Source organism: Dasypus novemcinctus, chromosome 25, assembly GCF_030445035.2.
Source record: "Dasypus novemcinctus isolate mDasNov1 chromosome 25, mDasNov1.1.hap2, whole genome shotgun sequence".
Taxonomy (NCBI): domain Eukaryota; kingdom Metazoa; phylum Chordata; class Mammalia; order Cingulata; family Dasypodidae; genus Dasypus; species Dasypus novemcinctus.
In genome coordinates, this window is record NC_080697.1 from 34,098,889 (window position 1) to 34,224,128 (window position 125,240).

At 45.0% G+C, this 125,240-nt stretch overlaps 1 pseudogene; it reads left to right on the forward strand.

Annotated features, from left to right (window-relative positions):
• Nucleotides 1-4,574: 4,574 nt before the first annotated feature.
• LOC101428133 (ras-related protein Rab-3A pseudogene) lies at nucleotides 4,575-85,782 on the forward strand (annotated as a pseudogene).
• Nucleotides 85,783-125,240: the final 39,458 nt, after the last annotated feature.

Sequence of the window (125,240 nt, forward strand, 5' to 3'; positions counted from 1 at the left end):
TTGATTCCCTCCCTTGTCTCTAAGGTATGTGTCTCCATAGGCTGTGAGCCCACTGTGTGGGGGTCTGGAGATGGGAGCAGACACTAAATTGCTGAATTCTCTCAGCAGCTTCAAGAGGTGGGTGCCACGACCCCGACTTACCAATGAGGAAACGGAGGCTGGTGGGCAGTGAGGGGACTTACCCAAGTCACGCTGCCAGGAAGCCACGTGCTAACCCCACACCCCACTCTGTCCACAGAAGCCGTGGGCGGGGGGTCATCAGCTGGGGGGGGAGGGATTCTCTCTCTCCCAGCTCATCTCAGTCCAGCCTCCATCCCCTTCATGCAGCAGTTGTGACACCCAGAAGGGAACGGACTTGAACCTACGGGAGAACGGAGCCAGTAGGGGAAGAGAGAAGATGAGAGCGGTTCGGCATTTCTCCAGCCAGAGGACTCAAGGGCTCTCAGCCTCTGCTTGGGAGCTGCTGTGAAAATGCTTCCAAAGGCCTGACTCCAGCCTCTGCTCCTTCTTGCCACTTAAAAAAAAAAAAAAATCCAGAAGGAAAAGGAAGGAGGTTTCTATTTTTGATGAGATACCCAGTGAAAGGGAGGCTTTTAAATGATTAAATTCCAGAAATAAATGATTTATTCAGGTCAGATATAAAACCACTTTTTCTTTTCTGACCATTAACCCTACGAGCTCACTGTCAGTAATTTACCACCGACTCTGGCAAGTCATTTACCCTCCACTGGGCCTTCTGGAACATGTTCTCATCTGTGAAATGGGTGGGGGGCCAGGCAGGGGTTGGCCTAGATGCTCTCTGCGGGCTTCCAGGGTGCTGGATGAGACTGCAGACACGGCCAGGCAGGCCTCCCGGGCCCCTAAACACAGACCTCGACCCCACTTTTCTCTTCCCTCCCTCTTCACCTTATACCCTTTTACTGTACAGGTAAATAATGTTGCAAAAAAAAACATTCGTGTGGGGATGCGTTGGTGCAGGCATGATATATTTATTAAATACTACACAGTACAGTGAGGACTTAGTAAGGGGTCCTTGGTTTTCGCCTGACTGGCAAAGGGGCCCTTGGAACAAAAAAGGGTAAGAAGCCCTGCCTTCCAGGGTCAGCCGCCTTCTCTCGCTCCTGGTCACACTTTGCCTGAGCGTGTGGGTGAGTGGGGAGGGGACAAGCGATTATTATTAATAATACTAATAAACGCCTATTCCTATCCTCACAGTGGATTCTATGTTCTAACTTATTTACTCCTCCAGCAACCTCTGAGGTAGATGATATGACGATCTCCACGTTACAAAGGAGGAAATTGGGGCACAGAGGAATCGAGAGCCTTGCCAAGGCCACCAGCTTGTAAGCAGCAGAGCTGGAGTTCAAGGGCAGGCCGGCGGGCCCCAGGTCTAACCACCTCACCATCGCGCCTCTCCTCGGGGTGAAGGAGGCCCCTGGGGACACGATGGGGACCCTGCTTTCCCACCCCCGGTCCTGCTCCTTCCTCCGTGTTAGGCACCCCCCAGTCTACCCCCGACAGGACCCCTTCCTTGGATGGGTCGCGCTTGTTCTTGCCCCTCTTCCTTTGCACTTGATATTCCCTCTGCCTGGAATGCAAGGCCTACTTATCCCCGAGGCCTGGCGTAAATGTCACTTCCTCTAGGAGGCCTTCCCACTCTCCTGGGAGAGCTAACTGCCCTTCCCTCCTTGCGTCCACAGCACTCACCCCTTGGAATTGTCCTTGTTTGCCGATCTGACTCCTGCCAGACTGTGAGGGCCTTGAGGAAGGGCCATGCCGGAGCACTTTCCACAGCCCCGGGCCCAGCACAGTGCCTGGAAGAGAGTCCCGGGAAGCGTGTAGTGAATGAATGAGGGAGCGAATGAGTGAGTGCATGTGGCTCCCTCACCCCGGGGTGGGAAGGTTGCTGGGTGCCCCAGGCTGGGCCCCAGGAAGCCCCACTGTAAGGTCAGGCAGCCACATACCCCTGGCATCTCTGAGACTGTTTTCCCAATGAGGGGCTCAGCTTGGTAGGGAAGACATTGGGTTGCCATAGCAACAATTAGATTTTTTTTTTTAAATTTCCCCTGCCAGAACAAACATTTCCACAGAAATCTCAAGAGATGCCTGCCAGTGCAGTGGGCGTGCCCCCTCCTCCCGCACCCCTCCGTGGCACCCGTGGCTCGCTTTCCCCACCCCTGGCAGCGGGGGTGCCAAGTCTAGCCCTTTGACTCCCATGAGCCCCCTTGTGAAGGGCCCTTCCCACTCCACACCAGCCCTCGGAGGCTCTCGCTGCGTTCCTCGAGGCCGCCCCACTTACAGCCGAGCCAGCCTTGGCCTTGCGGCCTCCTGGGGTGCTGCACAGGGGCGCCCCTGCCTCGGCGGCCTCACCACGTCTCTCTGTTCACTGCTCAGGCTGCCAGCACGGGGGGAGTCAAGCACCCTCTTCCTCGGATGGGAAAACTCAGGCCCAGACAGGGGAAGCCACGGAGGCCCACTTCCTGCTGAGGCGGCTCTGAGCCGCCCCCTGCCAAGCCCACCTGCCTGTCCCTTCCCCTCTCCTTTCCCCTTCCATAGGGCACAGGGGGTGGCCTCACATGGGCCCACTTGGCAGCAGCTTGGCTGGAGCAGGGGCGTCGGATGTAGAAGTGCAGGTTGCAGGCACACTGGGCCCGTTGGCAGCTATCCAGGGCCCAGGGGTGAGAGGCACGGTGGAACAGTGAGGAAACAGGCATTAGCCAGGTAGGTAGACGCTCAGAAAGGTCCAGGGGCTTTCCCAAGGCCGCACGGCTAATCTGGCACAAAGCCAGTAATTGCACACAGTTCTCTCTGGGGACAAGGTCCAGCCTCTAACCACCACCCTGCCAAGCTTCCACCTTGCATTTCTGTTCCCACTGTGATTCTCACAGAAATCGGGGGGACTTCCAGAAGCCCATGTTGCATGCCTGGTTGTATAGAGCACCCTCTTGGGCACCAAAGGGCTGCGGGGTTCCAGCTCTCAGCGGCATTCTGGGAGCTGGTGCTGGGTCCGCATTTCCATGGCTGTGAAACAGGATTGAAGAGTTCAACCAATGCCCACACTGATTCATCACACAGACGGGGAAGTGGTCAGAGAGGGCACGGGACTTTGTCCAAGCGCACAAGTGGCGGCACAGGAGGCTGATGGGTCTGTCCAACACTGGGGCTGCTGGGCCGACCACCCACATCCCCTATCTAAGGCACGACTGCCTTGTTGAAGGCCAGCAAGGTACAAAACCAGTAATACTGCGTCGGGGCCCTGAGAAGGGGAGGCCCTTTGGGTGGAGGTGGGGCTGGCCTTCATTTCCCCTTGCAGTGGGTGGGGGTGAGGTGAAGGGGTAGGGGGTGAGAACTCAGCCCAGGTGAGGGCAAGGGGCAGGGGGCAGGGAGAGCCCCCAAGAAATGCCACGTACGGCCAGGAGCTGGCAGCCAGGCAAGCTCTTTCCTGGAGGCAAAGGGACTCTCTGCAATGGGTGAGGAGCAGAGAAGCAGCTCGGCTCAGGGGTCAAGAGCAGGCCTGCCAGACGTGAGCCTGAATCCCGGCCCTTCCGGGTTCCTGCCTGTGACAGGGGAGCAGCGGGACCTACCTCCTGGCTCGTGCCGAGGCTGAGTAAGGATGCGAGGTGCCTGCTGGCCGTCCAGAGATGCTCCCTGAAGAGCTGTTTCCATGAGTGCCCCCACCTCCTCCAGCACCCGAGCCTCAGCTGCTGCACCTGTCTCCCCGGGGCCTGGCACTCGGGAGATGCTCCGCACGAGTATGTCCCCACAGGCTGAGTATCACCGAAGCTGAGTCCATTGAAGCTGGCCGGCCAAGCTCACCTTGGCCATCAGCTCAAGGAGAACAGAGGCTCCACCTGCGTCCTCTCTGCTCGTTCCCTGGAGCTCATCCCGGCCCTGGCACAGGGCGGACCCACAGTAAATGTCTGTCGGGTTGGATTCATTGAGGACCGACCAGGGGCTCTGCTCAGAGCCCCGTGACCTTCACAGCAGCGCGGGAGCTAAGCAGTTCAAGGTTCTCATCCTATTTTACAGATGCAAAGACCAAGGTTCACAAGCAGAGCGTGAGTTGCTCGTAGCCCGGGAGTTTGTTGGCAGGGGCTGGAAGCCCCATCTATGATTTGACGCCTACTGCTGCCTGAGTCCCAGGGTGCTGGACCGCAGAGGAGGGAGGGGAGGAAAGAGGGAGGGGAGGGGAGAGAGCGCGAGCTGGGGAGGGGCACCCAGAGCCGCGTGGCAGTTATTCTCCTTGGCAGCCCGGCTCTGTCTCTGCCCTCCCAGCTTTGCGTTGGCTGGGATTGCCCAGGATGGCTGGAGAGGGAAGGGAGCCAGAATTTGGGGCGCCGCCCGCTGGGGGAGAGAGCGGCCCCGACGGTCTGGGGAGCGCAGCGCTGAAGCCTGCAGGCCCGCAGCCGGGGAGGTCAGCTACCAGGCCCGGCCCCCCAGGTCCCCCAATCGCCAAGGGCTCCCCGCCCCACCACGGGAGCCAGGCGGGGCCCAGGCCCTGCCCCCTCCACCCGCTGCAGGGTTCCAGGGCGCCCACCCCCGCGGGCCTGCGATGCCGAAGCTCCCTCGTCTCCATGGCGACGCCCCAGCCCCCGCAGCCCACGACCGCCGCGCTCAGCGCCGCCGCCCGTGTCCTGCGCTCTGGTGGCGCGTGTTTTCTTACACACACCGCACACCTGCTCAGGCCAAGACTCCGCGCTCACTTGTGTACCTCCCCTCCCCCACAGGCCGCAGTGCCCGTGTGTGTGCGTGTGCGTGTGCGTGTGCGCGTGTGTGTGCGTGCGTGTGTGTGTGTGTAGGTGCCGGTGCTGAGAGCGCCCAGCACTTCATCCAGTTCCCGCAGCATCTGTGCCGGGGCCTGGGGCCTGGGGGCCTGCCAGCGGTGACAAATTTTGCGTGGGGTCTGAGGTTCTTCTGTGTGGGTTTGTATTTGTCATGGGGTATGGGCCCCTCCGTGTTTCAGTGTTCGCACGTCTGCCTGTTTGTTTGTCTGTCTGCGTTTGTGTGTCCAGCCGAGGTGGGGGAGGGGCCGGTATAGCTTCCGTGTTTGTCAAAGGTTTGGGGATGACGAAGTCTTTTATTTCACTTCTCCAACCACGTGAGGATGACTTCCTGGCTCCTCAGCCCTTCTCCTGGAAAGATCCAGACCTGGCTGAAGGCGGTTCCCCCCCAGCCGTGCTGCTGCACAAGTTAATCCAAGAACAAGAGGAGCTGCATCTTTGGACTTTGGAATCCAAATCCTCCTCTCCGGAGCCTCCAGTCCAGATTCAGTTTTCCTTTTGCAAGAGTGGGTGCCATAGAAAGAGCAATGGATAAGACTGAAAGGGATGTTTAGTCTTGGTTCTTTAGCAGCATGTGACCTTACATGCCACAGCCTCTCTGGGCCTCAGTTTCCCCATCTGTTAATGATTTCCTGTGAACGCTCTAGTCCTCCCTGTCCAGAATTCCACCAAAGGACAATTGTCTAAACCCTTCTCTTTACGCACAACATTTTCTTGCATCCTCATGGCAGCCCTATGAGTTGCGTGTTATTATGGGTAAGGAGGCAACCCAAGCTGCAAGGAGTGAAGACATGTGGGACGCCAGAGAGCCAGGGTGTGGCCCCATCAGCCTGAGCCCAAAGCCTTTGCTCTTTCTGCCACCGGCACTGCCCCCCTACCGAGCTCTGTCCTCAGCTCTCAGGCCAACAGGGCCACCCCACAGCCTCAGACGCTGGAGCGGGTGGGGGCAGGGGGGTGGCCAATGATAACAGGGCCCAGTGGGCTCTACGGGGAGGCCCCTCCTCACGCTGCTGCTGACAGGACCATATATCAAAGAAGGAAATAGGGGACGGGAGAGCAAAATGGCAGGTGCATCAAGTTTTGCCATCAAGGGCTCCTTTAGGGAACAGGCAAGGAGCAGGCTTGGAGTGGACTGAGGAGACACTCAGCACTGGATTTCAGGAGGAGGGAAGGCATGGGATGGGGCCAGAGACCCACTGTCCTGCACGGCAAGAATTGTGCACTCATGAGTGTGCAAGCACCAGCATGCACGTGCAAGGGGAACTAGCCAAATTTGACTCTAATAAATAATGCTTTTAGCAAGGTCCGAACAAAGCAATTGAGGCATGCACCTGGACTGTGGGAGCTCAGGGGTGGAGGAGCCACACACCAGGGAGGCTGCAGAGAAGGAGGAACGCTAGCACTTCTTGTGGAGGGGGCATGGAGGTGCCTCAGTGGCTGGGTTGATAGGCTTGAGGAAGAGAATTCCAGACTCAGGGAGAGCAGAAGCAAAGGTAGAAGTATGCAAGGAGAGGGATGGGACTGACGGTGGCAAAGGCCTCTGGGGTCTGCGAAAGGCAGGGAGCGCATCCCTTAGAGCAGGGCTTTTCAGACCACTAGGGCAGACTGGTCGTAGGGGATCTTGTTTAAATATACGTTCTGATTCAGCAGGTCTGGGGTGGGGTCTGCGCTTCAGCATCTTTTCTTTTTCTCTTTTCACTTTTTACTGTTATAGAAATTGTGGATTTTAGTATTTTAGAAATTGTGGGTTTACAGAAAAAGTGTCCATAAAATACAGGGTTCCCATATGCCACCCTATTATTAGCACCTTGCACTGGTGTGGTATATATGTTATAACTGATGAAGGCACTTTATATAAGTGTACTATTACTTCATGGTGAAATAACTTAGGACTCTCTGTGTTGTGTGGGTACATGGATTTAAAATATATATATTCTAGTATCCTATATACAACCTAAAAATTTCTCTGTTAACCACATGGAAATATATAATTCAGTGCTGTTAATTACATTCCTTATGTTGTGCTACCATCAACACCATCCATTACCAAAACATTTCCATCATTCCAAAGAGAAACTGTACATTTTAAGCCTCAACTCCCTATTCCCTACTCTCACCCTAGCCCCTGGTAACCTGTATCCTAGATTCTGACTCTGAGTTTCCTTATCCTAATTACTTCATATCAATAAGATCACACAATATTTGTGCTTTTGTGCCTGGCTTTTTTCACTCAACATGACATTTTCAAGGTTCATCCATGTTGTCACATGTTTCAGAACTTCATTACTTTTTAGAGCTGAATAATATTCCATTGTACGTATATATCACATTTTGTTTCTGCATTCAATGGTTGATGGACACTTGAGTTGTTTCCGTCTTTTGGCATTTATGAATAATGATGCCATGCACATTGGTGTACAAATATCTGTTCAAGTCTCTGTTTTCAACTATTCTGGGTATATACAAAGAAGAGGGATTGCTAGGTCATATGATAATTCTATACTTAACTTTCTGAGGAACTGCTGAACTGTCTTCTGTAACAGCTGTACCATTTTACATTGCCACCAGCAACAAATGAGTGTTCCTATTTCTCTGCATCCTCTTTAATACTTGTAATTTTCTATTTTCATAATAGTAGCTGTTCTAGAACATGTGAAGTAGTATCTCATTGTGGTTTTGATTTGCATTTCTCTAATGGCTAATGATGTTGCACATCATTTCATGTGCTTTTTGACCATTTGTATATATTCTTTGGAGAAATGTCTATTCAAATCTCTTGTCCATTTTTAAATTGGATTTTGTCTTTTTGTTGTTGAGTTGTAGGATTTCTTTATATATTCTGCCTATTAAACTCTTATTGGATATGTGGTTTCCAAATAATTTCTCCCATTGAGTAAGTTGTCTTTTCACTTTCATGATAAAGTCCTTTGATGCACAAAAGTTTTTAATTTTGATAAGTCCCATTTATCTATTTTTTCTTTTATTTCTTGCATGTGGGGTATAAAGTCTTAGAAACCATTGCCCAAATCAAGATCCTGAAGATGTATCCCTATGTTTTCTTCTAGGAGTCTTATAGTTCTGGCTCTTACATTTAGGTCTTTGTTCCATTTTGAGTTGATTTTTTTTATATGGTATGAGGTAGGGGTCTACTTCATTCTTCTGCAAATGGAAATCCAGTTTTCCAGCACCATTTGCTGAACACTATTCTTTCTCAATTACGTGATCTTCACCTGGATATAAGAAATCAGTTAACTATAAATGTTAGGGTTGATTTCTAAACTCTCAATTCAATTCCATTCATCTATATATTTGTCCTTGTGCCAGTACCATGCTATATTGATTACTGCAGCTTTGTAATAAGTTTTAAGATTGGGAAGCATGAGTCCTCCAACTTTGTTCTTTTTCAAGATGACATTGGCTATTCAGGGTCCTTTACCCTTCAATACAAATTTTCCATTTCTGCAAAGAAAGCTGTTGGAACCATGATAGGGATGGTGTTGCATATGTAAATCACTTTGGGTAGAACTGAAATCTTAATAATATTTTGGCTCCCAAGTCATGAACACAGAATGCCTTTAGGTCTTCTTTACGGTCTTTCAGCAATGTTTTATAGTTTTCTGTGTTAAAATACTTTACATCTTTGGTTAGATTTATTCCTAGACATTTGATTCTTTAAAATGCTATTGTAAATGGAATTTTTCTCAATTTCTCCTTCTGATTGTTCATTGCTGTTGCATGGAAATACTACTGATTTTTGGGTGTTGATCCTGTAGCCCACCACTTTTCTGAATCATTTATTAGCTCTAGTTGTTTCGTTACGGATTTTTCTGTATAGAGGATCATGTCATTGGGAACCAAGGAAAGTTGTACTTCTTGCTTTCCAATTTGGATGCGTTTTATTTCTTTTGTCTTGCCTAATTGCTCTGGCAAGAACTTCTAGTACAATGTTGACTAACAGTGGTGACCATGGGCATCCTTGTCTTGTTCCTGATCTTAGAGGAAAAGCTTTCAGCCTTTCACCATTAAGTAAGATGTTAGTTGTGGGCTTATCACATATGCCCTTTATCATATTGAGAAGATTTTGTCCTATTCCTAATTTTCTAAGTGTTTGTCAATCAAGTAAAGGTGCTGGATTTTGTCAAATGCCTTTTCTGCATCAATTGATATGATCATGTGGGGATTTTTTGCCCTTCATTCTGTTAAAGCAGTGTATTACATTAACTGATTTTCTTATGCTGAACCATCCTTACATACCTGGTGTAAATCCCACTTGATCATGGTGTATAGTTCTTTTAATGTGCTGTTAGATTCAATTTGCTAGAATGTATTGAAAATATTTGCGTCTTTATTCAAAAGAGATATTGGTGTGTAATTTTCTTTTCTTGTGGTATCTTTATCTACCTTTGGTATGAGGTAATGTTGGCTTCATAGAATGAATTAGGTAGTGTTCCCCCTCTTCTGTTTTGGAGGAGAGTTTGAGCAGGTTTGGTGGCAATTTTTCCTAGAATGCTTGATAAAATTCCCAGTGAAGCGATCTGGTTTTCTTCATTAGAAAGTTTTGATGACTGATTCAATCTCTTTACTAGTTATTGGTTTGTTGAGATCTTCTATTTCTTCTTCTCCTTCTCCTTCTCCTCCTTCTCCTCTTTCTCCTCTTTGTCTTTCTCCTTCTTCTCCTTTTTCTCCTCCTCCCCCTCCTCCTCTTCCAATCTTTTTCTGTATCTTCTTGAGTCAGCATTGTTACTTTGCACGTTCCTAGGAATTTGTTCATTTCATTTAGGTTATCTAATTTGTTGGTGTACCGTTGTTCATAGTATCCTCTCATTTTATTTTATTTCAGCAGAGTTGGCAGTTATGTCTCTTCTTTCATTTCTGATTTTAGTTATTTCTGCCCTATTTTTTTTCATCAGTCTAGCTAAAGGTTTGTCAATGTTATTGATCTCTTCAAAGAACCAAATTTTGTTTTGTTGATTCTCTCTTTTGTTTTTTAGCTTCTATTTCATTGATCTCCACTCTAATCATTTGTTATTTCCTTTCTTCAACTCACTTTGGGTTTAGTTTGCTCTTCTTTTTCTCGTTCTTCCAGTTTTGAGATTAGGTCTCTGATTTGAAATTGTTTTTATTTTTTAAGGTAAGCATTTAGAACTATAAATTTCCCTCTCAGCACTACCTTTGCTATATCCCATAAGTTTTGCTGTGTTGTATTTTCATTTTCATTTGCCTCAAGATGTTTCCTAATTTCTCTTATGATTTCCTTTTTAACCCATTGGTTGTTTAAGAGTGAGTTGCTTAATTTTCACACATTTGTGAGTTTTCCATTTCTCCCTCTCTCACTGATTTCTAGCTTCATTCCTTGTGGTCAAAGAAAACATATGATTTCAGTATTTTTGAATTTATTGAGATTTGTTTTGTGACAAAACAAATGGTTTATCCCAGAGAATGATTATATGAACTCAAGAAGAATGTGTATTCTGTTGCTATTGGGAGAAGTGTTCTGTATGTGTCTGTTTGGTGTATGGTTTAGAGTGTAATTCAAATCTTGAATTTCCTTATTGATGTTCTGTCTAGATGTTCTATCCAGCATTGAAAGTGGTAAGTTAAAATCTCCTATACTTAATATAGCACTACTTCTCTCTTCAAATCTTTCAATATTTGCTTCATATATTTTGGGGCTCTGTTGTTGGTGTGTGTGTGTGTGTGTGTGTGTGTGTGTGTGTGTATTTTAGGAGGTATAGGAAATTGAACCCGGGACTTCATACATACAAAGCATGCAATCAATCACAGAGCTGCACCCTCTCCACTTTATATATATATTTTAGTTGTTAAGGCTTCTTGTTGAATTGACCCCTTAATCACTATGTAATGTCTGTATTTTTCCCTCATAACAGTTTTTTCTTAAAATCTCTTTTATACGATAAAACTACTCCTGCACTCTTTTGGTTACTACTTGTATGGTATATACTTCTTCTCATCCTTTCATTTTCAACCTACTTATGTCTTTGAATTTAAGGTAAGGCTTTTGTAGACAGCATATTGTTGGGCCATACTTTTTTGTCCATTGTGCTAATTTCTGCCTTTTGACTGTAGATTTTATTCCATTTAAATTTCATATCACTACTGATAATATAGGACTTTCCTCTACCATTTTGTGTTTTCTGTTTGTATATCTTATGTCATTTTTGTCCCTCAATTCTCCCATTAATGCCTACTTTCATATTTATTTGATTTTTTTGTATTGTACCATATTGAGTCCCTTCTCATTTCTATCTGCCTATAATTTTCATATATTTTCCTATGGTTACCATGGGGTTAAAATTTAAGATTGTAATTATATAACAATCATTTGGTTTGATACCAACTTGAGTTCAAAAGTATGCACATACACTATTCCTGTACTTCTCTGTCACCCCACTTTTTTTTGTACTTGTTATGCCTAAAACTACTGATTTATCATCACTTTTTAAATCTTTGCATTTTAGCTCCTATAGGAAGGACAAAGTGGAGTTACATACCAAAAAATACAATACAATAATACTGACATTTATAATTATCCAAATGGTTATCTTTACTGGTGGTCTTTATTTCTTTATGCAGCTTTGGACCACTGTCTAGTGTCCTTTCCTTTCTTTCTGAAAACCTCCCTTTAGTGTAGGGCAGATCTAATTGTGATGAATTCCTTCTGTTTTTGTATATCTGGGAATGTCTTAACATCCCCCTCATTAAAAAAAAAAAGTCTTGCCAGATATAAAATCCTTGGTTGGTAATTGTTTTCTTTTAGTCCTTTAAGTATTTCAACTCATTATCTTCTTGCTTCCATGGTTTCTGATGAGAAGTTGGCACTTAATCTAATTGGGACTCTCTTGTACATGACACTTTTTTTCCCCTTTGCAGCATTCAGAACTCTTTTCTTTTCTTTGCCTTTGAAAGTATGATCAGTATGTAATGGGATATATTTTTCTTCAGTATTGTTCTGTCTTGTATTTGCAAGCTTCTTGGATGTGCATATTCACATCTTTTACTAAGTTTGGGAAGTTTTCTGTCATTATTTCTTTGCATATCCCTTCTGCCCTTTCTCTCTTCTCCTTCTGGGCCTCCCATAATGCATATATTGGTATGCTTGATGGTATCCCAGAGGTCTCTTAGACTATTTTTGCTTTTTTTTTTTTCATTAAAAAAAAATGTATTGAAGTATATCACTCATACATAAACATACATAAACAATAATTGTATAATAATAGTTGTGAACTTACAAAACAAACATATATAGCATCATACAAGACTCTCATAACTCAGCCTACCACCAATACCTTGCATTGTTGTTAAACATTTTTAACTAACGATTAAAGAGCATTGTCAAAATATTACTACTAACCAAAGTATTTTCCCTCAACCCACCCTAATATTATTATCTTTATATTATTTATATATGAACATACATAAACAATAAGTATATAGTAAAAGTTGTGGAGTTACAAAGCAAACATGCATAACATCATACAGGTGTCCCATACATCAACCCTTCACCAACCCCTTGCATTGTCATGAGACATTTGTTACAGATTATGTAAGAGTATTGTCAAAATCTTACTACTAGTTATAATCTTTATCTGTATTTTTCCCCCAATCCACCCTATTACTAATTTTTAAATATATTTTTTATGACGTAAGTTGTAAACTTATAAAACAATCATGCACATGTGTAGAATTCCCAAACTACATCCATCTATCAACACACCACACTGTGGTGGAACATTTGTTACAGATAAAATATCATCTGATTGTTACCACGTCCATAATGTACATTTGGCACACATTCTCCACACTGCCCCATTATCAACACAGTACATCTTTGGCATAGATGCAAGCATATTACATTATTACTGCTAACCACAGCCCATAGGTCACTCCAGTTACATTTTTCCCAAGTTTCTCCACATTCCCACCACCCTGCAGGAGTGATGTACATTTGCTCTAGTCCATAAATGACACCCTTGCGTCTGTACCATCAACCACAAATCTCATCGACCTCATGGTTTACTGTGCTGTTCAATTCCTAGATTCTCTAGCATTCTGTCAATTGGCATTTACATCCCTGGACTGCCATTTTCAGCCACATCCCTATTTATAAACTAGCTGTTACTCACTATTTGTTACCGTCCACTCTATACATTTCCACACTTTTACAATAAAGCTAATTAAAACTTCTATGTACATTAAACATCAGTAGTCCATCTCAGTCCTCCTCTCATCTCCCTTAAGAATCTACCACCTACTACCAGGGCTTGAAGATAATTTACCTACAATTTCTTCTAGAAGCTTTATGGTTCTTGCTTTTATTTTTAGATTTTTTAATTCATTTTTTAGTTAATTTTTGGATAATGTGTGAGATAGGGGTCCTTCTTTCCTTCTTTTGGCTATAGATACCCAGTTCTTTCAGCATCATTTGTTGAAGGGACTGTTCTGCCCAAGCTGTGTGGATTTGACAGGCTAGTCAAAAATCACTTGACCATACATGTGAAGGTCTCTTTATGAGCCATAAATTTGATTCCATTGGTGTATGTGTCTGTCTTTATGCCAGTGCTGTGCTGTTTTTACCTCTATAGCTAAGTAATATAATTTAAAATCTGGAGATGAGAATTCACTTTTCCTTTTTAAGATGTTTCTGGCTCTTTAGGACCCCTTACCCTTTCAAATAAATTTGATAATTGTGTTTTCAATTTTTTAAAAATGCTGGTGGAATTTTATTGGGATAGCATTGAATCTGTATATCAATTTGAGTAGAATTGACATCTTAATGATTTTGTTATTGCTTGTAATTTTTAAATTCAAGTTAATAGATCACAAGGAATGTTACATTAAAAAACATAAGAAAAAAACAAAAAACATAAGAGGTTCCCATATAATCCACTCCCCACCCCCACCACATCATTTTTGTAAATTATATATTTTTGAAGATATATATAATCACAAAAAAAATTACATTAAAAAATATGAAGTTCCTATATACCCCCCCACTCCTCCCACACCAACAACTTCCCCCATTTAGTGATATTTAGTCTTCCAATTCATGAGCATGGAATGTTCTTCCAGGTATTTAGAACTTTTTTTATTTCTTTTAACACTGAGTTGCAGTTTTCTGAACACAAGTGCTTTATGCTGTTGGTTAATTTTATTCCTATTTGAGTTTTACCTGTCATATTTTATTTTCCCCACTCTTGACACTTTTGGTTACTTTTACTGATATAATCTTTATTTCTAGACTCTCTTCCAGGCCTTTCTCTCCTGACTTTTCTTTTCAGGCTCTGTCACACCCTTAGCATTACCTGATCTGGTCTCTTGCGGTCACCCCTCAGGCTGAAGTGGGGTTTGCTGGCCCGGCGGGGGAGCGGCCGCGGTAGGCCTAATTCCAAGCCGCTGCCCCCATAATAGGGTGGCTGGTCGGACTCACCGCCACCCCTGAAGGGAGCTCGGCATGGGCGCAGAGTGCCCTCGGGTTTTCCCTTCTCGGCAGCCATGCTTCCACAGCCGCCCCTCCTCCCGGATAGCACCACACGATGCCTTATGAGCCTCTACCCCAGCAACAGCAGCCACCAATCCCTAAACCCTGCCACTTCCCCCAGCAACAGCGACAGCCAATCCCTAACCACCACCCCTCCCCCTTCCAGTACCTCCCACCGACCTTTCTCCCCAGTAACTGCTTGCGGCAACCAATCAGAACATGGCATAAGCTTCGACCAATCAGCCTTCCCCAGCCCCTATAAAACTGTAGCCACTTCCTCAATAAAATTGGACCTGCGTGTTTACCTCCTCTCCGTGGTAGTTCTTCTGCTGTGCGCCCTCCAGTCCTGAGAGCCCCCGGCAAGGGCCTGGCCTCCCTTGTCCCCAGTTCGTCGCCTGCCTCTCCGGGCGACCCCTTCGTCGCCGGCTTCGCCAGGCAGCCCCGTCAGCCGAACCGTGCAACCCCTGTGAGACCGACCCCTCATCTGCTGCCAGACCAACCCCTCATCCCAAGCCGGACCGACCCCTTGTCCAAAGCTGGACCGACCCCTCGTCCGCAGCCAGACCCCACCGCCATCGACCGAGCAAGTTGGGCGCCAGCTGCGGCGGCTTGCTCGGTCGGTGGCAGTGGGGTCTGGCTGCGGACCGACCCCTCGTCCAAAGCTGGACTGACCCCTCGTCCGCAGCCAGGCCCCACCGCCACCGACCGAGCAAGCTGCCGCAGTCTCTTGGTTAGAAATTCTCTCAGTTTCTGTTTATCTGTGCATATTCTAATCTCACCCTCATTTTTTAAAGACAATCTTGCCAGATATAAGATTCTTGGCTGGAAGTTTTTCTCTTGTAGTATCTTAAATATATCACACCACTCTGTTCTTGCCTTCATGGTTTCTGGTAAGAAATCAGCACTTAATCTTATTGGGTATCCCTTATATGTTATGCATTGCTTTTCTCTTGCTGTTCTCAGAATTCTCTCTTTGTCTTTGGCATTTGACATTCTGATTAGTATGTGTCTCAGAGTTGGTCTATTCAGATTTTTTTTGGATGGAAGTACGTTGTGTTTCTTGGACATGGATATCTATGTCCTTTAGTAGGGTTGAGAAATTTTCTACCATTATTTCTTCAAATATTCCTTCTGCCCCCTTTCCCTTCTTTTCTCCTTCTGGACACTCATGACATGTATGTTTGCAAGTCTTTTGCTGTCATTTAGTTACCTGAGATGTTGTTCAATTTTTTCCATTCTTCTCTTCATCTGTTCTTTTGTATGTTCGCTTTCAGAGGTTGTTTCTTCAAGCTCACCAATCCTTTCTTCTGTCTCCTCAAATCTGCTATTATATGAGTCCAATGTTATTTTAATTTCATTTATTGTGTCTTTCATTCCCATAAGACCTGCTATTTTTCTATGTATGCTTTCAAATTCTTCTTTGTGCTCATCCAATGTCTACTTAATATCCTTAATCTCTTTAGTCATCTCAATGAATTTATTAAGGAGTTTGTTTAGACATCTATGATTAGTTGTCTCAACTCCTTTATGTCATCTGGAGACTTATCTTGTTCCTTTAACTGGGCCATAGCTTCCTATTTCCTGGTGTGGATTGTAATTTTTTGTTGGTGTCTTGGCATCTGGCTTAGTAGAGTAAATAAAAAATGGGTGCAGTTTTTCTCTTTAGTTTAGGGCTTCCTGCCCTTTCTCCCTTGCTAGTTGTGAGCCAAGGATGTAGTTGGTGCTATAAGCTGTGGAAGCTCAAGCTGCCCTCATTGCCCCAGAGACCAATGAAGCTTCTCCCAACTTTCTCCTTTGCCAGGGGTAGGACAGACTCACAGCTGTGTGGAATAATCCAAGTTGTGCAGGCTTAGACTGTAGTTGCCCAGAGAGACTGATGAGACTTTATGCCCCTTTCTCTTCTGCCTTGAACAGGAATGGAGCTGCAGGTGTGGGCAGCAATCTATGCAGTGCAGGCCCAAGATGACAGCAGTTGCCCTGGTAAACTTCCAATTATTCAGTCTGTGCCAGCCAAAGGTACCTGCAGTTACCTGGATAGGCTGGTGCAGTGCCCACCAGCCTCCTCCTAGGCTGAAACCTAGGCTAGGGCTGCAAGCCAATCTGGGTGAAAGAAACTGGTTCCTACTGTCACTGTGATTTTTGGTCCTGGCTTCCCCTCAGGTTGGGGGCAGAGTCAAAATGGTGGCTACCAGCCTCTTTCCAACTTGGACAAATTCACACCCCAGCTGTTCCTAGGGTTATTCCTCAGCCATCCGAGTCTACCAATCAGTAGCTGAAATTGGCAGCCAACTGTCTCCTCCTCCCCTGTTTTTGGGAAATGGAGCTTCCAATTCTAGGCACAGAATATTTCCTGGCGCAGCTCATGCCACCAGAGTGGGACAATCACCAGCATCTGTGGCTTAGCAGACAACTTCCTGGAGAGGCTGGCACAGGTTCTTGCAGCTTCCTCCCTGTCAGAGGTGGCAGTGGGTCTTAGGCTAGAGCTGCGATCTGACCTGGATGGAAAGAAGCCAGTCCCCACCAGCACTGGGATTTTCAGTCCACCACACTTCCCCTTGTGCCAGGTGTGGAGTTAAGATGGCAGCTACTAGCCTCTTTCTGACTTGGACAGGCTCAAACTTTAGCTGTTCTCAGGATTATACTTTAGCCTGCTGAATTTACTCATCTGTAGCTATAGCTGGTGCCCAACTGTCTCTTCCTCCCCTGTTTTTGGAAAGTGGAGCTTTCAATTCCAGCCATGGAACAGCTCCCCAGGTGGTTTGTGGCTCCAGTGGAGGATAAACACCAGCCTCTGCAGCATGGAGTGCTCTACTTATGAATTTCTTTGCAGATGGGCATCCTTCAAGGATGTTGCAGGATGCTCTTCTGGTCTCCTGGAGCCCCAAACAGGTGCTTCAGCTAGCCCCCGATAGCTCTGGGTGATTACTAACTGCCTTGTAGCAGGAGCTGACTCTAGGAGTTACTTACTGTACCACCATCTTGCTGGTTCTCTATTTTTGTTTTTTAGAATTCTTTTTCCATTCTACTCCTCAGCCTGACATTTCAATTATCCCATCTTTGAGTTTGCTGGTTCTGCCTTCTGCCAGCTCCAATCTGCTACTGAAGCCCTCATGGGATTTTTTTTATATCAGTTATGTGTAGTCTTCAACTCCAATAGCTCTGTTTGGTTCCTTTAAAACTTTCTATCTCTTTAATGAGATTCTCATATTGTTCCATTCATTGTTTTCCTGGTATCCATTAGTTCTTTCTCTGTATTTTCCTTCATTTCCATGAGTGTATTGAAGATAATTTTTGAAAAGTTTTTGTAAGTATGTCCACAGGGTGATTTTCTTCACTGATGTTTTCTGGATTTTTATCCTCTTCCTTTGGATGGGCCATCATTTCCTGTTTATTTGCCTTGTAATTTTTTTTGCACACTGTACCTTTTAGTGTTTTAAAATGTTAACTCTGGAATTTATCCACTGAGATGTTTGTTTCTTGAGTTTGTAAAAGCTAGTGATATGAGAGATTTTCTTGAATGCCTACGTACTAACAAAGCCAAGCAAATCTAAGCAAAAATAACAAACAAAAAACACCTTTCATAGTCTTTGCAAATTGGCTTTGCATTGTCTGGTGTTCTCTTCAGTCACTAGTGACTGCAAAGTACAGTGTCCTCCCAGTCTTATCTGGGCCTGTGTCTTTTCCTGGACTTGTGCTTGCTGATGACCTTAGGAGTTCCCTGGTTATAGGAGTTTGAATGCCCTCTCTACTTTACAAGAGAAGGAACTTTTCCCTCTCCCAGATATTCCACTGCAGGACATTAAGCAGGTAAACCCTTGCCCCAAGACCATCTGCCTCGATTGTTGCACTGCTTTCTTCTCTCAAGCTGTTTTTTCCTGGAGGGCAAATTGTGGGAGTGGTGGAAGAGGCACACAGGAGAAGAGTTTCCCAAGGCAGTCTTTCCCAAGCCAGAACATAGGTAAAGCTGGCTGGCTCTAAACAACTGTGAGCATCAAGAATTTCTTCCATGGCTCCCCAAAACTGTGCTTTCTTCTCTTGGCCCTGGCTCAGGAATGCAGGCGTTTAACTGTCCTCCACAGCTCTGAGGAAGTATACTTCTTTAAGTCTCCTCTGCTGCCTTTGTCTGGGTGGGCTGGAACAATAGCAGCCCTCAGAGCCAGGCCCCCAGAGATCCAAATGGATTTCTGGTGGCAATACATCTTTGTGATACAACTGAGAGTCACTGAGAGACTAGACTGAGCAAGGCAGGGGATTGTTCAACACAGTGAACCCTATGGTGTATGAAGGACTGTGGTTAATAGTATAAATATGAGAATGTTTCACATGAGCTATGACAAATATACAGTACTAATACATGGTATTAATAATAGGATGGTTTGTGGGACTAACACACTAAATATAAGTTCTGGTTTATAGATAGCAGTAATATGATGATCATGCTCTTTCATCAGTTGAAACAAATGTGTCACAACCATGTGAGGTGTTGGTGGTGGGGCAACGTATGGGAATTCTGTATGGTATGCATGATTATTTTGTAAACTCACAACTTCTCAAATTGAAAAAAAAAATGTAATGATTAGCAATTGGCCTGTGCTCCCTACCCACCCACATATGCCCTGGCCCGGCCTGGATCTTGGGGAAGATTTTTACTTCCCTCCTGGTACCAGCAAGCTACACTAGGGGTAAAACCCCACTGCTGCCTGCCACAAATAGTGGTGGATGAGGGCCAGTAACCGCCACATCGAGAGAGCAATTTTATTGGTACTTACTGTAATTTACCAGCCTCTTCCTCCCTTTCTGTCCTGGACCCTGTACAGTGTTCTCCTGGCCTCTAGAGCTTCCGAATAGTTGATTCAGACCGTTCCTTCCTGTTTAATACTTGTTCTAGTGGAGGAACTAATTCTCGGAGCTTCCTACTTGGCCATCTTCTCACAATCTCCTGAGGCTTTGCATTTCTGTCTTGCTCCCAGGAATTGGGGATGCTGCTGCATCTGAGGACCACACTTATGGATGTCAGACAGTCTGGATCTGAACTTTGGTCTGCCCCTTGTCAGCTGTAGAATGGGCAAGTTAACTGCTCCTTGTCCCAAGTTTCCACACCGATAAAATGGGGATAATAATAGCATTTACTCCAAGGGGTTGCTGTGAGGATTAAGAAGCTAATATATGTATTAGTTCAGTGTTCAATAAGTATGTTATTCTAAAATGCTAGGCAGAAGAATTTGTGCTTTTTTTGCTGAGGACGAGTTGTTGAATTTTAACCAAGAGAGTGAAATGACCAAAGTCTCAATTGAAGGAATTTCTCTGCAGAGTGATGGAAAGTGAATGGGATGAGGAGGGCAAGCCTGAAGGGAGGGAGATGACGTAGGGTCCTTTAGGGTTGTGGGGGTGAGAGTGGAAGCAGTGGAACTGGAAAGTGGTGACAGGGATGGGAGGGGGAAGAAATGGAAGAACAGACATTTCTGAGGCAGCTTTAGCCGGAACTAGCCAGTGAGGGCCTGGAGTCGCCCACAGGCCACCCTGCAGCCATATACTATGCTGGGAACCTTCCAGGATGGCATGGGGGCTCAGATCTGCTGGGAGGCTGTCCTGACATGTTCCAGCCCCGGGGGCAGATCCTTGGAAGCCTGCTAAGCCCTGCTCACCACAACCCAGTCCTCAACCTCCTCTTGGTCCCCTGCAGGTCTCCAGGTCCACCTGCCAGGGGTTCACGGCCTTCCTCAGATCAGTCTCTGCGTGTTCTGAAGGTATCCTACTGCTTTTCAAGGTCACATCAAAACTGTGACCCCCAAAATGCAATCTTCCTCCCTTATGCTGGCTTGACCCTTCTGCAGAATGGAATTCTAATAACTCTTCGACGATATCCCCAACACTGTTTATCTTATTGAACTTACATTCACCTAAAGAATAAGACTCCAGATATTCTGCCCATTGATTTCACTGAGGTTTTTTTCATTTGTAATTCTCAGAGATGCCAGCTTACACCAAAAGAAGGTTTTTGTTGTCATGATATGAGAACTCTATGAACAAGAGGACAGAGATGCAACTGGGCTTCAGGAACAAAGATACCAGGATACTTGCTGCCTCCCTTTTCTCTTGCTTCTCTCTCCACCTTCCTTCTCTCTGTTTGTCTTTCTTCCAACCATCTTCCTCTTGCATCTTCTAAGGTTATAAAACAAAACATAATTGCAATCTCTCTCAAGTTGATGTGTTATAATAGAGCCACCGGGAGTTACTTAGACTCTAAATGCCAATTCCAAAATAATTGGGAAGGCTCTCTGGCACATCTTGCCCACCTTGTTCCAATTAACTACCTAGGACCTAATTCAGGAGGCAGAGCTAGAGGAGCTGGGGCAAGGCAGGGTCAATTTTTATGGTCATGGCTGCTAAGGGAAAGCCAGCAAATATGCAGCTAGTATTGGGGTTAAAATGCAGGTCCCAGGAAAGGGTTTTCTGGGAAAACTTCTGGAATCATGATCCCTTTATCCAGACAACTTATTACCTTTCCAACACTGCATCCTTTGCAAATTTGATCAGTAGCTTGCATACTACTTCTTTTTTTTTTTGTCTTTATTTTTTTAATATTACATTAAAAAAAATGAGGTCCCCATATACCCCCCAACCCCCTCACCCCACTCCTCCCCCCATAGCAACAATCTCCCCCATCATCATGAGACATTCATTGCATTTGGTGAGTACATCTCTGAGCAACACTGCACATCATGGTCAATGGTCCACATCATAGCCCACACTCTCCCATGTTCCATCCAGTGGGCCATGGGAGGACATACAATGTCCGGTAACTGTCCCTACAGCATCACCCAGGACAACTCCTAGTCCCAAAAATGCCTCCACATCTCATCTCTTCCTCCCATTCCCCACCCCCAGCAGCCACCATGGCCACTTTTTCCACACCAATGCCACATTTTCTTTGATTACTAATCACAATAGTTCATGAATAGAATATCAGTCACCACACCATGGAGGCAAGAGTGCCTACAACTGAAAGCAGGAGGATTGCATCCACATCCATGTGGAATCTAAGCCCCCTCTTGATATAGATGTGGAGTGGACACAACCACTCCAAGGTCCACAGGATGGAGGAATAGAATATGGATTAGAGTGGACATACTACTTCTTGATCATCAGAGAAAAGGCTGACCAGAATACTTCTGAGGAGAGAACTCTCTGGTACAACACACAACATTTCCCTCCAGTTGCCATTTCTCTGCTAAATAAAGTGTTTGATAATTATTAATCAAATACAGAGCTCTGCCCAGTGGAATTTATATAGCCATTACTTATAAATGACAGGTGTAGAGATTATGTGACAATTGGAAATAAGCAAAAAAAAGCACTATGCAAAATTATGTAACTGTGTTAGCATACATAGAGAGAAAGAAAAGAAAGAAAATAAATTTTAAGGATAACTGACTATATTTGGCTACCACAGCAGACAGAATTCTAGAAAGAAGGCTGTACGTTTGGTTTGAGCCAGTCTAGATAGCATAACCTTGACTCCAGCTGTCAGGTAGAGTCCAGCCTGTAATCCATCTGTAACAACACCTAGAAGGAACTAGTCAGGAATGAGCGAACCCAGACTCTGGAAGTAGAAGTAGATAGAGTTTACACACCAGTTGGCCATGAATATAAACAACACACCAGAAATATAATAAAGGAGTTTTGTTATCAATTCTTTCTTTTTCCTCTCTAGAGAACTGAAAGGAATCTTAGCCACTGTGGTAAAGGGTATTTTCTGTTCTTGCTTGCAGTCCTCTTCTCCCAGATTTTGCTGATTTTTCCTTGGGGAATGTTTCATTCTCCCTAAATTATGGGCCCAAGCAAGCCCATAGAGCCCTCTGCATGAATGACAGAAGGGTGCCCCTTCTGGAAAGACACAGCCCCATGGGCACACAGTGTGTTAATGGAAGACAGGCTGGATCCTAGCTCTGATACCTTCCCACAGCTGGGTGCTTTTGTGCAGTGAACAACCTGCATGATCGTACATGGTGTCCCTGCCCATGGACCACACTATCTGTCCAGGAAATGTGGAAATTGTAATAGATGCTTTATTGGGGCACAAACTCCAGCCCTCTACTCCAGGGTTTTTCCCAGATGATTTCTTCAGAGCCTTGACCTTCCCCTGAGAGGGTCTGCATACCATATCTGCTGGCTTTAGGCTTGAACTGGAGGAAAAGCCTGCCGGTTGCTTTAGTCCTTTAGGCTGCTCTTGGGCGTGCGGGCCCAAGGTCCACACTGCCTCTGCAGACTGCATTCCTCCATGAGAGGAGTATTTTAAATTTCTTTGGACTCAACAATGATTCCTATTGGAAGTCCACAGTGAGATGGCATCGTTCTGTTGAGCAAGGCTGCAGCTGCCTGTTGTACCCCATGAAACATCCCCACATTTCCAAAGGCTTATTCCATGACCACATCATGCCAGCTATGGTGGAGGGCTCACAAGGTAAAGGTATTTCATTCTTTTCTCTTTTCTCCACATTTACTCTAGTGCTATATCACTTTTTTTTCTTTTTTTTCTTATTTATTTATTTATTTATTTATTTATTTATTTATTTATTTATTTATTTAATTTCCCCCCCTCCCCTGGTTGTCTGCTCCTGGCGTCTGTCTGCTGCGTCTTGTTTCTCTGTCCGCTTCTGTCGTCGCCAGCGGCACGGGAAGTGTGGGCGGCGCCATTCCTGGGCAGGCTGCACCCTCCCCTCACGCTGGGTGGCTCTCCCCACGGGCGCACTCCCTGCGCGTGGGGCTCCCCACGCGGGGGACACCCCTGCGTGGCACGGCACTCCTTGCGCGCATCAGCACTGCACATGGCCAGCTCCACATGGGCCAAGGAGGCCCGGGGTCCGAACCGCGGACCTCCCATATGGTAGACGGACGCCCCAACCACCGGGCCAAAGTCCGCTTCCCTATATCACTTTTATAGTATGAAGTATTTTTACTAAACTGAGCCAAACAAAAACAAACACCCTGTTTGGGAGAGAGTGTTATTCAACCACAAAGAAATCTGCTTAACCATAGTCTGGAGCGAGACTGCCTAGGGCCAATTCTTAGCTCAGTCATTTATGAGGACTGATCTTGGGGAAATCAACTAACTTTTTCATGCCTCCATTTCCTCATCTATAAAATGATAACATCTACTTCAAAGGGTTGTCATGAGGACTATATGAATTCATCTAGGTAAAGCTTCTCACACAGTTCCAGGAACGTCTCAGGAAGACGTGGAAGAGTTAGCTCTTATCAGTGAAGACCAGTATGAGATGAGAAACTTGAGCAAATGTCTCGCTGAAATCCTGATTCTTTCTCAGTTGCCACACTGAGCATCAATTGCTATGTCTTGGGTTGCTTACGTCTTTTCTGGCATCTCGATCGTAGCTTCTCTGACACCATCCCTCTCTTTGTAGCCTTCTTTTGCAGCCCGTGTCTATCTTCGTGAATAGGGCACTCCCTGCGGGCAGGGACCATGCCACTCATCTCTGCCTCCCTCGTAGCAGCACAACGTCTGGTGCTCAGTCAGAAGTGCTCCACGAGTGAGTCATGAATGCACAGCCAACTTCCCCCATCCCACCTGGCACTAGTAGGTCCTCAACAATTTTATTTGAACTTAACTGAATTGATTTGAAGGCTTGAGCCTAGACATCTTCCCTGAGCAGGCATCTTGGAGACCCCCAAAGGACTCGATAAAACCCTGAAGTTTTAATTGTCCTTCTGCCCTCCTAGATCAGACTGAAATGCTTGGCAGACATGGGTCCAGAAGCTGTCCCCAACCCCAACTTGTACACTATTAGTTAGCAGAGGGGTTTTTCCTTTCAGGTCATACAGACGGGGACACTTGCAGCCTAGCTTTCTGGAAACAGTCTCAGGTTTCCAAGTGTTAATTCTAGAAACCCATTCCTTTGTCTTTGGCAATAAGAACCCAATTTCCATGACTCCAAATGGAAAAGAACAGCCTTAGTTTTCAGACTTGCTGGGGGCGGGGGTTGAGGGGAAGCCAGACAGAGTCAGCCCAGCTGTGGATGTTCTGTCTGTACCAGCCAAAAGCATCAAGCCCAAATGACTACCTGAAGCATTATTAGAATTCAGATTGCCCCATCATCACAATTCTCTCTGAGCTGTGGAGCTGGAAAAAAAATAATAATAAGGCAGTTTGTGCTCTGTGTGCAGACACTGGACCAGGGAGATTCTTGAGATTAATTACAGCTGGCGTTTCCAATGTCTGGGAGCCCCCAGGAAGCACTATCTGGGAGAAGCATAAACCAGGCTCCCAACAAGCGTCTAAAGATATGCTCCATTCCACTGTGCAAACAAAATGAATGCTGCTAGCTAAAGACCGTCCTTGCTAATATGAAGCTGGATTTCTATTAGTCACTCGGGGCCATTTGCATCACAGCTGAGCAGGATGACTCTGGAGCAACGTCTGGCTGGAGATTTTGGGGGTAGACGGCTGGTGTCGGTAGATTTAACGAGCATTGGGGCTTTCTCTTCTGACTCTGATGAGAGGCTCGTTAGCCCGGGAACAAATGGAATATGAAAGTTGCATCAGGGCTGCCAAAGCCCATTAGGAAATTTACCATGAATCAAATCGATGCACTGTTAGGTCAGGCAGGGAAAAGCAACTTGGAGCCGAGACCGTGAAAGGAGGGCTGGTTTTCCATTCCCAGGGTCCACTGGGTGCTTGGATCTGGGATTTCTGGAAAGCCCGCTCCCCTCACCTGTTCCCATCTCCTGGTGCTCAGCCTGAAAACCAAATTGCCTTGCAGACAGAAGCTCCAAAAGGACCATCTGCTACCTGCCCCCCACCCCCCAACATCGTTCTTATTCAGAAGCAAGAGATTCAGTGCCTCTTATCTAAACCCTGACCAAAAGAAATGTTTGTTTTCTGTTTTTCTTACTTTTACTCTTTCAACAATAAACAAGAACACCCTGGTATTTTTCTACCTCAATTCCTGCACCTCAAGCTCAATCAAACTTAACTTACTACTTCTGCCTACCTCCCCCTCACCCCCCCACCCCCCACCCCGACTTCTCTCCCTCCTGCAGACACTGTGGGGTCCTTATAAACACCACCTTCGGCTTCAGTGGTTCTCAGTCTTGGCTGCACATTAGAATGCCTGGGTCCTTTTAGAAATTACCCGTATCTTGTGTACTCCCTCAGACAGATTAGAAAGAATCTCAGAGAGTTGGGCCTGGGCATCAAAACCCTCCCAGGAGCATGATTGTACCCAAACTCTTCTCAAATGTTCAGAATATAGAGAGTTAAACAGATTGAATGATTCAGCAAATGTGGTAAAACGTTAGAAGTTGGCGGATCTGGGTATCTTGGGGGGTATATTGCCATCGTCTTTATGGAGTTTATATTATTTTTGCCTGTAAGTTTGAAATTATTTCAAAATAAAAAGTTAAAAAAAAAAACTTGCAGATGATTCTCTACTTCTCACTCACTCATCCACCCAGCCCCAGATGCTTACCTCCTCAGTCTCACTCAGCTCCATGCTCCCTCCTCTCCACACTGCCACTTATGTCAGGCTGTTTGCACATCTCACCTGGATTCTGCCAAGAGCTTCCTAACTTGTTCCCTCACCACACGGCACAGCCCTCTGCCATCTTCTCTCTATTGGATGGCTGCTTGGTTTTTCTCAAATGCACGACAGAGCTTGTTGTCATTCATTCATTCATTCGTTCGTTCATTCACCTATTTTTTCAGCATCTGTTATAAGCCAGGATAGTTCTAGGTGCTAGAAACATGTAGGGTTGACTAGCCTCTCTGCTCTCTTGGAGATGGTATTAATGTTTGTACAGAGAAAATGCTAAGTAAGAAATTGCGCCACTAATCACTTAAAGACCCCTGTGACTTGTGCTGGGAAGAAGTAAAAGGTAATATGAGGACATTTCTCCAGTTCTAGACCTACCAGCAGTGTGACATATGGGAGCCCCAGCTGAGGCTTACGCTCACTTCCACTGTGCCCTTTAACTTCCTCTCACCACACAATGCATCCTCTGAACACACACTGCTCTCGTGCCTCCATGCCGTTAAAAGCCTCTCTGCGCTGCCTGGGACTTCCTTCCTTCACTTGCCTCACTCTTCTTCAAGAACCCAGGTGTCACCTCCTCCAGGAAGGAGGTGCCTTCCTGATATGCCCAGCCTCCAGTAGGGGTCCCTCGGCTGTGTTCCCAGAACCACCCTCTGCCTGTCAGTGTCCTTGCACTGATCACATCACATCTTAACTGTCTGGTTGGTATCTTTCCCTTCCCCACCCCCACATATGCACACACTGGCCTGGAAGTATTCCCAAAATAGAGACAGTCCTTTTTTAAATTTTTAAAATGTTTAGAAAATTTTTAACCAATCCATTTTATTGATACATAATAATTAAGCATAAATCCATCCATAGTGTACAATCAATGGTTGTGCACTCATCACTCCAATCATTTTTAGAGCTTTTTAATTATTCCAGTAATAATTATAATAATAATAAAACAAAAACCAACCAACGAAACAAACAAAGCTCATCACCTCTCAATCTCTCTATACTTCCCCAGGTATACATAGCTGCTACTCCTTTTCCTTCACTCTAGTTTATTTGTATTTATATTTTGTAAAAATAGTCTTATATTTGCAATAGGACCCGTATTTGTATTTAACATGAGGTTTCATTATGTTATACAGTCCTATGTTATATTTTTTAGCTTTCCTTATAGTAATATACATGTCCTTAGACTTTTTCTTTCAACCAGGGACAGTCTTTTCTTTTGTTAACAAATCAATTTTATTGTTTTTTTGTTTAACAAATACAATTCATCCAAAATATACAATCAATGGTATTTGGTATAACCCACGTAGTTGTGCGTTCATCACTTTAATCACTATTAGAGCATTTTCATTATTTCAATAATAAACCAAAAACAGACAAACAAGAAAATTCCTCACCTCTCAATCTCTCTATGCTTCCGCCACTGTACATAGCTGCTGTTGCTGGCTGTTCTATCCAAGTGTATAATCAATGGCTTTCAGTATATTCACAATGTACATTCATCATCTCGAAATTTTTAAACAATTTCATAATTCCAAAAAGAAAGTCTCCACACCCCTTACATTCCTTCTTCAGACCTGCATAACCACTAATCTCATGTCCTCTTTATAAATTGATGTATATTTATATTTTCTATAAGTGGAATCATACAATATGTAGTATTCTCTGTCTGGTCTCCTTCACTTAGTATTGTGGGGTTTTTTTGGTCTGATATTAACATTGTGTAGTATTAACTCACATTTGTTCAGCTTCAAAGAAAAATGGTCTTACATATACAATTCTACTCATATTCATATTTCACAAAATATATTTAGTTCATAATAGAGCAATCATCATACAGTATTTGTCCTTTTGTGTCTGGCTTGCTTTACTCAATATACTGTCCTCCAGGTTCATCCATGTTGTCATGCCTCACGACTTCATTTCTTCTTACCACTGCGTAATATTCCATCGTGTGTATACTTCACAATTTGTTTATCCATTCTGCAGCTAATGGGCACCTGGGTTGTTTCCTACTTTCGGCTATTGTGAATAATGCTGCTATGAACATCGGTGTGCAGGTGTTTATTCACGTCACTGCTCCCATTTCTTCTGTGTATATACCTAGCAATGGTATTGCCAGGTTCCATGGGAAGTCTATATTCAACTCCCTTAGGAAATGCCTAATCATCTTCCACAGTGGCTGTACCGTTCTATTTTCCCCCAATAGTGAATAAGCATTCTTATCTCTTCATATCCTTTCAAACATTTACAGTTTTCCAATTTTTTAATAGCAGCCTGTCCAATAGGTATGAAATGATATCTCATTGTAGTTTTGATTTGCATTCCCCTATTCACTAGTGATGTTGAACATTTTTTCATGTGTTTCTTTGCCATTTGTATTCCTTCTTTGGACAGTCTTTTCAAGTCTTTTGCCCATTTTTAAACCAGATTCTTTGTCTTTTTATTGTTGAGTTGTATGTTCTCCTTATAGATCATGGATATTAAACCTTTATCAGATATGTGACTGCCAATTATTTTCTCCCATTGAGTGAACTGCCTTTACACCCTTTTAGACAAAGTCCTTTGAGGTGCAAAAGTGTTGAATTTTGAGGAGGTCCCATTTATCTATTTTTTCTTTTGTTGCTTGTGCTTTGAGCATAAGGTGTAAGAAACTACTGCCTACCACAAGATCTTGAAGATGTTTTCCTACACTTTCTTCTAGGAGTTTCATGATCGTTCTTTTTATATTTATGTCCTTGATCCATTTTAAGTTAATTTTTGTATAAGGTGTGAGATAGGGGTCTTCTTTCTTTCTTTTGGATTTGGCTGTCCAGTTCTCCCAGCACCATTTGTTCAATAGACTGTTCAGGCCCAGCTGGGTGGGCTTAACAGCCTTGTCAAAAATCACTTGACTGTAGATGCGAGGGTCAATTTCTGAGTTCTCAATTTGGTTCCATTGGTCAATCTGTCAGACAGACTTTTAACTGTGCTCTGAGTACAGGGCCTGAGGCATATTTGGCCTTCAGTAAACAAATGAATTCAAAGTAGAGCTAACAGTATTTGGTTAGTGGGAACACAGAAAATTCTAGGGAGAGGAAAAACCATATTTAATGCTATCTTTGAGACTTTACAAAAGTTCTAGAGCTTTGGAGAATGACTGTCCTGGTTCCCTTCACCCCTCTCAGGAATGCAGTTGTTGAACCCTGACAATCTCTTAACCATTATGTGAGGAAGTTAATCATACAGAAGAGAGTAAAATTTATGATCTAACAATATTTGCAATTTGGATTTCATATTATGAAATGTTGCACTTGTGATAACCAAGTAAGTATTATTCAAAACTAAATCCAATTTAAATACTCTGGAAGGTTTATTTCCTGGTTGATTTTCAGAGCCTCCACTAACATATAGAAGCCTCTAGAGTAAGAGTTGGAGGGGCCTTCTATACTCACAGGGGAATCCCACAATCATTCTCAGTCTGTCTCTAACATGAAGGTAACACTCATTATTCTCCCTCATAAGACAATCAGAGACCATATCCGTGAAGGCACTCTATAAACCATAGGTGCTAAGCAAATGTTAAACATCATTTGTGAAGCTCTATCCTAAAGCAAGTAAACATGCACATTTCTTTTATATAAATACTGATGCTTAGCCATAGAATTTTCTTACAGCTAGGAACACCAGTTGCCTTAAGCAGCAGGCTAATAAGTCATGCAAATCGTGGTTTTGCCACTCATTGCAACACCCAAGATGCCAGGCAACCTTGTCTTTCATAGGAAGGATCTGTCCCTAATGAGCTAAAGGCAGTGATGGAGGACACTCCATCTCAGAGACCTGTAAGGCCAGGAGACTATGTTCCTTTCTTCTTTTCAGTACCTCCAATGATCAGGACCTGAGCACGCAACTTCCCCATCCTCGGCTTCCAGTCCCAGAATCTCCAACCCTGACAAGGGACCCTGGACTTGAAGACAAAGCTGAAAAGCAACATAGGTTTACATTTGGAAGATGTGACAGCTTGAAGTTCTTTTATGAATCCCAAAAAGAAAAAGCTTATGTTCTTGTTGGCGTGAGAACATTTTGATCGGGCTACATCAGTGAGACGTGATTCAGTTTGAGTCTCCGCCCTCTTGCTGGGTCTGATATAAATGGAGACACTGAGGGACGTGCAGGAAGAGGGAGTGCTGCCATTTTTGACCCTGCCATGTGAGAGAGGACTTGAGGATCGCTAGCAGCCAAGGCTTGAGCACAAAGCCGGCAAAAGGCTGGGCCCACAGGGCAGTTAGAGGCTGAAAAGATGAGCCATATGCCCACAGCTGAACTTGGAAAGAAAGGAGAGCAGCAAAGACTGAGAGAGGAGGCCCAGAAAGAGACAAGCCCTCTGCCTGCTCACCCACAGCTGAGCTCCAGGAGGCGGCAGATTCTGGAAAAGAAAGCTGGGACCTCGACAGAGATTGGGGCCTTCTTTGCTATGTAGCAGGACACCAGTAGCTGACTTTGGTGAGAAAGCATCTCTGCCGATGCCCTGATTTGGACATTTCACGGCCTTGGAACTGAAGTTTTCACCCTTAATAAAATCCCCATTATAAAAGCCAACCCGCGAAGCGGGTGTGGCTCAAACGATTAAGCGCCTCTCTCCCACATGGGAGAATTCAGTTCCTGGTGCCTCCCAAAGAGAAGATGAGCAGTCACAGAGAGCACATAATGAATGGACAGAGGGCAGAAAACGAGCAACAATGAGGTGGGGGGGATAAATAAATCTTAAAAACAAAAAGCCAACCCATTTCTGGTACTTTGTGTCGGCAGCCCTGTGGCAAACAAAGACAGAAGACAATAGATGAAGTGCTGTATTTTAAACTTAGGTAGATTTTATGTTACAGTTAACTGTGAGCCTGCTTTATCCTGCTGAAGGGCAGAGGAAAGAGAGCCAACCAGAAGGCCTGTGCTCTAAGACGCATTCTGGCTCCTCCCCTACCTTTCCCACAGCACCTTTCCCATCAGGCAAACCTGCCCTGCTGACCTCACAGCATTTTAATGAGATGCCAAAGACACAATGTCAGTGGAAAGGAATTGTAGAATTATTTAACTACATTGATATCTAGAAGCCAAAAGGGAGACGGCTCACCTGCATCGCAGAGGCTGCTGGAGGGACCATGTTGGGCCACCAAGTGGAGAAGCCTTTTTTCTTGGTGTGTATCTGCCTGGAGGATATTCAAGTGGAAAACACCATGGAAAAGGCACAGTTGGAACCAGACCAATTTGACCTTGAGCCTTGGCTCCATCATTCTGCCATGGAACAGCTCCGTGGCCATGGGCGGGTCCCTTCACCTGTTTCCTCATCTGTAATGTGGAGAGACTACTACTACCTACTTCATGGGGTTATTTCCAGCTGAAATGAGAGACTGGGTGTGGAAAGCGCTGCCAGTGGTGGAGTACCGCCTATAACGTCTGCATCTTCCCAGTTCAGGCTGGCCCTGGCGAGATGAGCGAGGGAGAAGGGCATCCAGAAGGGCAGGCCTTGGGTGAGGTCGGCTTTCAGCACTTTAATCACAACCCCAGCCCCTCACAGCCTGTTGAAGCAAAATCTGTGGTTATTGCTTCCATGGTGATGATAGCTGCCTTCCCAGGCAGTTTCTTTCAAATCTATTTCTCGTTTGAATGATTTAGAAGCAGCTGAGAATCAGTCATTCCGGTTTCTTTATTTTCTCTTGACATAAGACAAATGAATTCAATTTAGGAATCATGCTTTCCATTATGTCTCACAGGAGAGAGAAAGAAGAGGAGGAAGCCTATGTTTGGGACTAGGAGAAGCTGATGGATCTATTAAGTTGGTGCAAAAGTAACTGCAGTTTTGCAATGTTGAAATTCACTGTTTGATACGGACACACTTTCTTAAATAAATGTGGTTTGTTATACATCGTTTTAATGTGCATTTCTCGCTTTATGTTTTTTGCTAATGACATCCTACTTGCTGTTTATTTTATATCTATTTTAGACTATGGAAATGACGTTAGATAAAAAACAAATTTGAGCGATTTTTCTTATTTGAGATCAAAATGGGTCATAAAGCAGCAGAAACAACACGCAACATCAACAACACATTTGGCCAGGAACTGCTAATGAACGTACAGTGCAGTGGTAGCTCAAGAAGTTTTGCAAAGGAGACAAGAGACTTGAAGATGAGGAGCGAAGTGGCCAGCCATTGGAAGTTGACAGGGACCAACTGAGAGCAATCATCGAAGCTGATTCTCGTAAACTAAATGAGACGTTTGCCGAAGAACTCAACACCAACCGTTCTACAGTCGTTCAGCATTTGAAGAAAATTGGAAAGGTGAAAAAGCTTGAAAAGTGGGTGCCTCATGAGCTGACTGAAAATTTTAGAAATCATCATTTTGAAGTGTTTTCTTCTCTTATTCTACACAACAACAATCGGATTGTGATGTGTGACTAAAAGTGGATTTTATACAACCAGAGATGACCAGCTCAGTGGTTAGACTGAGAAGAAGTTCCAAAGCACTTCCCAAAGCCAAACTCGCACACACAAAAAAATGTCATGGTCACTGTTTGGTGGTCTGCTGCCAGTCTGATTTACTACAGCTTTCTGAATCCTGGTGAAACTGCTGCGGCTTGCTCTGTCAGTGGCGGTGGGGTCTGGCTGTGGACAAGGGGTCGGTCCAGCTTGGGACGAGGGGTCGGTCCGGCAGCAGACGAGGGGTCGGTCTCACAGGGGTTGCGCGGTTCGGCTGACGGGGTCGCCCGGCAAAGCCGGCGACGAAGGGGTCGCCCGGAGAAGCAGGCGACGAACTGGGGACAAGGAGGCCAGGCCCTTGTCGGGGGCTCTCAGGACTGGAGGGCACACGGCAGAAGAACTACCGCGGAGACGAGGTAAACACGCAGGTCCAATTTTATTGAGGAAGTGGCTACAGTCTTATATGGGCTGGGGAAGGCTGATTGGTCGAAGCTTATGCCATGTTCTGATTGGTTGCCGCAAGCAGTTACTGGGGAGAAAGGTCAGTGGGAGGTACTGGAAGGGGGAGGGGTGGTGATTAGGGATTGGCTGTTGCTGTTGCTGGGGGAAGTGGCAGGGTTTAGGGATTGGGGGCTGCTGTTGCTGGGGTAGAGGGCAAACTTGAGTTTCCCGCCTTGCGCCTGGCTGTTGCTGCTGTCGGGGTGGGGGGGGGGCGAAAGGCAGACTGGAGTTTTCCGCCCTGCGCCTGCGCAGGGAGAAAGAAGAAGAAGGGTGTTGCCTCATAAGGCATCGTGTGGCGCTATCCGGGAGGAGGGGCGGCCGCGGAAGCATGGCTGCCGAGAAGGGGAGACCCGAGGGCACCCTGCGCCCATGCCGAGCTCCCTTCAGGGGTGGCGGTGAGTCCGACCAGCCACCCTATTATGGGGGCAGCGGCTTGGCCTGCCGCGGCTGCTCCCCCACCAGCCAGGCCAGCAAACCACACTTCAGCCCGAGGGGTGACCGCAGTGAAACCATTACATCTGAGAAATATGCTCAGCAAATCAATGAGATGCTCTGAAAACTGCAATACCTGCAGCCAGCATTGGTCAACACAAAGGGCCCAGTTCTTCTCCACAACAACGCCCGACTGCACGTCACACAACCAATGCTTCAAAAGTTGAACGAATTGGGCTATTGAAATTTTACCTCATCCGCCGTATTCACCTGACTTCTTGCCAAAGGACTACCACTTCTTCAAGCATCTCGACAATTTTTTGCAGGGACCTCTTTCCAAGAAGTCGTTGAATTCCAAAGAACAGATTTTTATGCTGCAGGAATATACAAATTTATTTCTCATTGGCAAAATGTGTTGATTATAATGGTTCCTTTTTTGATTAATAAAGATGTGTTTGAACCTAGTTATAATGATTTAAAATTCACCATCTGAAACCGCAATTCCTTTTGTACCAACTAAATGCAATTTAGCGTCTTCCGGGGTAGGGCTGGGATGAGCTATTAGAATCCACCTAACCCCAAGACCCCACCCCCAACTCCCTCCTGTCCTAGCCCAGTGTGGCTGGAGCCCCCCTTCCTTGAACATACCTCATTTAATTCTTTAACCACTTTTTTTTTCCTTCAGTCAGTCAACAAATATAAATTAGACAAACCCCCTCGCCTCTCAGTGCCTTTCAAGAGGAGAAGACAGATAATAACCAAAATAAAGAAAATACTGTTTGAGGGTAGTAAATGACATGAGAAAATGTAACGCAGGGAAGGCAGACAGGGAATATGGGAGGGGTGACATTGTTAATAGTGTTGTCAGGGAAAGGTCTCCTGGGAAGTGACAGCTCCTAAGAGACACTGTTGTCCCATTGCATTGATGAAAAAGTCAAGTTCCTGGGAAGGGAAATGACTTGCCCAAGGCCACTGGCTGCCGAGCTCTTCCATGCTCCCTGAGCACATACTCTCCTCTTAAGCCACAAGGCACACATGATGAGAGAACAGGAGCTCAGCTAGATTAAGAAACTTACTCAAGGTCACATAATCGGTAGTTAGTAATTAGAAGAGCTGGGATTCAAATCTGGGTCTGCCTTGACTTAAAACTTACACCCTTCACCCGTTCACAGCACTGCCTCCCAGACTGAACTAAAACATGCCTCCTGGCTCCCCAGACAGGGGTTTCACATGTGGCCAAGAGAGTGATGAAAGAGTTCTTCTAGTTGAGGTTATCAAGAAAAGCTTCCTGGAGGAAGAGGCATTGTGATAGGCCTTGAAGGTTGTGTAGGAGTTCAGTGGCTAGAGAAATGAGGTTGGGGGGAAGAGTGGATAAATGCAGGTAGCAGAGAAAGGCGTGTTTGGAAGATAGTGAATAAACCGGTTTTACAAGACTCGTGTGAGGGAACAGTGGGACCTGCAGCTGGAAGAGGGGGTGGGGTGAGATTGCAAAGGGCTTGAGTGACTTGGGGAGAGCAGATATGTTGTTGGCTCCTCATCTGAGTGCTTTGCTGTAACTTCTGCCTGAGATATTTCATATGTGTGAACAGTGATGGCTCCAAAATAGCTATGTACATCCATCTCCAAGCCATCCTTCAGCACTGCCACTGTCCACAGGAAATGTTCTGTGTCCAGACTCACTGATGTGGCACGGGCTAGATGCCAGAGGAGGACCCAGGAGTCCACAGAACACTCAGGCGGGCCAGGCGGCTCGGCTCAGAGGGCGGCCTGAGCAGGGGTCCTCGGGTTCCAAGTCGCCGTGGGAAACCCTCAAGGAGGAGGTCAGTACAGGGCTATCCATGTGTTTGCAGCTAAGGGGGCTGCAAGTGCTCCCCCACCACAGGCTCCACCAGCCCGTGAATGAATTAATTCCTAACTCTGTCAGGGACCTTGGTCAGCCTCCACCTTCCCCTGCCCCCAATCCTTCTTGTCTCTCTTCTCTTCCCTTTTCTTTCCTTCTTCCCCTCTTTGCTGGATTCTGGCAAGTGCTTTGAGTTAACTCCTTTCACAGTCGCGGATCCTGAAGCATCCTGCTAAGTTTTGGGACTCTGTGGAAGCAGCAACTTCAGAGAGGAGAAGGGCTCTCCCTTGGGCTGGGATCTTTTCAGCCGAAACCTGAGCTTAGTGCTGACCCTGCTTTCCCCAGGAGAGCTGGGGCACCTGTCAGTGCAGGTAGAGGTGATGCAAACAGGATCCCCATCCAGCTCGGAAAGGATGAACATCCAGGGGAGATGCTGAGATGGTTTGAAGCTTTATGGACCCCAGAAAAGGATGTTCTTAAAGTTAATCCATTCCTGTGGATGTGGACCCACTGTGAGTAGGATCTTTTGGTGAGTAGGAGCTTAAGTTAAGATGTGACCCACCTCGTTCAGGGTGGGTCTTTTTTTTAAAGATTTATTTATTTATTTATTTATTTCTCTCCCCTTCCCCCCCCACCCCAGTTTTCTGTTCTCTGTGTCTATTTGCTGCGTGCTCTTTGTCCGCTTCTGTTGTTGTCAGCAGCACAGGAATCTGTGTTTCTTTTTGTTGCGTCATCTTGTTGTGTCAGCTCTCCATGTGTGCGACGCCATTCCTGGGCAGGCTGAACCTTCCTTCGCGCTGGGCAGCTCTGCTTACGGGTGCACCCCCTGCATGTGGGGCTCTCCCATGTGGGGACACACCTGTGTGGCGCCCCACTCCTTGCACGCATCAGCACTGCGTGCGCATGGGCCAGCTGCACACGGGTCAAGGAGGCCTGGGGTTTGAACCTTGGCCCTCCCATGTGGTAGGCAGACGCCCTAACCACTGGGCCAAGTCCGCTTCCTAGGATGGGTCTTAATCCTCTTACTGGGAGTCCTTTATAAGAGAATGAAATTCAGACAAAAGGAAGGGAGAGAAAGCCACAGAAGCTGAAATCAAGGAAGCCCAGAGGAGAAAGAGGAGCCCAGCAGATGCTACCATGTCCCTTGTCATGTGACAGAGAAATCCAGGATCACCAGTGGTCAGGTCTTCAGGGAAGAAACATTGCCTGATGGTGCCTTAATATGGACATTTTTCTCAGCCTTGGAACTGTACACTTGTAAGCTAATAAACCCCCATTGTAAAAGTAACCCATTTCTGTTATATTGCTCTTGGCGACCTAGCATACTAAAACAGATGTCCAGTAGGAGAGTTGGACCTTCAGAGCCATCCTGCCAAGTGCAGCATGGGAGAAGAGAGGCAGAGCAGGCATTTGTGGGAAATCAGGGAAAAGCAACAGATACAAGAGTAGAGGAACCATATTTAGCAGCTCTGCTTGCCTTATGAGACAGTTCTAACCCCCTTCCCCAATTCCTCCCATCGAGGGGACCCCTAAAGAGAGGGACCCACACATTGGGGAGCCCAGGGGCTGGTTGTTACATAGGCAAGCACCACTGAGTTCTTGAAAAAGGGAGGAGAGGTGAATCCTGGCAAAGGGGAAGATATCCTCCTTGTTTAGCAGATGGGGGGCAGGGAGAGTATCAGGCCCTGTGATGTTACTGTCAGCATGGCCATATTTGAACTCGCCCACTGGTGGTGTCTGAGCCCCACCACTTAGATGCCCCCTATCTGGAAAAACTCATGCCAGCTAGCACAGAAAAGAGAAGGGCAGGAATAGAGGAAAGACCTCCTATGTCACTTGGGGCTCTTCAGAGGAACAGCTAATCCCAGCACCTGCAGACACAAGATGACAGTTTTTAGATCAGCGTTCAGAGGGACTGGAGGTAGTCAAACACCTGCTGGCCATCTGCTCAGCAGGGATTCTGGGGAAGGAATGCAAGCACTGGGTGGGGAGCTGATGTAGAGTAATTCCCTGCTACTTCTAGTGGGGTCCCTGGATGAACAGCAGCATCAGCAGGAGCTGGCAGCTTGTTGGAAGTACAGCATCTCAGGCCTGACCCAGGTCTGCATTTTAACAAGATCCTCAGGAGATCTGGGTACACTGTGAAGGTGAGAAGCACCATACTTGATGGTCTCTAAGGCCTCCTTGATGGTCTCTAAGACCTCTTCTTACCCACAGGGTCTGATTCTACTCATTGTCCTTCTAGTTGGGAGAGGGACTGGTTGGGCACGGTGCTTCCCAGCTCCCAGGCCAAAGAGCAGGGAGCCACAGCTCTATCCCCTCTATTAGTTCCCAGGGCTGCCTAAGCAAATGACCACGAACTAGGTGGCTTCAAACAACCAACTTTATTCTTAGAGGATGAAAGTCCAAAACCAAAGTGCTGGCAGGACTGGTTCCTTCCAGAGGCTCTAAGGGAGAAACTCTTCCATTCCTTTCCCCCAGCCAGCAACCCTTGGCGTTCCTTGGCTTGTAAGGGCCTCACGCCAATCTCTGCCTCTGTCTTCCCTTGACATTCTTCCCTGTGTCTCTGTATTCTCCTCTTCTTCTAAAGACATCAATCATGGAATTGAGACTCACTCTAAATCCAGGGTGAGCTCATCTTGAGATCCTTAACTAAATTATATCTGCCAAGACCCTTTTTCAAAACCAGGTTACCTTCACTGGCTTTGGGTGTCAGGACTTGTACATATATTTTAGGGGCAATTATTCAACCTAATATACCCCCAATCCCATTCCTTCTCCCACAGTTTCCTGGAGGATCATGCCATGTCATGGTTCAGTTCCTCTCCTCCCCTTCCTCCTCACTCCTTACCAGAGGCTGGAGTGTGGTTGGACAGATGACAGTAAAAGTAAAGAATGAAAACTGGCTATAGACAGGCATGTTGAGATATACCAGAAAGGTTCCAAAGTGTTGTACCCAGGATCCTCAGTTGGCCAGTTAAAATTTTGTCTAAATGTGCCTCCCTAAGCCTGTCTGGAAGGGATGGGTGCAGCCTTGGTCCTGGTTTCCAGGAGAGAGAATTTCAGGGAGTGTAGTAATATTCTTGATAGATAACTTAGCAGCAGGCAATAACACATACTGAGCCCATCTATGGGCAGAGCAAGATTTTGGAGCATGAACTGGCTCAGGGCCAGTACTGAGAAATGTAGAACTTAGGCATTATTTTAGTTTGCCAAAGAGCTCCTGGTGCAAAGTATCAGAAATGGGTTGGCTTTTATAATGATTTACTTGGGGTAAAAGCTTACAGTTCCAAAGCCATGAAAAGCCCAAACCAAGGCACCATCAAAGATGCTTTCTCACCAAAGTTAGCTGCCACGTGTTGAAGCAAGATGACCACGGATCTCTGCCGAGGTCTCAGCCTTCCCCTCTGGGCTCACTCTCTCCTCTTGAGCTGCTCAACAGGCCCGGCCTCTTGGGGCTTCATGATTAAGCAATCCTCTAGCCCTCTCTTTTCCATGGCAGGATCAAACACGGCAACTTCCTTTTCCTGTTTCTGTCTGCCTCTCTCTGTGTGTCTCTGGGTTTATATCAGACCCAGCAAGGGGGCAGAGACTCAACCTGAGTCATGCCTGACTGCATAGTCCAATCAAAAACCCTAAAGAGGGAAGCAGATGTGGCTCAAGTGTTTGAGCCTCTGCCTACCATATGGGAGGACCTAGGTTTGATCTCTGGGGACTCCTGGTGAAAAAGAAGAGAAAGCGTGCCTGTGTGGCAAGCTGAGTGTCCACACGAGTGCCTGTGTGGTGAGCCAAGTGCCCATGAGGCAAGCCAAATGCCCGCACAGCAAGCTGAGTGCCTGCGCAATGAGCCAGTGCACCCATAATAGAGTCATGCAGCAAGATGATGATGCAACAAAAGAGAGACGAAGGGGAGAGTCAAGGTGAAGCACAGCAGAGACCAGGAACTGAGGTGGAGCAAATGACAGGGAACCTCTCTCCACGTCAGAGGTGCCCAGATTCGAATCCTGGTGAATTGTAGAGGAAAAAGATGAGAAGACAAAAAGAGAAATAGATACAGAAGAGTGCACACTGAATGGACAAAGACAGCAAAAAGCAGGGTGGGGGCAGGGGATGAGGAGGGGAAGAAAAAAAATCCCTAACGAGATCTTTTCAAGTAATTTAATCAAACGACCCTCAGCTAAATTTAATGCAATCAAAGGGTATCACACCCACAGGAGTAGATTAGTTAAAAAACAAAATCTTTCCCCTTTTGGGATTCATAAAATAATCTCAAACTGCCACAAGCATATATGTGAACAGAGGAGAGGATAGTTGATTGGGGTAAAGAATGGCAGAGTGGAAGTTCTGAGAACCCATTTCTATTCATTTGGCATTCAAGCTCTGTGCTGCTATAGGAAGACATCCCCTTATTCTGATGAATCTGTAATAGAATACTACTCATTTTTATTTCCCATACCAGTTTCTCCTTTCATTCTTGCCATAAATGTTTTCTCAGCTTCCATTCTATGCCAGGCACTGTGCTGGATGCTGGGAAACTAAAATAAACCAAGGAGCACAGTGGTTCCCTCCAGGAGCCCTCAGTATGTGGTGGGAGGTAGAGGCATCATGACTGTAGCTGCCAAAATAGAGGCCAGACAAAGGGGCTGGGAAAACCTAGAAGGGAGCAAGCCAGTTCTGCTTGGGGAGGTGAGGAAAGATTTAACTGAGGATGAAGGCTGGCTGAGAGTTAGCCAGGCTGGCAGGGGGGCAAGGTACATTTCAGGCAGGGGGCCACACATACACAGATGCTCAGATCCACCAGAGGGCCTGGTACATTCCAGAAACGGCAGGTGGTTCTGTTACTAGAGCACAGGGTACATATGAGTGTGTGGGGAGAGTGGGGGGAGATGAATCCCAAGCATTTAACTGGAAGGGGAGTCAGGGTATGACTGTAGATGAAAGTGACCTGGTCAGAATTGATAGGTTATCAATGAGTGTTTGACTGAATGAATGAATAGATAGATAGATGGATGGATGGATAGATGGATGGATGAAGAAATGAACCAATTAGTAGGGCTCATACCATGCTAGATGTTATAGACAATTCAAAACAAATAAAATAATAGTAACAACCAGTTGTCCTGGGAGTTTACAGTCCTCCTCTGTTGGCAGCTAAGTGTGGTCAGAGTAGATGACATCACAGAAGGGCCCGACACTGTTTTTCCTCTCTCAGCACTTTCTTTTTCCACAGATTCTGCCAGCATATAGCACTCTGTTCATCAGGCTAGAAGAGGCCCTGACTAATGCTTACTTGGCAGTAATTTTCCCTGCTCCCACAGCTTCCTGCCCTTCCCTACTGGACTCTAAGAGACCCGCTGGCACTGGGTGGCCAATGGAGGCAAGGAGTTCCCAGACGTGGGGAGTTAACCATCCTCTACACCCCCAGGCCTTCCTGTCTCATTTGGCTTCTGGAGAGCTGGGACAGCCATAAATGAGAAGGAAGACAGGGAGCTTCCTTGTATACCTACTGCCCACCCCTGGCAGATGAGGCCTTGTTCTGCTTCCAGATCAAGCAACCTGGAGTTCTCAGAAGGTTTCCCAGGACCTCAGCATTTCCTCAGATGGCTGAAGGACAGTCAACATTACAAGCTTTCCTGAGCTCAGAGGTCCTTCCTCCTGGTGGGAAAGGCTGGGGGGGGTGGGGGTGAGGAAGGACAGGGTGAGGTAGGGCTAAGTCAATACCCCTTGATGTAGAGGAAGAGCAGACCCTGGGCCCTTCCCTACCTGAAGCTGGGACTGCCTGAGGCATGGAAAAGCAGGGCAATTCCCAGGAAAGAACAATGGCTTCAGGTCATGCAGACACAGATCCAGGTAGCCTCTCCACTGTCTGGTTAAGAGTCTCTGAGCAGGTTACCTAACCTCCTTGAACCTTAGTTCTTTCATTGGTCAAATGGAGAAGGAAGCATTTGTCTAGAAAGGCTATTGTGGAGGCTGAGGAAATAACACTGTGTCTGAATGTTCAATTTTTTTCTTATAGGGCTTGCACTATAACAGGAAGCCACAGACAAGTGGAGGAATGTACTCTCACCCTTCATCCCACACTCTCCTTTCCAGATAGGGGGCTGCATACTCTTCATCAGTATCACTGTCAGATATTTGCTGGTGCCTCTAATTCTTCTGAGTCACACACTGGATGTGCCTTCTCATCCTCAGGAAGGCTTACAGCCCACAGCTGCCCCTCTGGACAGCAGGGCTGTACTTGGGGGTGCTGTAAGAGAAACTACTGTGGGGGGTAAGGGAAAGAGAACTCGTGTTCACTGACTACCTGGGAAGCTCCAGAAGCTTTATATTCAACACATTATTTAATCCTCACAGTGCTCACATTTTACAAATGGGAAATAATAAAAGCTGATACTTCTAGTGATATCTGTCCTAGGTTGAGTTCCCCAAAAGCAGACCCTGGAATGAAGATTCAAATACAAATAATTTATTAAGGTCAAGAGTTCAGGAGAAACTGGGAAGGAAACAGGGTGAACAGGACAAGGAAGGGGAAGAAGTCAAGAAAGGATATGATCTCAGAAAGTCCTAGCCAGGAAGCAGATTTTGCCCAATGAATAGGGCGTCTGCCTACCACATGGGAGGTTCAAGGTTCAAACCCAGGCCCTCCTGACCTGTGTGATGAACTGGCCCATGCTCAGTGCTGATGCGCACAAGGAATGCCGTGCCGTGCCATGCCGTGCAGGGGTGTCCCCCGTGTAGGGGAGCCCTATGCACAAGGAGTGCACCCCATAAGGAGAACCGTCCAGCGTGAAAAAAGTGCAGCCTGCCCAGGAATGACTCAGCACACACAGCAAGATGACGCAACAAAACGAAACACAGATTCCAGGTGCCGTTGACAAGAATACAAGTGGAAATAGAAGAACACATAGCGAATGGACACAGAGAGCAAACAACTTGGGCGGGGGGGAGGGGGGAGAAAGGAAGGGAGAGAGAGGAAAAAAAAGGAAGTCCCTGCCTCTGTCAGATCCCAAGTGAGTGCCTGGGAGTATAAATTATACCTCCAAGTTTACCCCAATTCAAGAAAAGAGCGCTGGCTGTTTCCTCAAGCCAGTCTCTGGATAAGGGTCCCTCCTGGGAGGGGTGTGGTAAACATCAAGTCACTCCCACCTTTCAGAGCAAAGTGGGCAAAGTGGCTCCTGGAACCTAGAGCCCGAGGGCAGTGCTAAGGATGGTAGAAGAAAAACTGGTAGAAGTAAGAACTTCTGGTTGACCAAAGCAGTGGCATAATATGTTCCAGGGTACCACAAAACTTTGAATAACTGTAAAAACTGGCAGAGCCATCTTCCTCAAAACTCTGGAAAACAGGAAATGTGTTGCAATAAATAGGCGAGTGCTGAATCAAGAAAAGCAGCTTGAAAAATGGTAGGTGAAGCTCCTCCCCTCCCCCTCCCCAGTGTGGTGTAGAGTCAGGCCCATACTGTGGTCTCTGATGAGCGTGCCAGTCTAACAGGTAGAAACCTGAAAGATTGAACAACGGAACTGGTCTCAGGCTCGCCCTCCCAGAATTTGTACTGATGGCAGAGAAACAGCTTGCAGAGAGCTAAAGCAATGAAAAAAATAATTTAGCTGAAACAGCTGAGGGCCAAGGACTACCTGCATTAAGTCATAAAATAGAGCATTCAGGAGCAGGTGAAAGTCTATTTCAAAGGGAGTAGAGGGGGCATTTGAATTCCTGTAAACTGGAATTCCTAAGACAACAAGCAAGTACAAATTCAGGACAAGAAGCAGGCACCACACAAGCTCAGAAAAGACAGAGGAGGCGGGGCAAGATGGTGTCCGAGTAAGTACACCATTGTCATCTCTCCTGCAAAGGACCAGCTGAATGGTGACAGAATCCTGCCGGAGCTGGCTGTTTTGGGAACCTACAAAGTAGGAGGTGTCTGGATGTCGATCTGGAGAGACTGCAACAAAATTAGTGCTTCCTCAAGGTTTAGAATCTATGACTTGATTCCAGTGGGGAGTGATTGGTCTCATCCAGATCTGGTTCCTGAGAAAAAGTTTATGAAAGGGAGAGTACTACTTTTATTAATACATATAAATTATAGTTGGAACACAGTTCTTTATTCTTGCAAAGTATGCAGAATAATTGAAACATTTAAAAATTCTTTTAATATTTGTAGCTAATTGTTGCAGAATTTAAAAAATAAATTTTAACCTGGAAATAAAAAAAAAAAAAAGAAATAGGACCCTAAATTTTGCATTCACGTGAGGCTAAACCTTCTTCACAGAAAGGCTAAGCTCTGAGGGAAATCAGCAGTCAAAGCAGACCTAATTTGCAAAGACTGTGAAAGGTGATTTTTGCTTTGGTTTGTTTCTGTTACCTCCTGGAAATCAAATAAATCTCTGTCCTATCACTATCTGGATACAAACTTAAGGAACAGGCAGCTCAGGGACTTAATTCCAGAATTAACCCTTTAGAATACTAAAATATACAGTGTGCAACAAATAATTACAAGAAAAAGAAGCAGGACATGATTGCCCACCCAAAGGAACAAGATGAAAATCTGGGAAACATCAATGAAGAAGACCAGACTTTGGACATAATGGAAAAAAAGACTTAAAATATGATCCTCACACTCAAGGAGATCAAGGAAAACACAGAGAAAGAACTAAAGGATATGAGGGAAACAATGCATGCACAATATGATAATCTTAATAAAATTTCTAGAGATAAAAAAATTTTAAAGGAACCAAACAGAACTTCTGGAGTTGAAGACCATAATAACTGACATGAAAAAAGTCTCTAGAGGGTTTCAGCAACTAATTGTAGCTGGCAAAAAAGTCAGTGGCCTCAAAGACAAGTCAATTGAAATGATACTGGCTGAGGAATATAAAGAAAAAAGAGTTTTAAAAAGTGAATAGAGCCTAAGAGACCAATGGGATACCATCAAGCATACCAATATATGCATTATGGGAGTCCTAGAAGGAGAAGAAAGAAAGAAAGGGGCAGAAAGAATAACCAAAGAAATAATGGCAGAAAACTTCTTAAATTTAATGAAAGAAATGAATATGCATATTCAAGAAGCCCAGTGAGCCCCAAATTTATGCCCCAGACACATAGCAGTCTAACTGTCCAATGCCATGGACAAGGAAAGCTGAAAAAAGAAGGAGTGAGTCATGTATGAGGGAGTTCTGATAAGATTAGGTACTGATTTCTCATCTGAAACCATGGAGGCAAGAAGCAGGGAGACAAAATATTTCAAGTGCCAAAGAAAAAACAATTGCCAACAAAGAATTTTAGGTCCAGTGAGACTTTCTATAAAAAATGAGGGAGTGATTAAAACATTTACAGATACACAAAAGCAGAGACCGTTTGTCACCACCTGCCCTACAAGCAATGCTAAAGGGAATTCTTGAGAATAAAAGGAAAGAACACTAGATATGTGTATTAGTCAGCCAAAGGGGTGCTGATGCAAAATACCAGAAATCTGCTGGGTGTTACAAAGAGCATTTATTTGGGGTAGGAGCTTTACAATTACCAGGCCATAAAACATAAGTTACTTCCCTCACCAAAGTCTATTTCTGCATGTTGGAGCAAGATGGCTGCTGATATCTGTGAGGGTTCAGGCTTCCTGGGTTCCTCTGGGCTCAGTTTCTCTGTTTCCTCTACAAGGTCAGCTGTAGACTATGAGGCTGTCTCCACATAGCTATAGACTATCAGGTGAATGGCTCTGTCTCTTTCCCAGAGCTCCAGGTTAAGACTTCAGCATCAAACTCCAACATCAAAACTCCAACATCAGAAACCCCCAACTCGGTTCTTTGCCATGCCTTTTATTTGTGAGTCCCCATCCACTAAGGGGTGAGGACTCAACTCCCTCATCGTAACTCAGTTATGCCCAGGTACAGATCAGATTGCAAGCATAATTCAATATTTCTTCTTGGAATTCATCAATAATATTAAACTGCTACAATATGGATCAACGTGTCATAAAAAAATAAAGAGCTCTGGTAAAGGTGACCATATGGGTCATTACTAATGCCACTACTAATGTATGGGTTTTTTATATGTAACTCCACTTTGTACTTTTCACAGGTTCTAAAACTCAAAGGTATAAAAAGTAATGATAAAATATATAAATTATAATAAGCACAAAAAAGGTGGGGGGACAGAGAGGTCTAGGAAGCGTGTGTGTATATGCTATTGAAGTTAAGTTGATATCAAATAAAACACGATTGTTATAGATTTAGAATGCTAAATGATAGCCCTATGTACCCACAAAATATATGGAGAGAAAGAAATGAGAAAGAACTTAAAATGGTACAGTATGAAATTCAAATAAATGTAAAAAAATAGGCATTATGGAAGAATTGGGGTTCAAAAAAAGTATAAGACTTGGAAAGAAAAAATAGCAAAATAGAAGAAGATAATCCTGCATTCTCAGTAGTTACTTTAAATGTAATGGAATAAATTCTCCAAATCCAGAGATTTGCATAATGAATAAAAAAGCATGACCTAGCTAAATGTTGTTTACATACATGTGAAGGACTTTTACACAGAAAACTATATAACATTCCTGAAAGATGTTAAAGAGGACCTAAACTAATGAAAGGACATTCCATGTTCAAGGATTGGGAAGCAAAATATTATTAAGACATCAGCTCTACCCAAAGTGATTTACAGATTCCCTGCCATCCCAATTAAAGTTCCAACAGCTTTCTTTGCAGAAATGGAGATGGCAATCATCAAATGTATACAGAAGGATAAGGGCTCCCAAATAGCCAGAGCCATCTTGAAAAAGAAGAACAAAGTTGGAGGGCACACACTTCCCCATTTAAAACATATTACAAAGCCACATTCATCAAAACAGAATGGTACTTGCACAAGGACAGACATATAGACCAATGAAATCAAATTGAGAGTTCAAAAATCAGCCCTCAAAACTATGGCCAAGTGGGAGCCAATGTTGCTCAATGGTTGAGTGCTGGCTTCCCACTTATGAGGTCCCAGGTTCAATCCCTGACCCTGGTACCTAAAAAAACAAACAAATAAAAAATTATGACCACGTGATTTTTGACAAGGGTTCAAAATCCACTTAATTGACAAAGAATAGACTCTTCAACAAATGGTATTGGGAAAACTGGGGGTTCATATGCAAAAGAATGAATGAGGACCCCTACCTCATGTCATCTACAAAACTCAAGTCAATATATCAAAGGCTTAAATATAAGAAACAGAACTATAGAACTTCTTGGAGAAAATGTAGGGAAGCATCTTCAGGACCCTGTAGTTAGGTAATGGTTTTAGACCTTCCACCCAAAGCATGAACAACAGCAACAACAAAAACAGATAAATGGGACAGCTCCAAAATTAAAAACTTTTAGGCATCAAAAGACTTAATCATGAAAGCAAATTGACAAATGAAAGCATTTGGAAACCACATATCCAAAAGGGTTTAATATCCAGAATACATGAAGAAACCCTACAACTCAGCAACAAAATACAATCTAATTTTAAAATGAACAAAATAATTGAATAGACATTTCTCCAAAGAAGATATACAAATGCTAGAAAGTACAGGAAAAGGACACTCAACATCATTAGCCATTAGGGAAAGGCAAATCAAAATCACAATGAGATACCATTTCGCATGTACTAAAATGGCTATTATTATGAATTAGAAAACAGTAAATGTTGGGGAGGATGTGGAGAAAGAGGAACACTTGTTCATTGTTGCTGGGAATATAAAATGGCACAGCTGCTGTGGAAAATAGTTTGGCAGTTCTTCAAAAAGTTAAATAGAAAGAAAAGACAGGAGAGAGAGGCTTGGAAGAGAGTCTAGAAATGAAGATTATATCAGTAAAAATAACTAAAGTGTAAAGAGAGTAGTGAAAATAATATATGACAGGCAAGATCCAAAGGGCAAAATAGGTGAAATAAGAACTGCTTTTACAGTAATAACATTGAACGTTAATGAATTAAATTCCCCAATCAAAAGACACAGACTGATGGAATGGATAAGAAAATATGAGCCATCTATATGCTGTCTACAAGTGACTCACCTTAGACCCAAGGATACCAATAGATTGAAAGTGAAAGGTTGGAAAAAGAGATTCCACACATGCAGTAAACAAAACAAAACAGAACAAACAAAAAAAGCTGGAGTAATTATACTTATATTGGATGAAATAGATTTTAAAAACAAAACTGTTATTAGAAACAAGGAAGGACATAATATATTAATAAAAGGCAATTCACCAGGAAGAAATAACAATTATAAATGTGTATGTACCTAACCAGGATGCTCCAAAGTACAAGAGGCAAACACTAGCAAACCTGAAGGGAGAAATAGATGCCTCTACAATGATAGTTGGAGACTTCAGTACACCACTCTCAGTGTTGGAGAGAACATCTGGACAGAGGATCAGTAAAGAAACAGAGAGTTTGGATAATATGATAAATGGACTAAACCTAATGGAGAACATTGCACTCCAAAACAGCAGGATATACATTCTTCTCAAGTGTTCCTGGATCTTTCTCCAGGATAGATCATAAGTTGGGTCACAAAGCAGATCTCAATAAATTCAACAAGATCAAAATTATACAAAGCACTTCCTCTGATCATAATGGAATAAAGTGGAAAACAACAACAGGTGGAAAAGGAAAATTCACAAATACATGGAGATTAAATGACACACTATTAAAAATCAGTAGGTCAAAGAAAAAATTGTGAGAAAAATCAATAAATATCTTGAGACAAATGAGAATGAGAACACAACATATCATAATCTATGGGATGTAGTGAAGGAAGTACTAAGAGGGAAATTTATAGCCCCCAATGCTTACATTAAAAAAGAAGAAAAAACTAAAACCAATGACCTAACTACACAGCAGGAGGAGCTAGAAAAAGAATAGCAAACTATTCCCAAAGCAAGCACAAGGAATGAAATAACAAAGATCAGAGCAGAACTAAATGAAACTGAGAAAAAATAAACAATAGTGAGAATTAACAAAACCAAAAGTTGGTTCTTGAGAAGATTAACCAAATTGACAAACCCTTAGCTAGAATGACAAAGGAAAAAAGAGAGAAGATGCAAATAAAATAAAAAATGAAAAAGGGGACATTACTACTGACCCCACAGAAATAAAAGAGATCATAAAGGGATACTATGAACAACTGTATGCCAAAAAACTAGACAGTGTAGAAGACATGGAAAAATGTCTAGGATGTATGAACAACCTACACTGACCTTAGAAGAAATAGAAGACTTCAACAAACCAATCACAAGTAAAGAGATTGAAACAGTCATCAAACAACTCCCCAAAATGAAAAGCTCAGGACCAGCTGATTTCATGGGTGAGTTCTACCAAACATTCAAAGAAGATTTAATGACAATCTTATTAAAGCTCTTCCAAAAAATTGAACAAAAAGGAACACTACCAAACTCATTCTATGAAGCCAATATCACCCTAATGCCAAAGCCATATAAAGATATTAAGAAAAAAAGAAAACTACAGAACAATTTCCTAATGAATATAGATGCAAAATTCCTCAACAAAATACTTGCTAATTGAATCTAACAATACAATGAAATAATTGTTCATCATAATCAAGTGGGTTTTATACCAGGCATGCAAGGGTGATTCAACACAAGAAAATCAATCAGTGTAATACACCATGTCAATAAATCAAAGGAGAAAAATCACATGAGCCTATCAACTGACACAGAAAAGGCAACTGACAAAATACAGCATCCTTTCTTGATAAAAATGTTACAAAATATAGGAATTGAAGGATGCTTTCTCAACATGATAAAGGCTATATATGAAAAACTGACAGCTAACATACTCAATGGTGAAAGACTGTAAGCTTTCCTGTTGAGATCAGACACAAGACAAGAATGCCCACACTTACCACTGCTGTTCAATATAGTGCTAGAGGTTCTAGCTAAAGTAATTAAACAAGAAAAAGAAACAAAAGGCACCCAAATCAAAATGGAAGAAGTAAAACATTTACTATTCACTGATGACAAGATCCTATACCTAGAACATCCTGAAAAATCTCCAAGAAAACTGCTACAGCTAATAAGCAATTTTAGTAGAGTATCAGGATACAAGATTAATATGCAAAAATCAGTGGTGTTTCTTATACTAGGATGTGCAATCAAAGGAGGAAGTCAGGGAGGGGAAATTCCATTTATAATAGCAACTAAAAGAATTTAATATTTAGGAAAAAACTTAACCAAGGATATAAAGTATTTGCATTCAGAAAACTAAAATGTATTGCTAAAAAAATTTTTTTAAAAACTAAATCACCGGAAGAACATTCGATGCTCATGTATTGGAAGACTAAATATCATTAAAAGGTCAATTCTACCCTAATTGATGTACAGAATCAATGCAATCCTAATAAAAAATTCCACCAGCATTTTTTAAACAAATGGAAAACACAATTAGGAAATTTATTTGGAAGTGTACAGGACCTCAAATAGCCTGAAACATCTTAAAAAGGAAAAGCAGGGTGAGAGATGTGGCTCAAGCAGTTGTGCTCCCACCTCCCACATGGGAGGTTCCAGGTTCAGTTCCTGGTGCTTCCTAAAGAAAAACAAACAAACAACAAGCAGACAACAACAGAAAATGAGCAGTGAGCAAACAATGAGCAAACAGACGAGGGACTTTAAATCATATTATCTCTCTACAGTGATAAAAACAGTATAGTTCTGGTATAAAGATAGACACATAGACCAATGGGGCCAAACTGATGGTTCAGAAACAGACCCTCACATTTATGGTCAAGTTGATTTTTGACAAGCTTTTCAAATCCACCCAGCTGGGGTAGAACAGTCTATTCAACAAATGGTTCTGGGACAACTGGATATCCAAATCCAAAAGAAAGAAAGAGGACCCCTATCTCACACCTTATACAAAATTAACTCAAAATGGATCAAAGACCTAAACATAAAAACTAGAACCATAAAGCTCCTAGAAGAAAATGTATGAAAACACATTCAAGACCTAGTGGTAGGTGGTGAATTATTAAACCTTACACCAAAAGCATGAGCAACAAAAGAAAACATGGATAAGTGGGGCCTCCTCAAACTTAAACACTTTTGCTGCCCAGCGTGAAAAGAAAGAGCAGCCTGCCCAGGAATGGCACCGCCCACACTTCCCGTGCCGCTGACGACAACAGAAGCGGACAAAGAAACAAGACGCAGCAAATAGACACCAAGAACAGACAACCAGGGGAGGGGGGGAAATTAAATAAATAAATAAATCTTTAAAAAAAAAGACTTTGTCATGAAGGTGAAAAGGCAGCCCACTTAATGGAGGAAAATATTTGGAAACCATATATCCAATAAGGGTTTGATTTCCATTCTATATAAAAAGATCATAGCACTCTACAATAAAAGAGCAAGCAGGGAGAAGATGTGGCTCAAGCAGTTGAGTGCCTGCTTCCCACATGGAAGGTCTCAGGTTCAGTTCCTGGTGCCTCCTAAAGAAAACCAAACAACGAGCAGACAATGAGCACAAAATGAGCAGATAACAAGCAAACACTGAGCAAACAGACAAGGGAGCCAACTCAGGGGAGCCTATGTGGCTCAGTGGTTGAGTACTGGCCGCCCACAAATGAGGTCCAGGATTCAATCCCCAGTCCTGGTACCTAAATATATATATGTGTGTGTATATATATATATACATGTAGCTGTTTGATATGGTTTATGAATTCCAAAAATAGATATTGGATTATGTTTGTAAACTGGCTTGTACCTGGTCTGATTAAATTATGATAAGGGTTTTGATTGGGCCACATTAGTAGAATGTTGATAAAATTACAAGGCAGAGCCAGAAGAATTAGTTGGAGTTTTGATTCTGGAGTTTTGATGCTGGAGTCTTGAGCTGAAGCCCAGGGAAGTAAGCACACAAAAGAGCTTGGTAGGGAGGAAAGAGAGAAGGTTCTGGGAAGAGAAACAAGCTATTCACCTAAGAGTGTACAGCTGACTTTGTGGAGATAACAGAGCAGCTGAACCTGGAGAGAGGCAAGCCCTGAGAAGAGAGGAATCCAGGAAGCCTGAACCCTTACAGTCTTTGGCATGCCGTCTTGCTCCAACATGTGGCAATAAACTTCAGTGAGGGAGGTAATTTGTGCTTTATGGCCTGGTAACTATAAGCTTCTACCCCAAATAAATACCCTTATGAAAAACAACTGATTTCTGGCATTTTGCATCAGCACCCCTTTGGCTGACTAATGTATATATATGCACACACACACACACACAATATATGTATATACTAAATATATATATGCATATATAAAGGAAAAGCAAAGTTGGAGGACTCTCTTTCCAGACTTTCAATCATATTATCTATCTACACTGATAAAAACAGCATGGTGCTGGCATAAAGATAGACACATAGACCAATGGAACGAAACTGATGGTTCAGAAACAGACCCTCACATCTATGGTCAAGGTGATTTTTGACTAGCCTCTCAAACCCACCCAGCTGGGGCAGAACCCTCTACTCAACAAATGGTGCTGGGAGAACTGTATATCCAAATCCAAAAGAAAGAAAGAGGACCCCCATCTCTCATAAACAAAAAAACAAACAACAGGCAAACAAACAAAAAAAAACAAGTCAAGGGAGCTGACTGACTCAGTAGTTGTGTACAGCGTCCCATATACAAAGTCCCAGGGTTCAATTCCCAGCCCTGGTACCTAAAATAATAATAATAATAATAATAATAATAATAAGCAATCCAATTAAAAAATGGGCAAGAGACTTAAATAGACATTTCTCCAAAGAGGAAATGCAAATGGCCAAAGAGCATGTGAAAAAATGTACAATATCATTAGATATTAGGGAAATACAAATCAAAACGATAGTGAGATATCATCTCACACCACATAGAATGGTCATTACTTTAAAAAAAAACAATTAGTGCTGGAAAGGACGTAGAGAAATAGAAACACTCCTTCACTGTTGGTGGGATTGTAAAATGGTGCAGCCTCTGTGGAAGACAGTTTGGCGGTTCCTCAGGAAACTAAAGATTGAACTGCCATATGATCCAACAATTCCTCTACTAGGAATACATCCAGATGACCTAAAAATGGTGATGTGAACAATCATTTGCACACCAATGTTCCTAGAGGCATTATTCATAATTGCCAAGAGATGGAAACAACCCAAGTGTCCATCAACCAATGAATGGATAAACAAAATGTGGTATATACATATGATGGGATACTATGCTGCAGTGAGAAGAAATGAAATTGGGACACATACGATAAAATGGATGAATCTTAAAGACAGTATGCTAAATGAAATAAGTCACACACAAAAGGACAAATATTGCATGATCTCACAAATATGAACTAAATACAAAGAACAAACACATGGAGTTAAAACCTAGAGTATAGGTTATTAGGAGATAAGAGGAGGGCTGCGAAGGAATATTGATGCTAAATGTATGCAGACATTTTAATTAACTTGACTGTAAATGTGTGGAAATGGATCGAGTCGATGGTAACACATTATAGTGAGTAGCAGCTGATTTATAAATGGGATTGTGGCTGAAAAAGGTAGTTTAGGGATGTAAATGTCAATTGAAAGAAAACTAGAGTATAATCTATGGACTGAATAACAGTGAACCCAGAGGTGGATGAGAATTGTGGTTAATAGTACAAATGCAAGAATGTCTTTCTGTGAACTAGAACAGATGTACGCCACTATTGCAGGGTGGTAGGAATCTGGACATGGATAGGAAAGCACAATTCATGTAACCTCTAGACTATAGTTAACAGCAATAATGTAATATTCTTACATCAATGCCAAAGATATACTGTGTTAATAAAACGGGGGATGGAAAAATTTTGCCAAACATACACTATGGCCCATAGTGGTAATAGTCCAATGATACTATCTCACAATCTGTAACAAGTGTTCCACATGGTGTGGTGTATTGGTGAGGGGGTATTGTATGGGAATTCCACTCATGCGTATGATTGTTTTATAAGTTCACAACTTCTGTAATAAAAAATATGTTTTAAAATAACAGAAAAATCACATATCAGGAAGGTTGGTTTCTTTTTAAGTTAAAGTAGAGAACTACCATATGACTCAGCAATCCCACTTCGAGGTATATGCCTGAAAGTATTAAAAGCAGGGACTCCCACTGTCTATGTGCTGCAGCGGTTCTCCAGAATGTATTCGCCGGGTGCAGTGGATGTGCCACAATGATGGAAGAGTTTGTTGATGTGGGAGGGGTAGTGTGGGTGGGGTGGGGAGTATATGGGGAACTCATCTTTTTTGAATGTGATATTTAAAAGAAAATAAAGAAAAAAATGAAAAATAAATAAAAATAAAAGCAGAGACTTGAACAGATATTTGCATACTGGTGTTCATAGTGACGTTATTCTCAATTACCAAAAGATGGAAGCAACCTAGTGTCCATCAGCTGATGAATGGATAAACAAAACATGGTATATAAATACAATGGAATATTATTCAGCTGTGAAAAGGAATGAAGTCCTGATGCATGTGACTACATGGATGAACCTTGAGGACTTTATGTTGAATGCAATAAGCCAGACAGAAAAGAACAAATATTGTATAATCTCACTTATAAGAAGCAATTAGAAAAATTAAGTTCATAGTATCAGAAACTAGAATACAGGTTACCAGGGGCCAGAGTTGGGGTAGGGAAGGGGAAGTCAATGTTTAAATTACACAGTTTCTATTTAAGGTGATGGAAAAATTCTGATAATGCAATGTGCTGATGGTAGCACAATATTGTGAACATAATTAACAGCTCTGAATTATATATTTGAATGTGACTAAATGGAGACTTTTTAGATATACATGTTACTAGAATAAAAATTAAAAGAAAAAAACATAACATTGTACAACACAAATAGTAAATCCTAATGTAATCCATGGCCTATAGTTAACAGCACAATTATGATAAAATTCTTTTATCAAGTGTAACAAATGTACCACACTAATGTGAGGTGTTAAGAATAGGGGGGTATTATTCACACATTGCTAAAACATGGAAACAACCTAAGTGCCCGTCAACCAATGAATGCTTGAATAAGATGTGGCATATTCGTACGATGGAATATTATTCAGCTGTAAGAAGAGATCAATTGGGAAAGTATGTGACAACATGGAGAAACCTCAAAGATATTATATTGAGTGAAATAAGCCAGACACAAAGGACTAATATCATATGGTCTCACTCAATACAATGAGTAGACTTAAGGAGTTGGACTATGGAGTATAAGTTGGTGGAAGATGGAATATGGGATGAGACGGGGTAGGAGATACTGCATATATGTAGAATGTTTAATAAGGCCAAACATGGTAATGTTTGGACTTGATGGTAACACATTATAATGATAAATTCATGGCTAAAATGAGTAGTCTAGGAAGGTTCACGTAGGAGGAGAGCTGGAGGATAATTTCGGAACTATGTAACAATGATTTTAGAAGTAGATGAGGATTATGATTAATAATATAAATACAGAAACTATATATATATATATACATTCCATATAAATACAGGAATGTCCTACTACAAGGTATAGTAGGACATGTCATTATACATGAAAAATATATAACTAGTGTAATTTATGGACTATAGTTAACAGCATTGTAATGATTTTGTAACAAAGCAAAATTGGTACATATTCTAAAGGTTAAAAAAATATGGGGTTTGGTTTTGTGAGATATGAATATGATTAAGCATTTTTTTCTCTTTATTTTTTTCATTAATAAGGAGACTTTGATTATGTCATTTAACTGATCTGTGTTCATCTGTGTCTCTTTCTGAACACTAGAGGAACAACTGAGGTAGCAGTTGGAATTAGACTAGATAATAGTACCTGAAAATGAACTTTTTAGGAATAATGTTTATATAACTTGTTGAGCTGCCTTTTTCTATTCTTTTATTTTTTTAATTTGAAATAAACTTATAAATAATAATTTTTAAAAATAGGGGAATGGATATAGCTCAAGTGGTTCAGCGATTGCTTTCCATGTACAAGGTCCCAGGTTTGATCCTCAGTACCTCCTAAAAAAAAAGAAAAGAAAAGAAAATCAAAACAAACAAATGGGAAAAAAAACTTTCACTGGGGAGCAGATGTGGCTCAGTGGTTGAGCATCTGCTTTCCATGTAGGAGGTCCTGGCTTCAATCCCCAGTACCTCCTAAAAAAAAGAATAGAGGGTATAAGCAAACTCTATATTTTCTGCATGACTTTTCTGTAAATCCACAACTTCTCTAATAAAAATAAATACATAAATTTTTTAAATGGTAGAAGCCCCGGGAAGGGCACAAAGAGTCAAAGAGATCCGTGTCAGGTCCGGGCCCTCTGAGGAGCTCCTGAGCCTCGACTCCAGCAGCATCCAGACGCTGGATGGCCTGGCTGACCAGCTGGAAGGCCAGTCTGCAAAGCCCTGCCTTTCTCAGGCCGGGTCCTGGGAACCTCTGATGCCTGCGCCTCTCCCAAGCTCTTGAGGGGATGTCCTGAGTTCTGTGCCCATGGCAGCAGTTGAGCCGATACCTCATTGTGTCTGGGTATCGGCACTGTGGGTCTCAGGGAGCCAGGAGGGTACCTGCCACCATTCTGCCCCCCACTCCCCATTTCTTTGAAAGCTGTCTTTTGCCAGGTGTGTCTGACACGTCATGTTAGGAACTTTCTGTGTGTTCCCCGATTGAATATTCATAGTGATCCCAAGAGATAAATATTATCCCTTGTATAATATCCTGGAGGGCAGTAAGGCTGCGGACTGTGCCGAAAGTCTCCTTGCTAGGAAGTGCAGAGCCAAAATACGAAGCCATATGTACCAGACCCTAAAACCAACGCACCACCCCACTATCGTGTCCCACCCTGATTTAGTCAAGATGAGCCATTCCACAGGAAAGCATGTGAGAGCTCGGTGGAAGAAATCCCAACCCCTTCCCTGCCCACAAGTAAGGTCAAGGGATGAGGCAGAAAGTTGCATGACTTTGGGCAGACCCCCTACTGCCTCCAACCCAGCCGCTGCTTCATTATCATTTTGTTTCTAAATTGTGTGTCAATGGCCTTTCTCTGGCACCTTCTTTTTAATTTCATTTTTACTTGTATTCATATTTTAAAGTAATGCATTCCATTGGTTCAAAACATTTTTAAGACCTGATGCCTTCTTAAGGCTGTTATTGCAATTATCGATCATCAGCCTCCCTTTCTCCCTCCAGTGGCTCCTTTGGAAAGAACCCCTCCTGCCTGCACTGAAATCCCGCCCCACGTGCCTGTCCCGCAACCTCCGTGGAACAAGCACACGTCAGCATAAGGGCTGCTGACTTCGCACTGCTCAGTGGGCCCCGGAAGGCATCTCGGTGGGTTTTCCTAACTACAGTATCTCTTACTGGCTCAGGAACCTGCTTCTCCCTGCCAGGACTCGGCCCTGGTTTGTCCCCACATGCTTTCTCTGGGGAGGGGCTCCATTCACACGCCTTCCTCTCCCGCCTCCTTCTTCCTCTGAGTATGCAATAGGCATCCAGCAGGGAAAGGGATTGGTATTTATAATAACTGCCCTTCACTTGGGCATGGTGCTCTGGAGTTTACATAATAACAGCAATAACTACCTGTGAGGCAGGGGAGAGACCTTTATTTTGCAAATGAGGATTCATGGGCCCAAAGAGGCAGTCTGGGGTCTGTGTGCACCCGTGTGGGTATGTGTGCTCCTTCCCTGGCTCTGCCAGCACCTATGTTTGCACTAAGTGCAAGGAGTAAAGGGTGTTGATATTTATTGAGCACCTGCTGTCTACCAGGCACCACGCCAGGCCCTTTCCTCAATGCAATGTGTGACAGGGGGTCATAGTTTGAGCCAAAAGGCTACTTCCTGGTATGTTTGGGGCATCTGTCAGGGTTTGGGCAGAGTGGCTCCAACAAGCATCTCTTTTGTGGGAGGGATTGAGATGCCACCCCTCCCCCCCACCCTTGAGTCCTGGGGGACAGTAACAAAACTCAGTCTCCAGAAGGAATTGGGTGATCCTGAGCCAGGATTCCACATAGCCACCCATGGCAGGTCTGAACCCGTGGAGGCAGTGGCTGCGAGGAAGACCCAAATGTGCCCTGTTCCCTAGGAGCTCTGGAGGGCCTGGGGCAATATTGCTTTACCCAACAGTGTGCTGGGGGACAGAAGATGTGGACGGGCCTTTCAGGACAGCTGGGCGCAAGTTTCAGCTGCGGAACTAGCAGCTCCGCCAGCTTCAGCCGGGATTGTAAACTCTCGGAGCTCAATTTCTGTATTTTCAGCACGTGGACAGTAATGACACGTCACAGGGAGGTCAAATGAGATGCTTGCGGAAGGGCTGTGGAAGCCGGAGTGCTCCACGATTATCCACCTTTGCTGGAATTTCAGAGCCAGAAAGGTCCCTAGCCCTTCAAGTTTGAGTTCATTTCTGTATCCCTGGCCCTAACAGGTAGATATTCGTTGAAAGGAATGATCCTACATTCCGTTTTACAGCTGCAGAAATCAAGGTGCAGCGAGAAATGAGCAGCTGGACTGGCTCAGCCCTCGCTGCAGGGCCGCTCTCCTTTCTGCCAGCAGCGATGAGAATTGCGGTTAGACCCAGCCTGGTGGAGTCCGGCTCTTTCCTGTTAGCCAGTCTAATGGGGCGCAGTGGGACCTCACTGTGGTTTTCATTTGCATTTCCGGAATGACTAATAGGACGCTGGGTAGAAGCTTTACTTATACGGTCTCCTTTGAGTCTCACAACTTCCCTTTGATGTGGGTGGAGTTGGCCCCCGTTCACAATGAGGAAACGCCTGGTCAGAGACCTGGAGTAACTTGCCTGAGATCACCCGGCTGGTAAGAGGTAGAAGTCGGACTCAGCTCAGAGTCCACCCCTTTTGTTCAAGGTCTTCAGGTGACCCCAGAACCCTGCTCACTCCATCAGCGCTGGCAGGTCCTCTGGGAACTCGCCAGCTCTGTGCTGCTGGGGGGGGCAGCCAGTGCACGGCTTCGGCTTCGGGAGAGGAATCTGTCTGGGGTGAGAAAAAAAGTCAGCCAAGAGCGTTCTTGGCTCCGTTTCAGGTTCCCTGCCTTTAAAGCAACAGGTTGTCAGCGTTTAGCACCGAGCCGGACAAGTTGCCTCTTCTCTCAGGCCCACCTCTTACAGCTCCACAGGGCGGCGAGCTCTGCCCTGGGGTTTTCCCTGAACTCCAAAGAGAAAGTGTGAGCAGAAAGCTCTGGCTTCTGGGCTGCTAGGTGCTTGGCTCAGGTCACATAAGCCTATCCTTATCCACATATCCCTGGGAAGAGTAAAGGTTTAAAAAGGCCTAACCTGGAGTCCCCTGGGCACGGCTCACCCTGCAGGATCCATGGCTTGGATTGTGTATTCTCTTCTTGTTTCTTAATAAATTCTTTACTCCCTTGCCTACCCTTTGGAATGGCCTTAACTTCTTTATGTGACATAAGCCAAGAACCTAGAGGACCGGAACACAAATCGTTCTCTGACACATTTGGTGAGCCAGGCCAGGAGACAAGGAGGCAAGTAAAGCTCTCCCACCCCTGTGAAGACTGGATGAGTTTTTAATTAAAGCCTCCTGTGCCCTGTTTGTTCCTTACTTAGCCCCTGGGAGGGCCTGAGAGGCCTGTTAACCAGTTACCTCCCGGGCCCCTGAGTCTGTTAGCCAGTAAGCCGCAGATCAGTTTCTTAACCTGCCTCTTATAGCCCACTTTAACTGCCCACTCGTTCCCTGGCAGTGGCCATAAAATGAGCCCTCTCTCACGGGAACCTTTCTAAGACTTCTGTGAGAGCAGGCCAGAAGAAAGGTTCCAAGCCAGCCCTTTCCTAGGAAGAATGACATGGCTCGGTAGCTTTGGTCCCGAACCCAGGTCTGGACATCTCCCAAGACCTAGTTTGCCCCGGGGATGCCTGGGAGCAAAGTCTCTCAGGTTCTTGGGATGCTGGGAACCAGAGAAGCAACTCCAAATGTCCCCCAAGATGTAAGTGGCTTGGGCACTTCAGTTTGGAGGCTAGAAGTTTGGTCTGGCCAGGATCTGGGACGCCAATCAGCTGACAGACATTTTTTCCATTCCTCCCTCAAACAATGTGACCAGGCTAGTAAGACAGGGAATTAATTGATGGATCTGGAACCTGGTAGAGAGTCCAATGGACATCAGGAACCCCCAAGATGGCTGCTGGAAGACCCCCCATCCCCAAGATTCTGCGATCCAGAACAAAGACGTCTTCTGGGAGCAAGGAAAAGCCTGGGATGTTCCCTAGGGACATTATCATTGGGTCCTCACTAAGGGATTGATGGGTGGGGTGATCAAAAGAGCAAACTGTTGGAACCCCTCCCCTGCCATTAGCAAAGGGGTAGAATAATTAATAGTTTAAAAAGCAGATTGTGAGACCTGAATGTGCTCTTGCCCAGCTCTCTTGCCTCTAGACCCGTTCCTGCCCTCCATGTACCGCCCTCGCCATTTTTCCTCTGCCACGTGGCCACGCAAGTAAACCTGGGGATTTATAATCTATAATGGGGAATTGTAGTCTGTAAATCATCTCTCTTTGTCCCTTTTCATCCCCTTCCTCTCTACCTGGGACCCCTGCTCTGTTATCTTCTCCCATTTCTCTTCCCTCCCTACCTGAATGAATTACTGACCTAACTCACCCGGCGTACCCTTGAAATTCATTTCTGCAGCATGGCCAAGAACCTAGATAAAATCGGTAACAAAAGGGTGGTTCTCTAGCATTCCAGCAGACTCCCCATTGGGGTGTCTTCTCAGGAACTGGAACAACCTGCTTACTGATGATCTAAAAAGGAAGAGGCTGATCTTTTCCTTCCACACCACATGATCGAAGTATGGCTGAGAGGGGCCTCTGCATGGGACCCTGAATTCCAGTTAAACCTGTGTATAAGCGAGAGGACAGACAGATCTGATGACCAGAGACCACGTGGTCATGTCTCCTTAAAGAGATGAGGAAATGCATTACCAAAGCAGCCAATTATAAGCTCAGGGAAGTTACTCAGAGACAGCCTTAATTCGAGGAAAGCTGGTAGAGGCTAGCCTGCCTCAGATAAAAAACTTTCCCTGGGCCCCCAAACTTCCATTAACTCCCGTTTAGAAACAGCCTTCTCAGTTTTCAACTATTGAGACCACGTCACCAAGATGGAGAACGTAAGGAGCAGCATATGCAGGGTGTGGGACAGGCTCACCTTTTAACTGCTGCCCGTTAAAGTCACCGTCACCTCAGCTTACCCGAATCAATCTCCACATCAGCAGGAACCTGACCCCAAGCCGCCTCACCACCCTGACCAACGGGGCATTGGCCCAAGGGAGGATGGAGTGAATCGGGAATCAAGATCTCCTCCGTTTACTAAACCTCTCCCATGTAGAACAAGGAACCTCCTCATATGCCACCAATTAAGATTAAAAAGTTCCTGGAAAGTGGCTTCTCTCAGCTCTTTCCCTATGCTAAGTAAGTGTAAAATTCTCTTCAGTTCTAATCTGTGCTCACTTTAACACTGTCAGTCCGCTCAAGCCTAGGAACTCAGATTTGGGGTTCACACGTTACAAATTGGAAGACGGTGAAAGGTAACCTGAAAATTAGTCTTTAAATATCAATACCATCAAAATAAATCTTGCATTTTAAAAAATTGTTTTAGTTGCTTAGTTAATAAATGAAAGTGCCCAGTTCATTTTGAAGTTAAAACTTACTAGAAACTAAGATTTAAGATCATTATATAGATGACTTTCTATTATAAAACAAAAGCTGAAATTGATAGAACTGGATGGATTTAGCCTAGATCTACTATTGTGATGGTAATCTTAGACTAATTTACATTTGTTTATAGTTACTTCAGGTCTAATCTTACCTTGTGTATGCTTGCTATAGTAATGGTAATCCTAAATTGAATTTACCTTTGCGTATGGTTATTTTGAGTCTACCTCAAACTGAGTTTGCCTTTGTTTACAGTTATTTCAGGACCGACCTTACACTTGGTTTGTACTTGCTCACCACTGTGATGGTAACTACTCTATTCTCCCATTTGTGGCATGGCAAATTCTGCCCCTTATGGCTCACAGAAAGGTGAATTTGAGACACCCCTGTCTCTTATCTTTCCACTGGTGTTAATAACCCTGCTTTCTCTTATGATTATCTTAGGTATGGACTTCAATTTACCTACTCTGAGCAAGAGCACAGAGAGACCCCAGACCTTTGGGGCTTCATGGTAGGAATCCTTGGCCCAGGGGATTGATGTCCACTTTTCCAGTCTATCAGCCACCAGAATCCTGTTATCTCTGAAGACTGGGGTTTGGGGGCCTCCTACCTCGAGTGTCAAGAATTCTGAAAGCAGCAGGTCATGAGAAAAAAACCGTTTTCCCTGAGACTTCAATGACCTCGGTGAGTATATACTGGAATTGGTGTTGCTCATCCAAGGTCTGTCAAAGTCATAATGGGAAATAAGCAGAGCTCCAAAGTAAAGGAAAATGATGTAGATTGTATTTTAAAGGATTGAGAATAATTTGGTTATAATCCAATAGCTAAAGAATGAAATTCTTGTGCAAAATTGCATGGTCAAAGGCAGATTAGAATAATTAGAAATAACCTTCAAAGAGACCTTTTAAGGGAAGCGGACTTGGCCCAACAGATAGGGTGTCTGTCTACCACATGGGAGGTCCACAGTTCAAACCCCAGGCCTCCTTGACCTGTGTGGAGCTGGCCCACATGCAGTGCTGATGCGCGCAAAGAGTGCCCTGCCCTGCGTAGGGGAGCCCCACATGCAAGGAGTGCACTCCGTAAGGAGAGCTGTCCAGTGGGAAAGAAAGTGCAGCCTGCTCAGGAATGGCGCTGCCCACACAGAGAGCTGACACAGCAAGATGATGCAACAAAAAGAAACACAGATTCCCGTCCTGCTGACAACAGAAGTGGACAGGGAGGAACATGCAGCAAATGGACACAGAGAACAGACAACTGGGGGGGGGGGGGAAGTGAAGGAGAGAGAAATAAATAAATCTTTAAAAAAAACAAAGAGATCTTTTAAATGTTATTTTACAGTTAAACTTATTATGTAAGTGAATGAAAATCATAAGTAACATTAGTAAGTTGTGTATGCTTCTGTGTCTAACTCTCTATTGTGTCTGCCTATTTGCTCAGCATATTTTCATATATCAGGATGATAACATCAACTTAAATGAAAGACCTCCATTCAAATTGTTAAAAATTAAATATGTGCTTATGTATGTGACTTTTAAATAGATAAAGGTAGATTTCATTGGTTGCTAACTGTAACTTAATTAGCTTATCTAAAGGTAAAGTAACTTATGGTTAATTATGAGGAATTTGCAAAAGCATTGTCTAAACTGAGGTACTTAAATGGCTAATTTCAGGAAGCCATTATTAAAAGAAATCTAAATTGATATTGATAACCAGGTAGTTTCATAAGAGGGAAACTTGTCAGAGGCCACCTCAAACTACATAAAATGGTAGTAAAGGAAGATAACCTTGATTCCATTGGGAATCTTAGGTTTTCATAAAATAATGGAGAAAGTAGTTTTTCCTGGACTACAACTAAAATACCTGTTACTTAATATAATCATGGTAAAGGTGTAGAAGTAAAGAGTAAAATCCTAAAATAGTTAAGTTTGCTCAATATGTTAGAAATTGTATTGAAAGTATTTAGAAAGTGTATAAAAATTAAGAGATAGACTTCAGTATTGTCAAACTCTCTTGTAAATTCAAACCAGGCCCCAGTACCCTGCATGGTGCCTCTCCATTTGAGTTATTGTCCAGATTGGTCACTACAACCTTTGAATAATAAAAGTATCTACTACATCTCTGAACATGCTCCTGATGTGGATGGAGAGTATGTTGCAACTTCAGACCCTGCAGCAGCCGGCAATGGTTCAATATGGTCAGCTGTACAATGGACATTGCCTCCAGATTGTTTTTGTTTCATAGTGCTGAAGGGTGTTGGTAAACACTGGAGCCTACCTTCCTAGCCTCTCTCTAGGATCAGCTGTGCTGCAGCACGCTAGTTGTATGAAGGACATACCAAGAAAAAGCAATGATTACCAGAGTAATGTGAGTAGAATTTAAACAAACACAATTGGCATTATGGCCTGCTCCTCTGGAGAGGAGACATGTAAATTATCACAAACCTGGAGTTTAGATCAATTGCAGCTCAAAGAGGAACTTATGCATTGATTAGCACATTGACTAGTATTAAGTCCTGTATCTATATACCTGATGAATTTGATAATATCTCTCCAATTCTAGATTATATGCAGAGGATTCGAACATGTTAAAAGTCCTGGTGAATTTAATTCATTTTCTAAGCAGTTAATAAGCGTGCCTATAAGATAAAAGAAAAGAAATGCTCTCTAAAGTACTGCCTTTATTTTGCTTGCCAAATGCTTGTCTTGTTGGCTGTACTGTCTTTGTGAGTTTACGTCTAGGGCAAGTGACTTGTTCACCTCAGAGGTGCGAGGAACAGAAGCTCCTCTGAGTCAGGGGGAGGCGCCCTAGGAGAAGAAAGGAGTGAGTGGCCCCAGTTTTTTTTTTTTTCAGTATGTAAAACTACGCCTCTTTGCTTATAAATCAGAACTTAAATCAGCAGAGTTAACATCTCTGGAATAAACTTTCTCCCCACCACCACTTCAGGCCATGCAGGTCAAAATCTAACTTTAGGTGCTCCTCAGCCAAACTGACCTTTGTCACCAGAACTGTGACAATGGTCTTTCAAGAATCTGCCTCTTCTTCATCCCCTGACCTCTTTACTGGCACTGTCCCACAGAGGCCTGAGGCTAGTTGTTTGTGAACAGGTGTCCTCCCCTCCTAGACGGTGAGTTCTGATGTGTGTATCCCTCTGGGCCTGGAACACAACAGGTGCTTAAAAAATGTTTGCTGGATGAGTGTGGGATCTTTAAGCTTTTGCATTTTATCTACATGGGTTTTGTTTTCAGTTAAATGCTCCATAGGGGCAGAATGTCCATTTTGGCTGAATGATATTGGGCAACCAGACTTGGAGAAGTTCTCAGCAATCCCTATCTCCTCCCTTTGATTTAGTGACTCTTCCTATCAGCCTTTTCTTTCTCTTGGTCTTGATCTTAGATGTTACCACCTCCTCTGAAGTAGATGAGTGGGAAGAGGAGAGAAGAGGGAAGAAGGGGGAAGAGCCCACAGCTTTGGACTCAGATGGGCCTGGGTTTGAATCCTTTACCCCTGAGTGACCTTACCAGGTACCTAAATCTCTGTTCATCAGTTTACTTAACCAAATAATGACAATAATAGAGCCTACCAAAAAGTTTGGTATGACAGGTAAATTAAAAAAGGAAATCACATGTGAAGAGAGCCTGAATCTACATATGTTGTCTCACTACCTGTGCCTCTTTCTTTTTGCCCCAGCCATGTCTCTGAGTCAAGAGAAGGAAATGATGAGATTGTGGGAAAGTCATTCCAGGCAGAGGGAATACCCTGGGCTAAAGAGAGGGCTAAGGGTGAGAGTCCTGAGAGCTGTGCCTGAGGTGAGCTCACATAGTGGTGGACCTTAAATGCTGGGCCCAGGAGTTTGAAATTTAGGCTGCCAAAGTTAGGTGTAATAGAGGAGAGTTACAAGGTTTCATTGTCTGGAAGCTGCTGCTTAGTAAAAACAAATCAGACAAGGATCCAAGCAAGTTTTTAGATGTTTAAAACAGCTGACTTGCTCTTGGAGTTTATGGCTGCTTTAACTAAAAATAATGTCACAACTTCCAGCTCCCACCATGCCTCAGTGCAGAGAACTGAACAAAAAACAAATCACAAACCCAGTCTCCAAAACCCATCCTTAAGCACACATTCCCTCCAGTGACCAAGTTCAGCTTTTTGAAGTAGTCTACAGCTCTCTGAGGAGCAGCCCTGTGAGTAGAAACCTAGGTGATAAAAAGCCAGGAGCAGATCTGGGAGCAAGTGGGCTGAGCTGGCATATCTGAAGACAAAGGATGGAGCCTCTGTAGCCTAAGCAACCTTCTGACTGACACTGTGGAAAGAGATGGGTCAGAGAGGTGGGCAGGACAAGCCTGGCTGGAACCTTGGAGCCCAGGGAAGGAGTTTGAAGTTTATTCTAAGTGCTGTTGGAAACCACTGGAAAGTTTTAAAGATTGGAGTGAGGGGTGGGGGTGGCATGTTAAAATTGTTTTAGAAAGGTATTTCTGAGCGTTCTGTGGAAACAAGATTGTAGAAGGGCAAGAGTATAAGAGAGGTCCAGTTAGGACACTAGTGTAGTTACCTGGGTCAGAAAGGATGATGGCTTGGACCTGGTCATGGTGGTGGAGGTGGTGAGAAGTCATGAGATACAGGGTCTAGTCTGGCTGTAGAGCAAGGTTTCTCAACAGCAGCTTTTTGATAATTCTTTGTTGTAGGGTCTGTCCTGTATTGTAGAATGTTTAGAAGTATCCCTATCCCCATCTAGTAGATGCCAGTAGCACAAAGCACCCCAATACCCACCCCACATCCCCAGTCATGACAATGAAAAATATCTCCAGACATTCCCCCTCCTGGGGGAAGAGTGACAAAATGGGGAAGAGTGACCCACTGCTGTGTATCCTGGAGGACTTAAGGATGAATTGTATGTGGTCCTTGAGGGGAAGAGAGAAAACAAAGATGGCTGCCAGATTTCTAGCCTAAGCAACCAGAGTGGTGGCATTTACTAAGTTCAAGAAGACTTGGAGCAGATGGTCCAATTTTATGTGGAACTTGGAAATAAGAGTCCCGAACCAGGAAACAGCCTGGACTAAAGAAGTAGACCTGAAAGGCATTAGTGTGTGACTTTGTGGAAGCCACTTCCCAGGAAGAGAGTGGAGATGGAGAAGAGAGCTGAGGAAAGAGCTCTGCTCCTCCAACATGTAGAGCCTCAGAAAGAGTGAAACCCAGGCCAGTGGGTGTTACCGAAAACCAGAGGAAACACCGTTTCAAGAAGGAGAGGCCAGCCGAGTCAAATGCCCCTAAAAATTTCAATAAGATGCAGACATAGTATTAGTCAATGACTTTGGCAGACATGATATTCTGAGAGCTCTGTAACTGTAATGTAATATGAAAGTTTCCAAAACTTCTATTGGTGATTAAGATATGGAAAATGCTAATGATGCTGGGGTTTGTTGCCCACCTTTACAATGGCAAGAAAGTCTAAATTAGTGAAAATTAAGATGCATTTTTTTTGTCCTATCTGAGGCCTAAGGCAATGAGAGCCCCTTCTAGGTGGACCTGGGCCCTATACCTGGGAGAGTGACCTGTCCAACCTCAAAGCTCCCATGTGTCTGTCTCAGAGGAAACTTCCTGTCCAGGGAGGAGAGACAGCCATAAAAGAAATTAGGGGGAAAATATAGCAGAATTAAGTAAATGGTGCAATAAACCTAGGTGCTGCCTGCTACAAGAGAACAGAAGAAGAAGCCATGAGATTCTCACAAGGATGGGGAAGGAGGGAAACCAGGAAAGCTTCCCAAGGAGGTGACAGTTAAACTGAGCCTTGAAGGGAGAATTTCAATTAGCAAAGAAAGGAAATCATTTTCACATATTTTTTAATAAACCTTTTCCAGTGAACCCCCAAGGTAAATGAATTGGAATGAGAAGAAGCCAGAACAAAGCTAGGTCCTCCCTTATCTAGATTTTGCCATTTCACATGGTTGCCTCTGATTTTCCTCCTTGGGAAGCTGCCTTCTAAAACATTCATTCAACACCTGTTTATTGAGCACTATGCCATTAACATTCATATATTAATGCAATCTCAACAATCCTTTGAAATAGGTGCCAGTATCATGCCCATTTCACAGATGAGAAAACTGAGAGACAAAGAGACTCAGTTGCCCAGTATCTTAGCTTTGAGCCCAAGTACTTGGGCTCCAGAATCTGAAAACTGCCCCACTACACTCTGTTGCCTTTTATTTTATAGAAAACTCCACGTGATCTGCCACTTGGAGATGAGGAGGGAAACAAGCCTATCACTGTTTTTATTATCTCCTGTAAACTGATGTAGTACCTCCCCATGCTTGAGGCAATACATTCTGTACAACCACAGTTGGTTCCAAGGCTCCATGGCCAAGGCATCTGCTCCACCACTTGTGGGACCGAATTGTTGGAAATGAAGGCATGGGGCAAGAGCTGGCCTCTCCTCTGGAATGAGAAGTCATCTCAGAGCTGGGAGTCCAGTGAGGCTACTATCACAGGTCAACGTGGTGGGACCTGCAGGACCTGAGGGGTAAATGAGCTGCAACTCACAGTCGCCACCCTAATGGTCACATGGCTGGCCATCTCAGCTTTCCATGATGTCTCCCTCATCCACATCCCTTCAGGTCCCCTCCCACACACATGCAACCAGATGTCAAGTTCTGCTCTGTCCTATCACTTCCCCTCCTCAAGAACCTTCAGTGGCTCCCAGTCATCTACCATGATAAGTAAATATCAACTGCCCAATGTGGCAGTTGGGCATACACCTATTCAGCCCCAGGCTACCGACTGTCCCTTGCTGGTGCCCTCCACCTACCTTGGATCTGTCCACACTGGCCTCCTCTGACTCCTGACCTCCCTAGCTCAGTCCCCCAGCTTTCTCTCCACTTTCCCCAAATCTGTTATGACCCAGCTCAAGAAAGCCTTCTTGGACCACCCTAGATGAAAGTGATCTCTTGCTTTGAATTTCTGAGACTCCTTTTGTCTACACCACAAATTAGTCACCCTTGGTATATGCTGCCTTGACCGATTTTCCCAGACCCACGTGAGTCACTCAAGGTTATAGTTTTAGTGTGTCAAGTTGTTGAAATGCAGATATCATAAAATAGGTTGGCTTTTAATAGTGGAAATTTATTCGTTTACCAGTTTACAGTTTTGAGGCTGACGAAAAGGTCCAAATCAAGGCATCACCAAGCAATGCTTTTTCCTGAAGGCCAGCTGCTGGGGATCCTGATCTCCTCTGTCACATGGCAAGGCACATGGTGGCATGTGCTGGTCTCTCCTTCTCTTCCAGGTATTGTTGCTGACAGCTTCTTGCCTCTGTGACTTTCTCTTTTCTCTTAATTTCATTCTCTTATAAAGGACTCCAGTAAGAGGATTAAGACCCACCCTGAAGGAGGCAGTTCACATCTTAAGATCCTATTTGTCAAAAGGTCCTACTTACAATGGGTCCACATTCCCAGGAATGGATTAACTTAAGAACATAGTTTTCTAGGGTCCATGCAACTTCAAACCATCACAGTTATCCTGATTTCTGGCACTGGCCTGGGACAGGGGCAGTGGGAGACTGTGTGGCACAGTCTTTGAGGTCAAGTCCTGGCTCTATCTCTTGCCAACAGAATTATCTGAAGTGAATCCCCAAGATCCCTGAGCCTCAGTTTCCTCATCTGTGAAATAGGGATAGAAAACTTGCCTCCCAGGTTTGTTAGTCATATGTGAATGCTCAACAAATGTCACCTCCTTTCCTCAGTCATTGGTTGAGCTTCTAGGTATTCAGTCAAAGCAAGACTGGGTAAAGACAGATGGAGGTAGATGTGGGAGAAAACCTTCCCTATGGCTTTCACATTTACCTAAAAAGTTTCAGGTTTTCTCCTCTCTCTAGTAAAATTAGATCCTGACAAATATCCAGGGAACTTCTTGCAGTTGTTTCTCCAAAAACAGAGAATATGGGGGTGTCCCACCTCCAGCCCATCAAACCCCTGGGTGCTGAGTAAACTGCCCAGCCCCAGACACAGCAGGCACAAGTACAGAGAAGCAGATGACAAAGCAAGCCATGCACAACAACTTACCAAATTACTGGGAGGGGAAGGAGCACAGAACTTGGAAAGAGCAATTAAACCATGTTTTTGCTCCAGCCCATTTCTTTCCCATGTTCACAAGAAAAGTGTCACTTCTGCATCTGCTGGGTGTTCCTCATGGAGGGACAGTACAGACCATTTGGTGCAGGCACCCTTAACCTTTGGACCCCTTTGGTGGTCTGGTGGCTGCCAATAATATTTTTAAATGGATAAAATAAGATATATAGGATTACAAAGGAAGCCGGTTATATTGAAAGACAATTTTCAAGGTCTAAAAATGTGCGATATAATAATATAGGTGCTTCTTTATTAGCCCATTAGATAACAAAATCAGCAGCAGGTCTAATATCTATCTTAATTCCCAAGTAATGATGAGTGTACTTGATATTCTGAGACATCTGTAATAACTGTAAAGTGATATGAAAATAACTATGACCTCTGTTGGGGATAAAGAGGATTCAGGCTAATAGTGCTGGGTTTTGTTGTCTACATTCCTAATCGAAAGAAATGCTAAACTTCAGGTTGGGATTAGTGAAGCTAAAGATGCTTTTCTCCCATCCAAGTCCTAAGTCCTGATTTAGTTCTATCTCTCGTTGCACAGGTTGGTAAAATCTCACTCAGCAAAGGCTTCCCTTAGAGCAGGATCCATGGCTGCTTCACAGCTGTATTCCCTGCACCAAGCAGGGTGTTGGCACAAAATAGTTTCTTAAAAAATGTTTGATGGATGAATGGTGGGGACAGTAAAATGAGGACTAGAACTCAAGTGTCCTGGCTCCCACCTCTAATTTCTACAGAAAACATCATGGCACTCATCTGGGATGGGGGAGTCTTACCTTAAGTAGAAATGTCTTTAACCTAATTTAGTGGTAAGGACCCTTGTGGTTTATTCACACACAAAAAAACTGTGGGGCCTTCTGGGAAAGAATTCACCCTCAAGGAAGAGAGAATTGGGCGGTGGACTTGGCCCAGTGGTTAGGGCGTCCGTCTACCACATGGCACGTCCGCAGTTCAAACCCCGGGCCTCCTTGACCTGTGTGGAGCTGGCCCATGCGCAGTGCTGATGCGCGCAAGGAGTGCCCTGCCACGCAGGGGTGTCCCCCGTGTAGGGGAGCCCCATGCGCAAGGAGTGCGCCCCGTAAGGAATGCTGCCCAGCATGAAAGAAAGTGCAGCCTGCCCAGGAATGGTGCCGCCCACACGGAGAGCTGACACAGCAAGATGAAGCAACAAAAAGAGACACAGATTCCCATGCCGCTGACAACAACAGAAGCGGACAAAGAAACAAGACGCAGCAAATTGACACAGAGAACAGACAACCAGGGTGGGGGGGGGGAGGGGAGAGAAAATAAATAAATAAATCTTTAAAAAAAAAAAAGGAAGAGAGAATTGAAATCAGGCAGAAGGGGCCCCTCACTCAGACTGTCCTCAAGTTTAATGTGGTGACTTGTGTCTGAGTCATAGGGTGAGGGGCTGTTTTTTTATTTTTATTTTTTTAATTTAAGAAGTTGGAGTTAACACCTTCTTACAGGATTCTTATATTGCACTACCACTAACACCTTAGACTGTTGTGACAAATTTGTTACAGACGGTGAAAGAACTTTGTCACAATATTACGACACTCTATAGTTGCTAGCTTGTATTTGCTGTTTTCCCACAAACCATCCTTTTATTAAGACCATGTATTAGTACTGTATATTTGTTATAATTCGTAAGAGAATGTTTTCATATTTTTACTGTGAACCACAGTCCACCATCCACCACGGGGTTCACTGTGTTAGATGTCCCCTGCCTTGCACAATCCATCCAAAGTGTACCCTCATTGCTTCTCAGTTTCTTCACAGAGTTGTGCTGTCATCACCTCAGTCCATTTCAGAACGTTTTCGTTACTCCCAAAGGAAAAATGAGGGCTGTTTTTTTAAAGTTGAGTAAGCATTAACAAGCAGATTCATAAAAATGTGAAACCCTGGAGAGCAAAGTACTTTTTGTCAGTGGAGAAGTGTCCACACAGGCACTTTAGCAGGTTAGCAGCATCTTCACAAAGATTTAGGGCATTGGCATTGGCACTAGCAAGGGTGGATGTAGGAGTGGGGCAGAAAGATTGGGGTTCCACTCTGGGATACGGACACTGTGGTAACATTTTGTTGGCCATACCAGGAGGTTTGCCCCAGTGGTTGGCCCAGTACTTTAGACCTACGGGGCTGGTTTCTTGGGCACATGCTCTGTGCCATTGTATGGTGCCCCACACTCTGAAGGACTCCACACTTGGATGATGCTCTGCTGTCGCCATCTTGAAGTTCTCATTTTTCACTGAGCCCTGCAAATTGTGTAGCCTGGTACAGACGGCACGACAGCAGGTTTGTGCCGTGTGTTCCACTGAGGGGATGTTCTGCCCTCTAGAACCCCTGGCAGGGGGTATGCATAGGCATGGGACCTTTAGATAACTGGCTAAATCTCCAGTCTAAGAGTCTGCAAAGATACAAGGGAAATCCATCTGAATTTCTTCAGTATTGCCCAAAGGAAAGGCTGCTCTGCTTAGGAGCAGAAGACTGCCCTCCATGGTCAGACAAGTGCCCTGAGTAGAGGGCAATTCCTCAGGCTGCCCTGTCCAGCTCTCTCTGCTTGGACTTATGCTTAGCAGCTGTGGGAACCAGGCTCCATAGTGGCCCCAAGGATTCCTTTCTCCTGGGATTCACACCCTTGTGTAATTCCCTTTCCGTGAGTGTGGACTGGGCCCGGTGAGTGTGGCAGAAGTGATGGCATCTCCCTTCAGAGATTAGATTATAAAAGACACAGCAGCTTCTGTTTGGGTAGCTCTCTTGCGCTGTCTCCTTGGCCACTCACTCTCAGGGTACCAGTTGCCCTGGAGTGAACCCCAGCCAACAGCCAACGAAGAACTGAGGTCTGCCAACAACCAGGTGAGTGAGCATGAAAGTGGCTCCTCCAGGCTCTCCAAGGGCTGCAACCCTGACTAAGCCCGTGGCGGCAACCTTGTAAGAGATCCTGAGCCATCCAGCTAAGCCTCTTCCTGATTCCTGACCCACAGAAACTAAGTGAGAGAATAAATTCTTGTTCTTTTAAACATCTAGATGTGGGGGGAGGTACTTTGTATGCATCAATAGATAACTGTCGGGAAACGGACTTGGCCCAGTGGTTAGGGCGTCCGTCTACCACATGGGAGGTCCGCGGTTCAAACCCCGGGCCTCCTTGACCCGTGTGGAGCTGGCCCATGCGCAGTGCTGATGCACGCAAGGAGTGCCCTGCCACACAGGGGTGTCCCCCGCATAGGGGAGCCCCACGCGCAAGGAGTGCGCCCCGTAAGGAGAGCCGCCCAGTGCGAAAGAAAGTGCAGCCTGCCCAGGAATGGAGCCGCCCACACTTCCCATGCCGCTGACGACAAAGCAGACAAAGAAACAAGACGCAGCAAATAGACACAGAGAACAGACAACAGGGGAGGGAGGGGGGGAATTAAATAAATAAATAAATCTTTAAAAATAAAATAAAATAAAATAAAATATGAGCAATAAAGAATTAAAAAAAAAACCAGATAACTGTCTTAGTTTGTTCATCTGTTATGACAAACATAACACAATGATGGCTTAAACAACAAGAATTTATTGTCTTGCAGTTTGGGTGGCTAAAAGTCCCAAGTCATGGTGTCTACAAGGCTATGCTTTCTCTCTCAAATGTATAGTGTTCTAGTGCTGGTTTGCCACAATCCTTGGGGTTCCTTGGCTTGTTTCTCTACCTCCCATCACAGGGCAATATTTCTCTCCTTGTGGTCTGCTATTCGGGCTTCTCCAGCTGCGTCCAAATTTCCTCTCTTAATAAGGCCTCCAATCATATGGATTAAGGCCCACCCTCATTCAGTTGAGCCACACCTAAATAGGATCTTAAAAGATCCTTATTCACAAATGAGTCCACAAATGAGTCCAATCCTTATTCACAAATGAGTCCATCTTCAAAGGATTCTATATGCAAAGGAGTTCGCATCCACATGAATGAGGATTAAGATTAAGAACATGTCTTTGTTAGGGTTCTTAATTCAAACTACTATGATAACTAATACAGCAGCCTTCAGGTTTCCCACCAGCCCACCCCACAGGAGTTCCAAGCCCCCAGGAGAAACTGGGCACTGGCCATGAGGACTCCCATCCTGTCCAAGCATATGCAGACATCAACAAGGGCTCTGGAAGTCATTGAAGGATGCTGGAGGGCCTTCAGGTGAAGGCAGAACCAGAAAATAGGATTTGCTCTGGTAATGACATTTGGGATAATTTTTTTTTTTTCTGCAAGTGCTTTGGCCCAGGAAAACATTGATCTCACATCTCCATAGTATGCTTGTTAGCATAAATTCCCCCAAAGGTAAATATTATGAACTTCTGGTATGAGCCAGTTTTATCTAATGTTAATGAACCACTTCTAAGTACCATGCACCTGCACTTAAACCATAAAAAAGCCCTGTGGAGTGGGTTTACAGATGAATCAAGTGAAGCTCAGAGGTGAGGGAAGTTACCCAAGCTCTCAAAGCCATTGAATGGTAGGACAGGAATAAACCCAATGTCTTCTGACTCTAAGTTCTACTCTTTCTGCTAAATGATACTGCTTCCCACAGGCAAGGGGGGTGGAAGTGAGAGGTAGATGCACAGCCTTCCCAGAGCAGTAAGAAGGGAGGAGGTCAGTGTTTCTGGATTCGTGAGATAACTACTGGCTCCATCTTCAGGTCCTTGAGCCTTGTTTCTAGAGGCTGCATGTCCTGCTTGGTCTTTTGTGGGCCCCAGAAAACTATGTTCTTAAGCTAACCCATTCCTGTGCCTGTTAACACCATGTAAATGGAGCCTTTTCAATAGATTCAGTTAGGGGACCTTTGAAGAGATCACTTGATTAGATTGCTTTTGACTGGACTATGTCAGTGAGATGTGTCTCAGGTTTGGTCTCCACCATCTTGCTGAGTCTTACATAAACTAAGAGAAAGGAGCCACCATTTTGATCCTGCCATGTGAGAGAAAGGATAAAGTAGAAAGAGAGAGGACTCAAAGCTCACCTACAGCTGCAGAAAGACAGAGATTCCCCAAAAGGCTCAAGGAGAGAAACCCAGGGAGAGATGCTTGATGAGAGATACTTGAGCTCAGCTCAAGGAGAGATGTTTCAAGAGGTTCAAGGAAACAGACACAAAGAGAGATGTCTGATCACCGACAGCAGAGCTCAAGGAGAAAGTAAAGAGAGACTGGCAGACCCTCCATCTTGCCTCACCACATGGCAGGAAGCCAGGATCACCAAGGGCGACTGGTGAGAGAGCATCCCTGGTGGTGCCTTGATTTGGAAATTTCACATCCCCAGAAATGTAAGCTTTTACCCTAATAAAAGTCCCATTATAAAAGTCAACCCATTTCTGGTCTTTGCATCGGCAGCCCTGTGGCAGACTAAGACACTGAGTTTCTTTTCTTACTGCAAAGTAAAGACATGAAACTCACTGATGAATGGAGACCCTGGGTGGTTTCATTCTGCAAATGGTCTTTCTATATATGAGGGTCCTTGGTGGGCTAAGCACCACCACTGAGGCACTATAAGAGCAACTCTGAAGATCACAGCAGGGATAAAAGTGGGATAAGAAAGACTGTGTTGGGATCAAAGAAGGAATCTTGTACCCAGAGGTTCCAGGACAGAGAAGAGGCCCCTTAGGGGTAGTCAGGGAGGTAGATGCAGCATGACTTCAGGCTTTCCAACAAACTGAGCTGACAGCAGACGGGCTTCCTTGGGTTAGGGAGTTCCCTGTTGCAGGAGGTGAGGAAGCCATCCTGCACAACCTCCTACTAGGACATTGCCGAGGAGTGTCACCCTCAGGAGAAAAGGGCTCCCTGGCAATTGCGGTATGGAGATCCTTTCACAACATTGTATCAAAATTTTACAAAGCTCTACTTGAGAGCCATGGTGCTTCTAGTATCCATTAATTGAGAAAATGTGCACAGAGCAAAAGCTACTGTAAATTTAATAATGCCTTTTAAAGGATATATTCTAAGCACAACAGCATCTACATATATGTATTCATAAATACCAAGCAATGCCAATCCTTCAGTTGGAGGCTGAGAATCCAGAGAAAGAGAACTTGAGTGGCAAACACTATCCACCACCAAGCACCACCAGATGAGAAGCCAAGCACCTCCTAGCTGAAGGTGTGCCAGCTTGGAGGTGGGTTTCTCCTGGAACTCAATTCCCAGGCTGGCTCAGACCAGCTTCCCCTCACTGGAGAATATCAGTTTCTCTTCCAGTGCTGGAGAGTCTCCCCAGGAGATACCTTGTCCCCAGGAAAGCAGCTATCCCAGGCATAAATTTAAAATTTCCAAGCAGCCCTCAACATGTCCCAGGTCCCTATAGATTGAAACCCCTCAGTCTGCCCAGCAGAAAAAGAAGCCCACACTCGCTGACCTGGCCACCCATTGCCATTGCCATGGCCCCCAGAGAGAAAACAAAAATAGCTATTTTAAGCAGCGCTGGGGATTGAACTGGAGACCTCATACATGGGAATGAGGTGCTCAACCACTGAGCTATACCGATTCCCAAGAAGAGCTATTTTATACCAATGTCTTGCAATATGCCAGACACCTCATGAAGCACTTTTCATATGTTATCTTAACTCCGTTTAATGATGCAGAAACTCAGGCACAAAGAGGTTATGTTCCCTACCCAGATCATACAACCAATAAATGGCAAAGCTGGGATTTGCATCTGGATACATTAAGTAGAAATCCTGTGCTGTGAACCTCTGTGCCCATGCTATTCCCTCTGGTCAGTTCACCTCGGGGACCCCCACTTGGCCCACTTCTTGCACTTTGAGATTCTGCTCAGTGTCATCATTTCTGCAAGGGTCTCCTGTGTCTCCCCACTCCATTCATTCATTTCACAACTATTTATTGAGTTTCTACTAGATGTGCAAGCCCTACTCTAGGGCTTGCAATAAAAACCATCAAATCCTTGCCCTCCACTCCTATAAGACATATGAAAGAGTTCAAGCGTTCATGGGGCATTGTCATGGTGGGTGGAAATCCACACACTAACCGAAGAATATCAAATTCCCATCCTGGGGAGCTCTAGCCACATTCTCTAATGGGACAGCAAGAATTGCCTGAGTACTGGGGCAATGATTAGTGTAGGAGGATGGACCACTGACAGGTTTTTGATATTGATAACTGTACTTATGAAACTTTTCTTTTGAAATTGAAACTTAGCCTAGTATTATAGGTTGCCTAAGAGTTACCTCCTTGAGAGCCTTCTTGTTGCTCAAATGTGGCCTCTCTCTAAGCCAAACTCAGCACATAAATGCATTACCTTCTCCACAGTGTGGGACGTGACTCCTGGGGATGAGCCTCCCTGGCATCAAGAGATTACTACCAACCACCAACTAGTAACGCAACTGGAAAAAGACCTTGACCAAAAGGGGCAAAGGGCAAAGACAAATGAGTTTATATGGCTAAGACCTCAAAGTGAACTGGGAGGTCATCCCAGAGGTTATGCTTATGCACGTTTCAGTAGGATCCCATTGACTGCCACAGTAAATATTGCCTCAAATATTTGTTATTAGATGTGAATGTGGGGAAAGTGTAGAAGTGGTAGGGAGTGGGGCATATGGGAATCTCCTGCAGTTTTTACGTATCATTTATATAATCTAAGCATCTTTAAAAAATAAAAAGTAAAATAAAAAATAAATCCCCCCTGCTTATATTTTTGGGGAGAAGGGTATGGATGATATAAAAATGAACAGAGGTGAATATAGTATTCAGTCAGGTGCTAAAATGAAAAACAAAGCAGAGGTATAGAAAGTAAAGGGGAATCTCTGCTACATGGTGTCAAGGGAAGCCTTCGGGAGAACTTAGAGGGACAAGGGAAGCAGCTGGGCAGATGTTGCGGGCCAGGTGCTCTAGGCAGAGGGAGCAGACAGTTGGGGGGTCATGAGGCAGGTTGTACTTGGCATGCTGCTCTGTCCTGCCCTATCCTTTGAAGTTTATCCCACTGGGCAGCATGCTTCTTGTCCCTCTTCTCCCTAGGATGTGAGTTTCTTGGGAGGCAGGAACCACATGTGAGCCCTCACTGTAGCCCCTGTACCTGCCCAGAGCAGGTGCTCAGTGCATGTTTGACAAATGAATGAATGAGTAACTGAAGGAACAAGGCATGAAAAATATGCAAATACAAGGCAGAGGAAAATGAAGATCTGTGTCCTGGCTTATTTGTATCTAGGAAGGAAGAATGCAGCTCCTGACCTGCCACCAAGTTTGTATCTGGGCAATGGGTCCCAGGAACCTCTCTCAATTGTGCCAGTCCACAATCCATCCCAACAGCTGCCTGGCAGCATGGGCCCAATCTGTGTTCAAGTTCCTGCACACGTGCTCTCACTTGGGGACCGGTCCCAGGCTGAGACCATGCGACCCACAAAGCAGAGTCCACAGGCTCTGGGCATAGAGAAGGAATTGGTGGTGGGGGGGGGGGGTTGGGATTAGAAGAAGCCAGGATTGGGGGCGCCAAGTCATTTCCCCCTCACTGGCCCTGGAGGGAGGGCAGGTGGGGTGCCACCTCCCAGGAGAAATGAACCTATGGGTCACCGGGAGGGCTGAGCCTTTCGGGAATTCAGAAGACGAGAAGCATGGGTATGCTGACAGGAGTCAGAAACAGACAGCAAAATGAGAGCGGATCTGTAAAAGCAGGCTCCGCAGGGGCACTCTGGACGGGGACCAAGACTCCAGAGCACACTTACCTCTCGCTCACAGAACATGGCCACCCAGCGAGGTGTGCAAACCAGAGAAAACCTCGTCCCGAGGCAGCCTCGACTTCCGAACTGCAACGCACCCCAGCACGAGATGGGAGAGCAGGCCTTGCCCTCGCGGGCCCTCCGGGAGCCTCCGATGCCTTGCAGGGGGAGGAACCACAAGGAGAGTTTCTCTGGCCATTCACATTAAACTGTATCAGAGACGCAGCTTCTGGAAAGGGGCAGCCAAAGCCATCTGGCAGGAGTGGGAGTCTTTCCAACGCCACCGGTCTAGCGTGGGAAAAGAAAGGCTTAAATTCCAGGCTTGCCAGACTGCCGGAGGACGTGCTGAGGACGTAGACGCTACCACTCACAGGTGGATGACTAGTGAATGACTAGTGGATGACCTAAGTCTTAGTTTCCTTATTTATAAAATAACTCCTATCTCATAGGGGTTTAGTGAGAACTAGAAATAAATTCTTTCCAGCTCCCCTTCTTTGCCAGCAAATCAGAAGCATGTTTTATTCAGGTTTTCAGGCAACTGTGTGCATCCAGAGAAGCAAGGGCCTGTTCAAACCCAACACAGGGTGAACCCAACTGGTCTAAGCCAGTAATGGTGACTCCATTTCTCTCACCAGTGATTAGATTTTTGAAGCATGGGACTTCATCCTGGCTAGTGGGACACGAGGGGAATCTGGGAAAAGATTTCCTTATTCTTAAAAAAAGCCATAAGACAGGGACTTTCTCTTTTCCTGGGCTTTGGGTATTGGTGGATGAGAATGTGATACATGGAGCTGCTGCAGCTGTTTTGTGAACTTGAAGGGATAAGATTGAATAAAAGCTATGACACTAAGGATGACAGAGAATAAAGATGAAAAGAACCTAAGTCCTTGGTAACAAAGTCAAGCTATTGAATTAGTTATCCTTGGAATATCCCCACCTTGGGACATCTTGTTAAGTGAAAGTATACAGTCCTTATTGCTATAAGGTTTTACCACTATGACTTTGGGCATGTTTACTTGACTTCCTTTTTCCTCACTTTGCTCATCTGTAAAATGGGGATGGAGATAACAATTATATCTACTTCACGAGATTGTTGTGAGAGGATTAAATGAGTTAATGTGTGGAAAGTATCTCAAACAGTGCCTGGTACATAATAAATGCCATGTAAGTGTCAGTTATTATTATTACAAGCCATTTGAGCTTTTTTTTGTTATTTAGAGCTAACAGCATCTTGCTAAAGTAAGCCATGAGCATACAATAGACAATAAGTCACAGCTATGGATGAGTGAATGCGTGTCTGTGTAAAAATGGCACAAATTACCAAATGAAATTCTCAAGTATGGAATCACTGGACTCCTGCCCTCCATCCCCAAGACCAGGGTTTGACTTGGGGAGCCTAGTTCCCTCCAGGAATGACTCTGCTTCAAGGGTGTCCCCAGCATGTATCCAAACAGAAGTATTCCTTTCCCCCCACTGCCAAGATTTCCCAGGGTTCCACAGAGGCACAACCCAACTAGCCTTTTCATGCCTGCAAGTTCACAGTCAGCCTAATGCCAGCTCACTCCTTTTAACTTCAAGGTCAGTTCTTCAATCCACACGTGTTCCTTTTGATCTCCACCACCCATCCCATGAGGAAACACAGAACTATTAGACACGAGACAAGAAGGGTGACCTTTGTACTACGTTTGCCTGGAGACCAGGATTGCATCCCTTTGTCCATTCCCACAGCTCATAAAATATTTCACATTTACTGAGCACACACAGGGAGGCATGATGGTATCATTTTTAAAACTAGACTCTGCTGCTTCTCAGGTAAAGGAGCTTACAGAAGTCATTTACCTTTAAGCCTCCATGTCCTCATCCACGTAGTTCTCACGAGAATAAGACCTGGGGTAATGTATGTCAATCCCCTTCCATAGTGCTTGCTACCTGGTGGGTGCTCAATCCCTGGGAAGCCAACTCTGAGGCCGAGTTTAGCATGCAGGCCGTTTATGAAAGGATGCTCCTGGGTTTCATACCCGTGGAAGGAAGTGGGAAGGAAGCCAGGTGGGGCAGGGAGAGGTGTCACTCTAAAAGGCAGAACTGAGGACAGTCTGGCTGACGCCGCAGAGAGCTCTGGCACTCAGAGGGCCTCCCAGAGTTGTCCTGAGTTGGGTTGAGATGACCAGAACCTTCTACTCCTATATCCATCAGTTATTGGATGTGGGCTGCCCCAGGAAGGGGTGTGACCTTGGGCTAGGTGGGCCTCTGTGGTCCAGGCAATCTCCAAAAGGACTAGCAGCAGGAGGCACCCCAGCAACTTCAATGAAGGGGGATCTGAGTAGGTACCAGTGTCCACCACATGGTCAGCATACTGGCTCAGGTGGAGAATCTCCGACATCAGGTCATATATCCAAAACAGTAACCAGTCATCAAGTGCCGTCTCTGAACCAGGCATTGTGTTACCTTCTGGGGGGTAAGAGAGAAAAGGCATTCACAGGTCCCGCCCACAAAGACCTCACAGTCTAGAAGGGAAGAAGGCAAGAAGGGTCAGTGTTCTCAGAGCTGTGATGGATGGAAACCACAGGTGCTGGGGATCACAGACAAGGACACCTAGCTCAACTCAAAGAAGGCTTCCTGGAGGAGGTAACATCTTGACAAACAAGTATGAGTTAATCAGGCAAGAAGGGAAGAAGAGCACAATGTGTACAAATATCTAAAGGCACAAGAATGTGAAACTCATTCAGAGAAATCCAGATTGTTTAGTATGGACAGAGTGCTGGAGAATTGGGGGTGCAGGGGGGAGACCTGTACCCCCCCACACTCTGGTTGGTAGTTTTAAATTTTTAAATAAAATCACTAAGTAATCCCTGAAGGTCTGCAGTGTTGGGTGATATGTTGGGCTCCATGGGGCAATAAAAATGGATTCAATTTATTCTATCACTCAAGCCAGTTAGGGAAAGAAGATGTAAGTACGGGAAAAATTAAATAACCACAAACAATTTAAATCATCACTCAAGGCAACAATAGAAGAACTGTGTTTCACTGCCAAGCAAACTGAAAACAGACATTGTTCGGGAAGACTGGGGGCTCTTCAGTGGTAAGGTGGCCAGGGAAAGGCTGCATGGCGTTGGGAGAATCTAAGCCATACCTTGCAGGACTAATGGGACAGGAACAAGCAGAGACAAGCAGAGGACATCCCATGTGTGCAGAACAGTGCAAATAAGCTAGTCCAGCTGAAGAAGAGTTTGGGGCCCGAGGGGGAATGAGAAATGCAGGCAAGTGTTAGAGTGCAATGGCCTCAGCTGTCAGGCTAAATAAAGATTTTGGGTTGTATCCTGTAGGGCAGCAACAGAAATGCATCAAAGGCTTTGATCAGTGTGATTCAGGGAAAGGTAGGGATAACTTCTGGGACTGGAAATGGTAGTTAGAAACACCAGTTTGGAAGCGACTCCATTTAGCCCAGGTGCTAAATAAAGGGGAAGTGAGGGGATTCCATACAAGCAGATGGCGGAGATAGGCTCAGAAAGGATGGGGTCAATGAAAGGGCTGTCGAGAAGGAGGAAATAAGACACTGTTGGAAATTTGTAACAATGGCACAAGAGTCAAAAATGATTCTCAAATTTCCAGTTCAGGAGTCAGGGAGATTGACGATATCCTTAGCTGAAATACAAAAGTCAGAAATGGACAAATTAAGGAGAAAGAAGCATTCCATTTTAGAAATTCCAGTCTGTGGTGATGCCTGGTATCTTGAAGGGACTGTCTAGCAGGCAAATGGGATATGAACAAGAAAAGAAAGACAGCGGGACTGGGATGGGGGTTTGAGATCCTGGAAACAGCAGAGACAATAGTAAAGAAAGAGCAAAAGGCCACAGTCCAGACATTGCAGAGTGCCACAATTCCAGATGTAGAGGCAAGAGAAGCACAAGCAAGGGGAATTGAGGCGACCTGGCCGAGGAGAGCCCTGAGGCAGAGCAGGAGGACCTGCAGTGACCTTGGAAGTGACCTTGCAAGGCAGAAGCTTTACAGCCCCCTCATGGAGCCCAGGGACCTTGGGCTTAGCCTTACACATCTCATTTCCTCATCTGTAAAAAGGGGATGGTAACACCTTCTTCTTGGAGTGGTTTTCAAGATTGGATCAGGTATGTGAAATGCTTGGCATTCAGTGGGTGCTCCATGCTAGCTTCGTCAAGCTCATCTTTATGTCTTAGCCCTCATTAGCACCTTGGCGTCTTTCAGCCCTTGCCGGTGCAAAGTGACAGAAAACCTGGGCCTTAGTTGCTCCCCAAAGGCAAGGCCCACTGCCTTCCCCCAGGAGGAGTAAGTTACCCGGGGCATAGGAACACTTGAAGAGCTTGTAACCAGCCACTGTCTGGGTGCCTCTCTGGCCTGCACCACAGGAGTCTGGGATATTGCTTCCAGAGGTATCATTACAGCCAGTTTTATAGCTATGAATTGCAAGGATGTTATTCATGAAGGAACTTTCTAGAAACCTGCTGTCTTTCTACTTCTGGGCACCATGGGTCCAAAAGCACTCATCTTCTCCAAGGACTTTCACATGCTGAGTCTCGTTTGATCCTAACAACAAGGTGAGTGCCAGGGTCAGAGGTATGACTCACATTTGACAGAGAAGGAAACAGGTCAAATAAGTCGAGTGATTTCACTAATCAATGAGTGCCAGAGGTGGATAAAAAGGTGGGGAGCCCAGGAACCCTGGCCCATAAAATCACCCCACTGAATGGATCTCAACAGTAAGGAGAGTGTCCCTGGAATCCTTGCAGCCACAATTTTAGCTGCTTACTAGCAAAGCAGTCTTTCCAAATACTTCATAAAAGAGCACAATGCTGTCAGTTTTAGGATGGAAAAAATGCAAAGCCTGAAGTGCTACATGCCTCATCCCAATAGAAATGGAAATGGGTCATGTTGTTTCACTTCTCCATGCATCAGCATGGTATCCAGGGGAAGTGGGAACCATGTGCAGTTCATACTATAAGTAAGTCATGAACCTAACTTGGAGAAGGGATGAAGTTCTCTTTGGTCAGAGCCCTACACCATAGGCTGCCCTCTCAAGATCATTTCACATTTCTCACACTCCCGAATGACTGTGCTCATCTCCGAGGAGATGATGCCACACCTACAGTTTCAATTAGGATAATGATTCCACTCTCAGTTTATAGCTCTTCAAATGCTCCTATGCCCCGGGTAACTTACTCCTCCTGCAAGAAGGTCTGAAAGTGGACCTCATGGTCAAGGAAGGATGGAAAGCACAGGTAAGCAACTAGGGAAGATACACAGGTGGAGAAGGATGGAGAGTGGGCAGAAGTCACGCTGTGAAAGAACTTGCCTCATTAAGAACCCTGGACCTTATTCTGAAGAAAATGAGGGCCCACTAATGGGTTTTAAGCAGTTAGTGACATTCTCAGAGCTGTACTTTAGAAAGCTGTGTTTGGTAGTTGTAATATGAAGATTTGAGAGGGATTGAGGCTGGAGGCAGGGAGGTAGAGACTGTTGTAGACAGGCAGGTGGGAAATGATGAGGTTCCAAACCAAAGCAGCTGTCACAGCATTGGAGAAATAATAATGGAGTGAAGTAATAAAAAGTGGGTAAAATGGATAGAACTTGGTGGTTGATTAGGTAGGAAGGTGAAGAATAGGGAAGAGAGGTTCTAGGATGAGTGCTAGGTTTCTAGCTTGGGTAACTGAGTGGATGGTCCCTGAAGAAGAATCAGATTTGGTGGAAGATGATGAGTTCTTTCATCATTTCTTGAAAATATTCTCAGTCAATTATTTATTTGCTTCTCTCTCTTGCCCTCTCTTCTCACCTGGGACTCTTATTAGATGTGTATTAGACTGTCTGACTCTACCATTCAAATCTTTTACTTTCTCTTGCATATTTCTTTTTCTCATTTTTTTCCTCTGGGCAATATTTTATCTGAGTTCACACCTATTCTAGTGTTCACAGATTTTTCCCTTACATGTAACTAACTGCTCGTTTACGTTGAGCTTCTAATTTCAATGATTATATTTTTCATTTCTAGAAGTTCTACATAGTTATTTTTCAAATCTTCATGGTAATTTTACATACTTTTGTTTCTTTGTCATACTTTTGATACCTGCTTTCATTTCTTTAAATAGATCAGCCATACTTTTTTATATTATATATTTAATCATTCCAACATGTACAGTCTCATGGGCCTGATTCTGTAATTTGTTACTCTGCTGATTTTTTTTCCCCTCAATTTTATCCAGCACATGTATGGATCCTGTACAACTATAATTCCCTATTTCCTTTAGGAATAAATGTTTTCTCTAGCAGGATGAAAGGGTCTCTAGGTGAAGGACAAAAATCCTAAGACTCATGGGCAAGAAAACATGCAAAGGATATAGATGAGCGATCAGGAGAGTTTCTCCTGCTAGGGTATAAAGCATGGGATTGTATAACACAGTGAACCCTGTAGTGGCCGAGGATTGTGGTTAATAGTATAAATACAAGGATGTTCTGTCAGGATCTATAACAAAGATACAAGATAAGATACAACCCTGGTAAGAAAGAAAAGTTGGGATATAGTCAGGGGTCCCAACAGACAGGGCCTTTTGAACACCTTGGAAGTTACATAACTATATATTTTATGGGATATAAATGTATCTTTACTGCCATTGGTATGTTTTCTGGATAGCTAGAGACCTACACAGTAGCTAATAAAATACTAATTCCCCTCTGGGGAAGTTCTGCTACTTTCTTAAATAAGATGGCCAAAATCTCTGGATTATTTATGTTTTAACTAGTAAAAGATAACAGGCTAATAAGCCACCTTGATCTTAATACTTAAGCTCATGAACCTTATTCCTGTAATCATGTAACTAAGCCTAACTAGAACGAATGCCTAAGACTTAGCTCTTGAAAAACCTGCTAGTACTCAAATGTGGCCCCTCTCTAAGCCAAACTCTGCAAATAAATTCACTACCTTCCCCTCAACATGAAACATGATTCTCTGGGATGAGCCTCCCTGGCACCAAGGGATTATTACCAAGCATTAATCAGTAATGCTTTTGGAGAAAGACCTTGGCCAGATGGGGGAAATATTAAATAAAATAAAGCTTTTATGGCTAAGAGATTTCAAAGTGAGTCAGGAAGTCATTCTGGAGGTTACACTTATGCAGGTGTCAGCCAGACTTCACAAACTGCCACAGTAAACAAAGCCTCAAACCAAAGAGCTCCTAAGGGTCCTAGGGCTGTCCAGACACCATGGGCAAGCCACTTGGCCTCATGAAACCAATTCCCCCTCAGTGAACCCCATCAGGAAATACACTAAAATCAATTTCCCCAATATAACGTAGTTAGATACATTTATCAATCCCCTAACCATATTCTGATACTCCTTTTATTTGAACCTATCGTTTCAATTTCCCTGTTGAGCATATCTCTCAGAGACTTAAAGTCTTCAGATTGTTCATATAACAGATGAGCCCTGAAATTCAGCAGATATGCAGCCAACTCCTACTCTCCAGTTCTTCAAACTTACCCTGGACAACCAAGAAGACAATGAGGGCCGCGGCGCGGGCCCGCCCTCGCGCCCGGGGTCCCGCCGCCAGGGTCGCCGCTGAGCAGGTGCAAGGCGGGATGGCATCCGCCACCGCGGGCGCCGCGCGCAGGAGGAGCAGAGCTTCGACTACGCGTTCAAGAGCCTCAGCAGCAGCAACAGCAGCTGGGCAAGACGGCCTTGCTGTTCCGCTACGCCGACGACTCCTGCGCGCCCGCCTCGGTCAGCCCCGCGGGCACCGCCTTCAAGGGCAAGCCCATCTACAGCCGGGACGAGAGGATCAAGCTGCAAATCTGGGACACGGCCGGACAAAAGCGGTCCCGGGCCTTCGCCGCAGCCTCCTCCCGGGGTGCCGCGGGCTTCATCCTCGTGCGCGACATCTCCAACGAGGAGTCCTTCAACGCCGGGCGGGACTGGTCCACCCAACTCAAGACGCACCCCTGGGACGACGCGCAGGTGCGGCAGGTGGGAACAAGGTGTCCCCGGGGACCAGCGGGCGGCGTCGCCTGAGCGCGGCGGCAGCTGGCGGGCCGCGCGGGGTTCGAGTTCTTCCAGGCCAGCGCCAAGCACAGCATCAACGTCAAGCGGACCTTCCAGTGCCTGGTGAAGGTCATCTGCGAGATGTCCGAGTCGCTGGACGCAGCGGACCCCGCGGTCACCGCGGCCGAGCAGGGGCCGCAGCTCACCCACCGGCAGGCGCCCCCTCTCCAGGACTGCGCCCGCTGAGGCCGCCCGCCCCCCACCCCTGCGGCGTGAGACCCCTCCCCGACTCAGCCCGCCGGTATTTATTACCGTAGCTATTTATTTTATTTATTGGAGAAGTCCCGGGGGGCTCCCCGCCCCGCCCTCGTCCTGCGGTGATGTGTCGTGGTCCCGCGAACCCACTGCTCACCCTCTAGACATCGTTGGGTTTTTTTGTAATTCAGCCCAAGTGGTCGATTGTGAAGGGGCCCCCCGACCACACCCTAGAGCATGCTGGGAGGTGTGCGGTGGGGACAGGGTCTGGGGTGGAGCCCGGAAATAAATTTTAAAACAAACAACAATGACGATGGACGGTCGCCATCCCAAAAGCAAGGAGTATCTTCAACCGCAAGCTAAACAATTTCTTTTCCCTGCCCCATAATATGGACCCCTCTTCTTATCCTGAAACAGTCATAGTGGACATCATCCCAAACCCCTCAAGTCTGAGGAATGAACAAAAATAAGCGGGCAGTGTAACCACTGACCAGTGCAGGTTTAATGTTATTGTAGTTAATATCTACGAGAGTGCTAACTTAGAACCTGGTAACTTTGATATGAAAAATATTTTCTTAACAAAGAAGAGCTTCTTCTGAACAAGTGTCCAGGGTGCCTCTCTACGGCCAGGGGCTGGGAAGCCCAGCACAGCAGTGGGAGACTCTTACCTGGTGCTTCAGGCCCATACATCAGGAAAGGACACGGAGCCAACTGTCCAACAGAAGTCTGAGTCCATTAGAACAAAAAGATGATCTGAAGAGGATACTAGTCCAGGCAGAACGGAAGAAGATATTGGAAGCTAGGGTACTGAGCTGCAGATTGGAATAAGGAGCAATATGTCAAGAGTAAGCAGAGAAAAATAAATAAATACATACATACATACATACATAAATAAATGGGTTTTTTTAAGAGTAAGCAGAGAACAGTCCTGCACTTATATCAGGGGCATGTACTATTGACTGTGACCACTTCTTGGTGCCTGTCAAGGCCTTGCTAATGGGAGAACCTTGTTTAAAAGGCCAAGTCAGACAGGAAGAGAAATTGACAAGAAAGTTGGCAGGAGAAGCAGATCCAGGGCACCATGAAAGGGGGGGAGGGGGAGTTGGGGTTAGCCAGTGCTCACCTGGAAGCAAAATAGGAGCTTGGGGCCCAAACAAAAAGTCTTGGTTTTCTGGGACTCAAAGTCCCTGAGGAAGTACTCTGGCACTGGGGTGCAAGAATGGATGCACACAGCAAAGGGAAGTAGAAACAAAATGGGCTCCCTCCTGTGAACCAGAATCAGAAGAATCTGAGTAGTGAGAAAGTCTGGGACAGGGGCAACTTCGGTAGGGTCTCCAACAGCCTGCAGCTTGAGTTGTGTGTTGTCAGACACCTGGAAGGGACATTCCAGGGCTTCAGGAGAAGACAGTGCATTGAAAAAGCCCTGCAGCCCACCTGGCCAGGACCCAGCCCATGCCCAGCCTCTTTTGTTTCCTAGTTGAAGAAACTGCATACCACCAAGCTGAAAAGGTTTGCCTGAAGCCACTCAGTAGTCTGGGCAAGAAGCATGACCCAGCTCTCCTAATCTGGTTCTTTCTTCTGTACATCCCACCCCAAAGTTACCAACATCCTTGTATTATTGAGAAATCAGTCCACAAATGCACGCGTCGCCTTCTCCATATTACCCAGACAGTGTCCCAGACTGTCACGACCTAGAATAACAACTGCCTCAATTCCCAGAGTGAACTTTTCCATGTTTTCAAAACTCTACATTGATGCAATGGTTTCACAACATCAGAATTACATGTTTTCAAGAGCAGCTCTTGTAAAACATACAATTTTGAAAAGAACATTGGTCGTGAGTTTTAAAAATTGCCCCCTATTCAATTAGGAAAGCCGAGCTTGGCTCCAGGGCAAGCTAAGAGTTTTAAACCTTCCTGACAAATTTGCATCAACACCCTAGTTTAAAATGAAAAATGAAGAGAGCCCCGGCTTCTGGTGACAGGTTTTGCTTCAGTACAAGCTGTGCTGAATTTTAGCTCTAATTTAATTGTGTCTCTTTCCAAAGACAGATTTTTGAGGACCTTTCATCTCAACCAGTTCCTTACATAGAGAAGGAGGCAGACGCTTGGAGCCAAAACCTTAGACAGATCTCAAGTCTCAGATTCAGTCTTAGACCCCTTCAGACCCTCTGTGTACATCCAGACCACAAACAGGCTGGTGTCTGCCCAGGAGTTAGAGCAAGGCGTGTGGAGGACTTACCTCGGGGCTGCCTGTGGTGAGATGGTTGAACATGGCGGCTGATGGCTGAATGGCTAATGGTATGTGGCTATCCAGGAATAAGCTGGAGAGACTTGACAGAAGACAGGAGAAAGAGCATGTTCTTTGGGCTTAGGCAGACCTGGGTTCAAATCCTAATGCTTCCACTTAGTGGCTTGTGGGCCCAGGCAAGTTCCTTAACCTCCCTGAGACTTACGCAACTCATATAGCAAGGGTGAGAACCACAGACACAAGGCACCTCTGTAGAGTTACAGAGGTGGAGCGGGCATCACCATCCCTGAATCCTCAGGACTGGGGAATGAACAATGGCCTAGAGTAGACTTACTATTATTCTACTATAGACTTGTTATTCTAGCAATGAAAGAGCTTTTATCATTGATGTGGAGGCAGTGGCCACCAGAGGTTCTGAGGGGAGGGAGAGGGAAAAATAGGTATAATATGGGGCCATTTTCAGGACCTTGGAATTGTCCTGAATGGCAGGCCATTATGTAGCTTGTCATAATTTACAAAATTGTGTGGGAGAGAGTTTAAACTATAATGTAATCTATAATCCACACTTATAGGCAAAGCTTCAATATGTGTTCATCAATTTTAACAAATGTACCACAGTAACGAAGGATGTTATTAATGTGGGAAGTGTGGGAGGGGTAGGGAGTGAGGCATATGGGAGTCCCTTACATTTTTTATGTAACATTTATGTAATCTAAGTATCATTTTAAAAATTAAAAATTAAAACAATTTAAAAATTAAAAAAATTAAAGAAAAATACAGGGTTGCTGTAATAATTGAGAGATTGTGTGAGACATATAGAAGGTGTCTAAGTGATGGGGATTTCCTTTTCCCTTCACCGTGACTATTGCAATTTGGGGGTGATTTGGAGAAAGGGGAAAGTGGGATGGATAAAACTATCAAAGCCTGGAAATTAGTGACTTCTGCTATGGAACAGTAGAATTCTAATTCTAAAGCCTTTCCTTATTTGACCTGAATTCTGCTGTGCTCATGAAGGACTTGGCACTGAATACGTCTGCCACACTTAGTACTGCTTTGATGTGGACAATTAAGGCTCTTTGTAGAGGGGGTGTGTGGGTGTAGCAGTGAATTGGGTTAGAAAGAGCACTGGACTTGGGGTCAGAAGATCAGGTATGAGTTCCATTCCAGTCCTAATAGCTGTGTCACTAGGGTCTGGACATTTCCGGTTCATTCTCCTCACCTGGAAAATTAGACAGTTGCACTAAAACAGTGGTTTCAATCCTGGCTGCTCATCAGAACCACAGGGGAGCTTTAAAAGAAGACCAATGTCCAGGACTCACCCCCAGAAATTCGTGATTTCTCTGGTCTAGGGTGGGGCTGGTACATAGCTATCTGTCCCATGTTCCCCCAGGAATTCTAACATGCAAGCAGAATGGGATGCGCTCTGATTTCTGTACCTTCCCAATGTCACCTCCTATGAAAATTACTTTCTCTGCAGCTGGGCACAGTGGAGAAGTCTCCCCTGGGAATCAGAAGATTTCAATTCCATTGTCTTGCTGTGTGGCCTTGGGAAAAACACTCCCTCCCTCTGGGCAGCAGCTTCTCCCATCTATCAACTGGGAAAAAGGGGAAGTCTAGGTGACACTAGGCTCTCTTTCTGATTGCAAATTAAATGGGTCTAGCCTCCCAGATCTGTGATTCTGAGACTCAGACACCCTCCACTAAATAAGAAAACTGATCTCCACGAGGCCCTAGCTGAGTTTCCCTTAGAAACCCAAGCCCGGGGGATTTGGTGCACTGTGTACTCCGTGGCTTCCAAGACAGGCTTTAGGAAGAGCTCCAGCTGCTTTCCCAAAAGCTCTTTTCCCTGGAGTCTGGGAAGGCACCAGCTAGGTGCCTAATAAACAATTTGAACCATAGATGCTCCTCCATTTTCCTGCATTTCTAGATGAGGGAACCTAGCATTAAGTGGCTCTCAATACACATGGGAGATAAAGAAAAGAGAAGGCAAGCTCTGCTGGAGAACCCACACTGGGCCCTTGGACAATTCACATGCCCTCTCTGGGCTCTCTTTCTGTGCTGGAAAACAGAGAGATTTCTAGCCTCCTCAGGGTGGGTGGGAAGCCTAACATAAAGTGACGTGGATAAAGCGTTTAGCACAGGGTAAGTGCTTAGTTAATAACTCACCATTGCTATTTGCTACCAGTTCACGTCTTCCAGGGCCAGATGGTTTCTTTCTTTTCTTTTTATACCAGTTTTATTGAGAGATAATTAATATAAAATCAACTGCCCATATCTAAAGTGTACAATTTGATAAGTTTTGACATAAGACACACACCCGTGACCAAGAGATTTTTTTTAAGTTGTTCTTAAAGCACTGTATGAAGGTTTTTGTTTGTTTGTTTGTTTTTCAGCCTTTGGCGGTTTCAACCATTTATCTTCTAAAAGTGAGGCTAGAGTGAGCAACCCACCCCAGTTTTTAGCACAGGCAAACAGGGACAGTTGGATAGCCTAAGGGCTGAACATGTCTAAATTGTGACAGGAGAGATAAAGAAAGCAGAGATGCTCTGTGCCTCAGTTTCCCCATTTGTAAAATAAGCAGCCTAAACTAGACCGTCCTGGTCTAATGTCTTTTCCAACTCCAGCATTTTGTAGGAGTTGGAAGGAAGGGGTGGGCAAGCACGGACAAAGGGGAGCAGAATGGGACAAATGACATGCAGAAAGTGAAGCAGGCCTTGAGGAGTCTGAAAATATGTCAGGAATCAGACAAGCATTATCTAATTTTATTTACTCCTCAGGAGAACACTGAGCTATGTGCCACTAAACCTGTTTACAGATGAAGATCCTGAGGCTCAGAGAGGTTGTAATTTAAACAAAGCATATAACTCCTAAGTGGAAGCCTTGTGTTTTAGCACGGCTCATCTGCCTACACTCAACAAACAAGCCATGTTTAAAAAAAAAGAAGGGGTAACACTTAGAGAGCCCTTGTTGCAGGCCCTTCACAGGTGTGAACTCTACTAAGTCTCCTAACAGTCCTGTAGCAATCATAAATGTACAAATAAGTTTTAGTCCGCTAAATTGAATTTTAGGCACTCACGAACGCTCTGCAATATTGCAATATAGCCTTGATGTATGTATGTTAAACTTTTAAAATATCCAGAAGCAAATATCTGTGACTGCTGTGACTCACAGAACTGTAACCTAGACGTTTGGTTTCTTTAATCCTGCACAATCTTTACCTTGTAACTGAACAGTGAGGAAACAACTTGTAACTCATTCCTGCTTATATCCCTTTATCTTGTTTTGCAACCCTGGAGTCTGATACTTCTGTCCATAGCCCTGGATGTTTATTAATGAAGTGACATGAATCAGCACAGAACTAACCAAGCCAGATATAATCAAAGTTAGTCCACCTAACTTGGACATGCACGATAGACTAAACCTTAAACTTCAAGTGAACTAAGCATGTGGTCAATCTGCGCATACTCAGAGATTAAACTGTTTTTAACCCCATTCCCTCAAAATGTCATTTTCTAGTCATGCAGCATACGAATCAGTGTTACCCCACAGCCGTGCTCCCCATACCACACTGTTATCTTCCTGCCAGCCATTACAACCACACCTCCCTTTTGTTCAATCCCATAAAAACCCTAAGCACTTCCAACTCAGGGAGACAGACTTATGGCCAATTGGCCTTCTGATCTCCTGGCCTTTGGGCTGGCAATAAATTCTTTCTCTTCTCAAAATCCTGAGGTTGGGAAGCAGAGTTGGCCTAACGGATAGGGCGTCCATCTACCACACGGGAGGTCCAAGGTTCAAACCCCGGGCCTCCTTGACCCATGTGGAGCTGGTCCATGCCCAGTGCTGATGCGTGCTAGGAGTGTTGTGCCATGCAGCAGTGTCCCCCACAAAGGGGAGCCCCATGCGCAAGGAGTATGCCCCGTAAGGAGAGCCGCCCAGTGCGAAAAAAGTTGTAGCCTGCCCAGGAATGGCGCCACACACATGGAGAGCTGACACAGCAAGATGATGGAACAAAAAAAAAACACAACACAGATTCTGGGTGCTGCTGACAAGAATACAAGCAAACACGGAAGAACACACAGCGAATGGACACAGAGAATAGACAGCTGGGATGAGGAGGGTGGAGAAGGGGGGAGAAATAAATAAAAAATAAATCTTAAAAAAAAATCCTGAGGTCACTCAATTGACTCTCCGGTAAACGCTGAGCAAGGACTCACTTTTGAGCTACAACAACTCTGTGAGGTGAGTGCTGTGTTTATGTCCATTTTATAGATGAGGAATCAAGCCCAGAGGTTAAATTGCTTGTCCAAGGTCACACAGCAATGGAGAGAGGAAGCTGGGGCTGAAAGCCAGTGGGCTGTGTTCTGAGGTCGGCACTCAACCTCTTGCCTCCTTCCTGGGCAGATAGGAAAGCAGGCTCAGCTCTGAAGGGAGCAGAGAGGAGGAAGGAGGGGAGGCGGGCGGAGCACGTGGGAGAGCCTCTGGAGCAGTTCTGAGGAGGGAGAGCCTCTCCTGACAGTTCCGTGGGAGGGCTCTGTGTGAGATTTAGAATTGGCTGTGTGGAGCATTGCGAGGGTAAATTAGAAATGTTTTCAGAACTCAGATCAGCAGGCCATAGCTGTGGAGACACCTGAGATGCTTACGAAGCGGGGCAGGCAGCAGAAGGAGCCCGGCTGTGGCTGAGGTGCAGTACAGTGGCAGCATCTGCCCCAACCTATGCCACTACACCCTGTGGCGGCTGCTGGCGGAGAGTCGGGTCCATGGAGGGCCTGCTTTGATTAGAAAGCCAGTACGCTGAGAGAACACCTGGGAAGGCTCAGCCAGAACCACAAGGTCTCTGCTAATCAGCTGAGGAGCAAAGCCATTCATATTAGTGCAGGAGGTTCTCAGTCCTGGCTGCACATTACAATCTCTCAGACATTTTAAAAATACCAATGCCTGGGCCCCCTGTCTGAGCCAGGTGGGGGTGAAGTGGAACCCCTTCTCTGTGAGACAGGCATTGTGGGATCATGGGAAAATGATCCCTATCCTTGGTTCCAGTCCATCTGGTATTGGGTCAGGCTTGGTTAAGGGCCTTTGGTGGCAAAGAACAGGACAGTGCTCAAGCTAATGCTAGTAGAGGGAGACTTTCCTGGAAGGCTGGTGGGGGTGGGGGGTGGTGAGAGAGGGAGCAGTGTCTCGTAGAACTGAAGTAGAGGAAGCACAGCCAGACTTCAGGAAACAGGCTCACAGTTTCCTTCTCCTTCTGGGCGCATCTCTGCCTCCCTCTGAGCCTCTGCTCCAGCTCTGTCCCCTCTCTGCTTGCTCACCAGCCTACACGGGTAGAAGATGCCCAGGCTTGACTGTACGCCTTGGTGTCATCTACTCCCAGCTCAGATCAATATCTGAAGAAGAGGGTACCACCTATAAATGGGTTTTCCTTGGGTCAAGTGTCTACCTCTGTCCCATCACTTGTGGCCAAAGGGGAGGGTCACAGGGTCATGGGAGCCTCAAACCCTCTTCTCTAAAGGGGGTGATATGTAGGCCCAGCCTTGTCACCTCACTCACATCTCCAGCTGGAGGGTCAGATGGGGGCTTAAGAGACAGAATTTACATCATGGGGAAAGGCACAGCTTTCTGAGACCCTGGGCATTTTTTTCTGACCACCTGGCCCATAGACACTCCCTGACCCCTCAGGTTCACACACCCAGTGGCCCTTGTCAGATATCTAGTGGTTTCTCCTAGGCCTGGCAGTCCTGATTTCCAGTCCAGGTCATGCCCCCAGCTCCATGACCTTGGAAAATTCCCTAAATCTTCCTAGAGTGTGAATATCACAAGAACTTTGGGATGATTGTGAAGGTGGAATGGGACAACATGCCCCAAACTCTCTGGGTCCCTCCATGGTTCTGGCTTCCTCTGCTCTCCCTAACTGGCAGGAAGAGGGATAGCAGAGGACCCTGGGGAATCTAACAGTCATAAGATGTCATATAAGGTAAAATGCTGCTAGTCCCAAATCTAAATTAAGAGAGAAAAACAATGTTTAGAATAATAACCAGTTACATGCACTTCCAGCAAATCCCTTTGTCATCACTTGAGTTACTTAAGGGTAGCAACCAAATCTATTTCCAACATGCACCAGTATGTAGCACAGTTCTTTTTTTTTTAACAAATCAATTTTACTGATACACATTAATAAAGCATACAATTCATCCAAAGTGTACGAACAATGGTATTTGATACAATCACGTAGTTGAGCATTCATCACCTAAATCATCATTAGAGCGTTTTCATTATTTCAAAAATAATAATAAACAAACAAGAAAAATTTTCACCTCTCACTCTCTCTATGCTTCCCCTGCTGTCCATACCTGCTATTTCTGGCAATTCTTGCACAATTACTTATTTATTTATTAAGCAGTTTTATTCAGATCTAATCATAACCATAAGATCTATCCAAAGTGTATGATCAATGGCTTTTAGTATAATCACAATGTTGCATAGCATAGTTCTTGACTCATAGTCGGTGTTATACATTTTTATAAAAGGACTGATCCAAAGGATCACAAGTCTGATATTTATGTATTCATTCATTCATTCATTCATTCATCCATTCAATAAATGTTCATTCATATATCTCTTGTGCCAGGCACTATTCTTGACTGTAGGGAACAAAACAAACTCCCTGGCCTCATGGGGCTTAGATTCTAATGGGAGGAAATAGGCAATAAACAAACAAGTAATAAGTGGAGAAAAATTAAGCAGGGAAGGAGACTAGGAGTGCCGGGGGATTGGTGGGGTGGCTGCAATTTTAAACAAGGTGGTCAGGAGGAGAAGGCCTCCGGAAATGTCAGGATTGGTGGATCCATTCTACTGCTGATGTACTTGAGATATGTCCATTTGTTATTTATTAGGAGTAGTGCTGCTATAAATACCTTTGCCCATGTCTTTTGGAGAACCTATGTACACATTTCCACTGGGTATGGAGCTAGTTGTGGAATGACAGGACATGGGATCCACCCAGGTTCAGCGTTAGAGGTTCTGGGGGAAAGGCTCCCTGAGAAGGGAACATGTGGGTAAAGTTGGTGAGGGAGCCAGCTATGGGCAAGTCTGTGGGAGATGGGCTCGGATGGAGGCAGAATTCATGCAAAGACCCTGGGATGGGAATGGGCCAGTGTGTTCAAGGAAGCACATAAAGGCAGAGAGTGTAGATGGCGGCCAAGTCGAGAATGAGTCCACATTTCTGACCTGGTGTTAGGTCTGGGTAGTAAATTTGAAGGGTGAACTCAGTTGTCCAGTTGTGAGCATGCTGAGTTTGAGATGCCTCTTAGACATTTCCATGGGGCTGTTAAAAGACTGTTGGAAATGTCATCTGGAGTTCAGGAAGGGCCTAGGCTGGAGCCTTGGGGTATAGATTTAAAAGCTTATTTGTCCTTTCAAATGTAATTCTAGTGAGGTGTGTGACTTCGGGCAACTTTCGTACTTTCACTGAGACTCCATCTTCTCTTATCATCTCATGGACTTGACTCCTCTGACTTTCCCCTACTCCTCTGCATAACTCTTCTTGCCCTTGCAAATAGTTCATCACTGTCAGCACACAGACATGCACTGTTATGCCCCATATTAAAAAAAAAAAATCCTCTGTAGCTTTCTTTCCATTTCTTTGGTCGCCTTCAAGGTAAATGTCTAGAAAGAGCTGTCCAGGCATGTGTCTCTACTTCTTTAGCTCCCACTCACTCCGTGCTCCCCTGTAACCTGGTTTCCAACACCAGGTTTGCTTTTGTTGAGGTCATCATGCCAAGTCTGTCCTCTCTAACTGACCACTCAGCATCATTCGATGCAGTTGACCACATGACTTTTGGGGCACCTGCCCTTTGGGGTTTCCCTCCTGCTTCTCTGCTTGGCCCCCAGTCTATTCTTCGACCAGCACAGTGTTGGAAAGATCTGGTGCCCTCATGAAAATCTACATCACAAGGATCTAGAGGAGGAAGGAGGCATTGAATTTCCCCAAATCTACTACGGCCAATGCGGTGGCAAAAAGTATCATTTTTTCCTGTGGCTATGGCTTTCGGCATTTGGTGGGGGATCCTCTGATCAAGGTTGATGTGTAAACAAGACACTGACGGTATGGGGAGAAGATGGCTTTTATCCCCCAGAACCTGTTTTTATTCCAGCACCAGGAGACAATGAGGAAGATGCTGGGGTTGTTCTTTCTTATCACCCCCAACCAGAAAGAAAGAAATTTTCGCCTAGTCTTGGATGCTAAGAACTTTGAAGAACTGAACTGGGTGGAGGTCCCCAGGCAAACACCTAATAGATTCCATGGCAACTTCAGACCCATCTGATGGGACGAACACAAGGTCTGGGATTTGGTTGTGAAATGAATGGTCTCTATTAAAAAAGAGAGCAAAAAGGGCACCCTGTTGTCCAAACCATAGACACTTGAGTGCTTATTAAATTCCTGTTAAAAATGAGATTCATGAGTTTAAAAAATATAGAGAGAGTTAAAAAATATAGAGAGAAGCTTTTCATGTCTAGTCTTGAGCCTTCTTCTCTTATTCTCTGTAAACTCTCACTGTAGATAATTTCATTCATTCCCGGGTCTTAATTTTGATTTTCATTGTTCATTTATTTTTTGGGATTAGGTAATGTATGCACATGTTACTACCTCGGCAAACTACATAGAAGGCTCACCATAGAAAAGAAAACTTCTCCCTTTTTCCCATTGGTCAGTTCCCTGGAACAGCCAATGTTGTTAATTTCATGCACATCCTTCCAGAGACGCTCCCTACACATACAAACATGTACATACATATTTCTCCATGTAAATGGCAGGATGTGTGCAACGGGTCACGAAAATGTGCCACATGGAGCTCTCACTGACTTGATTGACAGCCCCAGCTGCTGCCCTCTGGACCTACCACCATAGTTAGGTACAGCTTCATGGCCTGTAGGCTTCCAGCCACTGCCTGAACACCATGGGGCTACTGAGGCAAGCCTGTTCCTCATATAAGACAGGAGGATCCTCCGGCAAGTAGCTTCAGCTCAAGGACTCGCCATCAGCCTAGAAGAATCTTTCTTGCAACCATGCTGTGGGTCAAGACTCTTCCCAACCAACCTTCCTACCTGCCCTCTCTCCCCCCACAGGTGTGAGACCTGCACTGTGGGCTGCAGGCACCCCTCACCTCCCCACCTGCCCCTGCCACATTCTCCTGCTCTCTCCCTCTCAGAATGTATTTTTTACGTATCTAATCCCATCTCGGAATCTCCTTCTCTGGCAAACTGGAACTAAAGCGCCACACCTTCCTTTTCTTACTTCAAAATATTTTTGGAGAAATTTCCCTTTCATTATCTATAGTGCTTCCTCATTGTGTTTTCTGCCTCATCTTATGTGATCACTTATTTAGCTAGTCCCCTATGAATTGACATAGACGTTAGTGCCAACCATTTGCTAACACAGTGTTGCAGTGAACACCCACCCTTGCACATCATTTCACACAGGTGCAAGTACAGACATGGAATAAATACTCAGAGGTGGAATGGCAGGTCAAAGAGGAAATACATTTAAAGTGTTGACAGATATTGCCAATTGACCTCATTAGATGTTGTACCAATTTACACTCCTTCCAGAAACACATGAGTGTCACTTTTTCGCCACTCCCCCTTTATCCAGGTACTAGCAAGTAGCTTTTTGATTTTTACCAATACAATAGATGAAAAATGTTATCCCTTTTGTTTCATTTTTCCACTTTTCATTTCTCTTATCATCAGTGAGGCCGACATCTTTTCATATGTTTAAGAGCCATTTATGTTTCTTTTTTTTTTTGAGAATTGTTTGTTAATAGCCTTACTTTTCTATTGGCTGTTAATCTTTTCCTTTGTGTTTTCAGAAGCTCCTTATTTACTTGTTTATTCATTTTAGCATTAATTTACTGATTTTGTTGGTTTTAGCTAAAGCTGGTTTTTTTGGCTATAATTAATAAAAACAGTGTCCTTAATTTTATTCACGATTCTGCCTCAATTTGCTCATTTGTATGAGGTGATTGGATGAGGTGATCCCCATGACCTTATTTGTCCAAGACTGCTATTTATTTAAAATACTTACAAACCACACATCCCCCAAGTCCCCATGCCAACTGACTACCTGTGAAGTCCCACCAATGCCGGTGGTGAGAGATTGAAAGGTGGCAGGCACAGAGGCAGGAAGGGCAGCTCATTTAACAGTGTGGGCTCATGGCTCCAGCATCTCCAAGTGACCATATTTTTCTCCCTTTTGCTCTCCCAACCCTTCATTTCTTTTTTTGTTCTTCTAACCCTTCTGACCCTTTTTGAACCATTTCCCTCTATTAAGCTCCCTCAGAAATACCTTGAAAGGTTTTTGTTTCCCTGATTGGGCACTGGCAGCTATACTTACTATAACCAAAGGGTGCTTTCTTTTTTTTAATTTATTTTTTATTTTTCCAATTTCTACTCAATTTATTCATTTTTTTAAAAATATTACATTAAAAAAATATGAGGTCCCCATTCACCCCCACCACCCCCACCCCACCACTCCCCCCACAGTAACACTCTCTCCCATCATCATGACACATCCATTGCATCTGGTGAGTACATCTCTGGGCATCGCTGCACCCCATGTCCTGTGGTCCACACCATAGCCCACACTCTCCCACGTTCCATCCAGTGGGCCATGGGAGGACATACAATGTCCGGCAATTGTCCCTGGAGCACCAGCCAGGACAACTCCAAGTCCCGAAAATGCCTCCACATCTCATCTCTTCGTCCCATTCCCCGCACCCAGCAGCCACCATGGCCACTTTTTCAAAGGGTGCTTTATGATTTGGTCCCTACTTACATTTCTGATTTCACATACTACCACTCTCCTTTTCACCCAGACTACATTCATACCAGTCTCCTTTCTCTTCCTTGAACACATAAGTCTTTCCTGCCTCGGGGCCTTTGCACATGCATTGCCACTGCCTGAGATGCCCTTTCCTTTGTCCTTTTCATAGGTGACTCCCAATCCTTCAGCCCTTAGGGCCTCAGTTTAAATGTCACCTCTGTTGAGAGGCATGCCCTCCTCACATAAGTAGATTGACCCCACAGACTCATTCATCTCCTGCTCTGTACCCTGTGTTTTCCTGTCACTGCACTTATCACAACTGGTAATTATTTATTTCTTTGTGGGTTTCTTTTGTTTTTTGGCTACTTTATTTATTTTTTCAGTCTGGCTCCCTCACAGTCCTGTACTAAATTATAAGTTCCCTGAGAGTGGAGACAGTGTCTGTCTGCTCTGTCGTCACAACCCCAGCGCTTAGGACAGTTCCTGACACAGGGTGGTTGCTGAATGAATGAATGAATGAATGAATGAATGAATGAATGATGTCGGAGAGAAATTGAGATCATGGACAGGGAAGTCCTGTAGGAATACATCAGATAATCTTGATAGCGTTTTTATCATAATAATTATTGGCCTTGTATGATTCCTTCCAACTCCTTCCACAATCTGCTGGGCCCAGTGACTGCTCAAAAGATGACTGAAAACGGTTGCTTTTTTTTTCCCCAGGGATTTCAATTTCAGGCTTGCGAATCTCCTCAGCACTGAGCTGAGGAAGAAGCAGCCACAGCAGAGGTTGCTATGGTAATTACTTGATGTCGAGAGTGGAGTAATTGTAGCCTTAGCACCCTGTCAGGCTGTGGTGAGAGGGCCCTCAGGTCTGTGGGGGTGGAGAGGGCAGCTTCTGGGTAATAAGGGGCCTTGTCCATGTGCTTTGGAGCAGGTAGGCAAGGGGGCTGCAAGCGTCCCAGCTACGTGCGTGCGTGGTCTTCCGACAAACTAGAATAAAACCCCTGTGTTGGACAATTACTAGTGAGCAAACACAAAGGCTGGAGATGCAAGATCAAATCACTTTGACAAATATACGGTTACCACAGTAAACTACTGCCTTTTTTGTTTTGTTAAGAACCCTGTCTTATTTTGTAAATAAAGTTTTATTGGAATGTGTCCATACCCATCTATTACACGTGATTTCCTGTGTTTGGGAGCCATTTATGTTTCCTGTTTTGAGAACTACTTGCCAACAGCTCTTACCTAATTTTCTATGGGTTGTTAGGCTTTTCCTTAACGATCTGCAGGAGCCCTTTATTTATCTTAGCATTTATTCACTATTCCAATCATGTAGTAATTTTTTCCTAAAGCTGTTTTATTTTCTTTTGCTCTAAACAATAAAGTGTCCTTAATTGTATTTAAAAGTTCTGCTTCAATTTATTCATTTGTATGCTAATGTGATTTCATGCTACAACGTCAGAGCTGAGTAGCTGTGACTGAGAACTGTGTGGACCACAAACCCTAAAATATTTACCATCTGGCCCTCTACAAAAAAGTTTACCGTCTCCTGCTGTAGGGTATGAGTGGTCAGGGGGTGAGGGGAGTACAGAGCAGTTAAATGACTGTCAACCGGGGTTTGCATTTTTCTTAACATTCATTGAATGCTATCTGGTAGCAGGTTCTTTATAAGCATTATCATATTTACTCTTCACAGCAGCTCCATTTTAAAGAGCAAAATAACTAGGGTTGCCAGATTTAGCAACTATGGCAAGGCACAGACTTAGATTCAAGAATGGTTCCCAGCTTATTCTGAAATTCAAATGAACTGTGTGTCCTGTATTTTATCTGGTGGCCCTTTTCATGTCATTCTCAAGGTCACACAACCAATAAGCAGAAAAGCCATCTTTTAACCCAGAGCTGAAAACCTTTGCTTAAAAATGTCATCATGGTCTATGAGGGCCTCTTTATAATACCAAAATATGTCTTGGTCTCCCACATACCTTTATTGTCCATTAGCTGGGAAAACACATAATAAACTCACACTTCAGCAATGCTCTGCAATGGGAAAAAAATGTCATCATGGCGTGGGCAGCTGGTGAACGGGATAACGAGTGGGCCTACCACTAACAAGCTATGACTTTGCCAAGCCTCAGTGTGCCAGAGTCCCAAAACGGGCAACAACCCTCCTTAGCTCATGGACTTAAAAATGCTAATAAACCTCTGTCGCAACCCAAAGGACGATGACACAAAAAAGAAAACATGTGCGGGCCGCAGTCCATCTAATGAGGAAGTCTTTTCTTTCAGAAATGGTTCCCATTCTCTAAAAGCAAGGGGGGGGGCGGTTTCCAGCACAAATACTCCTTTTTCAAACCCACAGGGCCCAGAGGGGCCCCCCAGCCTCTCTAGCCACTCAGGTCTCAGCCCCTTCTTCCTCGGCCACCAGGGGGCTGGGGGGTCTCTAAGTGAAGAAATTCCTGAAGTGGAGGGGACTGTGGCAACCCCTAAGCCTGAGGCAGCCACCAGCCCTGAAAGTGCAGGGCCAGCGATGAGTCAGACCTGCACTGCTACCCTCCGTGGCCCTTTGAATGAGCTGGGAGACGCTTCCTAAGGTTGGGGGGCCTTCCAGCACGGCCTTGCCCGCTGCCGCTGAGGCCTCCGGGAACCCCGGAGGACGTTCGAGTCCCTTAGGAATTCTGCTCAGCAGAAGCATCTCTGGGACTTTCCTTCATTGAAATACAACATAGTTCCTCAGTGCAGCGTTCGAGTCTCCAGCTCGCCTTCCAGCCCCCTCCCCACTGCAACACAGTCCCTCAGTAGAGCCTTGTCTTCAGCTCCACGAGTGCTGCGGGGCAGGGTGGGGGTGAGGGCAGACCCTTTCACCCCTCTCTACCCATGGAATAATTTTCCCCACCCTCCCCGCCCATCAAAAGTCTCCTCAGCCCTCAAGGCCCACTGAGCCAAAAGTTGCCCTCTCAGTGCCCTCCCTCCCCACCTCACCGCCCTTCCCCAGACCTTCCTCTCTACTCTGCTCCTTTTGTGGGCCTTTGGGCATTACAGCCTTTATCTTTATGTGTTTGTGTCTGTCTATTTCCCTCTTTCAACCACATGCTCCCCCAAGGATGGTGGGGTTTGCCATGTTCATCTCTACCTGCCCAGAAAAGATCCTCCAGGTCCTGACAATGAACTAAATCATCCTGAGGAAACAGAATTTTCTCAGGCAGGAAGATAAATGATCAAAATGCATTTTCAGTCTCAAGCAGATGGGCACCTGCCTCCCACATGGGAGGTCCCAGGTTCAGTTCCCAGTGCCTCCTCAAGAAGATGAGCAGACACAATGAGCTGATTCAATGAGCTGATGGTTGAGCAGACACAACAAGCAGGGAGTGGATGTGGCTTAAGTGGTTGGGCACACGCCTCCCACATGGGAGGTACCAGGTTCAGTTTCTGGTGCCTCCTAAAAGAGACAAGCAGATAACGAGTGGACACAATAAGCAGACAACAAGCAGACAGTCCAGGGAGCCCTCTCGGGGCGAGGGGGCGGGTGCTGGAGAAATGCATCTTCAGGTTAGAGAGCCATCCCTGGTCCTCAGCAGAGCCAGTCAGAGAAGGATGGTCCCCAGCAGACTGCAGGGATGAGAGTGACGCTGTCCTGAGGGCCTGATCTGTGGCAGGCCCTCTGCGTCTATCATCTGTTAGTCCCCGCAACAATCCCATGGTCATTACAAGATCATCATCCTGTTTAATAAATGAGGAAACTGAGGCCACTGAATAAAATGCTCAGAGGTAGGAACCCAGGAAGTGGGAGAGCACGTGGTCTTTCCTGCAGTTCTCTCCCTCTTCCTCTCAAAACCCTGCCAGGTAGATAAACTCAGGCAGGCAGGTATCCCCATTTTAAAGATAAGGAAACTGAGGGCTAAAAGAGGCGACCTCTGCCTCTAGTCACGCAGCCAGTGAGGGGCAGAGGCCAGACTCTTGCCCACACCAGACAGAGGACTTAACCAGATACTTGTCCCAAAATGCAGGTTAAATAGAGACCTAGGGGCTAAATAAATGAACGGCTGCGCCTTGGGACCCCACATCCACACCTTGCCGTCCGTATCTCCAGGCCTCTTTCTGAGTGTGGGGCACTGGGAGCTTGTCAGCACCCAGAGGTGCTGAAAGACAGCTGACTTCCCTGGGTTGCATGCTCCAAATAAAACACTGGCTTTTGCCAAAATCCAGAAAGACTCGTAAGGCAGCCCAGACCTTCAAGCCAAGACATATCAAATCAACAGCCATTTCCTGGGTGCCTGCCCTGACCACGGCAGGGCCAGGCACTGCAGCAAAGGGAACAGTCAGTGTTGGGATTTTACACGGGTGTTTCACGATGACTATCCCCACTGATAGAGCGCTTGCTTGCACAGATGTTGACTCTTCAGAGGGTCTCCCTCACCGGGCGAGGCAGGCAGAGCATAGATTTGCTTCTGCCATGTTTGCGGAGGAAGGACTGGCCCTCAGAAGCACTCAATAATTCTCCCCAGCCATTCACGTGGTAAGGGGTGGAACCCGTGCTCTTTGCACCGTAGCACTATAGGTGACAAAGCAAATCATGTTTACATCCAGTGTTGGATTGTATGGGATGGCATTGGTCAAACATATTGCATGTGTTCATAACAAGAGAAATACTTCCACAACCATGGCCACTTCCATCATCTCAGTTCCCCTGGGTTGACTAGCTGATTAATTCAGCACTAATTAGCCACGGGGTCATTCTACTGACCCTTCCATGTACAAAAGGATGTCACGCTGACTTATTTTCATGTCTGTCCCGGGGCCCCCTTAAAATCATCCACCTGTGAAGCATGTGATCTCCCTATAAAAATGTGCATCCCAAAACAGTGAGCAAAATAGAGGCATCATTGGCAAAACAGGTCAAAGACACTTGTTAAAGAAGAACAAGAAGAACCTTCCACGGCAGCCCATGAAGTTCCATTTGCAAAGCCCTTTTTCATCCATTTTTTTCTACGAGTATTTAGCAACTAGCTATTGCACATTTAGTAGACCCCTCAGGCAACCCTGGGAGGAGGCAGGATAGAAAACACTCTCCCCACTTTGAACCTGGAGAAGCAGAGACTCAAGGAGGCAAACCAATTTGCCCAAGCTCTTATAACCAGGGCAAGCCTAAGGTCCTGTTCCGGCTCCTCCCTCCTCGGGGCTCTGCCTCACAGAGGAGCGGGCTGAGGGCTGCCTTTGGCCCTTGAGCCAAGAAGCCAGCTCCCTTCCTACCACCCTGTGTTAATTTGCCCCAAAGCTGCCAAGGCAAAAGACCAGAAGTGGGTTGTCTTTTATAATGGGAATTTTATTAGGGGAAAATCTTATAGTTTCAAGGCCCTGAAATGTCTAAATCAAGGCACCCTCAGAGATGCTTTCACACCAGAGTCAGCTACTGGTGATCTTGGCATCCTGCCGTGCGGCAAGACAAGATGGTAGGTCTGCCCTTCTCTCTCTCTCCCCTTGAGTCCAGCTGTGGGCGAGCAGGCATCTCTCTGTGTGTCTTGTCTCCTTGAGCCTCTCGGGGCTTCTCTGTCTTTCTGCAGCTGTCGGCAAACCTGGAGTCCTCTCTTTCTAGCTCTCTCTACTTTCTCCTTTCTCTCACATGGAAGGACCAAATGGTGGTTTCCTTTCTCTGTGTCTCTCTGTATGTTCTCAGTTTATATAAGACCCAGCAAGAAGGCAGAGACCCACCCAGTGCCACACCTCACTGACATAGTCCTTTCAAAAGCTATCTAATCAAGGTCCCTTCACCAAATCTAATGCAATCTAAGGATCTCACACCCACAGGAATGGGATTAGTTCAAAAACATAATCTTTTTTGGGGATTCAACAAATTCAAACTGTCACACACCCAACAAATTTCACTTGTGCCAAAATACAGCTCCCAGTGCCCAGGGTTAGCTTCTGATTGTCAGTGAGTGGGCTGCTTTAGGTCTCCAGCTTCTGCAGAGCTCCCAGCAGCCAGGCAATATCGGATGGTTCTAATGAGTCTTGTTGAAAGAGAGTCCCAGGGAAGTGCTGAAGGCCCCTCACTGGTAAGCACTCCAAGCCTACAAGGGAAGACTTTGGACACTCCAGTTCCTTGGGCAACTGGAGAGAATGTCCCCATTTCCAAATGCACAGAGCTCCCCATCAGCCAATTAAGGACACAAACATCATGCAAACAGCAGAAACTTTGGAACCCGAGTCCAAATCCAAGCTCCCCGCTGGCCAGCTGTGGCACCTTTATAGATCACCTAACTGCTCTCTGAGTTGCAATGTTCTCATAAGGATTAGACAGTGTATGAGGAGACCCTAGCACAGGGAAACACTGCACAGATGAAACCATGTACACACTTCTCTTACTGTGATGGTGAGGTTCATGTGTCAGTCTGGCCAGGTGATAGTGTCCAGTTGTTTGGTCAAGCAAGCACTGGCCTAATTGTTACTGTGAGGACATTTCGTGGATTTAAATCTTCAGTGCGTTGATTGCATCTGGCTGATGACATGATGAACTAAGGAGACTGACTTCAGCAATGAGAGACATCTCATCCAATCAGTTGAAAGCTTTAAAAGGAGAAGTGATGATTTCGGCAGTCAGAAGGAAGAATTTCCATCTCTACTTCAGCCAGCCAGTTTCTGGAGTTCGCAGCTTGCAACCTGCCCTACGGAATTTGGACTTGTGCATCCTCACAATCACAAGACAATTTTATAAAATCTCATAGTATTTATATCCCCTGTTGGTTCTGTTTCCCTAGAGAACCCTAACTAGTACATATATTTTTACATGTTCATTGCAGATAAAGTATAAAAATAAGAAAAATATAAAAGTCACTCATAATCTTAGCACCCAGAGATTAACCACTTATTGGGGATTGAATCCTGTCCCCAAAAGAAATGTTCGAGTCTTCCTGGGGGTATGAACTATTTGGAAATAGGACCTTTGACGATGTTACTATTAGTTAGCTGTGGACTCCTTGGTGAAGAGGATCTCTGGAGGTTCGATTTAGATGAGGTCAAATTGAATCAGGGTGGGCCCTCGGCCATTTGGGTGGAGTCCTTAGAAGCAAAGGAAATCGGAATGCAGTTGATCAGAGAAAGCCACTGGAGCAGACCAAGGAGACAGATCACCATGTGACAGAAGCAGAGGTGCAAGCCCAGGAACCCCAAGGATTGTGGCAAGTAAGCACCAGACTCCAAGAGAGGCGTGGCCTGTGGATACCTGGATGTTGGACTTCTAGCCTCCAAATCCACAGACAATAAATTCGTGTTCTGTAAGTCTACCCATTGTGTGGTCCTTGTCATAGCAGCCCTGGCAAAATAAGAGACCACTTGACATGTTTGTGCACATTGTTCCAGGGCTGTGTGTGTGTGTATGTATGTGTGTGTGTGTTTACTCTATAACATCAGTTTGGCTGGTTCTTAAGTAACCCATTGCAAGAAGATGCCTCAATTTTTTTTTAACCCATCTTCTATCATTAGTTCTGTAGGTTATATCCAATCATTAAGAATAGCATGTACAGGAGTACATGCTATTAGGTGAAATCATTTGGCATTTTCTTATTTAGCATATTTTCTTAGAAGTAAAATTTCCATGGCAAAATGTATTTTTGAGACTTGATATACATACATATTGCGAATTTTTAAATTTTGCTGATTTTATAGGAGTGTCCTTATGTTTCATTGTTATTTCAACTTACATTTCTTTTCATCAATAATGGGATTAAGCTTTTATTTGAACGTAATGGACATTTACATTTATCTTGGGCCATTTGCCCATTTTCTATAGGAATGTTTTTCCTTATTTTATTTATGTGTTCTTTTTATATTAGGGAATAAACATTTCATCTATCATATATGATGCAAATATTTTCCTACTTGGTCATTTGCTTTTTAACTTTGTTTCTTATGGCAACCATAATTTCTTTCTGTTCAAGACTCTATGTCTGAAATTAGGATTTTACTTGCTGTTTTTGCAGAAGGTAAAAGTTGAAACAGCCCATGTGGAATTAGAAAACCTAGAGCTCAGGCTTACCCCTGAAACCAAGGTCTAGCCGGGCTTTGTGCATGAGTGTGTGCATGTGTATGTGTGCATGTGTATGTGAGCATGTGTGTGTCTATGTGTGTGTCCTCTCAGGTCAATAGGTCAGATTATACAGATATTAAAAGGTAAAAAGGCACTCTGCAGGGAAGCAGACTTGGGCCAATGGATAGGGCGTCTGCCTACCACATGGGACGTCCGCAGTTCAAACCCCAGGCCTCCTTGACCCATGTGGAGCTGGCCCATGCGCAGTGCTGATGCACTCAAGGAGTGCCCTGCCACGCAGGGGTGGCCCCGCATAGAGGAGCCTCACGCGCAAGGAGTGTGCCCCATAAGGAGAGCCACCCAGCACAAAAGAAAGTGCTGCCTGCCCAAGAATGGCACCGCACACACGGAGAGCTGACACAACAAGATGACGCAACAAAAAGAGACACAGATTCCTGGTGACGCTGATAAGGACAGAAGCAGTCACAGAAGAACACACAGCGAATGGACACAGAGAACAGACAACAGGGTGGGGGGGAAGGGGAGAGAAATAAATAAATCTTTAAAAAAAAAAAAAGCACTCTGCTATACCATCATGTAGTGAATTTTGTCTCACCTGTTTTTTCCAAGTATATATTTTTTACTCATAACTCTATGGCTTGCATACTTTAGACTAGATATTTTTGTCTTTCATCTAATTTTGTAAGCTTTAGCTTTTAAAAGAATATATCTGAATGAAGTCCTTGTAACTTACAAAGGATGTTTCCATGTATTCTTTCTTCATACAAATCTCAGTGAGGTAACCAGAAAAGGAACTCTTTATCCCATTTTATAAGTGAGAAACTGAGACTCAGAGAATAGATTCAATCAAGGCAGTTCAGGGTGGAAGCAGCACTCCAATCCAGATATTCTAACTCCAAGTCCAGAATATTCTCTACCACCCTGCACTGGCTCACATGCCATGTACAGAGCAGGAAGCCAGAAATGCTCCTTTATAACTGAGTGATTCTGCTGAAATTCAGGGTTCAACTGGCACACGGATGGATCAGAGATTTAAGTCTCTGGGACACATATTTATCAAGTATAGTACTAATTATAGGTTCAAAAAGAAGGGGGAGAATAGTCATGTGTAGAGAACCTATAAATGAGTCTAATTCTGTTACACTGGGGAGCATAAATTCCACTGCAAAGTCCACTGACAGAGTGCTGAATTCCTGAGCTGTCTGCCCTGAGTATAGTTTCTGGATGTCTCTAGAACCCTCAGGAGCCCCACTATTTGAAGCATGCTTACTGTGGCAGTCAATGAGAACCTGCTGAGACTTGCATACATGTAACCTCTGGAATGACCTCCTGACTCACTTTGAAATTTCGTAGCCATAAAAACTCATTTGTATTTACCGTTTCCCCCTTTTGGTCAAGGTCTCTTTCCAGATGCATTGCTATTCGGCACTTGGTAATAATCCCTCAGTGCCAGGGAGGCTCATCTCCGGGAGTCACGGACCATGCTAGGGGGAGTTTGGCTTAGAGAGGGGCCACATTTGAGCAACAAGGAGTCTTTCAGGAGGTAACTCTTAGGCAGTATATAATACTAGACTAAGTTTCAATTTCATGAGAAAAGGTTCATAAGTAGAATCATCAATATCAAAGGCCTGGCATAACACCTACTCTCCAGTTCATTGGACTCACCCAAGCCAACTAACTAGGAAATGATGGTGGGCAACACCCATCCCAAGAAACCAAGTGTCTGCAACTGCAAGCAAGATCATTCCATCCACCTGCCCCATGGGATCTAAGCTCCCTCTCAATTAGAAGTAGAGTGGGCATCACCATCCCAAAATCCTCAAGATTGGGGAATGAACAATGGACTAAAGTAGACTTACTATTATTCTACTATAAATTTATTATTCTAGCAATGGGAAAACTCTTATCTTTGATATAAAGGCAGTGGACACTAGAGGTTCTGAGGGATGGGAGAGGAAGAATAGGTGTAATATGGGAGCAATTTCGGAACATTGGAGTTGTCCTGCATAACATTGCAGTGACAGATACAGGACATTGTATATTTTGTCATAACTTACAAAATTGGGCAGAACAGAGTGGAAGCTATGGGAATTGGATGTGCTCAAGCAAATGGGTTCCCATCTACCATATAGGAGGTCCAGGGTTCGATCCCTGGGACCTTCTGGTGAAGACAAGCCGGCCCACGTGGTGAGCTGGCCCGAGTGGAGAGCTGGCCCACACAGAGTGCTGGCCCATGGCAGAGTGGTGACCTTCATGGAGAGCTTGCACAGCAAGATGATGCAACAAAAAGAAACACAGAGGAGAGATAAAAAGAGATGCAGTAGACCAGAGAGCTGAGGGGGCACAAGAAATTGAGTGCCTATCTCCCACTCTGGAGGGTCCCAGAATCAGTTCCCGGTACTGCCTAAAGAGAAGACAAGCCAATACAGAAGAACACACAGCAAATGGATACAGAAAGCAGGTAGCAAGTGCAAAACAACTGGGGTAGAGAGAGAAATAAATAAATAAATATTTTTTTAAAAAGAAGAGTGTAAACTGTAATACATGGTTAATAGCAATGCTTTAATATGTGTTCATCAATTGTAACAAATATATCACACTAATGAGGGATGCTGATGGGAAAAAGTGTGGGAAGGGGAGGGCAGGGGCATATGAGATTCCCTTATTTTTTTTACGTAACATTTATGTAATCTAAAATTTCTTTTAAAATTTTTTTAAAAAATTAACTATAAAAAACTCAAATGGGTGATTGCAATCTTTACCTCAGGAGGCTCCTTTCACTGTCCACATCGTGGTTGCAGCAATGCTAATGTCAAAGGCCCATGTGGCTGTGAGGTTTCACTGATATTGTCATTGCAATAGACTGTGGCCATGATGGATGCTGTCAGCCTGGTGGGAAATGGCCTGCTCTTGAGCTGAAGTGGCCACTTCCCCCGGAGCTAAGCTTCCCAGAAGTCATCCATTGATTCCTATCTCCACGGCGCCTCTCAGTGGGTGACAGTTCTCGCATCTGTCACAAGTATCTCTGAATGATTTCCTGTCATTTGCTGCATGAGAATGTGAGTAAACTACTTCACTTCCAATCACTTTGGGCTTGTTGACAAAGTGGCTTGAGTCATCGTTCATCCATCAAAAAAGTTATTGAATCCCTTCTCTGTGCCAGACATCTTGGGGGGTGTAGGGAAGAGAGAGAGAAAAAATGGCCAAGAATCCCTGGTTTTTGGGAGTCCTCCGTCTAGTGAGACAGGCCTATGAGCAGAGATCTAGCCCAGTTCAGGTCAGAAGGATGCATGGGGGAGCACAGAGCTGAGAGCAACCAGGGAAGATCAGCTTCAGGGGAATGATGGGGGATCTGGGTGTTGCAGAGTGAATGGGAGCTTGCCAGAGGGAGATGCTTGGGGGTGTTGGCAGAAAGTGGAGAGAGAAATGGGGTGCAGCCAGACTGTGAAGAGCCTGAGTGCCAGGCTGGGGAGCTGACTGCATCCTCTCTGCAGAAAGTGGCTGCTCAGATGCAAAATACCTGCCTAATTCCAGGTGCACACAGGAGAAGTGAGAGAAAAGGCTGGCCAGAATCCTTCCATCAGCTCGACCCCCAAACCTCATCACCAAGGCCAAGCAATCCTCCCTGTTCCAGTGATGTGCAGCTGGCAGGGCTGAGGTCCTCAGTGGCAACACCACTGCCCAACTCACCCTACAATCACGGTTGATACACATTTCCCTTGGCCTGCTGGAAAAGCACCTCTGCTGCTTGGAGAGTGAGATTTTTCTTGCTATCAAATCCATTTATTCAAGTGTTTCTCTGCCCTCGTTCAGGCCCTGGCCTCTTCAACAGATCATGGCAGACAATGCTCCAAACTTAGTGTCAATTTTATTATCCCCTGCTTGAATAACTTTAATAATAAGAATAATAACCACCTTGAGTGGATTGTACAAAGCATGGGACTGTATAACACAGGAATCCAAAGGTGGAAGAGGGACTGTGGTTAACAGGACAAATATGAGAATGTTCTCTCAGGAACTATAACAAATATATAATATTAATATGTTGAGATGGAGGGTGTACTATTCTGCCAAAGGGGTGCTGATGCAAAGTACCGGAAATCTGTTGGCTTTTATAAAGGATATTTATTTGGGGTAAATGCTTGCAGCTACGAGGCCCTAAAGAGTCCAGCTCAAGACTGCTTTCCCACCAAAGTGAGTTGCCACATGAAGGAGCAAGATGGCGGGTGATCTCTGCCTGGTCTCTCCTTCCTGGGCTTCCTCTTCCTTTCAAGGATCTGTGGGCCCAGCTTCTTCCCATCTGTAGGCTGGCATAGGGCTTGTCTCTCATGGCTTCCTATATCAGGCTCAGCTCTCTTCCCAAGGTCAGCTGTAAACTATCAGGCACATGGCCCATCTCTCCCTGGGGCTTTAGCTATTTGAGCCTTCTCCTTTCTGTCATATGGCAGGCAGAATCAAAATGACAAGTTCTCTCCTCTTTCCGTGTGTCTTCTTCAGTCAGTGTCCCTTTATATCAGCCCCACCAAGAGGGCAGGGACCCAGCTTGAGTTACACCCTCCTAAGTAGTCAAATCAGAGCCCTAGTCTTAACAGGTAATTTAATCAAGACTTATCAGCTGAACCTAATGCAATCAAAAGGTATCACACCAGAGGAATAGATTTGTTTACAAATATAAACTTTCTCTTTTTGGGATTCATAAATAATCTCAAACTATCATGGAGTGAAATACACTAAATGTAAGATATGGGCTATGGTTAGTAACATTTTGATGATGCGCTTTCATAGTTTATAATGAATGTTTCACAACAGTGCAAAGTGGTGGTGGGCTGATGTGTGGGAGAGCCCTGTATGATGATAGGTATGTTTGCTTTTTTAAGTTCACAACTTTTGCTATACACTTATTGTGTATGTATGTGCATTTATGAATGATATACATCAATAAGAATTTTTTAATGAAAAAAAAATAATAATAACAATAATAGCTAAGTGCTCAGACACCACACTGGGACTGTTTCACAGATAGCTCCTTCCCAATTAGGCTCCCACTGCCTCTTGTCCATTACTTCCTTCTGTATTGTGCTGCCTTGCACAAATGCTGTAGCTTTTGAGTCCCTTTAAAATCCAGAGCCTTGCCAACTAAACCTGAATCCAAATCTGAATGAGTTAGGATATTAGGTAACAAACAGTCAAATTAACAGTGGTTTAAACAAGATGGAAGTTTCTCTCTCTCATGTTGATGTCCAAGCAGGCACGGCAGCTCTTCTCTGCAAAGCCATCAGGAGCCCAGGCACTTTCCATCTTATTGTTCTGCTAACCTAAAGGTGTTGCCTCTTTCCCACAGTCCATGATGACTCACCACCACCACATTCTACTTTCCTTTAAGGACAAAACCTAGAAGTGGCTCAGACTACTTACATTTATGTCCTATAGGCCAGATCCCAGTCTTGAGGCTACACCTAACTGCAAGGGTGACTGGGAAATGTAGTCTTTATTCTGAGAAGCATGCTAAAAATTCAGTTACTGTCAAAGAAAGAACAGATACTGGAGTTCAACCAGTAGTCTTTTTCCAACTTTTTTTTTAGCCACATGTGTTCATTCTAGTCCTCCAAGAAGCAAGACACCAAGATGGGATGGCCCATGCAAGAGATTGATTAGGGAAACACCTACAAGGAAAATTGGATGGGCAGTGTGGGGGGCTGGGAAGGCCATCAGACTTGGATGCAGGTCTGACCTCAGGTAAAGGAGACAGAGAAGGAAGGAAGGTTGAATGGAAGCATCTTGCACCAGAACGCATCCCTGAGAGAGTTCAGCAAGGGAGTCAGGGACTCCTCAAGCCAATGTCACCCCACAGAGGAGTCCTGGTCTCCAGGTTGCCTTGGATCTCTTCCATGCTCAATCATCAGCTGGGAGCAACCCGTGGGAAGCATGGCATCAGGGTGATGGATTGATGGATTTCAGAGTGCAGTGGCTGGAGCTGCCAGTCAGGTGTGCTCTCTGCAGTTAGAGACCTGAGAGGTACATGCTCGCAACCCCTACACTGTGCCACCCTCAGCTAGTTGTTCAGTTCTGAGCTATAAAATGAGGCACTACTTTTAACTCATAGGGCAGGTTTGAGGATTACAGGTGATATTCCCAAAGAGATTAGAACTATGCCTAGCACACCAGAGGCACCCAATGATTGGTCACTGTTACCCTTGCGTCATCAGCAGTGTTGTTGTGATTATTTATTCAAGGCTTTTGGGCAGTAGAGAGACAAGAGTAGACCTGTGCATTAGAAAGATCCAGACCACACTGGACTTTGCCACCTCTCCCCTGGTCTACCTGGGACTACCCATAAGCCCTTTAAAAAAACAAAGCCCCTTTCTCTTTCCAAAATGACTTGAGATGACCGCAAAGAAGGAATTACAGGATAGGAGGAATAAAACAGAAGTGGAAATAGAAAAAGCAGGACCAAGAGGAGGTGGACAGAGGAAGCAAGAGGGTGGGAAGCAAAGTGGGGTTACTCTGGTTCAGCAAGCACGTGGCTGGGGGAGCCCAAGCAGCCACGTCCCCCATGGCAGTTCCGTGGTCCTGCACAGCCACCCTGGCCTGCCAGGGGCCAACTCCTGCTAGCAGAAGGCAACCTGTTGCAAGCCAAGTGGGATGGTCTTGGACTTCCAGGACAGGTTTGCTCTTGCCAAAGCTGCTGGCTACTAAGGGACATTTCCAACAAATAGTCCATTTTGTAAAACAGATATTCCATTTAATTGAATTTATTGAGCACCTGGGCCAGACCCAGGACTTTCGCCCCTGGGAAATCAGAGGGGGCACATCTAGAGCCCCTTCCCTAGAGGCGCCCACCAGCAAGAGGCACTTCAGTCACAAACACAGGCATCGGGCCCTCGTGAGGGAATCACAGGCGAGAGCGGGTCTGGGGGACAGGGACACATGGAGCAGGGCAGGGTTGAGAAGTGGGACAGCTGGCCTCCTAGCTGGTGGTGAGGGAGTTAGTGGGCATTCCAAGGTCAGAGTGTGCAAGGACCTCATGGGTGTGTTCTTGAGATGTGATCCTGCCCAGGTGAAGGTCAAGGAGAAGGAGCAGTGTAGACTGTGGGCCTGGAGGGGCCAGAGCACCAAGGTTCGCAGGGCCCAGGAGCTGGACCAGGAAGTGCTGGGAGGCCACGGCAGAGTAAGGAGGTTGTGGGGTCAGGCTGGCATTTCGGGATTATTGCATTCGGAGCTGGACTGGGGTGCCCTAGTCACCCTGCCCCCCACTACACCTGGAGCTCCCCAAAGATTAGACAATGCCTTTCCTGTTTCCTCAATGCCACATCGTGACCAATCAGAGTAGGTGATGGATAAATGTTTATTGACAGTATACATGAGCAGATGAAGAAGCCTGTATTTAGACCTACATTTTCCAAAATATATTGCCCAACCAAAAGATTAATAACCAATCAAGTTCTCAAAGGAGGGACAAGCATACCAGTTATTTGCTTCCTGCTCCCTCTGTGCAGAGGCCTTTACATACTTAAACTCATCTACTTGACAAATGCAGAAACTAAGAGCCAGAGAGGTTAATGTCCTGTCATTAGTGTCTTATCAAGACATTAAATGTCATGCTGGAGACGAAATTTGAAATCAGATGTCAAGTTCAATGCTCTTTCCACTAGAGTGCATATGTATGCACATAAATCAGCATACATTGAGGCATTCAAGAAAAATATATTCTGCATCATCAGGCTGTGTGTGTGTGTGACATGAACTACCTCCAAGATTATCCACCAAACTTATAGAAATAATGGAGGCTCTTTGCTCAGGAGGAGCCCTGTTGGATTCACGGGAGACTCTGCCGGAGATGTCAGCAAAGATAAAAGCAAACACACGTCAGGAGAAACCCAGACCAGCTCGGGGTGCAAAGAGCAGAAGCTGCACGACTGAGGGGAGAACAGACACCCCAAATGGCAGCCTCAACTGGTTTTCAGCTGGATGTTTTTAAATAAAAGGAGTTGCCCTCTAAACGTGTGTTTCCAATTCATCTCCTTTGAAAGCAGAATGTGTCATCTCGAGGGCAGTGATTCATCAGGGCCAAGTCCAAGTGAAAGAGTCGCGCTGGCCCCTCTCTGCAGCTCTGAGGCAGAGTCGCTGGTGAGTGGCTGTCACAATGACGAGGCTTGAGGTGCAGGGTCTGCCTCATTCCTGTCAGCAAAGCAGTGTGAGGAGGTGACCTCTGCTGCAGGGAACAAGCCTTTGTCTTGTAGGTCCCAGAAGGCCAAAGGACAAATTTGTAGCCTTGATTGCCACCTGCCCCAGGTTCTCAAAGCACTTTCCAAAGAGCCCCTGGTGGTGATGTCATCAGGGTCCTAAGTAGGGAAATGGAGGTAAACTGCAAGCCAGCACCTAGCCCAAGAGCAGCCTCTAGTTATGGATATTACTTCTAATCTTCACTGCAGTCCAGAAACGGGCATCACTACCCCATTCTTCATATAAGAAAATTGAAGCACTACAAGACTTGATAACTTGCCCAAGGTCATTAAATTAGAAAGTGTCAGAGCCAAGATTCCAAGCAAGTTTAACTGACTCCAGACCCAGGTCTTCTTGGAACCTAGAGCTGGAGAACTAGATCTATAAGACTGGACATGTGGCATGTGTGCATGTATGTGGGTGTGGGTGTGTTTGTGCACACATGCACATGCAGCAACTGTCACATGCATGGTGGCCACAGTCTTTTGAATCTCACACTTGCTTTGAATGCCAGAGGGGAGGGGCTGAGGCAAGGGCCGTAATGGAGAATCACAGGCTTTGGTATTAGGACAACTGTAGTTCAAATATAAGCTCAACAGAATGGCCTATGATAAGCAACTTGACTTCTCTGGATCTTTCTCATCTGTCAAACAGGAATTGAAAGGACTATAAACAAGGTGCATAAAGCTTCTCTTTCTCTCATATCCATCAGCAAACCCTGCTGGTTGGACCTTCAACATGTATCTAGAATCCTCCATGTCTCACCACCTCATCTCTCATCTGGATTATTGCCTCCTGTGACAGTTTGAAGTTTTTGTGAATCCTGAAAAAGATTGCATTCTTGTAGCTAATCCATTCCTGTGGGTGTGTGATGCTTTGATTGGATTGGATTCAGCTGGGGAGTCTTTGGTAGGATTGCTCCAGTGAGGTATGACCCAAGGTGGATTTGGCCCATGGGCTGGAACCCTTTATAAACAGAGGACTGAAAGCACAGACACACACAGGAAAAAGCCTCAAAGACAGAAGGAGAGGTCCCAGAGCTGGAGGCTAGAATCAACAGAGCACAGAGGCATACAAAGAGGCCCCTGAGAGGCTAGGACCCCAGAGCAGCTCAGAGATAAGAGATGAGTCCAGAGGAGAGGGGAGAGAAGAGCCGAACCTTGTACTTGGTCACTCACCACTGAGCTCAGGGAGAAAGTGAGCCTGGAGGAGAAGGCGGAGAGCAGCCACCATTGTGCCTTGCTACAAGGCAGGAGTCCAGGATCACCAGCAGCTGAACTTTGGTGAGACAGCATCTCTGATGATGCCTTGATTTGGACATTTTTGCAGCCTCAGAACCGTAAGCTTTTATCCTGATAAATTCCCATTGTAAAAGCCAATCCAGTTCTGATAATTTGCAATGGCAGTCTTTAGCAAACTGAAACACTTCCTGAATTAGTCAGCGTTCTCTAGGGAAACAGAATCAACAAGAGATATCTGTCAATAGCATGAGATTCTATAAGAGTCTCTCATGCAGCCTTGGGGATGCACAACTCCAGGTTCTGCAGGCAGGCTGCAACCAGGGGCTGCAATGCAAGTCCAGTGAAGGTTCTTGATGAGTTCTGGGAAACGTTGGCTGTCCAAAGACAAACTGGGAAATTCTCTCCCAATGCTGGAATCACTTCCCCTCTAAAGGCATTCAACTGATTGGGTTAAGTGCCACTCATTGCTGATGGCAGTCTCCCTGGTTGATGTAATTATAACCAGCTCTCTATGATTTACCACCACAGTAAAGTCAATGATGACTAAAGTCCATAAATACCCTTGTATTACAGTTAGCCCAGTGCTTGCTTGACCAAACAACTGGGCACAATTACCTGGCCGAGTTGACACAATATGCTAACCATCACACCTCCTAACTACTTTTCTTGCTTCTGTTCTCAACTTCCTTCTCCAAGATTATTCCCAGCAGATCAGCCAGAGGGAACCTTTTTAAACTTATGCCAAATCACATCACTCCCCTGTGCCAACCCAGCGATGATGGTTCCCCACTTCATCTGCTGTAGGAGTCAGGCTCCTTCTGGTGGCTTCCAAGGCCCTGTGTGACCTGGCTCACCCTTCATGTCTGGGCTTATCCCTTCTTCTCACCCTGTCCCAGCCAAATTTGCTATCCCTTGAACCACACAGGACTCCCACTTTAGGGCCTCTGCACCAGCAGCCCCTTTGCCCATAATGTTTTGTGCCCAGGTTTTCCTATGGCTAATTCCCTGGCATCTTTGCTCAAATGTCATTTTCTCAAGAAGGCCTTCTCTATCATTTAAAATTATAACCTGTGCACCCCACACACACCTCATTCCCATTACTCTCCCGTTTTTCCTTTTTTTCCATCACACGTATCACCATCTAACATACTGTTGACAGATTTCCTCTAGGTTCTTGGGTATGTTACATAAAAGAATCTAAGAACATGCAAGTTTAGTTGGGCCAGTAATTTATTAAGGAAATGAGAGAAGCGAACAGAAATGGGAGAAAATAACAGATTATGGGTCCCAGGTATACGTGTAGTTTGGCCAGGTAGAGAAGGGCGAAAAGGGCCAATTTAACTTCTGTGCTTGCTTTTAAAATCATTAATTAATGTTCAGGGGAGGAGTCCCAGCTGTTTGCTGTTTTGATTGGTAACCCCACCCATCAATTCTGGGGTGGGGGGGGCACTGATAAGGCCCTTTGAGAATATCTGGGTTTTTTCCTTGATCCCGGTGGAAATCCCATTCCAAATGGAGGATGCTTGCGAGGTTCTCTGAGCAGCTTTTTGGTGGGGAGTGAGGGTGGGGAGAGGGGGGTCTTTCCCTCAGGTGGGTTCCAGGCGGGTTCCATGGCCATGTGATTCACGGCCATGGTTTTCTGCCAGGTTCCAGATTCACCTTCTCGTTTCCTAAACGAATCTGCCTCAGTATTGTATACCTTACTTATTTTTTCATCTCTTCGCTACAGAAACTTAAGCTCCATGAGGGCAGGGGTCTTTTTCCTTTTGGCTCCCTACAAGATGCCAAGTACCAAGAGACATTTCTGGCACATAGCAGGTGGGCCACGAATATTTATTTAATGAATGAATAGCTCCATAAATGGTAGCTCCATATTTTTTGTTCTTCTTGTCATTAGGTGTAGAGGGTAGGAAAAGAGTCAATGTGAAAGGTCCTGGGTTTTCAAGGATTCCTGGAAGAGTGAAAGGAGGTAGAGCCTGGGGGAGCAGGGATGAAGGGAAGGCAGAGAAGGAAGTCCTAGGCCTCCTTTATTATATTGTCCAGACTCATAATTCACCACTTCCTGTGTTATAAACTGTCCAGCCTTTCAAGCCCTCTCCCCACCCAGACAGAACCAGAGGCGCCCTTCTCCTTCTCAGCGCCTGCTACTGTCAGGTCAGCCTCTCTCCCTGTGCTCCCCCGCTGTGCAGTGCAGCTGGGCTCTGGGCTCCAGCCACCTGAAATCCTACCAGCTCCTGAAGACAGCTCCTCCACTTGTTCCAGCCAATGTTCCTTCTATTTTATACCCCAAGGTGCATTTGCTAGGAAATGAAAGAAAACTTCAGTTTCAGACTTCCTCACTGCACAGGTGCCTTCCAGGACCCTAAAAGAGGCCAAGCAAGTGTTCACATGCTCATGTGCTTTTGCAAAATTTGCCAAGTAAACTATCTCAACCTCAATGGATTAAGGCCACCGTCTCTTTCCACTTTGGCTTGCCCTGCATCACACTGCCCCTAGAATTGGGTGGCAATGGAATGGCCATGTGGGATCCAGCTAGGAAGAAGTTGAGTGGGGGATACTTTTGAGTCTGGATCTAGTGGGTGTGATGGTTAATTTTAGATGTCAACTTGGCTAGGCTACAATGTCCCGTTGTTTGGTCCAACACTGGTAGAAGTGTTGCTGTGAAGGTAGTTTGCAGATGTGATTAGCATCTTCAGCCAGTTGATTTTAAATCACGGAGATGACCCTCGATAATGTGGAAGAGCCTATTCCAATCAGTTGAAAGCCTGAAGACCAAACAACTGAGGTCTCCCAGAAAAGAAACTGCCACTGGACTATAGCATCACCTGCTCTCTGAGTTCCCAGGCTGCCTGCCTCCACTATGGATTTGGGCTCAAGAATTCGACACCAATCATTGCCCAAATTTCTATCCTTCTGACCTGCCCAGCAAATTTCAGACTTGCTAGCCCCCATACTGGCATGAGCCAATTCCTTCAAATGAATCTCTTCACACACACACACATACGCATGCACATATCCTACTGATTCTGTTTCTCTGGAGAACCTTGTCTGACAAATGGAATACCTTTTTGTGGTTCACCCTTTTGTGGTTAAGTGCTTGCTTACAGAGTTTAATTACTGCTGTCTAAGCAGGGTAAAAATAATGACCCACTGTGCCAACTCATTCGGTATTGTGACCTGAAAGTGCAGGGCTAGAGGTATTATCATGCTATACACAAGTATATAGGGCACCAGAAGTAGGTTGGTGGTGGAAGAAGAACAATGGAAATATACAGACCCAGAAGAAAATGCCTCCAATAATCTAACATGTAAAACTGCCTAATTGGAGAATTCAGTTTGCCTCAACACCAGGTCAAAAGAGAAATTCTTTCCCATTAAGAGCAGACTCAGTAAAGCAGCATTTACACTTATAAACACACCATTGTGATTTTTTCTTTTTTGATCGAAATCTTACGAAATAAAATTTATCCAAATTTCTCTCTTTATAGAGCACAAACTTGTAGTGGTTCTACGAATTGTGAGTAGGACTTTATGTGAAATCCCATGCTTTATGCAAACCAATTATTTTTTAAGGATTTATTTTATTTATTGATTTCTCCCTCCCCCCTCCCCTTGTTGTTTTTCACTTGCTGAGTCTGTTCGTCTTCCTTGTTTCTTTAGGAGGAACCAGGAGCCGAACCCAGGGCCTTCAATGTGGGAGGGAGGTGTCTAATCACCCGAGTCACCTCTGTTCCCTGCTTTTGTTGTGTCTCTCTCCTTTTTTCCCTCCTCACACATCTTATTGTATCAGTTCACCACACCTACCCATGGCATCAGCTTACTGTCTTCTTTTAGGAGGCACCGGGAACCTCTGCTCCCTGCTTTGTTCTGTCTCCCATTATGTTCTTTTCTTCTCGTGTCTCTTTGTTGTGTCAGCTTGCTGCCCCTGCCCACTGTGCCAGCTCACTGTCTTCTTTAGGAGGCACTGGGATCCGAACCAGCAACCTCCCATATGGCAGGCAGGAGCCCAGTCGCCTGAGCCTCATCTACTTCCCACAAACCAATTATTGATGATAAAAAATAAATTTAGAGGAAGCAAATGTGGCTCAAGCAGTTGGGTGCCTGCCTACCACATGGGACGTTCCAGGTTCCATTCTCAGTGCCTCCTAAAGAAGATGAGCAAGACAGCAAACTGACCCAATGGGATGACTTGGTGAGCTGATGCAACAAGATGATTCAATAAGGAGACATAACGAGAAAACACAACGAGAGACACAAAAAACAGGGAGCGGAAGGGGCTCAAGCAATCGAACATCTCCCACCCACATGGGAGATTCCAGACTCAGTTCCCGGTACCTCCTAAAAAGAAGATGAGCAGCCACAGAGAGCACACAATGAACAGACACGGAAAGCTGACAGTGAGTGCAAAAACAATGGGGGTGGGGAATAAATAAATAAAATCTTTAAAAATAAATAAATAAATTTTAGGGAGCAGGTGTAGCTCAGTGGTGGAGCATGTATGAGATCCTGGGTTCAGTCCCAGGTACCACCTAAAAAAATAATAGATAGATAGGTAGATAGACAGACAGACAGATAGATAGATGATAGATAGGTAGACAGATAAATTTTGATGAACCACTTAGGAGGAAAGACTAACTGTATATTCTTTCTATAGAAAATATTATAAAGTCTTTGTCATATGAAAAGCACTCAAAGAGTATACAGTCTAAAAATATTGGGGAAAAGTATTATGGAAATGTGTTAGGCAATTAATGAATAGAAATATTACGTTCTTTTTCTGGATTTTGTATTGTATGCAGCATTTGTCAGCTTTTTAGAATTTGACACTCTAAATAATTACTTACTTTCATACCTTATTTTGTACTCATATCTTGTTCTTTTTTTCTTATAAAGGGTTCCCCAAATTGTATAAGTTCCAAGTCCTACACACTGGGATCTGCCCCTTTCTATACCCTTTGGCAAGGCTCAGGATTCAACATGGACATTGAGTAGATTTTGATGCTCTGTCCATCAGATCCCAGAAGTAATGGCAATGAATCAGGAGTCAAAAGACTTGAAAAATTGTTCTACCACTGTGTGACATTGGGCAAGTCAGTTAACCTTGCTGAACCTCAATCTCTACTTCTTAAGATGGGTCTGCCTGCCTTCAACAAAGTGGATGTGGGAAACAAATGATATATACAGTAAGGAGAGAATTCTTTGAAAACTGTAAAATAGTACAAGTGAGAGGGATTTTTTAAAACTTTTTTTGTACATAAAAATGACAATATAGAAACACCCATAATTTCAACTCTTAAAGAAACCACTATTAACATGTTGACATAGTCCCCTCTGGGTTTTTTCTATGTATTTTTCCTTATATGGATTATGTTGGGTACACAATTTTGTATACTGCTTACAGCAGTTTTATACTATTTATGAATTCCAAAAAAGAGAAAGATTATGTTTGTAAACTGGTCTGTTCCTCTGGGTATGATACCCTTTGATTGTTTTAGATTCAGCTGAGATATATTTGACTAAATTATGTTAAGATTAGGGCTTTGATTTGACCACAACAGTAGAGTGTAACTCAGGTTAAGTACCCGTCCCCTTAATGGGCTGATATACACAGGCACTCAAGAAGACAAAAAAGAAGATGCACACAGGAAGAGAGCAAGAGCTCCATAGACAAGGCAGAGGAGAGAACTTTGATCCTGCAGCCCTGGGAAGAGAGATGAGCCATTTGCCTGATAGTTTGCAGCACTGAGAAAGCCCAAAAAGAAACAAGCCTTGTGCTTGTTGAGAGAGAGGAGGGCTGAACCCTCACAGAGATCAGCAACAATCTTGCTTCAACACGTGGCAACTGACTTTGGTGAGAAACCAACCCTGAGTTAGACTCCTTAGGGCCTTGTAACTACAAGCTCTTATACCTCAAATAAATACCCTTTATACAAGCCAACAGGTTTTCTGATACTTTGCATCAGCATTGCTTTGGCTGACTAACACACTACTTTTATCTCTGAACATTATATTGTAAGCATCTTCTCATTCCATTAAAATTCTTAAATAAATAGTCATGTGACTCTTAACATCTTGACGCCTTAATTTCTCTATCTTAGCATGCAGCTAAACTAAGCAAATGCTGTGACCTGACCACTTGTGCTTACGTGAAAGGCCCTACAGAAGTTTAGAGTCACCTGAGCATGTCTGAAAGAGATCCTGAGATCTTAGCTCATGGATAGTAGTGCCAGAACTGGAAAAGTGAACCCAAGGGTTCTTGTCCTCAGGTATTTCCTGTCAGGCTAAGAGTAGTGGGACAGATCAGTGGAGACAAGCTACCACTGCCTGAGGTGGTTTCCACTCTACCCAGCAGCCTAAAGGTAGAGGCCAGGTCCTGCTTCTGTTTGTAGGCAGAGCAGGCCCCAGGGTCTAAAGGACCAACAGATGGTGGGATAACAGATGCCTGAAGGACCCACATGACATGACTTGGTGGGTCTGGTTGTGAAATTCACTCAAACCAACTCCCTGCCATGGGCTTGAAGCAAAGATCTGAGTCACCATGGCCATAGCCTAGGTAAGTGGAACTGCCCTGGGCAAACAAGAGGCTTTTCCCCAAGATACTTCTGGACCTGGAAGGGGCTCAAGACAAGGGGATGAAGAGAAAGGGAGGACCCCCCTCCCAAGAGAAAAGACAGCTCATCCTAAGACCTGGGGCAGACTGCTGGGAGGGCCTGTCAGTTTCCTGAGGAAGTAGGAAACTCAAAATGAGCCTTGGAGCTTCCAGGCAGGGGGTTTCCCACCAAGAAAGAAGGGTACCACTGTGCTCTTACAGCTCTTCTTGAAAGCATCTCTCTATGAGACGTGTCCTTGGCTGCACGTGCTCCACTGGTTCAAAGGGTCTGGAGCCAAGGCTGCTGCAAGGGGCAGCACAGTCAGTTCAAACATCCCTTCCAGCCTCAGCCCCTCTGCTCCTGATGGCTTCCTCCTCTCTGTTCTGGGTGTTGTGTACCTCATCGTCCTCCTGAAAGTCAGTCATGCAGGCAGGGTGTTCCAGAAAAGTTGGCATCTGCTCTGGCAGGAAAGAAGGAAAAGAGAGAGAGATACTATCTTTCCAATACCAATAGCACGTAGACACTGAATACATGGTGGGTCCCTTTGTCTTCAATAATCTCTAAGGTAGGTTTTAGTATCCCCTTTTCATAGATAAGAAAACTTTGGGATGTGGAGATTAAGTAACTGCTACCTACCCAATAAGCATGGGAGTCAGAATTCAAGCCAGGTTAGCCTAACACCGAGACCTATGGCTTCTACTCTACCATGCTGCTGGATGTATTTCTTAAGAATGAAGATGGTGACCCTCATAGATTGTTTTGGAGCTGGAAGGGGGTCTTCCCGGTCTGGTGGTTACCACTATCTTGATGTTGCGGGCATGCTTGACCCCCTGTCCAAGTTTCCCAGGGCACCTGTAACAAAGCACTACCAACTGGGTGGCTTCAAACAACAGATATCTATTGTCTCTCCTGCTGGAGGCTAAAGATCTGCAGTCACAGGGTCAGCAGGCCCTTGCTGCCTCTTAAGTCTGTAGGTCTGTCTCCCAGCTTCTGGCAGTGGCTTGCCGGCAATCCAAAGTGTTCTCCATCTCAGGCTTCCCTGCATGTCCAGTTCTCTCCTTTTCATCAGGACACCAGATGTACTGGATTAGGGCCTGCCCTAATCTAGTTTGGCCTCAGCTTAACATAATAAGACCTTCAAGGGCCCTATTTGCAAATATGGTCACAGCCCCAGGACTAGGGTTTAGGACTTGAACCTGGCTTTCTGGAGGATGCAATTTAACCTACAACATCTCCCACCGGAAGGAACCGTCTCACCTCTGGGCAGAGCACAAAGCAGGCGCTCAGTAAATGTTTGCTGAATGAACGATTTTGAAAAATGAGGAGAGTTGGACATAGTCAAAGCTAAACCCAAGTTGGGGAAGTGCAAACTAGAAAAAAAATTACTGAATCAAAAAACGTCCAGGGAGTTGGCCAAAGAAGGCATTGGCCTGTCCTGGCCAGTCATCACGGGCCTTGCTGATGAGCGCCGCTGCCCTGAAAGGGGTTAGCAGAGTGATGCCTCGGCCACAACTCTGGTTCAGGCCTCCCAAGATCTCACCTGAACCACGGTGTCAGCCTCATACCTGGTCTCCCCACCTGCAACCCCACCCCTACCCCTATCAGTTTCCCATGCTGCAGCCAGAACCATCTTTCAGTTTTGTTCAGTTCGCTTCAGTCTAACAAAGGTATTGGGCACTGCCTGGCTCCCACCCCAGCTTACTAGCAGGGTAACCTTGGGCGAGTTCTTTACCTCTCTGTTCCTCAGTTTCATCTCTGTGTAATAACAAGAGAATGCACTTGGATTTTTGTGAGGACAAGATGACTGAATGCAGGGGAGGCCGTTAGAATAGAGTCTGGCACAGGTAAGTGCCTTATAAGTGTTTGCAGCTAATTGAGGAGTTAGAGGAGAGGGACGATCAAACCTGAGATGACCAAAAGGCCAACCCCATCGTGGTGCTCTCCTGCTGAACCCCCTTCAGCGACTTGCTCTTGGCCTCACAGCATCCAGACCTCGATCAGCTAGCACCCCACTCACACCTAAGTGCTCACACCTACTCTCCTGTCTTCCAAAGAGCAGCTCGTGCTGTTCATGCTGAGCCCTCTCTCTTCTCTCATCCTTTGTGTCTTGTCTGTCTGCTGGCCCCATGCTTCCTTCAAGGCCCAGCTCAGATGGCATCTTCTCTGCCAATCCTTCTGCCCTTTGGTCTATATGTGGGCCTCCTCGTGGGCCTCTCTCCCAGCCCTTGCCCCAGTGTATAGAGGCAATTTGTCTCCTGTCTACCCTGAGGAGTTTTATTCAT